Genomic DNA, 144179 nt, shown 5'->3' on the forward strand with positions numbered 1-144179 from the left:
TTGAGACCAAATGAAAAGGGAACTAGAAAGTTCAAGATAGCTCTTGTTAGCATATAATTAAAGCTCGACTGTCAAATCTTGTTGAAAGAAAAAATAAAAAGATTAATAGTTCAACTTAGATTTCAATAAATAAATGTAAAAATTGTAGGCAAAGCTATATTTACAAAACTGTGTATTTGTTTGTTGAGATAGCGCTTCTCAAGCCTTACAGGCAGTGGCGTAGCTAGAAATGTGCGGGTGGTGCGGTGCATCAAGTGGTGGGGGGGCATCAAACAGAGGACAAATTTTCTCAGTGAAACTACACATAATTACATAAATAAAAACAAACACATTTATTTGTTTGGGTAATTTGTTATGTCATATATTTTTCTTCAATTAAATTAAATGTAAGTTGTAGAGCAGCTGGAATCTAATTTTAACATTTGTTTCAATCTCTGGAGGCAACTTTTACACTTTTTTTTTTGAAGCCATGTTACTTCATTGTTCAATGGACTGGTTTATAATGGTGATGTTTTTTTTTAATTATTAACTAGTAATGGTCAAATCTCTTTTGTACACCAGCGGGGGGAGGGGTATCTGGGGAGGGATATCTGAGAGAAGATTTTTCAACCGCTCAGCAAACACAACCCTGCTTGAGTCGGAATTCGAACTCAAGACGCCTTGTAAGGTGGCCAAGCCGTAACCAAGCGGTTTTAGCATCTCAGCCACACATCACTTGCTCGAAGAGAACTTGAAGTTTGTCTGTGACTAGGCAACAATAATGACACCAAGGCTCAAGATCTAAATACGCAAGAGGGAAAAATGTGGAGAGATTATCTGTAGAGAATCTTGGACATCACGTGTTTTTTTTTTTTGCTTAAAGCAGAATCTGGCACTCCATGGGCATCGCGAACGAGTTGAAGAAGAATTGGCAGTACAAAATCGAAGAAATATTCTTGAATGAAATTACTATCCAAGTACGATCCATTCCTGAAAGACCGAATAAGTAGATGTCCTAACAAAATAAAAACGAATTGTAGATACGAAGCAAAAACAAATAAAAAAACACAATCATACAGAAAGTATAAGAGGCAAATATATTTCTCGATTATTTTCCGTCTAGATCAAAACTTTACGATACATTTTCATGTAGAGCCTCAAAGAAGATATATTTTCTACCAACACATAAGAAAGAGCTACTGATGGAAATACTTTCCTTGGACCGTATTGCTCACGAAATAATAACCCCATAAGAACAACGTCATGATAAATATGAATTTGAATCCTCAGATGGAAATCAATCTCGATGGTTATCGACATAGACAAAAACGAATGTTGTCTTGGGGCTTCAGGTCATTGTCGAAGTTTCTCCACAAGTCTCTGAATGTCCAAACCAAGAATCTATTGAGCTTAAGAGTTTTATAAAAAAAAAAAAAAATCATACATAAATCATTCTGGGATCGAATATTGCTATCCTGATTCGCAACTGATTTTTCGCTGCGGCCCCTCAGGTCATAGTAAGTATTTTATGCGACCCGTACACCTTAATGAGTTTGACATGCCTGTAGTACAGAATTTATTCTTGCGCCTAGAACTAGTCTGGTTTTGAAAGGAAATCCGAAACTTTTAGAACAAGACAAACATTATAAATTGTAACTATTTTTAAATCACCCCTGAGAATTCACCAGCGCTTAGCCGATCATTTACCAGGCTGAGAAAAGCTGATATACTGTGCTAGTTTATCTTGTGTTTTATTTTTATGTGTTATTGATCTTTTTACCCGACTTTACCGTATCGATAGCATGTTGGTTTCTTTCCTTGGTTTGTATTACTACAAGCAAGGTCCAAGAAAGATAACTAGTAAAATAGCTTAAGATTATTGGGTTTGTTGAGTAGCGTCCCTTTGATAAGATGACTTAAAAACAAATCCAAGCTCTCAGTGAAAATCGGTATGTTGAGTGAATAGTACTAAGTACATGTACATAAGAAAGTCTTCCATATTCCAATAGTATACAACATAGCTCAATATAGACATACCCATTTCTAAATAAGAAATTTGTTTCGAATATTAATCATTTTCATAGGCCACTCGGCCAGCCAACAGTTAAGGATTAATTTTATATAGGCATAAACCATTATTTCTTCCTATTGATAAGACATTGTAACGTTGTTTCTAGTCTGGTGATCATGATTGACAATGAAACACATTCCTGCTATCGGCGCTGTTTGAGCTTCATTTATTTGTTGATTTAGATAGGGAAGGTTTTGACTTTTTTTTGCGTATTTTTAGGTCTTAATGTTTTGTTATTTCGCCTAGGGCCTTCGATTGCCTAAGGGCGGCCCTGCAGTATCCCTAGATCATCTGTATGCCTATGACTTCAGACGTTCTCTCTTGAAAATCAAGGATTGTATCCGTTGAATTCTGTTTTCAAAAATTATTACATACAAGATATACTAGAATGTGAACAATGTAAAGGAAAAAATAAATCACACACACACACACAAACTAACAAACACAAAACTTGTAAACAAGTAATTGTATAAAAAAAAAACCCAGACGAAATAGATCCATTTATTGATTTTTTATTTTCAAAATATAAATGGCAGTTTATTTCTGTACATCTCATCACATTGAAAAAAAAAAGTGTTTATAATAATGTCGCTTTATAGGCAGAGTTTTTTCTAGTATTTTTCTTTTTCTTCATATCAAATTTGTAAAATATATAAATATTTTTTTTTCTTGTCTTTATACATGGTCGGATAGTTGGATGATTGTCTGGGCGAGCTTTTTGTTTTTCTTTAAAAAATACATGAGCTAGTCTAGACTCGGATGTAATATCATACAAGCCTAACCATTGTAGAAAATTAGATTATTGTTATCAATTTAAACATTGGTTCGTTATTGTCAATACTGACCCCATAGCGGGCATTTGGGCGTCTACTAAAACGAAGAGTTGGAAGGGCGACAAGGGAAAAAAATCGGATTTTAGGCCGAAATTCATTGGAAATGACTGGTCATCAACGATCAAAGTATTACCTAGAATCATCTGCTTGACCAGTGAACTTATATCAAGATGCTCCTATTTAAGAAATAACAAAGTTTATTTAAGAAACCAAGCATAATGTATGGTCTGTAGCGCCAAATCTGGATCTCCTTTTATAGATGAAGTTGTTTACTGGACCAGTCAAAACTTCAAAATTCTTTACCCCAAAACGTCAAGAGATTCCGTCCTAAATATAACTAAGAAGGTTCTAGATTATTGACTCAGTGGGTATGACCTTGTGTTAGCTTTGAACCCATTACAAAAAGTACATAGTGTTAGGCTAACCAGTTCCATTTAGATGGCTGCCTGGTCGTGCGGTATGCGCGCTGGACTGTCGTTCAATCGTTTTAACGGTCCCGGGTTCATACCCTGCCCGCTGCCATACCCCGTCGTCCTGCGAGAGGCGTGAGCTAGGATCTAGATTATCTTTGAAGGAACATCCGGAACATGAAAAACAAACATGACATTACAATCATCAAAAAGCATCAGCGGTGTATCAGACTAGCAAAGCACAAGAGCAGCAGTCATCAAGCTGCAGAGGTTTTAGTGAAGTACTGGGAATGTAGTGCCAGGACCGGTTTCCTCAATGGGACCTCGTTGTTGTCGTCATTGGTCTCGGGGCGCTTGGTAGGTTTGGACAAGTCTTGTTTAATTTGATTGGATGCTTCCTTCAGCAAGTCTGGACCGATGACGCCCGCGCCTTGGTGCGATCCTGAGGCCAGAAAATGCCTCTGGCGAGGGGGGAAGCCTTCAAAGTCAGGGATACCGTCAAGCCTGCAGCTGTTGCAGTAGAAGTTTGTAGGCAAGAGGATGGGCTCGAAGCTGGACATGGGGCAGACGGTGTTACCCTGGGGGTGGGAAGAGCCCTTGGCGTTGCCAGAGCTAGCTGGGGAATGCGGGGGTAAGAAGGTGGTGCACTTGTTGACCTCAGAGGTCAAATTTCTGGAATGTGTATGGTGAGACGAAGGGGATCGTAGCTCTTGGAGCTTGTTAGCCTCTTGCCCCCGAGGACACAGGGCGTCTTGCCCCCGATGACGAGGTAACGTATTCACTTGCTGAGGCATAGGCGGAAATAGATCGTTTGTGGCAAGGTGTGCGTTAGGCTGTGGAGGATAAAACTGCTGAGCCGAGGGAGGAGCCCCTTTAGGAAATGGCGTCGTCGCGTGGGAGAAAAGTTGCACCTGGTCATTCCTCTGATAAAGCTCGCCTACGTTCTCCGAAGTGTCAGTTGGATGAAACGATTGCAAGCAAGCCTGATCACGTGACACACCATTGCTGGCACCAGCTGACAAGGCACAGGTATGTTCGAGTTCAAAGTAATTAGTCAAAAACGAGATGCCGAAGCGATTCTGCGCATCGTCCCCGTTAAATCCCGTCTCGGCCATCTGATTCCCGTTTCTCCCCTCGTCGAAGGCTCGAGGCCTTATCTGCACGGTGCTGATGCTTGTCGGCGACGTCTGGCAAGGGGAGCAACTGTGGCAGGACTCTCGACTGTTTGATTTTGACGGAGTTCTCACCCTTGGCTTCCCGTCGTCCGTCCGCCTCGGGTCGTCATCCTCGTCCTCGTCATCAATGGTCTCGTAGACGGCCGAGTAGGCCCTTGAGTAGCAGTGGGAGGAAGGGCTCATTCTCATCAGAGGGTGGCGTGACGCGCAGGAAGGACAGTTCCATTTGGGGTCGCACGAAGGGTGGCATGGCACGGGTGGTATGGGCAGACCTCTATGCCGGAAGGGCGGGTAAATGATGTCATCGTCTCCTTGTACCTGAGAATAGGCAGAGGAAAAAAAACTTTACATAATAGTTTAGTTTCAAATTGCTTTCACACTTTTTAGATTCATGTTCATCTCTCTCTCTCTCTCTCTCTCTTTTTCTCTCTTTCAGTCCCTCCCCCTCCCTCTCTTTTCTCTCTCTTTACTCTTTCTCTCTATTTTTCTTTCTCTCATATTCCCCTTTTCTCTATCTTTCATCTCTCTTCCCCTCTTTCTTTCTCTCTATCTTCTCTCTCACTCTCTCTCTCTCTCTTCTTCTTCTTCTGTTTCTAATGCTAAAGAAGGTTTCATAAGGCCAGCAAAACGACCAACAACCTTTAGTTTCCCCCAATTAATGCCAGGTACCCATTAGAACTGGGTGAACTCAGAAATAAAAAAAAAAATCCTAGTCATCACTAGGATTCGAACCAAGGACCTCCGGTTCGGAAGCCAAACGCTTTACCGCTAAACCGCCGCGCCTGCTCCTCTCGTATAGCCCGATCTATTAATTTGTGTGCAATGACAGTGAATTACATTTCCCTTTGAGACAAGAAGTTGGTCCATTGAATCACATTTGTAAATGTTTGATACAGCAGCACCGGATGAACTACTGCAGCATTCATTCACTTCCAAGAGAACCAAACTGAAGGGCTGATCATGAGAGGGGGGGGGTAGATAAGAAAAAAGTTGGTAAAAGAGGGGTGCGGGATGAAAAGGGCGTGACTTTCTCATCTTGTCTGCCTTTTATTTGTAGATAATATTTCTGACCTTCTAACTTAGGATTGATCTGCAAAGAGACAGGGGCTATAGCGGGGGGGGGGGGGGGGGGGGGGATTGTAGGAAAACTCAAAAACATTTCATGATAAGAAAAAAAAAATCTATAACTAAACTACAAACCTCTAGATTAGTAAAATCAGCACAGTTGACAGCATCGCTTGTTGATGTGCTCAGTTGTAACTGTTGGCGGGAAGGACGAGCAGCCGCCATTTTGTGTCTCACACGATGTCTGTACAAACAATAGATATATATATTATCTATACATTTCAGAAAAAAAAATACAAATTACATTTTTTTTTCAGTTTCTACTAAAAGCTTACACTTTTTTTCGTGGATGGAAGGCAGAGGCGTAGCGAGCAAAACGTGCGCCCGGGGCAAGGTACTTTTTTGGCGCCCCCCCCCCCCCCCCCATTTCCATGAACATCACATAGAAATATAAGTGGCTTGTGGCACACACACCCACACCCCCTCCATGGCGCCCTTTTCTCCCCCCTCACTACACCTCTGATGAAAGATGGGTGAAAGGAAGTTGGTTGGAAATCAGTCTTAAGCTCAACTGATGCGAATGCATGTATGGAGAGGAAGTCAGAAGCTTAAGTAATAGAGTGCCGTAGGTTCGATCCTCACATTGACCCAATTCTTCATTCTGTTTTTCAGTGACTTGTAAAATATGAATGTTTACTTTAACATACTGTATGAAATTAAAGTAGGTATTGATTTATATATTTCAAAATTTTGTTACTACTTGTTAAAATGTTGTTTTTTTAAAAATGTATTTTCAGTTCAAAATTATGAACATAAAAACATTTCTTTTCTCATGACTTATTCTATAGCTTTTGTCTTTTCTGTGGCATTCAATCATGCACCCTGAATTAATTCTTCACATTGAATTTCGTTACCTCTAAAGAGAATGTTACACACGGCCCGCGTTCGAATCCCCATTTACGCTAAGTAGGCTAAGTGTCATTTTTTATTTATACTTTCAAAGTACTTTGTATGGCGCTCCTGTCGATACGGTTTTAACTTTAAAAGTACTTTGTATGGCGCTCCTGTCGATACGGTCGTTGGAGGAGATCATTAGGCAAATTGGGGAGCAAAAAAAAAATCCCATTGTTGTGCATGAGGACCAAGTTCATTGCATTGGCCGTGATGGAAAAAAATCCCTAACAAAGATAGCACTTTCCACACACCGTTCCTAAAGGGGACGTTTTTTTACGATGAACACCTGCACGGCTGATGTGGTACAGAAAAGCAACACGGGCGAGTTTCCACGGTGTGTTCGGCCTTTGGCCTCTTTTTAATCCGAGCATCCAGGGTTACGAGTCATCGCTAATAGGGATGTAATAATTTACATCTGCTTAGATCTTTCCTAGACAGAAGCTGTGTATCAAGAATTGGCCTCTTTAGTCACACAAGAAGTTGCAAAGAGAAAAGATCGTCTCTTGAGACGTAAAGTGCCACAGAGAGAGACAGAGATCTTTCCTAGACAGAAGTTTGTTCCTACTGGCAGATGGAGGCAAATTTCCATAATCCTAGAATTCCAAGAGTCTTTGTCCCAACTCTGTAAGACAATTACATAGACGATGACGCATGCACTTAATACTTAAAATTAAAAGTACTCTGTATCTATGTAAAGTACTCTGTATCTATGTAAAGTACTCTGTATCTATGTAAAGTACTCTGTATCTATTTACTTACTTTGTCACGCAGACCAGTACCGCCACCATCATGACCACAACCACAAAAAACAAGGCACAGCCGATGGACAGCTGACAAGGAGTGTCACACCACGAGTGGCGAGCCTCGGTGAGGTCGCTCAGGGATGACCCCAGATCTGGAGCCTCCGTCCGTCGAGGGTGCGGGCTGTAGCGGTTGTTGGCGGCGCCGTCCTCTTCTCCCCCCTGTAGGTCTGAAGGGAACAGTATGTGCCTGATCTCGCACTTGCCCGCCAAAAAGGTCTGGACGGTCCGGCTGACGCTCGGGTCCAAACGGGTCGAGTTGACCTCGATGAGCAGCCGCGGTCGCCAAGGGGGTGGGCATGGAAAGCTGGACCAGAACTCCCGCACGTCTGCATCGATATCCCGCAGAAGCGTTGACGGGCTGGTCAGGAGACCCGCAGCCGCGGGAATCACTGCCGACGACGTCAGAGCCGCCGACGTGATTGATGCCATGACGACTCAGGCACACGTCAGAGTCTGGGTAGCAGAAGCTTGAAACGTCACAACATAACTGAAGACCTGGAAAGAACAAAAGAAAAAAAAACATCTTTTAAAAAAAGGCTTTATGAAATAAAGGTTTTATTAAACGTGACACTAGATCAAATCTCGTCAGGTTCCATCTTTTTTTTTTTAAATACTGTAACATATCAAAATTTAAAGCGGACATAAGTCTATTGTTACGAATCTAAAAATTAGTAAGTATTTATAATATTCAACCGAACAAGTATAAGCAGGCTATAGATGTATGCAAGGGCGGACTGTGTGTCGAAATAGGCCCGGGTATTTCTATACCATCAGGCCCATAAATTGTGTATTATATATGGGGCATCCAATTCTAGGTCTTCCTGTCCTGTCCTCAAGATCATTATGTTAAGTTTGATAATTTATCGATTGCTGTACTCAGCCTAAACACATGCACACAGTAAACTTATAAAAATATACCGTTAGTCCTTATCTTATCTTATATAATACAGACGTTACTTCAAAAAAAGAAGATGATTACGTCCTACGCGTCATGAATCTAGTCATGCATGTTAACCAATGACTTAAATTCTGCCAAGTTATTATTTTTCCTGACTGACTCAGGCAACCCATTCCATGCTCTAATCGCTAAGTGTGAAGGCCGTAAATGGAGCAAGCTTCTAGATCTAGTAGCATTGTCTTCGGATGTAGGCTATTACATCGTTTCGGAACATGTGTTAGATTAAATTAGTAGGACCTAGTAGAGTCTGTGTAAACATTTTAAAAATATGTTACTCAGTGGGTCCCTTTTATTTTTGTAGATTAGAATATACCTTAGCGATTAGAGCCTGGAATGGGTTGCATGAGTCAGCCAGGAAAATCATTGACTTGGCAGAATTTAAAATTAAATAAAAATGCTATACACTTTTAACAATTTAACACGAGTCGTCCTTATCTTATAAAATACAGACGTGACTTAAAAAAAGGAAGATCATAACAGAGGTCATAAGGCAAATTTGGATACCGGCCCATCGGGCTTTTGCCCGAATGCCCATTATTATTATTATTATAGCTTTTATATAGCGCTACTTTCATGCTTATAGCATGCTCAGAGCGCTTTGGTCCAATCTCATTTGTGGACCAGTGGGGGGGGGGGGGGGGGGGAGGGGGTATCTAGGAGTTGGTTTTCCGTGCTGCCTTTGGGCGCTCAGTAAATACAACTCTGCCCGAGTCGGGTGTCGAACCTCGAGCCAAGACAAACCAAGTTCAAGCGCACTTGGCCTCTCGACCACGCTTCCCACCGAACACATAGCCAGTCGTCCCTGAATGTATATAATTTTATCAAAAGATTTACAGCTGTTTGTTTTGCAGCTGATGGCTCCAATGTTCCTAGTTTTTACTTGGTCCGACAGAATTACCTATATGTATGTTTATTGTGGTGTCTACATAAGTTTAGTCAACAAGACGCAGGCGTTCTAATGTACAACATTAAAAAAACACAGTTCACTGGAAACACCCCTCCCCCCACACACAGACAGACAGACATACCATACACAGAGATACACACACAACACCAATGACAGAAATCTATGCATTCGAAATGAGTTGCCCATGTGGGTCTAATTTGAAATAAAATCACCGTTACAACAGGCCACTTACATGTGTAGGCCATCATTTCGCTTGACATAAAGACACAATAATTTATGCTCTTTAAGTTTTCAGGAAACTTAATGGGTTTTTGTGCAAAAGAAACACAAAAAAAGTTTTTATTTAAAAAAATCAACAATGTTTCAAAAAATAAAACCAACAAAAAACTTTGGAGAAAAAAAAGAGAGAGAGAGAGAGAGAGAGAAAGGGAGAGAATAGGGGAAAAAAAAAACTGTGTTAGTTATGGGAAGTGGACAAGGGACATAATAGATTTTTTAAGTGACCGCCTGCGGTGATGTCCCTCATTTCTGATTTAATAGCGGAGACAAGGGCAGATAAGAGAGGGAAGAGAACGCTCTAGGAACAAAGGCAGTATTTGAGGAGAAGAAAAATGAGATAAAAATGTGTTAATAATAATAATAATAATAATAATAAAAAATGATGTAAATGTTCAAACCCGTTAAACTTTATGACATTCATTTTCTTTGTTTTGATTTTAAAAATGTAATATGCATTCATCAGTAGTATCGAATGTGCACCTTGCATAGTTTGCAAACTTTGCAAAATGACTCAGGACTCTCCCAGCATAGTTATGTAGCTTACACACCATAACAGTAATGATAATTCATATGACTCCACTTCTCCCCCCCCCCCCCCTCACAAAAAGGAGAAATCTATATCCCGTTCATCATAACAAAAATATTTCAGAAACCAATAATTCAGTAATTATCATTAATCTCATCACATAACAAAGTATGGTTAATAAAGAGAAGCTGTAATCCAAGTGACATCTATTTAGCCTATATGAATGTTTCTGTTATGTTGTCTTTATATGAGAAAAGAGTCCTTGTAATCACAACAATTACGCACAACGATCAATAAAGCAGTCTTAGTCTTAGTCTTATCACTTTAGACACCATTTTGCTTTTTTAATTGCTATATATGTTGAATGGCTTTATGTTGATAACAAGAGATCCCATTTCTCAAATAGATTAGTCTTATCAGGTCTAAATCCGGCCTGGACACACGCTTACTCTATCGCTTTACAAAAAAAAAAAATTAAAAAAAAAGCAGAAATAAGAAAGCAGTTGCTTTGTTGACATATCATTTGTATCTCTTAAAAAAGCGTCTGTAGCTTATAAGGTCACGTACATTCATTTAATATGCGTCTTCCAGCCTGCTGAAATATGGCCATTGTTTTGTTCAGCAGATGTTTTGTTTTGTTTCTCTCCTCTGGATTGAATAAAGAAGACAGGTTTTTATTTAATTAGCCCTCCCCCTCCCAAATCGCCTTGCGATCTGCAAGTGCAATAACGGTGTCTAATAGTATGAACAGCTCAAACGCTTCAAGATCAATTATTCGGTTTAAAGCAACAGTTTCTTTGAATAAAACAATTTGCATACAATCTCTCACTCTTTCTTTTCTCTCTTTCTCCTCTCTGTCTTTCTCTTTTCTCTCTCACTCTTTTTCTCTTCCTTCTCTCTTCTCTCTCTCTTTCTCTTCTCTCTCTCACTCTCTTTCTCTTCTCTCTCTCACTCTCTTTCTCTTTTCTCTCTCACTCTCTTTCTCTTTTCTCTCTCACTCTTTTTCTCTTCCTTCTCTCTTCTCTCTCTCTTTCTCTTCTCTCTCTCACTCTCTTTCTCTTCTCTCTCTCACTCTCTTTCTCTTCTCTCTCTCACTCTCTTTCTCTTTTCTCTCTCACTCTCTTTCTCTTTTCTTTCTCTCACTCTCTCTCTCACTCTTTTACTCTCTCTCCCACTCTTTTTCTATTCTCTCTCTTTTCTCTCCTCTCTCTCTCTAACTCTTTCTCTCTCTCTCTCTCTCTTTCTCTTCTCCCTCTCTCCCTCTCTCTCTTTCACTCTCTCTCTCTCTTTCTCTCTCCCACTCTTTCACTCTCTCTCTCTCTCTTTCTTGAAAAGAAATACAAACCGTCAGTACTAAAAGTCATATTAACAAAACACGAGACCCTGATATTATACATAAATGCAGACATTGTGTTCGATTCCGAAGATTAAGGATGATGACAGTAGATCACGTGACCACGCACAACCAGTTGGGAGGAACACATCCAAGCCCCTGCTAAAAAGGCAGAATCGTCTGAGGCCCTCCTAAAAGCTCATTACAATGTTCTAATTAGTATTTCCTTATTCGTATGTCCTAATTAGCATGTCTTCATCCTCGTAAAACAGGAACACTATTCGATGAATGAATAAAAAAACAAAAATCAGCCATTTATTGATATGAATAAAGGTCAAAAAATGTTTTCAACTTTCACTTCTGACCTCTGCTCCATTCCTTTTTATTTTCATTAAAGTTTGTTAATCCTGTTTTTTTTTTTATTATTTGTTTTCTTTTCTATCAAACACAATTCTAATATTCTTTCTTTCTCTAAAAAAAGAGATGAAAAAAAAAGAGAATGATTAAAGCTTTTGTCATAAATGTTTTCATCTTACTGGCTGTCACATAAATACTTTTCTCTCTCTTTCTCTTAGAAACGCACGAGTAATCCCCCTTTATTACTTTAAAAAAAAATGACACATATGATGACATATATGAGAGAGTGTGTGTGTGTGTGTGTGAGAGAGAGAGAAAGAGAGAGAGAGAATCACTGTGGCTCAACCCATGAAAACTCCTCTGAATTAAAAGCTTTTTTTTAACCTGGCTAAGTAATTTTTTTTTTTGAGCTAAAATTATCTATGATAGATAAAATCATTAGAGTTGGCAACAACTTAGATTGCCCTTTCCTTCTTTAGAATTCTAGTTGGCAGCACATTCAGTTGAAAGGCTACAGCTCTGTCACTAGACTTACCATGCCCTGTATTGCTGCCCGTTATACTAAATACAGACATTAATGTGCAATAACAATTGTTTTAGTTTTTGCAGACGTCTTTTCTATCTGAACTCTCTTTCAAGTTTCTCTCTCTTTCTCTGTTATCTCTCACTCTGTACTCATTTAGTCTCTCTCTCTCTCTTTCTCATCACGCTGTGCATTCTCTTTCATATTTCTCTCTCTCCCCTCTCTAAATATACTCTATCCACAATCTAACCCCCCCCCCCCATTTCTCGTCGCTCTCTATCTATTCTCTACACTCTGTTTTTCTTTTTCTATGTCTTTGCTCTCTCTCTCTCTCTCTCTCTCTCACACACACACACACACTCCAGCATCTGATTTTTCATGTCCATGAGCTGCCACCAGTCTGACTCTAGTCTTGTTCTAGACTGACTGACACGAGCCATCAAAAGAATAAAAAAAAAAAAAAAGAAATAGATGATATTAAAACTAAGAAATGTAATGCTTTATTTTTATATTTTGTTTGTAATGTCTGGCTTGTAAAAATAATAAAACTTGAATACAACGATGTATGTGACATTTATTTAGACCTGCTCGAGTTACCTCAGTGACGTCACGAGACACGGCTCGGCTTTCAGGAAACACTAGAAGGACGTCACGAGCGATGGACAAAAACATTGGACGAGGACAAATTGATGGGGAAAAAAAAACAACCGATCGACTCTTCAAAACTTGTCATTGTCTCAACCTCTTTCGCGTCCATCTCGCCTTTCCTTGGAAGTTGATTATTTCCCTTGGAAGTTGATTATTATGCTGACAACTTGATGCCAGAGTCTAAACTTTCTACCCGAGAAGCTCTCTCATTTGATGTGCTGACTGTTAATTAGGGAAGTGTGGAAACTCGGAATGAGAGTAGTTCTTTATATTTCTCTTTATTTTTGTTTTGTTTTGATGATAAGTCACATTGAAAATGTTTGAGTCAAACTAATTTCTGTTCTCCATAAGTGTAGAACCTTTGACCTTTTAGTGCAACAATATCAGCAATTGGACCCCACGATGACCTACTAACTATTGTAAAAAAAAATTAGAAAAATAAAAAGCAAACTTTATGGCCATATTACAATGTCTTCGAGGCTCGCAAAGACCTTCCTCCAGGGAAAAGTACCAGGAAAAAGAAGAAGAGGCAGACAGAGAAAGCGAGGGGAAGACAATGGATGGGCTAGCCATTGAAAGAGGTTTTGTCCAAGGCAAACGACAGAGAGGAATGGAGAAAGACCGTTGATAAATCTTGTGTGGTGCCCCAACAGTCCAGCAGATTAAAAGATAGATGAAGGTAAATCATGAGATAACGCACGCCGCAACTGCACAAATCATTGACCTAATTATCTGAGGTCTCTTTGAAAAAAATATAGACGTCATTCACGAGTAAAAGCTGCTAGACATGATGAAGCTGCTAGACATGATGAAGCTGCTAGAAATGATGAAGCTGCTAGACATGATGAAGCTGCTAGAAATGATGAAGCTGCTAGACATGATGGAGCTGCTAGACATGATGGAGCTGCTAGACATGATGAAGCTGCTAGACATAATGGAGCTGCTAGACATGATGAAGCTGCTAGACATGATGGAGCTGCTAGACATGATGAAGCTGCTAGACATGATGGAGCTGCTAGACATGATGAAGCTGCTAGACATGATGGAGCTGCTAGACATAATGAAGCTGCTAGACATGATGGAGCTGCTAGACATGATGAAGCTGCTAGACATGATGGAGCTGCTAGACATGATGGAGCTGCTAGACATGATGAAGCTGCTAGACATGATGGAGCTGCTAGACATAATGAAGCTGCTAGACATAATGAAGCTGCTAGACATAATGAAGCTGCTAGACATGATGGAGCTGCTAGACATGATGAAGCTGCTAGACATGATGGAGCTGCTAGACATAATGAAGCTGCTAGACATAATGAAGCTGCTAGACATAATGAAGCTGCTAGACATGATGGAGCTGCTAGACATGATGAAGCTGCTAGACATGATGGAGCTGCTAGACATGATGGAGCTGCTAGACATGATGAAGCTGCTAGACATGATGAAGCTGCTAGACATGATGGAGCTGCTAGACATGATGGAGCTGCTAGACATGATGGAGCTGCTAGACATGATGAAGCTGCTAGACATGATGGAGCTGCTAGACATGTTGGAGCTGCTAGACATGATGGAGCTGCTAGACATGATGAAGCTGCTAGACATGATGGAGCTGCTAGACATGTTGGAGCTGCTAGACATGATGAAGCTGCTAGACATGATGAAGCTGCTAGACATGATGAAGCTGCTAGACATGATGGAGCTGCTAGACATGATGAAGCTGCTAGACATGATGAAGCTGCTAGACATGATGGAGCTGCTAGACATGATGGAGCTGCTAGACATGATGGAGCTGCTAGACATGATGGAGCTGCTAGACATAATGAAGCTGCTAGACATGATGAAGCTGCTAGACATAATGGAGCTGCTAGACATAATGAAGCTGCTAGACATAATGAAGCTGCTAGACATAATGAAGCTGCTAGACATGATGGAGCTGCTAGACATGATGGAGCTGCTAGACATGATGGAGCTGCTAGACATGATGAAGCTGCTAGACATGATGGAGCTGCTAGACATGTTGGAGCTGCTAGACATGATGAAGCTGCTAGACATGATGAAGCTGCTAGACATGATGAAGCTGCTAGACATGATGGAGCTGCTAGACATGATGAAGCTGCTAGACATGATGGAGCTGCTAGACATGTTGGAGCTGCTAGACATGATGAAGCTGCTAGACATGATGAAGCTGCTAGACATGATGAAGCTGCTAGACATGATGAAGCTGCTAGACATGATGAAGCTGCTAGACATGATGGAGCTGCTAGACATGATGGAGCTGCTAGACATGATGAAGCTGCTAGACATGATGAAGCTGCTAGACATGATGGAGCTGCTAGACATAATGAAGCTGCTAGACATGATGGAGCTGCTAGACATGATGAAGCTGCTAGACATGATGGAGCTGCTAGACATGATGGAGCTGCTAGACATGATGAAGCTGCTAGACATGATGGAGCTGCTAGACATAATGAAGCTGCTAGACATAATGAAGCTGCTAGACATAATGAAGCTGCTAGACATGATGGAGCTGCTAGACATGATGAAGCTGCTAGACATGATGGAGCTGCTAGACATAATGAAGCTGCTAGACATAATGAAGCTGCTAGACATAATGAAGCTGCTAGACATGATGGAGCTGCTAGACATGATGAAGCTGCTAGACATGATGGAGCTGCTAGACATGATGGAGCTGCTAGACATGATGAAGCTGCTAGACATGATGAAGCTGCTAGACATGATGGAGCTGCTAGACATGATGGAGCTGCTAGACATGATGGAGCTGCTAGACATGATGGAGCTGCTAGACATGATGAAGCTGCTAGACATGATGGAGCTGCTAGACATGTTGGAGCTGCTAGACATGATGAAGCTGCTAGACATGATGAAGCTGCTAGACATGATGAAGCTGCTAGACATGATGGAGCTGCTAGACATGATGAAGCTGCTAGACATGATGGAGCTGCTAGACATGTTGGAGCTGCTAGACATGATGAAGCTGCTAGACATGATGAAGCTGCTAGACATGATGAAGCTGCTAGACATGATGGAGCTGCTAGACATGATGAAGCTGCTAGACATGATGAAGCTGCTAGACATGATGGAGCTGCTAGACATGATGGAGCTGCTAGACATGATGGAGCTGCTAGACATGATGGAGCTGCTAGACATAATGAAGCTGCTAGACATGATGAAGCTGCTAGACATAATGGAGCTGCTAGACATAATGAAGCTGCTAGACATAATGAAGCTGCTAGACATAATGAAGCTGCTAGACATGATGAAGCTGCTAGACATGATGAAGCTGCTAGACATAATGAAGCTGCTAGACATGATGGAGCTGCTAGACATGATGAAGCTGCTAGACATAATGAAGCTGCTAGACATAATGAAGCTGCTAGACATAATGAAGCTGCTAGACATAATGAAGCTGCTAGACATAATGAAGCTGCTAGACATGATGAAGCTGCTAGACATAATGAAGCTGCTAGACATGATGAAGCTGCTAGACATGATGGAGCTGCTAGACATAATGGAGCTGCTAGACATGATGGAGCTGCTAGACATGATGGAGCTGCTAGACATAATGAAGCTGCTAGACATGATGAAGCTGCTAGACATAATGGAGCTGCTAGACATGATGAAGCTGCTAAACATGATGGAGCTGCTAGACATGATGGAGCTGCTAGACATGATGAAGCTGCTAGACATGATGGAGCTGCTAGACATGATGGAGCTGCTAGACATGTTGGAGCTGCTAGACATGATGGAGCTGCTAGACATGTTGGAGCTGCTAGACATGATGGAGCTGCTAGACATGATGAAGCTGCTAGACATGATGAAGCTGCTAGACATGATGGAGCTGCTAGACATAATGAAGCTGCTAGACATAATGAAGCTGCTAGACATGATGGAGCTGCTAGACATAATGAAGCTGCTAGACATGATGGAGCTGCTAGACATGATGGAGCTGCTAGACATGATGGAGCTGCTAGACATAATGAAGCTGCTAGACATGATGGAGCTGCTAGACATAATGAAGCTGCTAGACATGATGGAGCTGCTAGACATGATGAAGCTGCTAGACATGATGGAGCTGCTAGACATGATGAAGCTGCTAGACATGATGGAGCTGCTAGACATAATGAAGCTGCTATACATGATGGAGCTGCTAGACATAATGAAGCTGCTTGACATAATGAAGCTGCTAGACATGATGAAGCTGCTAGACATAATGGAGCTGCTAGACATAATGAAGCTGCTAGACATAATGAAGCTGCTAGACATAATGAAGCTGCTAGACATGATGAAGCTGCTAGACATGATGAAGCTGCTAGACATAATGAAGCTGCTAGACATGATGGAGCTGCTAGACATGATGGAGCTGCTAGACATGATGGAGCTGCTAGACATGATGGAGCTGCTAGACATGATGGAGCTGCTAGACATGATGAAGCTGCTAGACATGATGGAGCTGCTAGACATGATGGAGCTGCTACACATGATGAAGCTGCTAGACATGATGGAGCTGCTAGACATGATGGAGCTGCTAGACATGTTGGAGCTGCTAGACATGATGGAGCTGCTAGACATGTTGGAGCTGCTAGACATGATGGAGCTGCTAGACATAATGAAGCTGCTAGACATGATGGAGCAGCTAGACATGATGAAGCTGCTAGACATGATGGAGCTGCTAGACATTATGGAGCTGTTAGACATGATGGAGCTGCTAGACATGATGGAGCTGCTAGACATGATGGAGCTGCTAGACATGATGGAGCTGCTAGACATAATGAAGCTGCTAGACATAATGAAGCTGCTAGACATAATGAAGCTGCTAGACATAATGAAGCTGCTAGACATGATGGAGCTGCTAGACATGATGGAGCTGCTAGACATGATGGAGCTGCTAGACATGATGGAGCTGCTAGACATGATGGAGCTGCTAGACATGATGGAGCTGCTAGACATGATGGAGCTGCTAGACATGATGGGGCTGCTAGACATGATGAAGCTGCACATGATGGAGCTGCTAGACATGATGGAGCTGCTAGACATGATGGAGCTGCTAGACATGATGGAGCTGCTAGACATGATGGAGCTGCTAGACATGATGGAGCTGCTAGACATGATGGGGCTGCTAGACATGATGAAGATGCACATGATGGAGCTGCTAGACATGATGAAGCTGCTAGACATTATGGAGCTGTTAGACATGATGGAGCTGCTAGACATGATGGAGCTGCTAGACATGATGAAGCTGCTAGACATGATGGAGCTGCTAGACATGATGGAGCTGCTAGACATGATGGAGCTGCTAGACATGATGGAGCTGCTAGACATAATGGAGCTGCTAGACATGATGAAGCTGCTAGACATGATGGAGCTGCTAGACATGATGGGGCTGCTAGACATGATGGAGCTGCTAGACATGATGGAGCTGCTAGACATGATGAAGCTGCTAGACATGATGAAGCTGCTAGACATGATGGAGCTGCTAGACATGATGGGGCTGCTAGACATGATGGAGCTGCTAGACATGATGGAGCTGCTAGACATGATGAAGCTGCACATGATGGAGCTGCTAGACATGATGGAGCTGCTAGACATGATGGAGCTGCTAGACATGAACCCCAAATGTCATTGTCAGTTAAAGAGCTCTCACGAGGGCCGCTGGGCACACATTGGAGGCCCAAAGAAAAAGCGCAAAAGACGTAAAGAACATTTAAATAGACCCCCCGCCGGACGACGACTTTGTCTGCATCAGAGTTTGCAACTGAGTTTGCGTAGTCATGTGAAACACAGCGCTCATCCTTAATCTTTGGAATTGAAGACATTTTTTTTTAAATTGTTATTGTAACTTTTTATTTCGTAATGTCTCCCTTCCTCTCCCCCCACCAGACACTCGTTCAATAAGATCAATTTCACATCACTCAGATCAACGAGATAGTTTAGCCCCCTCCCAAACCCCCTTTTCAATCTTTAATCAAGGCTCATCTTGTTACATTCTTGCATTTTAAATAGATCTAGGACTTTCAAAGATGGAATCTTGATATATTTCATAGGCTTCTTGAATCGCGGCAGAATCAATATATTTAGTACTTGAAACAGCCAAGGTATATATTATGAATTTATCAAAGTTTAGTCCTGTACCAGAATATCTCAGGCATCGAAGCTAATGAATTAATCAAATATCATTTCTGTATTCGACTATCAATGGTATCGCGCTCAATGAAGTCCTATAAAATGTGTAATGTACATGACTAAACAAGATGCTTTACTTACAGTAGCCTCTAAACTCATTTCGTTAACAAGATGGTGACTTGAATTCACTTTTTTTGTACGAGTCCACTTGAAATCTTGTAGGCTTCATAGTGACTGGTAATTCCCGCTCAATAGTTTTTGTTGTCATGGACTTCTCTCTGGTCACGTGACACAATCCTCGGGAGATCGCTAGTTCTTTGAAATATGCCATGAATTGTAAAGCATAATTGAAGTGAAAATAATTAACAGGCTAAATCCGTAGAAGGGTTAGCGGACTTCACAAACATTACTCTTTGTGAATTTCGTTTCTTTTCGAGCAGACGACATTTGATGGCCTTAAAATAAATGACGTTTCATAGTCATCTAAATAACATTCCGAGTTTTTTATGATTAAAAAAATAACAAAACAGCTATTTTGTAGCTTTCAAGAAATAATTTCAATGTGAAATGCCTATGGAATCCCAGTCGCCAGCTCTTAGTAACCATATTGCTAAGTAACAATCAACATCTAATACATTTTTTGTAATACAGCAATTGGATCTACAAGAAGTCTTTTAAGCTCAAGAAGCAGTCATGGTTGGCTTAGAGTTTTGTAAATCGCTATACTAAAACCTTAAATAGTCAATGCATTGGTATACTTCTGTAAATGTATAAATGACACAAGCGATTGCATATAAATTTATGTAAATCATTTTTACAATGAATAAAGCAATTCTTTTTATGCTCTTATTGCACTTGGAAATAGTACTTATCTGCACCCATCCTGGCATTACGGAATAAGAAATGTGGTACTTCTGGGTATTTCATTAGATCAAACAGACCTACAAAACACACACACACACACGCTGATCAAAAGCGGTTGATAGATGTATGTTGAAAATGGATAGCAAGATAATTACCCATCGACCGTTCGAACGACACCACAATCGATCAGCAAGAAACAGAGATAAATTTTAAACAAAAATCTAGAAAATATAAACCTAAAAGAAAAACTCTCCAAATGTCGCAAGTGTCTTCTCTTGTGTCCTACAAGTTTCAAGCAGTCCTCCTGTACAAGCTGGCCAGATTTCTGAGAGAATGACAGCCGGAAGATAGCAGACGTAGTTTTTATCAGACGCAAAATATGGCGGGCACTTTGAACACTTCAGTATTTTTGCAAGATATGTTTTTTTTTGTAAAAAAAAGGAAAACTTATTTCAAAAGAAGCATTTGGAATGCTCAAAACAACAACAACGAAACCAACCATTCTGAAGGACGCGTCTTTTAAAGTACACTCAAACACAACTCAACATTTTTTTTCAACATTTATTATCAGTGTAAAGAACAAATAATAATAATAATAATAAAACACTTAAAGAAGAACCTCCCAAACCTTTAAATCCCCCCCCCCCACAAAAAAAAAAGCATTTTTTTGTTTCGAATCCAAAAATTATTGCAGCATAAATTAATAAACTTTATTTTAACACTTTCAGCTTTTTTTTTTATTCACTAAATTTAGTTTTCATAAACAGTTTCAATTTATTAAGGTTTCTGGCAACATTTATATCAGTCTAGATAAGAGTACTCACTAGAAAGGATGTGAGCGTAACATAATAAATTATAGGAAGGGTACCGTATAAGATAAAAAGGGAAGCGGGATCAGTCAGAACAGTTTTATAGCTCAAATAGTGTGCATTTGGGAATCAAATACTGAAATTAAGTTATATTGTTCGCTTCATAAAATCCTAAATGCTGCTGGCAAAATCACTGGCAAAAAACAAACCCCATTTGGGCAGCTGTGTTGAAACAAACATTCATAAAAAAGCTAAAAAGATTCTAGAAATAAAGAAATAAAGGTCAGGATTTTGTGATTTTACCATCACAAAAGAGATATAAGACGCCGATAACAAAGACAAACAGACACAAACACTTTTTTGTTCCCTTGGCAATTTAATCATTAAATAGAAACAATCTGATAAAACTTTTCGCATGTAAATTATGAGTGAGTCTGGTGTGAATGTATATTTTGGTTTTCTACAGTTATACTGTTTTGTTTGGTGTAATGCACAAATTGTAAGACAGATTTCCTTATGGATAATAAAGATTATATTATTATTATTATAGTGTGTGCTCAATCTCTTTAAAAATTTTAACTTGCGGAAAAAAATTATTTTAATTCGTAAAAAGACTTATGTTGTTTCTTTAGCTGAACAAGTATTTCCGTCAACACGGTGGAATACGGGTCATCAGACGTAGTTTACAGAACACAAAGAAATATTAACCACTCAATTCCATTGTTCTTTATTAGTATTTTTAATAGTCTTGAAGCACTTCTATTCTAGATTATAAATAAAAAGCTCTGAATTCGACTTTTATAAGACCTGGTCTATATTATACTAATAAGGTATCCTTCAGTCTGGAAGCGACTGTAGATCATCATACAGAAATAAGATAATAGCCTGAGCATTATCTCTGGTAGGAAAATTGTTCCCACACAGCAGTCCTACCCTTCCATTTTTTAAAAAATCTACAGCAGGTGCCGATACTGTTTGGGATCAGTGCCGTCGCAGGTCTTATCACTGTGTGCTGCATACAGATATTCTGGACTTTCATTAAGGTCCACCATCCTCAGAATTTCCACAACAGCTCATCGCTTATTCAACCTGATTCTATTTTTGGAAACATGTAGATTAGACAAACGTATACAAAACTAGTAAAACATTTTGTGAAAATTGGGACAACCACACATACATACACACAGACATAGACACACACAGATATAGACACACACACAGACATAGACACACACAGACACACAGACATAGACACACACAGACATAGACACACACAGACATAAACACACACAGACATAGACACACACAGACATAGACACACACAGACATAGACACACACAGACATAGACACACACAGACATAGATACACATAGACATAGACACACACAAATATAGACACACACAGATATAGACACACACAGACATAGACACACACATAGACACACATAGACATAGACACACACAGACATAGACACACACAGATATAGACACACACAGACATAGACACACACACAGACATAGACACACACACACAGACATACACACACACAGATATAGACACACACAGACATAGACACACATAGACACACACAGACATAGACACATACAGACATAGACACACAGACACTACCAGACCTTCAATTAAAAAAAAAGAGAAAGACAGAAGAACTATTCCTTTGAACGCTACATTTTCTTTGTGTGGGGGTATTGGAGGCTTTCTTTTTTAAAGTGTCGTAGATCTAATGTTTATCAAAGAAGATTGATTTTAAAAGATTCAAAAAAAAAAGAAAAAAGAAAAGATTCACACACAGACATAGACACACACAGACATAGACACACACATAGACATAGACACACACAGACACAGTTCTACATTGACTGCCAGTGAAAGTGTTAAACCAGGTGATCATTACTTTACTCACTCTATCGGTTAGCAGTGGCGTAGCTGACATTTACTTTTAAAAGGGCGGGGGGTGGCAAGACATTAGAAAAATAAACATTCTATTAACTTTTTTTTTTTTGGTAAGATGGGGGAAGAGTGAAAAAATGTTTTAAAAAAAACTTTAAAAATATCCACATAGTGTCTCCTGCTACATTAGATAAATTGGTCAAATCTCCAGTTTTTTTTTTCTTGGGGGGGGGGGGGGTATCTGAGATGATGCTGCTTTTAGTAAACACGGCTAAGTTCCAATTACATCTCGAGTTGAACATCTCTAGTAATATCGGGATTCGAACTCACTCCCTCCTAGTTAGTACCAAAACCTTTTATTCACACACTTTCGCACTAAGCATGCGACATTTCAAATGCATGTAATGCTGAATCAGCAAGCTACACATTTCAGCACTCTGTTCAACATGAGACGTGGCAGTTTCATTGAAACATTGAAAAAAAATTTTTATAAAGATATTTCTTTAATATTTCATAAAGCCCATATAAGTTCAAGGTTTCGACCTTTTCTTAAAGCGCGTACAAATTGCCTCGTCTATAAAACATCATTGACGAGATGTTCCGTGTAATGTCCTGGCATTCTCGTAACAAAGTAATCCATCATTTATATATAGAGTGAGGCTTATGTCTGGGATGATCCCTGGTGAGTGAGTGAAAGTGTAGGTGCGCTAGGGGGGAGGGGAGGGTGGGTGCGGGCTAGGTGAAGTATAACAAGCAAGACAGTGACAAATAGCAGTCACACCTGTCCCCCGTAACAACGACACCACCCCAGAAAGCCGACACCCGCTTATTTAGGTCAGCTCACCCTGTGATGGCTTGTCTCTGGTTTACTCGCTCGTGAAACGCGAGATTCTTTTTCTCCTTTCTTACACACCTCCCCTCCTCCCTCTCTCTAATCCCCTCACCGTCTGGAGGAACAGACGAAGAGACGGAGAGATGAAAAAAAAAAAAACCTCTCCCCCTCGGAGGGGAGGCCAGAGAGAGGTAATAAATCTCAGATGTTTACCTCGTCAGAGAGAAATATGGCGGATCTGTCATCATTGGATTGACTTTTATTTTTTTCAAACATTTGTTAGCGTTACTGTTAGGGCATGGGCGTAGCTGGGTGGATTGTTTTGAGGGAACCTAATCTTACTGCCTTACATAAGCGTTATTTCAAAGTAACTCGAACCCGATGAGTTTTAATAAGTGAGATAATTTAGTAAAACCAATACTTCCATATATTGGCTGTATTAGTATATGCAAAGATAAGGTCATTGATACAATAACATATTGTAAGAGATTGTCCTTCCATTATTCACATTTCTTTTAATGAACAGTCTGCCGTTTGTAAATTGGAAGGTCTGTGGTCGAGCACACAGGCACGCATACATACAGACACACAATCCCTTTCCATTCTTTGCTATCGACATTTCGGATTGCGCACGTTTCTGTTGAAACACGGTAACGGCCTGCACAATATCCTCTTGTGTTATCAGCAAGGAGGTGGCTTACACTCCTGGTACCGGGTCTCCATATGCTAAACGAGGAATTGGGGTCCTAGACGTTATTATAGATTGCTCAGCTATATTGGCCGCAGATTTGTTTCGTATATCACAATACTCAGCGGAGAAGAAGTCCATGTCTAAAACTATGAGACAAATGTATTGGCTACACGTACTTTTGCAATGACGAATATATTGATGTGATCCGTTGATTCTCTAGAATGATTAAGTTTATTATCAAAGTGCAAATGTTGATTTCACAGAAGTGAATACTCTCTAGTTTAAAATTCATTTTTTTTACTATTTATCATATAGTTTATTACCTTGATTGATGCACGCATTAAATTAGTAAAACATTGATCCACAAGAAATACAATACTTTACATAGGATAGATATCAGACCTCAGTCGTCAATCGTTAACATTCAACATTGAGTCATGTGCGGCCCTGTCTCTCCTATACGTCTTTTTGTTTTTAGACTTTTTTTTTTTTTTTAAAGGAAACCTCAGAATTTGCGCTATTCAATTTTAGCTTTATCACCATAGGAATCCTTGGGCCTTAGGCCTCTTTTCTTTGCCTCTTTTTTGGGCTTTATGTGCCTCTTTTATGGGCCATCTTGCCTCTTTTGTGGGCTTTTTTTATATTATTATTTTTTTATTTGTAAGTTCTGATAATTCACAAGTATTAAATCATAAACAATTGAAAAGTGATTAACCTAAAAATATAATAATAGTAATAGAAATATTATTTAATATCAAAGACATGCTACCTAACCATCCTAACCATTGAACCCACAAAAGACAGAAAAATGATACAAGTATCATCTACTCCAGAACAGTATCAGATATCCCTGACCCCCAACAACCCATTTCTGGAAAACGACCTGAGCATTGTACAAGTATATGAAAACCAAACTTCATAATTCTCTACCCTAAAATCCATTTTTCATCTAAATGTCATTTCTTACTAATTAGGATCATTAGCCATATTAGGTGGACAAATTGTTTAAAGGAGATTTAAGAAAAGTAATTTCTTGTACTATATATTAGCTAATAAAAAACAGGTAGGCCCTATAACACTACTGCTATATCTACATAGCTAACTACTCTCATTATAGATTTATTTTAAACTTGATTTATCAAAATTATAATTTCTAATTTTACAAACTAATTTATTTTTTATTTTACGATTTAAAAGAAAATACTTAAAATGTTAGGAAGATAGTTTACAAGTTGCCCAACATTCAAAATTTCATGCATTGCCTCCCTTAGAAGTAATCCATTTGCTTTATGCTCTTATTTTGAGTAATTAAGAAATCCATATATATATTAACATAAAAAGCAATACTAATGGTTATGACGATAATTGTTCGATTCATAATAATGACAAGGGCGCTAATTAAATTTTCACTATTGCCAACGCTATAATCCAAATACAAAAACAAAATTTAATAAAATACTCAGAAAGACACAAAGATAAAGGCACATTCCTCGTCCCATATGCTAGGACAAATTTGTACAAATACTCATTCTTCCCTAGTGCTATTAGAGCATGGAATGGGTTGCCTGAGCTAGCCAGGAAAACCAGTGACTTGGCAGAATTTAAGTCATTGGTTAATATGCATGACTAAATGCATGACGCGTAGGACGTAATCATCTTCTTTTTTTGAAGTAACGTCTGTATTATATAAGATAAAATAAGCGAAAGACTCTGCAGTGGTACAGATTTTAAAGCCCTGAAAAAAGTGCACATATTCTTCCAATACCTTCTGAATTACAATGCTAATTAACATTTTATATTCACTGTACACCCGATACACCAGACCAAAGAGATAGCTAATAACAAGTATAAGTTATAGATGAAAATGTTCAATACTTCTAATGACATTACTTTAATTCTATCATGTTATTATTTGCAATTTTATTATTATTTGGTTTAAAAAATGATCCGTTATTAAAACAGGAAGTTTATGTATGCATTGGCTTCTGGAAGTTTCGAGTTTCTACCTAAAAGATGTAGGGAAGTTTCGATGTTTAGAATGGGGGTTGAGAGACTAGAGATAGGGGAGATAAGCTTACATCGGATGTGGGGTCAGATCAGTCAATAAGTTTGAGGACTAATGTTAAGTCTAAATTTTTGTGAATCTAGTGTTAAAAATAAGCTACATTGTGTGTTTATAGCATTTGTTCAATCAATTCATGATTACTATTCGAAAAATTAAATTGTTTGTTTCGTAAACATGAATCATGTTAGTTCTTCCACCTAAATAATATTCCCTATTTTGGACTCTGGGTTAGCGGAATTAACTTTTAAGAATTCTAGGCCGCAATCACAACCCCCTCCCCCCCCCCCCCCCAAATGCTGCTTTTTCCGTAGTGCTGAGCATGGAATGGGTTGCCTGAGTCAGCCAGGAAAACAAATGAATTGACAGACTTCAAGTCATTGATTAACATGCATGACTAGATCAACCTAGGAACACGCGTAGGACGTAGTCATCTTCCATTTAGAAGTAACGTCTGTATAGGATAAGATAAGAATTCCATTATAACAAGTTATTGCACACAATTCACTTACGTTTCAATCTTACCTATGGCCCACTATTGGCCGTGATCCACGGTTTATAGAACGCGACATGGCTGATACGTCGCTATTAGTATTAACCATATGGGTTAGTGTTAGTCGCTGTAGAGCTTACGTTATTTTGTACATTAGATAGAAGCTCTAGCCACATGACATTGAACACGTCAGAACAATTTGTATCTACAAACAGGCTTACCTCTTATATGTCACCTGGTCGCACCTAAGTCCTGGCATACGTTTGAATCAATTGTAATCAGAAATGAAAAGCAACTTTAGAAGGGAAAAAAAAATCAAAGAAAACACATCCTAACACACGCCACGCGAAGATGTTCATTAGCTTAATGAGGTCAGTTTTATCAATACGTCATAATGATTCGCGTTTTCACCTGTCAATAGCAGCCCTCCTCTCGTTTTCCCCCCCCCCTCTCCTCTTCATACGTTCAGAACCCTCATCCAGCGCCTCGCGTGCTCAACGCTAACGAGGACTTTCTGACGTCACTCAGTGAGGGCGGTAACTCTACCTGACTCGAGTTACAATAATTACCCCTCCTTTTCCTTTAGCTCCCCGTCTGTCAGGCCTTTATCTTCGTATTGACTTTCCGTCCTTTAATTTCATCAGTCGAACACAAAGGGAATGTTCATCTTTGCAAACGTCGCCGTGCCTGGGATGTGAGATGTTGCGGACGAGAATGTTTCTTCTTTTCGTTCTTTCCTTCCCACGTCTGCTCGTCCGAACTCGCACAAAACACAAACTCACACAAAAACACAAACTCGCATCTAACATATACATCTGGCGGAGTAACATCTTGGCACGTTTACAGCTTGGGCGGTGAAGCATGCATTATTCCATTTGAAGCTCTCAGCCCGTGACACAGGCTGCGTGGCCAACGGTTAACGAGGGTGTCAAGTGGCGCACACTACTACCATGAGTATGGCTAGTCTTTGTAAAGGAATTACATCTTACTATTAAATCTATGAATCATGTGTATCAAAAGGAAATCTTAAGTTTAAAATAATGTCTCACTTTATCAGTCTTAACATCATTTTTTAACCCTTAAAGTGCTGAGCTGTTTTACAATGAGCTCATATAAAATGAAATTACAGTTCTAATGTTTGAAGGCAATACTACAACACGCGCCTTAAGGGTTAAATGCTAAAAATAGTTACGATAGTTTGTGTTACCTATAGTAGCAATTACAACTAAAAGGTTCTATTGTTTTATAATATAGTCTCTGTACCTAAGGTGCGGTGCTATCTTTAAATAAAATGTAAATTAGTCTTTAAATAGAATGTGATATTGTCTTTAAATAAAATGTAAAGTTGTTTTTAAAGTAAAACCTTATGCTGTCTTTGGATAAAATGTGAAGTTATCTTTAAACAAAGTGTAAAATTGACTTTGAACAAAGTGTGAAGTTGTCTTCAAATAAAATGTAAAGTTGTCTCTAAATAAGGCGTAAGATTGTCTTCTAATAAAGTATAAAGCTGTCTTATAATAAAATGCAAGGCTCTCTTTCAGTACAATACACAATCGGCTTCTAATAAAATGTGAAGTAGTCTTGAAGTATGATGTGGAATAATTGTCAAAAATAAAAAGTAGAGTAGTCTTTAACTAAAGTGTGAAGTTGTCTTTAAATAAAATGCAGTTGTCTTCAAACAAAGTGTAAAGTTAAAAGATCAACCTTAAAGTTTGTGTGTGTGTGCAGTTAAATACATTCCAATGTTACCACGAGTACGGTAAGTCATTCAGAGTACAGGTTATAAACAGGGTAGTGAAAGTGGGAGACGGCTGGCATAGGAGACAAAAGACAGACATGGAGTTTTAATGCAAGTTGTTGCTTAACATATTATTGCTTCCCTTGTTTTTCTACTCACATCTACATTGACGTCAAGAGCTGTATATGTTGTCAATAAAAGATATGTTCATATTTCTTGAATAAGACACAAGTTTTAGTTTGACTATCTGAAGAGACAACCCAACGAATGGCGACGATGGAGTCTAAACATTCTGGTACATTAGTGTCATATAGCATTGGCATCAATCTTATTAACCCATTCATGTAAACTAAAGATATATAAAAATACCATGATAGCCTTTAAATATCGTCATCATCATCATCATAATCATCTATCCTTTGAGTTCCTCAAGGAACGTAGGCAAACACGCGACTCTTCTTCCTGTTTGTTAGGCACTTAGTGTATAGACGCACAGTAGCTGACTGTCTTTGAACGCAACATTTACTGACGAAGACTAAGATTTTGAATTTCGGGATTTTTAGGGCACCCCTGAGTCCACCCAACTCTAATGGGCACCTGACTTTAGTTGGTGAAAGTAAAGGCGGTTGGTCGTTGTGCTGGCCACATAACACCCTGCTCGTTAACCGTTGGCGAAATAAACAGATGGCCTTAACATCATCTGCCCTAAAGATCGCAATATCTGAAAGGGGTACTTACTTTACTATCTTAAGTCTGACCAATCTAAATGCACTTTCTTTCTAAGATCTACATCTCTAGATTCATCTGTTAGCACATCTCCCAAAGTTTGGACCTTTCTATGTTGTCTTTAAAAAATAAGTAGGTGATTTAGTCATGTGACTTCTAGTAAGGAAAGTTATACCTAAAGGCCTAATTTCGTTAAAGGATCAATTTTTTTTTAAAACTACATCTACACGTACATCAGTACACTGAAGTTTGAGGTGCAGGTCTGACACCATACACAACAACAACAACAACAGAATGTGACCACTGGTATCACAGTGGCTGACACGTAGGCCGGATCGATCACCATCAGTATTAGACCATCTGTTTTCACTTGTGCATACCTAATGCTGATGAGGGGACCTTCAGTACAAAGGCATCAATTACTTACTTCGTCGGGGTTCATGTATAAAAAAAAAGTACTTATTACACTACAGCCTAGCTGAAGCATAACTCAAAGACAACAAAAAAAAACATTTAGAATTTAATCTAGACTTGATCACTGTTTATCTTTTTAGTTTCCTAAAATTTCAATTCAGCTCTAACAGCAGCTTGATTTCAGAAGACGACAAGATCAATAATTGTTTGTTTATCACTAACATTGAAAGGGAAGTAATCCAAGTCTTGGAGCAGTCCCAGTAATTCCATCAAGCTGGTACTCGAGCCACGACTCAGTCTCGCACTCAAGTCTCATGTAGCCACGAGATCTCAGCAATTACTATGGCGACATATTACCCAAAGGTTCATAGCCTTGTCATTCTCGCATAGAAATTTATGTCCTAGCGAGATTTACAGGAAGCAATTGAAATAATGATGAAATTCAATTTGTTCCGTTTTTTTTTTCTTTGTAACTTTTAATAGCCACCAACACAGCAAACGATCTTTCACGAGGTAGAGTCACGAGGAAGACTTGGTCATTACCACAGATCTATCTCTTTATCACACATAGACAAAACCTTGTTTGTCGGTGGCGTACTCAATTTTCCGCTCTTTACGCCTGGAAGTTTTGTGTGTACTCATACGGTAATTACTAAAAGATACTATTTGCTAACAGGACACATAGGTTAGTGCACAGCCGTCTGCCCCCCTGGAGAACACTAGTTATCATCATGTTATTTCGATAATTATCTATGTTATTTCGGTATATTATATCTATCTATCTATCTATCTATCTATCTATCTATCTATCTATCTATCTATCTATCTATCTATCTATCTATCTATCTATCTATCTATCTATCTTATCTATCTCTCTTATACGTGTGTTCATTCACTACACACACGTCCTTTGAGATTACTAGGTTGACAGCTAACGTGTTAACGAACTGGAAAGTACACATTTAACTTTGAATAACAATCTTCCAGTTTCCCAGCCCTAACCCTCACCCTGGACTACACTATGGGTGAGTTGGAAAACAGCCAGAGCAGGCAGCTGTAAGGACAAAGTGACCTTTTTTAAATATCGAAATGTTATCTTTGAGATATTTAAATTCTGTTTCCTGTTATGTCCTTTTTTGGACACCAAATGAAATGTGTTACTTTGATGATAAAAACACTAATGCATAGCAAATGTGAATTATCGCCTTTTCCAGGCTCATTCTTGACAGGCTGTCGGGGGTAGAAAAATGTGAAGGGGAGTTAATGACGACATGTTTTGGCTAATGATGTTTCTTGACATGCTACATTGCTACGAAGACTTGACTCGAGTAGCAAGTTTCAGTTCTTAAACAATTTTGTTTTTAATTTTTTGTTAAAAATTAAGATTTGTATTTATTAAGTGGCTACGTGTCTTTATATGGGCTAGGAAAGTGGTGAGATAGATTTATTAATATCATATTTAAAAAAAATAAATTCTGGCGTGCTGTTAGTTAGCGTGAGGGGGCGAGTACAATGAGGCAGTGGCGTAACTAGGGATTTGGGGGCCCGGGGGGCTTGACCTCTCTAGGGATGCAATTTGACATTCGACATCATGACATGAGATAAGGGGGTAATATTTAATGTAAAAAAAAATTCGGATCCCCCTAGCTACGCCACTGCAATGTGGTGGTGGGTACTGTTCCTGGGAATGGAATGGGAAGTAGGAAAGGGTTGGGAATGAAATTAGAGGTGTTGGTACCTGAGGTACAAAATGAGGTGTGGGAGGACAGGTGTAACGTTTTTAGTACGTAACCAAAACTCTTGGTCATTATGTAAGGGATCTCAAAATGTCAGGTCTTTCTCCCTTTTTCAAATACATGTAGAATAACCTACATCAATGTAAACTCCATCTTCTAGAGGGCTTTTTCTTCTAGAGTACCCACAACGCACTATTCTAGTACTTCCTGAAGAGAACGATGAATGCATTTGTGAATTCTTTTTTGTTTTTCAAGGCATTGTTATGAAATAAACAAAGATGTTTCATGCTAATAATGATGTATCACCTCGAGATGTGGAGTTATAATAGAGAGAGAGAGAGAGACAGAGGGAAATAGAAAGAAGGAGAGGGAGAGAGAGAGTGTGTGCAAGGGAGGGAGAGAGAAAGGGAAAGATATAGAGAGGGGAATTGAGGGAGAGAAAGGAAGTAAAGACGAGTAGAAAGATGAGAAGGGAGAAGAGATGGAAGGAGAAAGAAAGAGATAGATAAAAAAAATTGTTCTTTTGTTATCAAAGAAAGGAAGATAAATTATAAAGAACAAAGCTAAACTTTAAACAAAAAAAAAAGCGCTAAAAAAAAAGAAACACAAGCAGCCAACATCTTCTCCAGAGCTAATGCACGTCTAACGATGGGCGTGGCTTGCAGTGATTTTCCCAGGCCATGACATAATGACAAGGCCCTGTCATCACTTGCATGCTGACGGTTATGGCCTCTGACAACATGACAGAAAAAGAAGCGCTCACAACCAGGAGAGAGAAGGAGGAGGGCGCCACGTTTTAACTATTTAACAACAGAAGCTCCCTTTACTTTATTAGCCCTCCCCCCTCCATTCGACCCCCTTTTGAAACCCCAAATCTTCCCTCTCCTCCCTGCATCTCTTTCACCGTTTCACTGTTACCTGCTTCTTAGGCGGTGTGTGAGCATATTTGTGCTCGTGCGACGTGTGAGTGAAAGCTGTGCGTGCCTGTGTGCGAGAGAGAGAGAGAGAGAGAGAGAGAGAGAGAGCGTGAGTGTGTGGTGTTCAGCACCATCACGCCCCAACCATCATCTCGTCATCACCGATACTCCACCAATAATTACAACGAAAGGAAATAAAAATACGCTATCTAATTGTCTCCCCTTAAATAAAAAAAAAGGGGGGCGATTATCTCAAGTGGGGCAATTATGAATATTTTTATTCTACACCTTGACCGTGTATTCTTTCATTATTGTCAAGTAACGCTATGCGTTTTATTTATCTCCACAGCTGAACTCAGTTGATGAATGGAAGATTTGTTTTTGTGACGATTTCTCTCTAAACCCAGTTTTCTATTATTATTCTTTTTTTTTTTTTTAAGGGGGGGGGGGTCTCTGATTGATGAATGTAATCATTATGCATGCACGTGCCCTGTGAGATGTCATTGTGATTGTCTTAGTATTTAAATAACATTCAGTATCTTTTATAAATGCGGTTCCTTCACAATGGAAACGATATGATATATGCTGTGAGTTCTGGGTTAGAGGCTAATTTCTTAGTCCATATGCTAGGACAAATTCATACAAGTGCTCCATCTTCCCTAGTGCCATAAGAGAATGGAATGGGTTGCCTGAATCAGCCAGTATTCAGTGAAAACTCTTCATTGAGGTGACCAGCCTAACCCATCCTAGCCCCCAATCTACCTGGCTGCCTCCAAAGGTGCTAAGGAGGGTCTCATGCCTGGTATTATTGTACTTAGGGTTAGCATTACGAAACTCTAGATATAAGATTTTCACTCCGCCAAATAGGCAACTTTGACTGTATTAGAAAATTAATGATCTTTAGTTTGGAAATAATGCAATACCATTTTGCGGATTATAATTTTTAAATAGGATTGGCTATTAATCACAGAACTATATATTCACGCTAATCTATGAAATAAAGCCATTTCCTGTTAGTTTCTAATGAGATAATGTTTCAAAAATATTAGATAGAAATAATTCAAGTGATTAGGAAAATTATTTGGCTTTTTTTTTTTGTTTTTTTAATAATGGATGTTGACTGGCCAATGTCCGAGGTGATCAACCGTTCTTTTGTTAATACAGATTTTTTTTTCAACCATCTGTACACGAAAGTATTAGCTGGCACACCACAGACTCATGATCAGAATGTGGTGTAGAGGATCTATTGCCAGAGCTTGCTTCGTCCCCTTGAGGGCTTACTTGAATTCTACTCCCCGATTTGGTCGTCTCATTTTTTTTTCGTTGCTCTCACCTTTTTTTTACTTTCAAGTTATCTCTCTCTCTCTCTCTTTTCTCTCTCTTTCTCTCTCTCTTCTCTCTCTTTTCTCTCTCTCTCTCTCTTTTCTCTCTCTTTTCTCTCTCTCTCTCTCTTTTCTCTCTCTTTTCTCTCTCTCTCTCTCTTTTCTCTCTCTTTTCTCTCTCTCTCTCTCTCTCTCTCTCTCTTTTCTCTCACTTAAGTACCTATAACTCTCTGGGCAACACATTTTGCCCGTACTTCCAATGACCAAAAAAAAAGAGATATCCATTCCAAGTTTGGTCAGAATCTGAACACATTGCTTATTCTTGGATTCCATAAATTTCTTTTTTTTTTACATTCTAAATAGAGAAAATATAAGGAATAATATTAAGCAATTTATTTCAGTACATGAATACTTCAAGGTAACAATTACTCGTAATTCCAGGGTGAAGAATGTTTGGCATTGATTCTTCAAAATTGTCCTGATCCAGCTATTAGAGCCTAATGTACAAATAAATACCCTGACAGAACCTCAAAATGTTACCAAACAGAAATATCGATAGCCCTGGGAATTAGGAACCTGATGCCCCCCCCCAACCTCCCGTTCCTATCCCCCCCCCTCCCCCAACTACTCCTATTACGTCGAAGTTATTTCGACATTTCAATGATCGACGCTGTAATCGTCGGTTTTAAGTTCAGATCTATGGGCGATAACTGGGGTTATAACCAAGGGGAGGAAATACTCCCCCCCCCCCCCCAAGTTTTCCCAAAAAAGATGTTTATAAGGAAAGCAAGGGGACAAATGCTGAGAACTTGTGAAGCTGCTGGACGGATGGACAATACAGCGAGGGAACATTTGGAGATTGGATTTTTTATTTCAAGAGAAGATCTTTTTTTTATTAGGAAGATGAAATTATATGAAAATAGGTGGCTACTTTTATATATTGGGAAACAGATGAGAACATTACAAGTTTAGGAAGAAAGAAAAAACTACATGTAGTGGCAGTGAAAATAGTGTTATGGAATGACAATTTGACAGGTATGAAAAACTACAAAATAATGTCTAGTCTAACAAGTGGGAAAAATAGAGTGTATAAGAGAAAGGAAATAAGAGAGAGTGAGAGATAGAGAGAGTTCAAGAGAGAGAGATTGAGATAGAGATCGATATAGAGAAAATGATCGAGATAGAGAGAGTTCAAGAGAGAGAGATCAATCGATATAGAGACAGACAGACAGGGAGAGAGAGAGAGAGATCGAGAGAGATAGAGAGTTCAAGAGAGAGATCGACATAGAGAGAGATAGAGAGAGTTTAAGAGAGAGATCGAGAAAGAGAGAGAGATAGATAGAGAGAGAGAGAGAGAGAGAGAGAGAGAGAGAGAGAGAGACAAGAAAAGATTAAAAAAAAAGAGATAAGTAAATAAAAACCAAAAAAAAATGGAGCTACAGACCGAACGATAGAGAGAGAAAGAGACAGAGAAAGAGAAACAAAGAGAAAGACAGAGAGAAACACAGAAAAAAAAGAAGAGTGTGAGAGTGAGAGAGAGAGCATATTTCAAACACTTCATCCAATGAGATGATAAGATTAAATAAGATATATATATATTTTCACCAACAATCTCACGTCTGCTTGCTTTTGTGTGTAGATGTCATCAAAACTGGCCCATCACTTGACGTATTCACTTTGATCTTGAGAGATAGGTGATCGATGAGAATCAAATGAAAGAGTGTGGTGAATATCGATTCACCGAGAGAGAGAGAGAGAGAGGGATGTGGAGATGAAGGGAGAGGAGGACACAGGGGAGTGGGGGGGCAATGGGCGCTGCTGCTGTCAAGGTTTCATTCACTACTTCAGGCTACTGCATACTTGTATTGTAATGCACATGACATAGTCTAGAGATTTTGGTGAAAGATCCAACGTGAATCACTTCTTAGCTTTGTCTAGAATTGTTGAACTAAAGGGAATCTAAATGAATTGACTTGTGAAAGACCGATTTGAAAATAGAATTATGAGCATGTATTTAGCAATATTAATACAAGAGAACTTGAATTTAAGCTATTTAAAATTATTAGTTTGTTGATACATAATTGGTTATATTTAAATAAATAAAGTATCATAAAACGTTTTTTTCTTTTGCTCGTTTTTTATCGTTTTTAAGCCAAACATGACATTATATACACTTTATTATTTCTCTTTATATTTCATAAATTTGAATGTTGAAATAAGGCTTAACAAAATCTTTTTTTTTTTAAATATTAGAACAAATAAAAATTATGTCGCGTTAGCTTCTCCTATTTTATTTCTAAATATAGCCAAATTAAAGTTATTCTCGCTTCGTGTTTGATGTTTCTAGCATGCCAATGACAAATCTCAGCACAGCAGAGGAATAGACCAGTGTATCTATTTATTTCATACAAGCACTTCACAAAGTACAAAATACATTTCGATTCTTTTATTTATTTATTTTTAAAAATGTTATAAGCTATGAATGTGCCTTCATAAATGAAGATAATTCGTCCTGGTACAGACCTCCCGCTGGACGCAGGGAATGGTAGCGGGCGGGGCCAAATTCTAGTTCAGCGTTACTACAGTCCGAAGCCGAAAGTATCTTTATACATGCCCACAGGCAGCGACGTCGCAGGTAAGTGTTCAGGCCATCTATAAAGCACCTACCACACGACCAGGTGTAATGGAGTGTTTGTGCGCTTCTGTTGACAGGAATAGATTCTGATGTAACCACGAGCAGGTCCATTGCATTGGAAGTTATAGATAGGAGAGTGAAAGTTGAAGTCCAGGAGACGAATGACAAAAAGACATGCAGCTCTGAATGTGAGTTGTATTTTGTATACGTTGTTAAAGACATATATATATAAGGCTTGTCTTCGAGTCCGAAGATTCGAGAGGAATGCAGTATTTCCCGTGGCTGCGCAGCCCCAGCTGTGACCTACATATTTTGCCGCATCCAGGGCAAGCATAACCATTGTCCGAAGGTGGTCGATTTAGATTTTCTTTTCGCCGTTTGCATCTGTCCTCGGCAGCTTATTTTCTTTTGGTCTCAAATGTGTATCCCGCGGCCTTTGTGAGTGACCTTCAGCTGTCTCGTTCTGAGGCCGCATGCAACCATGTGCTCTCTTCTATGTCAGCTAAGGCACGTTGGCGCCGAAGTTGGTCTTTGTAGCGTTTCCGTGGGGCGCCTCTGTTACCTCGACCACCTTTAAGCTCACCATAAAAAAAAAAGACTGCCTTTGACATACGTTCGTCTCTCATACGGGATACGTGCCCTGCCCAGCGCAACGGTCGGACCAGGTCCCTCTACACTGTCCATACCAGCGTTCGCAAGGACATCGCTGTTTGTAGTGTGGTCTTGCCACCGTATGTTCATGATGGAGCGCAAGCATCTTTGGTGAAATCGCTCAAGTAGTCTAAGTTAAAGATATTACTATCACATACATCTACACTGAGGTCAAGAGTTTGTATATGGAAAAGAAAAGTTCCCCTTTCAGACTTATAGGGCAGATGATGTTAAGGTTTATCTATTTCTTTAACCAACGGCTAACGATGAGGGTGTCATGTGGTCAGCACAACGACCAACCGCCTTTAATTTACTCAACTATAGTCAGCTACCTATTAGAGTTTGAGTGAACTCACGGGCGACCTTAAAATCTTGAAATTAAGAATCCCAGTCTTCACCGAGATTCGAAACCGGGACCTCTCATTTTGGAAGCCAAGCGCTTTACAACTCAACCACAGCGCTCCCACTCTTAAGTAATAACCTACTAATATAATAATAATAATAATAATAATAATATAGCGATACTCTTAAACGCAGGCTGCCTAGTCGTCTGGTATGAGCTATGAGGGAGAAATAACGTGTACAATTATCTGAAGGGACAACCACACTATTTGGTAGTATTTCTGAATACATGTACTGAAGAATAAATTTCCCATGTCGGTACCGAACAAAAGAAATAATTACCAGTAATTAATTGATTTTTTTTGTGTGATTCATGTATTGTTTTTGCCAATTAATAATTGTGCACATTTTCAATTTGATCAGAAAAATGGTTGTGTAAGAAATAAGGTGTTAACACATTTTACCAGACAGACACACAGACAGACAGATATAAGTATTTTACAAATCCCAACAAACAAACTAAGAAACAACATTTAATTGAAAAATAAATAATTAGATCTAATATAATATATTAAGAATTTTGAGATGTAAAATTTACTTTAAAAAATTCTGGCCACATTTATTTTGCTACAGAAACAAAAAAAAAAAAAAAAACCCAACAAAATTACCAAAAACAGCCGAAAGGAAATGGTAAATATCTGCCTGTGTCTAAATACTAAGATTTGTGTCTATTTTTATATATAGGAGAAAACCTATAAATATGTAACTTTTTGGTGTATCAGGTATACAGACTAAAGAAAGTGCCGGTAAACTATGTAAAAGTTACATATTTATTTCAGAATAAAATTTTCTTAGCTCTTCCGTTTGTAGCCCAATTCTATATTGTTTTTTTTTAGTTGGCAACAGTGAAGTTCGATTGAGCGTCCTTGACATTGTTTAGTTTCTCGTGAAAATCCTCAACAAATTGAGATCGACATAAAACGGACTTGGCAAACATTTGAATTTTGCGGAAAGTAAAAAGAGCTCGTTTTGGTGTCTTTAGAGAGTATGTCACGTGGTCAGAAAGTAGGTCATGACACCATTTCAATAGGTTGACAAGAATGGACACATGGTAGATCGCGTAGAGAGGACAATTGATAAGCGGATTGGAGAGTTGAAAAGGAAAGAATAGAAACATTTAATCTCCTAACTGAGCTTTTAAACGTCCACTAATGAGTTTAAAGTTGAGCTCATTTATGAACAGTGAAGTCAATAAGTTAATCAACACACCGTGAACAATACTCTCAAAGCGAAAGTTACAAACACAACGTACAGATATGAGAATGTTTTTTTTTTTTAAATAAAAAGAAACAAGCTTATATTACGTGAAGTTGTATCAATTAGTTTGGTGTCAGTCATGCGATTACACTTAGAATAGATCTAGACTTACAATTATACATCTTTGCGATTAGAAATATTTTTTACCAATTGTTTTTGTTTAGCTTTCTCACTACCCTATGATCCTGTCACCAGTCTGGACCAGTTAGGGAAAGGTTGGGGGAGAAAGAATGGGTGGTCGCTTTTTAAATGCATATATTTAAAAAAAATATAAAAAGTTGAAAGACTTGGATTTGAACTCGAAGGCTATAGCCAGTGGGGTCACTAGGGTGGGTGTCACCCGGTGCGGTCAGCTCAGGGTGTCACCCCCTGCCCCCCTTTAAAAAATTTTTTTCGTTTGTTTGTTGCGCTGTAATACATATAGTTAACAATTACCTACGTTATTTGATTGTTTAACAAATATGAGATGAGTGTCTATGAAATTTAAAAATTCATTTGTTTATTACAATTTATCTACAGTTCACTGTGTTAGCGTAGTCATGTGAAACTCTGCACACATCCTTAATCTATGGAATTGAAGACATTGCCATTAATCTAGAATTCAATTTTAGCAACAATGTAACTCTAAGTCAATTACACTTTTTTTCCCCCTGGATTTCAAACTTGAAAAACGTATCCTTAACGTCAATAAAGTGAATGTCTTTAACGATCTCATTTTAAAAACAAATTCCTCTTTATGAAAGTGTCGTTTGTTCATTTGTCTCAAAGAGTTCTTAATTTTAATTAAAAAATCCTTTTTCACATGAGGCCATAGATAAGAAGATGGTAAGAAACGGTTGAAGGCTTTGTTCAATGATTTAGAGATATTTTTTAAGGTCTTAATGGCATATGAATCATGCACTGTCAACTTTTTTGTTCTTCAAGAATATCTTTTGTTGCCTTTAGATCCCTTCTCAGTCACGTGGTATTTCTGTTTGAATGTCGTCTTTTGAAATATCATTATACACGCCAATATTTTTTTATTTTTTTTTAAATCAAAGCAATGTTCATATACATACATGCAGCTGGTATACAGCTGAAAGTAAGGTCTCAGGTATTCCTTGTGATATTAAGTATAATATAACATTTTAAACCTTTTGATAGAATTTAAAAATTAAAATATGCTTAGTCGAAATGAAAAAAAAAGTGTATAGATCTATTTATTAATTGTGAATAGCGTGTTCCAATATTTAGCCACTGTCGTTTATTTTTATTGTCAGTTATTCACAAAGTACATTTTTTAACTTGGGTGTCACCCCCCCCCCCCCCCCAACGGGTGTCACCCGGTGCGGACCGCACCCCCGCCCCCAGTGACGCCACAGGCTATAAGATACTCAAGGCGCTTCAATCGAATGCAATAACCACTGTTTGTATGGGACCCAAAGTCTTGCATGGGTCATAAGGTTTTGTAAAGGACAAATAGTCTTGTATAGGACCCTCAGGCTTCTATGGGTACAACCTTCTCCTATTGGTCACACAGTGTCCTATTAGCTAACAGTCTCCTATGGGCCAAAGACACTATTTCATAACGAGTCTAAAATGTGAATAGCCATGAATAGCCGTGATGCCACATCCGCCCATCAGTCAATCCGTCAGTCAGTCAGTGCTATTTAAAAAATATTTGAATTCCGTCAGCATACGAACTCATACATTATATAGTTGTTATACTCAGAAAGACACAAAGACAGAAGCACATTTCTTATTCCATATGCTAGGAATAATTTGTACAAGCGCTCCTTCTTCCTTGGTGCTATAAAAGCATGGAACGGGTTGCCCGAGACTGCTAGGAAAACCAGTGACCAGGTACGGCTAAACTAACACAGGGATACGCCTAAGACTCTATTATGAGGATCTGTTAGAGAAATGTCTGTAATTTATAATATAAGAAGATAAGATTACAGTAAGCCTACTGTGGTCGTAATGTGTAAAATGCCATATAATAGGCTAGCACTTGTTTCTGTTGTACAAAAAGTTGCTTCTATTGATTCTCCATCGCCCTACTCCAGTTGACACTGTCTCCACCCGCGGGTCGTTGTTGATGCAACCTTTTCTTTCCAACATTTCATCAAATAACAGAGGCCACTGAGGCAGCTCTACATAATTTAACGACAGCGACTACATTAATGATCGTCTAGTGGCCAGCGCCCAGTTCGATTGATGTCTTACAGCTTTCTGTGATGACCATTCTAATGGACGAATGGGATTTAAAGAACAATAAGAGAAAGAATTTGTCGCTCACATATGTCTTGAGCAGTTGTTTTTTTTAATATTATCTTATCTTATCCTATCTTTTCTTATAAATTTTAGACGTTCAATCAAAAGATAAGATTCATACGTCCTAAGTGTATTCAGGTGTTAATCTAGTCGTGATTGTTAATTAGGGACTTTAATTGCTGCTGAGTCATTGGTTTTCCTGGCTGATTCAGGCAACCTATTCCATTCTTTAATGGCACTACGGAAGAAGGAGCACTTGTTTGAATTTATAGAGATATTTAGTATCAACTTTTATTGATACTTTATCAGCTCGCATAGATACTTTAACAACTGTTATTGATGGTGTAACAACCCTTAATGTTTTATCAAATCGCGATGATTAGAGTCTGATACTTTAAACGTGGCAGAATTTCAGCCATTGGTTAACATGCATGACTAGTTGCATGACGCGTAGGACGTAATCATCTTCTTTTTTGAAATAACGTCTGTTTTTTTTATAAGATAAGATAAGATAAGATTATATCATTCATCTCTGCCTGCAACATCTTAACTTGAGCAGAACACCCCATGTATTGATAATTGGATGAAAAGTCTCTTATTTGTAATATAAGATATTACATAGCCGCACGATATATTCAGTTCTACACTATTTGACCACCTCAAATCCCCACCCCCCCCTTTATTTTTCAGAGAAAAACAAACACACACACATAAAATATGATTTAAAAAAACAAAATGTAATGGAAGAAATGTCAACTTACTCTGACGTCTAAAACGTGATGTCAAATTATCCTAGCAGACGAGTGTTCGCGCCAAGATATGTCCACAGGTTTACGGATCAGCAGGCCCGATCTGACCAATCAAAATATACGGATAAATGTCAACTCTGCCCGACCAAAAAAAAAAAAAATCTATCGGCTTTACCCAACAGAAGAGCATTCAGGGGAATGCACCAATCTATCACTTCCGGGTAAAAAAAAAAAAGTCAATCTATCACATCCAGTGTTAGAATTAATCTATCAGGCGTTCGGTGCATCTCGGCTCACGTAAATACAAAAATATTGCGGGAGTTGAAAAGGTTTAAAAAAAATACAAGAAAAAAAAAATGTACTACAGCGAAAACTTCCAACGACACGTCCAACTGTTTAGAATCAAGTACATAGTTTCTCACCGGTTCTCGGGGGCCGTTCTTTATTTTAAGATAAAGTTTCCGAAGTCAGCAATAGATTTCGAGTGACAGATATTAGTGTGGAATGCTAAGGAAGTGAGAGGCGATTTGTAGGAGTGGGGAGAGAGAGGCGGGGGGGGGTCTAAGCAAACAGAGAGGATATCTCCTCCTCATTTTTTGTTTAAAACACTACTTCAACACCCCCCTCCCTCTCATAATGCCTCTGACACACGCGCTCCCCTTCTCCTTGCAGCCTGCGAACTGTTGTATTGACCAGAGAGTGACAATTGGTTTCATCACGTCTGGATACTGTGCACATCGATATGTTCAGGGGCGGATTTAAGAAAAGGAAAATGTGGATGGGGTGGGGAAGGAGAGTCTCGAAGTGCGTGAGCAGAGATTGGGAAGGGGGTTATGCGAGTTTTTAGACCTACAATGAAGTTATTATTGAGTGTTATCTTGTTATGTGAAATGTGACACTCCTCATTATATTCATTTAATTTTTATTTTTTTTTACAAAGCTTATATCAGCTCGGAGGCGCGGTGGCTGAGCGGTAAAGTGCGTGGCTTTCTAACCGGGGGTCCTGGGAACGAATCCTGGTAAAGACTGGGATTTTTAATTTCGGGATCTTTGGGCGCCTCTGAGTCCACCCAGCTCTTATGGGTACCTGACATTAGTTGGGGATAAGTTAAGGTACTTGGTCGTTGTGCTGGCCACATGACACCCTCATTAACCGAAGGTTACAGAAACAGATGACCTTTACATCATCTGCCCCACAAGGTCTGAAAGGGGAACTTTACTATTTCAGCTCACTCTGTCTATTTGTCGGGTAAAAAACTTTGTACACGTTATTTCTCTCACACCCATTCTAAGATCAACTTGAAACTTAGTCCCCAAATATTGTTTGGCAAAGACAAGACACGAATCAATTAAAAAAAAAACAACAATTAGTCAATTAATTATTTTTGTATACCAACAAGGAAAATTAATGTGATAACTTCAATATTTATAACTTCAATATTCATAACTTCAATATTTATAACTTCAATATTCATAACTTCAATATTTATAACTTCAATATTTATAACTTCAATATTTATAACTTCAATATTTATAACTTCAATATTCATAACTTCAATATTTATAACTTCAATATTTATAACTTCAATATTTATAACTTCAATATTTATAACTTCGATATTTATAACTTCGATATTTATAACTTCGATATTTATAACTTCGATATTTATAACTTCAATATTTATAACTTCGATATTTATAACTTCGATATTTATAACTTCAATATTTATAACTTCAATATTTATAACTTCGATATTTATAACTCAGTTGCTAATAATTCGACTTTCCATCATGGAGGCTCCAGACTCCGGGCTCGAATTCAGACTTGAGCATTTTGTTTTTAAAAGCTTTCGAGCATGGAAGCCTCCCTGATCCTTCCCCGCCCCCGCTGTACCAACTGGTCATCAAAAGTGATTGGACCACACTGCAATGAGCATTCTATAGACATGAGTTTTGCGCTAAAAAAAATATAATACAACTATTTTACAATCGCACACATTTATTACTGTTAATCTAGATCTATTTAAAATTACTTGACTGATTTAAAATAATTGCTGCAATTTCACTCAATACAAGCTTTTTTTTTTTTTTAAATACTTGTTAAAATTAACTTGCATTGTCACAACCCCATCTTGTTTTTTCCAATTCTGTGTCAAAGACTAAAATCGTTTCTTTGTCTTGAGTTCCAATGTTTAAAAAAAAATTTTCCCTGGCCAGTAATGTAGTCATATTCTCCATATCTTCTGTGTTGACACCAACCATCAAGTCTTGTGTACCTTTCCCACAGCCAACGATGTCGAAACTGGTGGGGAGGGGGAAGGGATAAATATGATTTGAAGTGGGGGGGGGGGTAAAAAGGTAAAGAGAGGGGCGTCCAAATCTCCCCACCCCCCAGAGATTGTGAAGACAGTGTGAAATTTCGCGAGTCCAGTCGTTTGAAGGGATTTCATACCTGCTTTCTGCGTGCTAAACAGATAATCATACATCAGAAGATACACAGCGATGACCTTGAAAGAAAGGTGATGGGAATATTTGGCCAAGGCGGATGAGCATGTATTTACGATGGGACTGTTTGGCCAGGTCGGATGAACACGGATTATTTTTTTGTTTAAGAAGATCCACCTGAAATATTGTCTCGCAGACGAGAAAAATGAAAATGATATGGAGGTAATCGCAAATACCTTTCAGTTCCAAGGGATCCCCCCCCACCCCCCTTGTCTGTTATAACATTGCCCTTCTTTTTTTTAATAAAGTGTATGCACAAAATAAAGTAAATTATATTTCAGCACACATCAAATGGACACTATCACTGGATATCCAGGGTTATTTAGACATTGAATGAAGTCTCTTGAAAGTTCGTTGTTATTGTTGTTGTTATTGTTGTTACTGTTATTGTTGTTGTTATTGTTGTTACTGTTATTGTTGTTGTTATTGTTGTTACTGTTATTGTTGACGTTGTTACTGTTATTGTTGTTGTTTTTGTAGTTACTGTTATTGTTTTTGTTGTTATTGTTGTTGTTATTGTTGTTACTGTTATTGTTGTTACTGTTATTGTTATTGATGTTATTACTGTTGCTGTTGTTGTTTCTGTTGTGGATGTTGTTGATGTTATAATTGTTGTTGATGATGTTGTTGTTGTTGCTGTTGTTGCTACGAGCTGTATTATTCAATAAAGGATGCTGTACGTTATCCTAGTATTCTGGTTGAAAGCCTTGATTGATGTCACTAAGTTGTGCATCTCTAATTGGGTCTCGGGCCGCAAACAGAAAATGTAAAAAGCAGCTGGTTCTTGTGCTGACTACATTAATTTCTTTCCCAGTTAACATTAGGCCTGGGAACAGATGATTTAATATCGCATGCCTGCATTTTGCTAAGACTCGAAAAATATTTCTATTTCTTTGATATGACCCTTCTTAAAGAGCGACATCTGGACACGACACCTTGTAGCTTGAAATAAGTCAAGGAGTACTTTGTGTTTTGTATTCTTTTTTTTTTCTACTTAAAAAGGATTATTATCTTTTTATTTTCTGAAGATTGTCGATTTTTATGTCTAGACCTAGACTAAAAAGAAAAGTTTAGGGTTGGCTTAAAATGTGATCTTCTATGGGCGCATATAAATGTGTGCTGGAGACGACACAAACATTTTTTATAAGAAAGCGGAAGTTTACTTTGTGTGAATTTATTTGAAATGTTTCGGATGTTGTTGTTTTTTTCAGCCCCAGCCCAAACCATCCTTTAGGACGATGTGGAATGTACGCGGGCAGGGTTCGAACCCGGGACAATCGAGCCCACAGAACGACACCTAAGATCGTATACCACACGACCAGACTTGAGCTTGTTGGTAGTTCTTTCACGTATAAATATTTAGCATTAGTGTGAAGAGACACAAAATTGAAATGTCGGCCATCGAAAGTAGATCTTTGAGGCTTTTGTGTTGAACAGTTCTGAAATCTATTCAATTACTTTCTGGAAAAATCGCTTCAGTCAGACCAATCACGTTCTAGAAATGTATGAACCTCACTTAACTAGGGTGGATGCCTAGAAGTGTCGTACGAGCATCAGAACTGTTGTCATGAAAGTCCCGAGTTCAAACACTTCCAGCGGCATCAGTTTTTGTGCTAGGACTTGAGACGTGTTTTGAAGGAAAGTCTTCAATCTATTTGGATTCCAAATGTACTCTTACCCGTCCATTGGTTTTACATCTCAGTGCCAATAGAGGGCGCTAGTCAATGTCAACTTTGAGATCACTATCAAGCTTGTAGAGACATCCCTTTATTCAGTAAATTAAAAAAATAATGAATTACTATTAATATTTATTACCTATGAATAACGTTACACGTCTTTATAAAATCTGTATACGAAGTTTGTACGAAGTTTGTACAAATATACAAACATTGATTTTCAAGGGCAAAGTAATAACGGATTTTTTTTTTATTGACCCGGGAAGTTTCATGGGGAAAGAATCCGGCTAATTAAGAAAAAGATCCGAAGTTCACGATTCGCAGACGATAAAACCATTTCCTTCTTAAACGACCGGGCCGTGTCCACTTGTAAAGCGGATCCCTGTGGTGGGCGCCATGAAGAGACAATTCCCATTCCGGGCGCATGTCGTGCCGGGGCAAGAAGCCGGAAGCTCGCCCTGATTTGTAACTTGAGGACAAACATTTGTTCACGTGATAGGGCATGAGTGAGCGGTCAAATACTGGCTCTTTATTTACGTGGGTACTGACACTGGACACTTTTTTTTTTTTGATGATTACCCATCCCCCCCCCCAATCCAGACCGAAAAACAAACGACATCCACCCCCTTTCCATACATTCGTCATATTCCGTCAAATCTCGGCATTTCTAGATTCCGCATGTTAATCGGGGTAAATTCGTCAATTCCGTCATTTCTAGATTCTGCATGTAAATTCGTCACATTACGTCAAATCTCGGCATTTCTAGATTCCGTATGTAAATCGGGGTACATTCGTCATATTCCGTTAGATCTCGGTATTACAACATCTCGTTTGTAGATCGGAGAAACCTCGACAGATTCCGTGATATTTAGGTAACATGGCCCTGGAGAAGGCGGATGCAAGAGTAGAAAACACCATCTATTGATTATTTTTTTTTTTTTTTTTTTTTTTTAAAGGAAACCTCAGAATTTGCGCTATTCAGTTTTAGCTTTATCATCATAGGAATCCTTGGGCTTTATGCCTCTTTTCTTTGCCTCTTTTTTGGGCTTTATATGCCTCTTTTATGGGCCATCTTGCCTCTTTTGTGGGCTTTTTTTTTTTTTTTTTTTTTTTTAATATGTTTTTATTTGTAAGTTACCATAATTCACAAGTATTAAATCATAAACAATTGAAAAGTGATTAACCTAAAAATATAATAACAGTAATAGATTAAGAATGGGTAGGTTGCAGGAATGAAGATAATACTCAAACAAAATTTTGAAGATGAACATAATGAGGAAAGTTTTTAAAATAATTTTTAAGTTTAAAAAATTTGCATATTAAGTCTTCTATTTGCCATATCTAGCCTACGATACTTTTCAGACTTTCGCTTCACATTCCTGATTAAAAGGATGCGTTCCAGGCTGCAATCATAAGGAATGAGACTAATAATTATATCCTATACCAGTGTTTCTCAAACTGTGTGCCGCGGCACACTAGTGTGCCGCCGGAGTTTTCAGAAAGCCCCCCGTGCAGTGTTACACAAGTCTGTCTACTATTACGATGACATGCCCACTTACAACGACCAGTAATAGTAGTGGATCGCTCCATAGTGACGTAAAAGGGTGTTAGCTCTTCAGGTTATGGAATTGTCCACTATACATAATATATTAATATAATGACTTAAATGTTGGCCGTCTTAGCAGATGCACAGCACTGACAGCAGTTCTTGAATTGGTAACGATAATAATAAGCGATGTGTTTCATGTAAATTTTTATGTGTATGCTAAAAATAACAAATTATCAATAAGCATTATTCATTTTTATCCATGGAGAAATACGTTAGCAAGAATGAAACTGCGAAAGCGTTAAATGAAAAGCAAGGAACCAAACGAAGGTACAAAGAAGATTACATCGGATATGGTTTCATATCTTCGGGACTTGAAGAATCTCCATTGCCATTCTGTCTGATCTGCAATGCATCTTTGTTGAATGAGGCGCTTGTTCCAAGCAAATTGAAGGAGACACTTGGAAACAAAACATCCAGCTGTAAAAGCGCAACTGAAGGAATACTTTGAAAACATCAGGGCTCAACAAAATAAACAAGCTAAGAAACTTACGAACTACCTAAAGCTGCCTTAAAAGGGATTGATTGCAAGTTATATGGTTGCTTAATTATTAGCAAAACGCAAGAAAGCACACACATAGGCTGAGTTAGTCATTGCACCAGAGTCAAGAAAATTCAAATGTATTAGTTGTTCACTGCATGATCCACAGAGAAGCTCTTGCCTTCAAATCTTTGCCGAAAGATTTGATGTCTGTTCTGGATCAAGTGATTGAAGTTGTAAACTTCATCCAATCTCGACCACTTGCATCCCGACATTTCTCAGAGCTTTGTGAAGCAATGAATTCAGACTACAAATGTCTCCTGTATTACACCAACGTTCGTTGGCTCTCCAGGGGAAAAAGTGTTAAAGCGTGTCGTCCAACTCAAGGCTGAGCTGATTTCATTCTTGGTGACTGAAAAAAAAAAGACTTTGGATTTTCTATTCATGACGAGATCTGGTGGGTTAAGGTGACATTTCTCTCTGATTTATTTGACAAATTAAATTCAGTGAAAAAATTGTCTTTGTGGCAAGGTAAGATCTTGAAAGGTGTCTTCGCTTCTTCTTCTTACAATGAATGTGCTTCAACTAAAGAAATCACCCCAGAAATTCTGTACACTTTGACACACCTTCAGTCAGAATTGCAGCATTACTTTCCAACAGTTTGGAAACAATGAAGATACAAATCTTACAACTGAAGAAGCAGAGCAGCTCATTGATTTTAAAAAACGATGCAGTTCTAAAGTCAAGTTTTACCGAGAAAAGCCTGGATGTGTTTGGATTTCAATCAACAAGTTATATCCTGCAATCAGTTTAAAATAAATCAAAATAATTCTTCCATTTGCATCTTCATGTTTTTGTGAGTTTGGATTTTCAGCACTGACTGAAATCAAATCTAATAAAAGAGAGAGACTTCTTACAATAGACGATGAAATGCGAGTTTGTTTGTCGACTTTGGAGCCTTGATTAGATCGCATTTGCTCTCAAAAACAAGCACACCCTTCACATTAAATTTAATACTTAAAAACAGGTCAAATCTTTTTTTTATTTTTTATTATAAAACAACTGTTGCTCTTCGTGGTGTGCCGCGAAATTTTTGTAGTTTTTTTAGTGTGCCGGCAGACAAAAAAGTTTGAGAAACACTGTCCTATACTGACCTCATTGGTTGCGCACATCCAATCCAGTCTAATGGTTGGAGTTCAATTCTCTTCAAGATGTTTGGTCAAAGTTTGTCTCTAATTTCATTGGTTTGTTCACGTCTGATGATGCTACAAAAAATACTCTCTTGACTGAACTAGACTTTTCTTGACTGAACTAGACTTTTCTTATTATATTCTTATGTATTGTGACACCAGAATGTATTCGCTAGAAATGTATGTCAATACTAGCACCATCAAAGCGATGTGTGACAAAGGTTGTAGATTGGCGCTCAAATGGTTACTTGCAATCGGGAATATCCCGAGTGACGTAACGGTAACTAAAAACAATAAGCGGAAATAACTTTATGACATAATATAGGACAGTTGAACTATAGACTTTGAGTAGAGAAGACATGTTTCATTTTCCTGGACTTAATGGAATACAGCGACATTGAACAGTTTCTTCGTTCATAGTATTAAATTATTAAGTTTATTAATTTTCGGTCTTTAGTCAACCCATTATGTTTGGCTTACTGTGCGCGTGTTATCTAGTTAGTTATTTAAAACTTAGTTAGACATTTATCAAGAACTCCTGTTAACAGGAATCGACTCAAGATATCAAGACATCTCGTCAATAGCACCACCAGTAGCAGCCAGATACTGTAAAGACAGCATGAATCGTTTTGTTCTGAGTGTATGCCTGTGAGGGAAACTTTTTAAAAAAAAAGGCTTATCATATCGTCATATCAACTGAAACCATGGAGACAACTTTAACAACCAATCTCTAAAAATCGAATGTGTATTTAAAAATAAATTTAAAAAAAAAAAAAAGATGGCTTCGAGATTATGTAAATTAATTGGGCTATATGACGTCAATATTTCCACCCCAGTTTTAAAAAAAACGCCCTCACTTGATGAGATGAGTATTTCACTAAGGCGGAGAGTTCCTCTCTCCCCCCTTCCCATGTCTCCACACTCATAGCATGAAATCCTTGCCACTTTCCTCAATGAGAGCTTAATGGAGCAAATTCTTGTATCCCACCCCCCAGGGCGACGCCCCTTCGATAACTCATCGGGTCAGCAACTCTTTCCAAAGCGGAAGTCCGTTCGGGGGTGTAAATCTGTCAGAATTAAGCATTCACATTTGCTGGGCCAGCAAGCAATTTAGTCGGCTTGGAGGATTTTACTTTCTCACTTGATTTGATGGGTCACCGAGGACTGGAGCGTGAGCACAGCACATCTAGGCCTGTGTGTGTAGTTACATCATGGTGGACGCCCCGCTCGGAAAAGATGTTTAACTTAATTACATCAGAGTGGATGGAGGCCTATGATGGACATAAACGAGTCTTTTTTCGTAGTTATATAAAGGCGGTCGTAGAAAGCACTTAAAAACTAATACTTTGTAAAGAGGACACTTCTGAGTAGTATCCAATATGGATAGATGGAATGGGTTGCCTGAGCCAGACAGGAAAACCAATGACTTGGCAGCATTGAAGTAATTGGTTAACATGCATGACTAGATGTATGACGCGTTGGACGTAATCATCTTTTTTTAAAGTAACGTCTGTATTATATAAGATAAGATAAGATAAGATATGACGAGGACAACACAGGGATCACTAACAGCTAATTCAGCAGTCGCTGACTAATAATATAAACGATCATTAACTCTTTCTCTCCGTAATTATTTACCACATTCTGGTGGAATCAACGTTGGTATCGTCAGTTTGGAGAGAAAGAGTTAAGAAATAGGAAATTGTTCTTTGAAAGACAATGTAATGCTAATGAACAAATGATGTTTGTTAACAGCCAGTCAAATGCTCATTCTCACTAACAGCTAATGCGATGTTCGTTAACAGATAGTGCGGTGTTGGTGAACCATTTATCGGTGAAGCATTTATCATGTGAACCACTAGTCTGGTGAACCGATTGTCCGGTGAACCAATAGCCCAAATTAACCTATAAATAAATTTAAACAAAACCTTCTAAAGTATAACAATTTTTATTTGCAACCTTCCCCTCCCTTTCTCTCTCTTAAGTTTCAACATGTTCGTGTTGGTGTGTGTGTGTGTTTGCTTAAGGGGCTAAAATTGTGTTAACTACATTATAGTAAAGGGGGAGGGGCGATGGCTGAGTTGTTAAGATCTTGGCTTCCAAACACGGGCTCTTAGGTTCGAATCTCGGTGAAGACTTGGATTTTGAAAATCTTAGGGCGCCCCAATGAGTCCTTCCAGCTCTAATGGGGAAAGTAAAGGCGGTAGGTCGTTGTGCTGGCCACATGACACCCTGCTCGTTAACCGTTGGCCAAAGAAACAGATGACCTTAACATCATCTGCCCCATAGATGACAAGGCCTGAAAGGTGAACTACTTTTACAATATAGTACATGTAAGTATGCACCACCAACTCTACTAAACGAAAAGACCGGTTATCTCCCAGAAGGCCAGAAAGCATTGACATTGCAAGTGCCTCCTTACGAGACTGCAGCAGACGATCTGAACATTAAGATTCTCAAAGTGACAAGTAATTGATGTTTCAACGCCAGAGCTCTGGCAGATATGACCAGACCAACGGTTCTAAAAACATGATCACATTGGTTATACATTTTACATGAAATAATAAAGATCTACATGTACAGCTATTACTATTAGTGATGAGTTACGAATTAACTCAAACTTTAAAAACGTTTAGTGACTAAGAACAATTAATTAGGGCCAATGTTTAATATGTGAAAAAAAAAAATAGTTACTGTGATAATTTTTTCGTTTAATTATTTTCACAAACTTAAACAAATTAAAACATTTTTTTTTTATTCCATATACACTTAAATAACAGTATAAAACTGTATTGAAGATGGAGACCTCAAGGACCATAAAATAAAGGCAGTTAATCTGTTAAATAGAAAACTCGAAACCATGAATCTGTAACAGAAGAAGTCGAAGACGCGCCGGATTAAGCAATATTTGTGCCCTGCATAGAGTTCTACGAGGCGGCAAAAGATTTTCGTAACATACATTTGAGCAATAAAATAAATTGTATGAAATTTCTATTTTGGGTATGAAATAAATTGTATGAAATTTCTATTTTGGGAATGAAACAAATTGTATGAAATTTCTATTTTGGGAATGAAATAAATTGTATGAAATTTCTATTTTGGGAATGAAATAAATTGTATGAAATTTCTATTTTGGGAATGAAATAAATTGTATGAAATTTCTACTTTGGGAATGAAATAAATTGTATGAAATTTCTATTTTGGGAATGAAATAAATTGTATGAAATTTCTATTTTGGGAATGAAATAAATTGTATGAAATTTCTATTTTGGGAATGAAATAAATTGTATGAAATTTCTATTTTGGGAATGAAATAAATTGTATGAAATTTCTATTTTGGGAATGAAAATAATGAAAATAGAAAAAGAGTTTCCTAAATATAAAGTTTACTTGATCCCGAAACGCGTGATTCATAGATAGATCTAGATCTGTGCTCTTAACGCCACTGTGTCTACTATACGCACTGAGTTTCATACCTGGAGGCTGAGGCAGATAAAAGTAGAGAACCACTGCTCAACACTTTCGTCTCTCAAAATGTGAATACACATTTGGACATTTGGTTGGACGATTCAATGTTGGGGAAGAGAGAAAAGGGGGAGGGGGGAGGAGTCTTAAGCATTTCAGGGGAAGACAAGGTCTGAACCTGAAGATCAAAAAGTCCCAAGACAAATGTCTACACACGTTTACACCTTACTCCACTTTCTTTTTTTTTTTGTTTTCATCTCTCTGTCCCCTCCTCTATCTATCTCTCTGTCTTTCTTGAACCATACATCCTATATTCCCCCAGTTCCTGCTTGTCTCCCATATTTTATGTTCCGTGTCTTCCATTCGACTGAGGGTGTCAGGAGCAAGAAGCAAGGCATGGCACTTCACGCTTGATTACCATTGCGATTCGCCCAGCCGCCTGCGCAGCACCGTTAGACACTTAGAAGACGTTCATAGAGCAACAGATATCACGTTGTGTTCACTTAGTCAGACGTTCTTTTGGTAGCAGACGGTTATGTAAGAGACGTTCTTATGGTAGCAGACGTTTATGTAAGAGACTTTCTTTTGGTAGCAGACGTTTTTGTAAGAGACTTTCTTTTGGTAGCAGACGTTTATGCAAGAGACTTTCTTTAGGTAGCAGACGTTTATGTAAGAGACTTTCTTTTGGTAGCAGACCTTTATGTAAGAGACTTTCTTTTGGTAGTAGACGTTTATGTAAGAGACTTTCTTTTGGTAGCAGACCTTTATGTAAGAGACTTTCTTTTGGATGTAGAAGTTCATGCAAGACATCCATGAAACAGACGTCAATTTAGTAGCAGACTTTCATATAGCATCAGAAGTACATGTCGAATAGACGTTCCTGAAGAAGCGACATTGAACCATTGAACTAAAAAACTTCAACAGCTCTCAGTGAGAACAACTGATTTATTTTACTAGACAATTCCACAGGCATATTGAGTTTTCAGCCTTAATGAGCACAAAGGGGAGGGGGGGGGGGGGGAATAAAGTGGTTACCATTTTGCCCAACACAAATCTCTCTCTATTTAAAATGCTTTACACAATTTCTGCTTTACTGCGATATGAATGGAGGAAAACAGAACTTGGCTCCCCAAACACAGAGCTGGGGTTAGAAGCCATGATACGATAAGGTGAAGTGCTGAAGTACGGAAGGACGTCAGTTGCAGTCCAGGTCTAATGGTAGGGCTGAATCTAAGTTCTAAATTACAGGCGTTCCTTCAAAAGAGAAGAGAATTACATCCCATGAGTCAATCTAATCGTGCATGTTAAGTAGAGACTTCAACTCTGCTAAGTCATTGGTTTTCTTGGCTGATTAAGGCAACCCGTTCATTGCTCTAATGGCACTAGGAAAGAAGAAGCACTAAGTTGAAGTCAAAGTCAATAAAGTTTCAATGCTTTACTCCCCCCCCCCCCCCCAAACATTAAATTGATTATCGAGAACATGTGCTAATAATCATCCTCCGGCTAATTTCTAACAGCCCGGGACTGCCACAAAGACTTAACCTTGTAGGTAAGTACCCCAAACTTTTTTTTTTCTTTTAACGAAGTCGCTACTTGACGCCTCATAAATACACTCTACCTGTGAGCAGAGAACGTATTGACTTGTTTACCTTTGCATTTTAACAGCGTGGGCTACATGTGCGAATGTGTGTGTGTCAGTGTGTGTGTGGTGGTGAGTTCACACTTTAAAGGTAATGCCCGGTATGTTTAGAAAAAAAAAAAAAGAAGTATCCATCAACTTTCACACGTAGATCACAACAAACACGCTCGCCCACCTGGCCCCCAGAGAAAGATGTTCAGGAACAACAAAAAAGTTTCCAAAAATTTCACTTTCCGTTGCGCGTGCGTCAGTTTCACGTCTGCTGACAAGACGACTGGCTACACTGATGTATCACTGACTTGAAAAGTGGAGAGGAAGGTGCATCTACGTCCCTCCGCACCTTTTTGTTACCTTGTTTCTTCATCGTCTTACTCCCCCCCCCCCCCATCCTTTTTTTTATTTCTTAACTTTGATTCCCGTCTGTTTGATCTCTAAAGTCAGTGCGTCCGAGTCGACTGGCATCAGTCTGGTGTGAAAGTGAAGTCACAGTGAGACACATTTGGAACGCGAGGTTCCCCTTCCTTCTCCTTAAAGGTCATCATTGCTTTTTTCTCTTATTTTTTGTAATACATAGAAACACTTTAGAGTATGAAGATGTGAGAACTAGTTTATGAGATTTGCAGAATGGACAAATCTGTAGGAACATACACGTTCAATAAACTACAGTTTCCCATATTTGCAACAAGTTTTTTTTTTTCCCAGCAAATATTCGAAAAATAGAAAAAAAATCTGAAATTTAGCACAGAAAAAAAAATAATTTCTGTGCTGTCTGGGGGAGGTATGGCGAGAGTGACTATGTTACTTTGATATTTTGGTATGATAGTTATATCCCATTCTTTATGTACTTCCATGTTATGAATGTGAATAGTCTGGCACTTGTTATGAACTGAATGGTTTAGTCTTCGTTGAATGTGCGAGAGAGTGTTTTAGTGAGTGAGCCCTTCCTGCCGGTCCAGGAAGGTTGGTCGGTCGCTTACTGGGCTGGTGTTTGTATTATTTCTTAGAGAGTGATATAATCGTGTGCTTTATTTGATATTAAAGTGTTTTGGTTACTCATTTAGGGGGGACTTGCCTGTGCAGTCACTCGACTTGTATGGTAGCTATGAGGCACTACGCCGGACGGCTAAGTTTCTTGCCAGAGCACTACGGGAGGACTAGTCCTTCCTGCTCTGATTTTTCAATAGGAGTTCATCTCAGGTTACTCATTGATGATGGAGTTGGAGTTGAAGTATATTGAGTATTAATTGTTCTTATTTAAGTAACCCCCTAATGAGCCAAGCAAGAAAAGGAACCCGACATGTGCATGGCTGTGCTATAACGGTTTGGGACAGTCTCTCCGAGTTTGAGCCGCGATGTCCAGTGTGTCTTCACTCGCTTGAATGTCCAGCAGGAGCTTCAGTCTAGGAAGTTTTCTTCTTTCTGCAGCAACGACTGAAACTGTAAAGACAGTGCTCAAAATTAATCCCCCCTCCCCAATACATCACAATGTGTTCATTATTTAAAATTAGATATAAAATAAAATACCGAGCTTCAGTTCTCAATGTTGTAACAACAAACAGTATAAATCTTTATATTTAAACGAATGCCCTAAGTACTTGCTTTAAAAAAAAAAAACTTTCTAGATATGATATTAGTTCAAGGGAAATAATTCATGCGATCTGGTTCTGTTGAATGCTGTAGGTCGTGGTGGATAAATGGTAAGCGCTTGACTTCCGAACCGGGGGTCCAGGGTACGAATCACTTTGATGATTGGGATTTTTAATTTCGGGATCCTTAGGATGATTCTGAGTCCGCCCAGGTCTAATTGGTACGTGACATTAGTTGAGGAAAAGTAAAGGTCGTTGTGCTGGTTACATGACACCCACAGAATTGACATCATCGCAAAGTCTGAAAGAAGAACTTTTACTTTGTAGGTCGCCTCAGTCTAGTCCATGAAACGTAGCAGAAACTTGCCGAAAGGTTTTAGGTTCTTGTGTGCAGCGTTCAGACTCAAGTTTTAGCCACAGCCCCGCGCATGTCACAAAGGAAAAGACAACTCCGGATGCAGCTCAAGTTTCTTCCTAAAGATACCAAACATTTGGCGCGAGGCTGAACATTAGCGAGGGAAACTCGAGTCTGCAGTGTAAACATGTCTCTAAGTTGGTGGGGCAACATTTTCTCCCCATATTCTTTCGTTTTTTTTTAAAACCCACCTTTATTTTTTTAAAATGTTTTTTCAGCACTGTGTAATTTCCTGATCTTTAAATATACATGATGATTGCATGAAAACGTGCACCGAGTATTTTAAATGGCGGCCAGATTGGGCAGTCATGCAAACCAAATACAATTTTAAAACAAAATCTCTTTTTTTTTATGAACTAGGAACACATTTGAAGGATGTTAAGAGTTAAGTGCCTTCTTTTCCTGACAAATTGTTCCAGATAATAACAAAAGATTTCGTTGTCATGGCATTATTTCTTCTCCTCACATTGTTTAAAATTTTTTTGGATAATACACCATTCGCGTCCTAACTTATGGGTCTTGATTTCTGGAAGTATTTTGCGCGTTTGCTGAAACATTCTCCCCCCCCCCCCCCACCTCTCTCTCTCACACACACACACACGCACAGTCTTGTTTTATTCGATTAATGTATTCTATGGCTAGAAAATTTGAGATAAAGGACACGTTTATAGAGCGCATGCGCAAAGAATACGTCACGTTACTTCTGCTGAGACGTGCTTTTATAAAATAAAAAAAATGCCAAGGGGCATAAACACAACGACAGCGCTTGGTCAACCAGTCTATTATGCTGCTCATTTATGTGCATTGATTTCTTTTCCCCCTTTGGTCCAAGCTTTAAAGCATACCAGTGCTACAAATTAATGGCCAAGACGAGCTTGAAGACGGGGGGGATGGGGAGATGAGAGCGTCTCTCAACCCGTGGTCTCCGGAAGAATGTCCATCTAGGTTTGACCATTTGCTTGCTTTTTTCTAGCAAAACTGAGGCGCTGTGGCTGAGTGGCTTCCAAGCTGGGGGTCCAGGGTTCGAATCCTGGTGAAGATAGGGAATTTTTTTTTTTATCTTCCTCTGAGTCCACCCAGCTCTATTGGGTAAGGTGGTTAGTCGTTGTGCTGGCCACATGAAACCGTGGGCTACAGAAACAGATGATATGCTCTATAGATCGCAAGGTCTGAAAGGAGAAATTTTTTTTTTCAAGCAAAAAATTTAGGTCGCCTAGCCAGAATTATACAATTCGCCGTGCGCACCAACACAATTTGCCATTGTCAATTACTTTTTTTTTCTGAGTATTTATTAGTTGTTTTTTTTTTTTAGGAAGAACATTAACTAGTGGCGCAGTGGCTAAACTACAGTCTGACATTGTGTTATCTCCCTTTATGGCGAAAAAAATACGAAAAAAATACAGTGTGACAATGTATATGATTTATATCCGGCATATTTTTTTGCATCATTTATATCAAGTATATCTTTATATCAAATATATAATTTATATAAGGTTTATAATTATATAAGGTATATTACTAACTTTGATTGCTCTTGTGTTATATTTCATTAAAAAAATGGCCAACACCAACACCAACAAAATAGATGAACCCATTCTCTAGTACCTAGTAGAACGCAATTCAACTCACGTCTCTAGTACCTAGTAGAACACAATTCAACTCACGTCTCTAGTACCTAGTAGAACACAATTCAACTCACGTCTCTAGTACCTAGTAGAACACAATTCAACTCACGTCTCTAGTACCTAGTAGAACACAATTCAACTCACGTCTCTAGTACCTAGTAGAACACAATTCAACTCACGTCTCTAGTACCTAGTAGAACACAATTCAACTCACGTCTCTAGTACCTGGTAGAACACAATTCAACTCACGTCTCTAGTACCTAGTAGAACACAATTCAACTCACGTCTCTAGTACCTGGTAGAACACAATTCAACTCACGTCTCTAGTACCTAGTAGAACACAATTCAACTCACGTCTCTAGTACCTGGTAGAACACAATTCAACTCACGTCTCTAGTACCTAGTAGAACACAATTCAACTCACGTCTCTAGTACCTAGTAGAACACAATTCAACTCACGTCTCTAGTACCTAGTAGAACACAATTCAACTCACGTCTCTAGAACCTGGTAGAACACAATTCAACTCACGTCTCTAGTACCTAGTAGAACACAATTCAACTCACGTCTCTAGTACCTGGTAGAACACAATTCAACTCACGTCTCTAGTACCTGGTAGAACACAATTCAACTCACGTCTCTAGTACCTAGTAGAACACAATTCAACTCACGTCTCTAGTACCTAGTAGAACACAATTCAACTCACGTCTCTAGTACCTAGTAGAACACAATTCAACTCACGTCTCTAGTACCTAGTAGAACGCAATTCAACTCACGTCTCTAGTACCTAGTAGAACGCAATTCAACTCACGTCTCTAGTACCTAGTAGAACGCAATTCAACTCACGTCTCTAGTACCTAGTAGAACGCAATTCAACTCACGTCTCTAGTACCTAGTAGAACGCAATTCAACTCACGTCTCTAGTACCTAGTAGAACACAATTCAACTCACGTCTCTAGTACCTAGTAGAACACAATTCAACTCACGTCTCTAGTACCTAGTAGAACACAATTCAACTCACGTCTCTAGTACCTAGTAGAACGCAATTCAACTCACGTCTCTAGTACCTAGTAGAACGCAATTCAACTCACGTCTCTAGTACCTAGTAGAACACAATTCAACTCACGTCTCTAGTACCTAGTAGAACACAATTCAACTCACGTCTCTAGTACCTAGTAGAACACAATTCAACTCACGTCTCTAGTACCTAGTAGAACACAATTCAACTCACGTCTCTAGTACCTAGTAGAACACAATTCAACTCACGTCTCTAGTACCTAGTAGAACACAATTCAACTCACGTCTCTAGTACCTAGTAGAACACAATTCAACTCACGTCTCTAGTACCTAGTAGAACACAATTCAACTCACGTCTCTAGTACCTAGTAGAACACAATTCAACTCACGTCTCTAGTACCTAGTAGAACACAATTCAACTCACGTCTCTAGTACCTGGTAGAACACAATTCAACTCACGTCTCTAGTACCTAGTAGAACACAATTCAACTCACGTCTCTAGTACCTAGTAGAACACAATTCAACTCACGTCTCTAGTACCTAGTAGAACACAATTCAACTCACGTCTCTAGTACCTGGTAGAACACAATTCAACTCACGTCTCTAGTACCTAGTAGAACACAATTCAACTCACGTCTCTAGTACCTGGTAGAACACAATTCAACTCACGTCTCTAGTACCTAGTAGAACACAATTCAACTCACGTCTCTAGTACCTAGTAGAACACAATTCAACTCACGTCTCTAGAACCTGGTAGAACACAATTCAACTCACGTCTCTAGTACCTAGTAGAACACAATTCAACTCACGTCTCTAGTACCTGGTAGAACACAATTCAACTCACGTCTCTAGTACCTGGTAGAACACAATTCAACTCACGTCTCTAGTACCTAGTAGAACACAATTCAACTCACGTCTCTAGTACCTAGTAGAACACAATTCAACTCACGTCTCTAGTACCTAGTAGAACACAATTCAACTCACGTCTCTAGTACCTAGTAGAACACAATTCAACTCACGTCTCTAGTACCTAGTAGAACACAATTCAACTCACGTCTCTAGTACCTAGTAGAACACAATTCAACTCACGTCTCTAGTACCTAGTAGAACACAATTCAACTCACGTCTCTAGTACGTAGTAGAACACAATTCAACTCACGTCTCTAGATCTTTCAAAGTCGACTTAATAGGAAAGGATTTATGTATCGACCCCCCAGCTCCCACTAGCTTCACCACACCCCTCCCCCAAAAGGTCTCTTGCTGTACAACATATAATCCTTACTCAACCCGCTCACACACACACACATACACACACACACCGCCGCATTAATTTAGTTCTAGGAGACTGCAAGCAAAATTTAAAATAAAACGCACGCTCGCGCATACCACACACACACACACAACCACACATATCCACACACCCACGCGGTCAACTTATTTAAAAGTTCCGTCTCTTAAGGCCGCGTCCAATGCTCGAGAATGCGATAGTTTGGCTTCTGTAGTGCCACTCATAAATAATATTACTCCACGCAAGTCTGAAAGATTCGCCTGGGGGCTCCATCGACTGCTCCGGCATCTCGGCATCGAGGGTTCCTCGCTGCAAGAATTTAAAGTAGCCTCGAGGATTAGACTGTTATTTTATGTTGAATGCTTGAGTGAAGTTTATTTCAGAAATTTCTTCAAGTTTCTAGCGACATTAGTTCTTCTATTCTTTCTGATGTCATACATATTTTATTAAAGATTAGAATAGCGAGTAATTGTATAGGGAGAGATGGAGAGAGGGAGAGAGAGAGAGAATGAAGAAATAAAAAGAAATAGAAGAGAACGAAAAGAAAGAAAGAAATAGAAAGAAGGTCGTAAAGAAATGGCATAAACAAGAAAGATAAGAGAAACTATTATATTACAGCGAGGAATTGGCCATCATTTGGGGGCCCGGGGGGGGGGGGGGGCTTGACCTCTTTGGAGGCCCCTTCATTTTGTGTAATATTTAATATTTAATGTAAATAGAAATTCGAACACTCATTTGAGGACCCCCTCAAGTAGGGTACCCCAGGATTTTCACATTCTCCCCCCCCCCCCTCCCTATACCCTATCTACGCCACTGTTAAATTATTTCCACAATAAACAAATCAATCGATCACTTTTATGGGTCTTTGTCTCTCTCTCTCTCTCATTTCCAAAGTGAGTTACTTATAAATGAATATTCAATTAGACTACCGGTACCAACAAGCAATGCCTCTAGAGCTACTTCAGTCTTTTCACATATTTAAATATATAATTCTCTATCTTTCAGCCTCATGTCCTCTGTCCTACCATTTCTGTCCTTCTGTCTCATGTCCTCTGTCCAACCATTTCTGTCTTTCAGTCTCATGTCCTCTGTCCTACCATTTCTATCTTTCAGTCTCACGTCCTCTGTCCAACCATTTCTATCTTTCAGTCTCATGTCCTCTGTCCTACCATTTCTGTCCTTGTTTCATGTCAATGTAAATCTCCTTCTAAAAAAAACAAGCGGGGATGGCGTGATGTCTAAGCAGTACACTTAAGTCATAAGCTGTACCACACGCACACAGAGCCGCACGAATCCAAAACACAGACGCCCCCCCCCCCCCAAAATAAAATAAATAAATACACAAACAGAAACACAACTATTTACACCCGTTCGCCAAAATTCACACACACTCACAACTCAACAGACTCACAGACAACATAAAACACCAAGCGAACAGAATAAGCCACCAAATATTTTGTTTACATTCTTGTGTTCATTGTGCCCACTGGGTATCAGAAGGTATGGAAGAAGGGAGATAATACATATATATATAAACGGCGAACTAAATAAAGAGAGAAAGAAAGGAAGGGGGGGGGGGAGATAGCAAAAGTCAGAGATAAATATATTTACAGAGAAAGACAGAGAAAGAAAGAGATAAAGAGAGAAGGAAAAGAGCAATAAATATAAAAGAAAGAAAGCAAACAGATTGAACACTATAGAACAAAAGAGATAAATAGAGATAAAGAAAAAGAGAGAGAGGGAGAGAGAGAGAGATGTTGAAAGAGAAAAAATAATGAAACAGCATCCAACAAAATTAAAAAAACAAAAAAATGTTTGTTTAAATATTTATCCTTTCTAAATAGTCCACGTGGCCAACGTCCCGCTCTATTCTTTACAATTGTTGGCGCCCATCTCCTTTCACTCTCTCCGCCCCTGCTCCTCCCTTTCCCCATTTCCCTTTCCTTATCTTTTTTGGGACATTGTGAGAATAAAGCTTTGAGGGTGAGCGACCAAAGGGGAATAAGCTAACACGACTAGAACACCTCAGGGGAGGTAAGCAAAGTGGTTTATGAGAAAACATCACTTTCTTGAATGAGAGGGACGCAAAGGGCGTTTCCGGAACCGTCTATCATTCATTGATCAATCGGACATGCGCTGACAAAAAAAGATTCCAGGGGCACACAACTATTAACATTTTTATTTTTAGGTAGCTGTCGTGATTCAATGTAAGCAGATTACTTTCCCTTGAAATCGACTCTGTGAGTAGTTGATTGAATAACCCTGAGTTATAGCCGACACTAAGCCTGTACACTGCAATGAACTGCAAAGAATGCGGGAAGACCTAGTTTAATTTAAGTGGATTTTTTTTACATGTAAAATAGAACTTAGAGTGACAGATAATTCCAGAGATTGAGAATAAAGAAATTAAGAGAGACAGGAAATTCCAGAGATTGGGAATATAGAACTTAAGAGAGACAGGAAATTCCAGAGAACTTAGACTGACAGATAATTCCAGAGATTGAGAATATAGAACTTAAGAGAGACAGGAAATTCCAGAGATTGGGAATATAGAACTTAAGAGAGACAGGAAATTCCAGAGATTGGGAATATAGAACTTAAGAGGGACAGGAAATTCCAGAGATTGGGAATATAGAGTTTCAGATAAACAAAAATTACAGAGATTAAGAGATTTATAGACCGATGTATAGGCTTTAGAAAACTGTGGGAAAAAAAGGAGTATTTTCTTGACAATACTAAATCAACAAAGCTGCACATTTAAGATGTCACATTCTATTTACCTTTTTTTTTCTTTTTTATGTTACTTCTTGTTAAGCAAGAGAAGGCAACAGATATTGGCCCTGTTTCATTGTCGTGGGTAAGTTTATTTCAGGTCAGTTTTAGGCCTAAAGATCTGATTCTATACCTCCTAACTTCCAAATGACCTGGGGCTTCGTAACATCACACACAAACATTGAATATTTATCTATCTAATCATTATCTAATGGGATGTATATCTAAATCCATAGGAAAACATACATATTTGTGTACAATAGACATATATATTGTAAGATCACAAAAACATATAATAGATAGATAGATAGATAGATAGATAGATAGATAGATAGATAGATAATTAGATAGAAAGATAGATAGATAGATAAATAGATAGATAGATAGATAGATAGATAGATAGATAGATAGATAGATAGAGGACGCTTTTAAGATAACAAGACCAATAAATACTCACCCACTGAACAAAGTCACAAACGTTTCTCCTGATGTTAAAAACTCCACATAGAGAAACTGATCCTATCACTCACGACCTCAGCAACCTCGCTGCCATTATGTAACCTGTTTCTCAAAGTGCAGCAGACGATGAGGGTGTCATAACACCTGCCGAAATGAAACACAAAGTGAGTTTAAATTTGGTTGCTGTAGGGTTCAGAATTAAGAAATCAACTTTTTTTTTTTTAAAGAAAGTTATCTTATCATCTAAACTACATAAATCTTTTTTTTTTAAAGTTAAATTTAATTATTTTTCTCTAACTTTCGTTTATCGTTTGCTCAGTGCGAGTTAATCTCATCTCTTTGGTGGTAAACATTTTAAAGTGTGTGTCTGGGAGAAGGTTTCCTTGCTGCCCTTAGGCCTTCAGAAAACAAAGCTCAAGTCTAACCTCAATGCATTGATGCCGAATCAGCGACATCAACAGCAAAATCAAAAACATGTATAAACAGCATCAACAGCAACAACATCATCATCAACAACAACAGAAACAACAACAATAACAACGTCAACAACAACAAGAACAACAACAACAATAATAAAGTCAACAACAGTATCAACATCCACAACCACATCCTCAACAAAAACATCAACAACATCAAAAACAACATCATCAACAACAACATCATCAACAACAAAAACATCAACAACAACAACATCCTCATCAACTACAACATCAACAACCACCTCCTCAACAACATCATCATCAACAACATCATCAACAACATCATCATCAACAACATCATCATCAACAACAACATCAACAACAACATCCTCATCAACAACATCATCATCATCAACACCATCAACAACAACATCCTCATCAACAACAACAACAACAACCATACAATTCCAATTCCTACTATTTTCATAAGTGGTTGGAAAAAAAAACTGGGTGAAAACTGGAAGGTGTATTTTGACAATGTCTCTAACAATTTTTCTAGAAATGTGATATTTTATGTATATCTTTTTGGAAAAAAATACTACCTACTTCACTATACAGGGAAAACTCTGGTTTGACCGTTATCATTGTTCCAAATATAATTATCTTAAAATTGAATGTGGCTTACATTTTTTAAATTTTCATTTTCACCTCGGGTTCAGCGGGAATTCCCGTACTCGACTCAAATGTTTCACTAAAGAGTTAAGCACATGAACAGATGTACATATACATTTTGCAACCGTCTTGTATAGACCTGCCCTTGCACATTTATTAGCAGTTAGAACTTGATGGTGCAAAGCTCGCTGGAAAAGACTTCATGCAATAATGAAGCATTTCAAGAACAGATAGACCACCATAATTTTTTTAAAGTCTGATTGTCCAGCTGTTATTGCGCAGACGTTATACGCCATTCATAAATACTACTAGGTAAGATATAAGACCTTTTAGTGGCGGCAGAAAACTGCTTTGGACGTGCAAAATTGTTTTTCTAAGACTGGCGATAGTTATTTCTTTGTATAGGTTTTCTTTGATGGTTTTTGGTTTTTGAGATACCATCTCTAGACGATGTCATGAGATGTCATTCACACTAATTACACGATGGCTTAAAAAATGTCTTTAGAGCAATGCATGTATTCTTCTTCCTTAAACGAGACGCCCCTGGATAAAATACCGTTTAAAAAAGGGGCCATAAAGACGTTCTCTTCCCATCCCCTTGTTATCCCCCTTGTCACGTGGCTCGGCCTCAGCGGCTTAACGCAAACATTTCCAGAAAACGACCTTCACCCCGGCCCCACTCACCCGGAAATGCAAAGAAAAAAACAACATTTCGAGATCACATGACGTGAGTCACAAGGAAGGGAGACCACTCGATCTGCTCAATCTCATTTTGTGACAGTCATGTCCTCACTGCTGAGCTACGTGATCAGGACTAAAGACAGGACACAGTGCACTAATCAAGGTCCCAAAGAAGGCACTTTTCATTTCTGGCGTCCGTAGAATACATGGTAGATGGACTTAGTGGACTTTGGGTAGTGGACACACTGAGGCTTAGACTTCCAAAAGCACGTGGACTAACCACAGAGTACTTGGCTTTATTTTTTTTTTACTGCCGACCACTGACCACTTATGTGTGAACGAATTAGATCAAGAATTTCTAGACTCGACTTGAAGATAGTTTTATGAGCGACGATTGGTTATAATGTCCTTATAACAATCTGATATGCATCTCAGTAGAATGTATGTGTAATAGGCCTAATATTTTAGAATAATTTGGTACTATTTTATTAAGTAATTACTTTCAATCATTACATCTATCTATCTATCTATCTATCTATCTATCTATCTATCTATCTATCTATCTATCTATCTATCTATCTATCTATCTATGTATTCTGTCTGTCTATCTGTCTATCTGTCTGTCTCTCTGCTCTCTCTCTCTACATTACTGATACATATGTCAACTTGTCTCACACATTTTTTTCTCTCTCCTACACACACACACACACAGACACACAGACAAATAGAGAGAGAGAGAGAGAGAGAGAGAAGTTGCTCTAATAATCTAAACGTACCGATAAACTCTCCAAGTTCCACCATACCCCAGGGTCGGCTACTCCATTAGACCTGACCGTCGCTTGATCCCCAACCTGCTAATAGCATCGCCAGCGAACTCTCTGGCCACCCATCCATCTCTGGACCGCGTGACATGGTCTGTTTCAACTTTAGGCCCATGTTGACACGTGGACCACCGTAAAACATTGACAGAACTAAAAGTACATTAAGTGCTTTAAAGTCCGGTCAATAAATTGACCTCTCGTCTGGCGCTTGGTGCCGGAACATCCCCCCCTCCCAACCTTTTCCTTATTTTTGTTCTCTCTGTCCTCTATTCAATTCAATTCTCAGCGACGAGTCACAATTAGCGACGTCAGTGGAGAGCTGTCACTTAGTGAATAGTGAGACGTGGACTTTACATCACACAGTCTTTTTACTTCCGGGTCTTGCATAGTGCCTGGAAGGGCGTGTCAGAATCAAAGTGACCTTGTCTTAACACGATGATGTTCTCATCGTGGTAAATGTTCTCTTCTGATATGTCTATCAATAAATCTGATATGACTATCAATAAATCTGATATGACTATCAATAAATCTGATATGACTATCAATAAATCTGATATGTCTATCAATAAATCTGATATGTCTATCAATAAATCTGATATGTCTATCAATAAATCTAATATGTCTATCAATAAATCTGATATGTCTATCAATAAATCTGATATGACTATCAATAAATTTGATATGACTTTCAATAAATCTGATATGTCTATCAATAAATCTGATATGTCTATCAATAAATCTGATATGACTATCAATAAATCTACTCAAAGTGTGAAAAAAATCAGAGTTTCCTAAAGCTAAATAAAGAAAATTCTGCAGTTTTCATCCAGGACCGTAGACATGGATATATCTAGACTGGCGAAAGAGACAATTTTTACAAAGCTTATATTAACTGTCTGTCTGGTAAAAAGTGTGTACACTTTATTTCTCCCACACCCAAGTGTGAAACTTCGCACATTTTCTTCGACGTAGACAAGACATGAATCAATTTTTAAAAAGTAGCTAAATAGACAGTTAATTACTGGTAATTCATTATTTTGTTTAATAGCAACAAGGGAAACTAATACTTCAGTATTCACATATATGGCTAAATTTGTTAGATTTAGTCCCCTTAAATAATTGTTAACGCTATTTATCCCTCGCGCTTTCTCCAATCAAGTTGATACTTTAAACAATCTTTTATTGTACCTAACAAAACATGATCAAAATACTCAATTACTCAATTAATTATTGGTGATTAATTATTTTGTTTGATATCGAATAAGGGAAATAGCTTGTACATTTTACCGGACACACAGAAATCCAGCTCTTGATAGTTTTTCGGTCATGTAGGTAAAGCTTCAATAAGATCTGAAACCCTCCCCCCCCCCCAAAACAAAAAAAAAAAACGAAAAAAAAACAACAAAAAAAAAACAACCTTCTAGCCAGAAGTGACGCAAATTCCGGTCAACAATTCTCTCTCTCTCACTCTCTTTCTCTCTCAGTTTGTGTTCAGGATATTAGAATATTTGGAATACAGGGATGGCGTTGTATTGTTTACGCTATCTTCCTGTATACTCTATCAACAGAAAGTAAAGCTCAGCTCTGTAGATTGAACAAAAGATCTAATGTTGAACAGATCAACAAAAAAAACATAACTGCATAGACCATGACTCCTACGTCAAGCGACGCTTGGGCGAAACTATTTGCTCCCCCCCACAGCTCTCCCCTTCAACTCAACATGAAAAGGGAGTGAGATGCATCCCCTCACAACACAAATTCACACTCAACGCACGAGCGCACAGCCCTACCCCCGCCCCCCCCCCCATTTATTTCATGTGTTTTATGGATGAGTGACAAAGAAATTAAAAACGAGGGAGGACATAGCGCATGGGGCTCTAGCACATTGGATCATGCAAACAATAGAGAGGGGAAATTGTTCGGATGATCGATTTGTCTCTTAATCACTTTTGTGTGTGTGTGTATATCCCTGATCAAGGAAAGACAGACATGATGACATGACGACAACAAAAGAACATCAACGGACATGGACGTTGGTACAAGAAAAAAAAATCCACGAAGTCAACACGTGGAGAGGCAAAGAAAATTTAACAATGGCGAATGTCACTGACCTTAATAAAAACAAGTCACAGTGAATGTGTGTGTGTCCCATTTCGTGTGCGATACAAAGACTTCATTTCGAAATGGATGTCAAGAAGACAAATGTCCTAAATTGGAGAGCAGTTAATTATCACAACAAGAGTAGCATTAGAAATATTTATTTTCACCTGGAGACATGGTTTAGTTCAAAGGTATGTCACCATCTATCTATCTATCTATCTATCTATCTATCTATCTATCTATCTATCTATCTATCTATCTATCTATCTATCTATCTATCTATCTATCTATCTATCTATCTATCTCTCTCTCTCTATATATATATATATATATATATTTGTTGTGCTATAACTTATATGTGCGTGCATGTACTATGCATATAATCTCACTTGTAGCTGTCTACGTGGACATAGATGGTGACCAGGAAAGCTATGGACAGTGAACAACATGGACCTCAGCTCTTTGAGAAATGCCATACGAAAAATTGCTAACATAGATGTAATAAAACGGGACCTCAAATCAGTGAACATCAATACTGACCATTGGGTAGACATTGCTCTAGACCGTACCCGATGGAGAGAGACAGTGACCATAAAGCTATGGACAGCGAAAGAACATGGGCCTCAGCACTGGAAGAAAAACGTACAATTCAAAAAAATGGTCAGCTCCTCTACCACTGAAGCGAAAGCCACCTTAACCTGCGATATGTGGACGGGAGTGTCTCTCCAAAAATAGGGCTCCACAGTCACATGAAAAAGTGTTCTTCAAGATGAACCATAGTCGTTACGTCTGAAGGGGGCCAACACTAACAGTGTACATAATAACATGTGTAGCTCTTTTTTTTTTAACGTCAATTAAAAGATAATGTTTAAATTGGTCTTGACAGCAACAGCTGGTAATCGAACACCACACACAGTAGACTTGTATCATGCCGTTGTGTCTCCCTTGTCCAACACCAGAGTCAATCATGACAAGCACTCAGTTCTGTTACACCTTAGAACCAGTGGAACGCTCACTTTGGCACAACTTGGCGGATTAGAATGGATCTAAACTATGTCGGCCTGTTAGGTTGGAGAGTAACGGGTAATGTAATCCCATGCCGAGTGAGAGAGCTCACGGACACGTACGTGTAGGTGTGTGCGCATGCGCGTGTGTGATCAATGATTTCCCAAGATGAGAACAGAATTCACTCAAGTACAATCAAACTTGACCAACTAAATTCCACCACAGACAGAACCGTCATGTTTTTTTTTCTTTTCCCTGCTTCATCGTATTGACAACTTTCAAGTTTTGTCATGTGACACAGTTCTATTTTTAGAATGTATCACGTGACAAGAGGATAATTCCAAAAACGACATCTTCAAACATGAAATGCATTAGGAAAAAAGAAAAAAGGCGGGAAAGAAACCTAAACTCAATAAAATGTAGTTCGTTCCTACGTAGAGGTTCTCAAACGTGCATGAACCAATCACAACAATGCAGTCAGGCTTAATGTTTTTCATTGTAACATCCGAACAGGTTTGTTGAACATCCAAACAGGTTTGTTAAACATCCAAACAGGTTTGTTAAACATCCAAACAGGTTTGTTGAATATCCAAAAAAGTAAAACAACAAATAATTTCTTAGGTCGTCATTTTTTTATATATGGCGTCAGCTGTTTGGCGAGTACCTAAGTAAAGTGGAGGGTATGGCATTCGGACTTCTCTCTCCGGACAGAGTATCCCCATCTTTTGATGCAGGGTAACTTGTTTACACATATTAAAAACAATATTTTAAATCTTCTGATATTGAGTCTATATTCACAACTGTAATAGCAGTAGTAAAACTAACAGCAACACAATACTGAATGACGATGTTTGTAAACAAGTTTTTTTGTAAAATGTTTCACATGTTTCTGATGTTCCTTTAGATTTAAAGATAATCTACTTCCTGGTCCAATTTCCCTTGGGACGGCGAGGCAAGGGAGCGGTCAGTGTATGAACCCGAGACCATCGAGGCGACCAAACGACAGTCCAGCGAGCAAACCGCACGACCAGGCAGCCATCCATATTAATATCGCCACCACATTTCTATATATCGCTTTCTCTTCTTTTTTCTGTTTTTTTTAAAATACATTTCATGGCTTGAAATCAAAGTGTAAACAAAGAGTAGATAGTGATTCACTTTTAGTGTGAAAAGTCCTGAATAAGCAATGTCCTCTCATCATGCCATAGCAGTTCCTACTGCATCAAGCAATGTCCTCTCATCATGCCATAGCAGGTCCTACTGCATCAAGCAATGTCCTTTCATCATGCCATAGCAGGTCCTACTGCATCAAGCAATGTCCTTTCATCATGCCATAGCAGCTCCTACTGCATCAAGCAATGTCCTCTCATCATGCCATAGCAGGTCCTACTGTTTCAATGTAATTAGAAGAGACGTACGAAACTCTGTGACCACTCTATAAAGTGTGAGGACCGCTGGTGTTTTCTTTTCGCGTCTTATCACTCTACGAAACACAAGAAGACCACTCCACCTCCTCCCCCTCCGCCATCTCTCTCATTCACTCACATCAACATCATCATCATACATTCTCATGTAAGGTCCCTGACTATCGATCTATCAAAACGAGTCAAACCTGTTGTAATCAGATTAGAGGACATGTCCTAGTTGACAGCTTCCGTCCCTGGGTGTCTGTCTCCAGCTCTCAGGGCGCTCTCGTTTTAGCTTTTTGTTTTCCTTTTTTTTTTTTTTTTTTGGCGTCCTGGAGTTTATGCAGGGTTAGGGTTAGCAAACGCGGGAGTTGACAAGGGATGTAGCTCAAACACAAATAAAACTTTAATATTGAAATGACTTTTTAAAATGTTTTTTTTTCTTTACTTAGGAAAGTATTCGATTTGAACTAATGAATTCGTCCAAATGACTCAGGGTGTAGTGATTGAATGGTACGCCTGGCTGCCGAACAGATGGGAACTGGACACACCTAACCAGTGACACCATTGTATAAAGCCTACACTGGTCATCACACTTAACAACTGTGGTCTTTAACGTTCACCCCCAAGTTATATACCTTAATTACCTCAATATCCATTAAACTAGGTATAACAAATAGCATTCGTTGGTTTATATGATACGGTACCTTCATAAGATAGATGGGATGACCCAGTGTCCAAAGTCTGCCGGAAATGTTTAGTTTCGTTAAGGAAGTAACGAAAGTCATGTTTATGAAATAAAACTTTTTAATTCTCCCAAAAAAATTATGAAAAGATTGAACACAAAATATTCACCCACAATATAACTTAATTTCAATAATAGATTCACAAATGTATTTTACGCGAAGCTTGAAAATTGTTATCTGCAAAAACAAAGAATGATATAAGCATGTCTCCCGTTTTATTTATTTATTTTAAAAAGAAAACATTTCGACCAGGAAATAAAGTAAAATCTTTTCATTTCCAATTAACTCCCTTTCATTCTCCAATATTAAAAAAGAAAATGTTTTCTTAAACCAATGTGTAAGTAAACTTCCTGTTTACACTTCTCAGTGACACCTTGACGCGTATATCACGTGACTCTGAAGTTACATTTCTGAGATATTCCGATAACCTGAATACTAATACCTGAGTTAGTCCGATACAAAGTTCTCTAAAACATCGGCATTGATCTAACAACTAGCCATTTATCCCTCCCCCCCCCCCGATCCCCACCAACCCAGACGAAGCTTATCTCAATGTACAAAAAGGTCTGGAGCTAATCAATATCTCAATCAAGGGCAACAAACTCTCAATGAAACAGAACTCCACGACGAGATTCTGGACATTTGGAGACACTGAGGACGCCCGCTGAAGGACGAAGGAGTAAAGCCAAGATCGAATCCAAGAAATTGGGAAAGATAATAGTTGAGGGGAGAAAGAAGGTGGTTAAAGTACGGACAGTTCTATCTCCAGAGATTCGACACAGAAATGGACATGACTACAATAAAATTGTTATTGTTTAAAACACGACGCTTGTATTTGAATCCCATGAATGTAGTCTGCAGTTCACTTGCACTGGCGATACTCATATGGGGGTTGGGGTGAGATTTGAATTTCTAAAATTCAGTTCAAATCGTCGTTTAAATTTTTTTTCTTTTAATTTTCTTTTAAATTATGATATTGTCGATGCCTATTTTACCAATGCCTCTTTTGTTTCTTCCAGATTACAACCTAGGCCTGTGTTTATGCATGACTCGGACCAATACAAACTCCATAATCCTACACAGTTAGCATCTCGGATAATCTCGTAATTAATTAAGTGTGATCTAAAAATAGTACTTGTTTACAGGGTCGGATCTACGGCGTGCAGGCATCAACCTCCAAAGAAAAAAAAAAGGAAGATCTGAGGCTCAAGAAACTAAAATAATTAAAAATGTTTTTAAATACATACTGAATATTAAAAATAGAAATACAAGTTCTTAAAGTTTAATGTGTCTTTGTTCTAGCATTAAGACTTCGAAAGACTGTTTGGGCCTACTATTTCTTAGATTCGGCACTTTGTTCATATTATAACACATATATACAAACTAAGCGACGTTGACCTAATGTAATGGGTATGATTCTGTTATACAAGGGGAGAGAAGTCCGGCTAGACAGGGAAAGTCTTGTGTCCTGTCTCTTAAGGCCCTCTTCTTCCCCTTTGTTTCAGTGCTGGTGTGTGGGGACGCCAACGGTGTGCTGGGGGGGGGGGGATGTCGCGGGGGAGGGGACAGTAATCAGGTTACATTGCAGAGACTGTGTTTTAATGAATTATCCAGTCTTCTAGCTGCCCGCTGGCCAGTAGCGAAGGTCTGGTCAATGTCTACGAGAGTGAGACCTGAGAAAGTATGGGTTGATAGTGGGTAGTGGCGAGCTATTGACCATTACTCTCGTCATATTTAATTCATAAAAACTTCTGTGTGTATATTCTTTGGATATAGACTAGAAGCTATACAGAGATATGCCATTTTTTAAAGATTTTTTTATATTGAAAACGTGTTTCTGTTGATTACATGTTTGACAATTTGAGGACGTCCTTTCAGTACTGCAGATTATTACATCCTGGACGTTCCCTAGTTCCTGCAGGACGTCTTGAATAAAAAAAAAGTATTTCTAATGTTTTTCTTTGTTCACTGTCACTTTCTCTTGTTATACCGAGCGTATCAATTCGTTTGGGTCAGTCATGTCATTACACTTGTCATAGATCTACACTAACAATATTAAATGTGTGCGATAAGAAATAGTTTTACCAATTTGTTTTTTGTTTAGCACAACTTCATGCTTTTTCTCATTACACTATGATCCTATCACTTGTCTGGACCAGTTGGAAAGGTGTGAGGGGGGGGGGGTGAGGGGGGTATCTGGGTGATAGCTTTTTAAATGCATTTGGCAATAATAAAAGGTGAGCGACCTGAATTTTAAAGATTGCTAAGGCGTCCTCAGCCTCCTCAAGCCAACACACCTGCCACTGTGCCTGGGAAATGCTTATAGAAATAGAAGGTTTTATAGTTATGTAGTTATTAGTTTCTAGAAGACGGAAAGAAAACTTAAATAGACAGCCGGCTGACAAAGGCTTTGTCTGCATGAAATGTGGAAAAATATGCAGGTCGCAACTGGGTTTTCAAAGTCACATAAAACACTGTGCTAATCTTCGGAATCGAATAAATTGCCATAATTATTATACTTGTTAGTTTCACATTTTTCTCTCTATACAAAGTATAAAGGGGACTAATTCAACGTTTACCACCTTATTAGACAAGTACAATTTCTTTCCATTGTTCATGATACCAAACAAAATAAATAATTACCAATAGCTAATTAACTAATTAGTTAATATTTTTTATTGACTCGCGTGTTGTCAGGTAAAAGAAATAATTGCCCGTACTTTCAGACTGAACCAAGATTGGGTGTGGGAGTAATAACGTGTGCAAACATTTGACCAGACGGAAAGACACAGAAAGTTTTGTAACAAGAACAAAAAGAAACATAGAAAGAAAGATAGAGAGAGTTGGATATAGAGAGAGACAAAGAGGGAACAAAGAGAAAGAGAAAAAGAAGAAAAAATCGAAAGAATGTGAGAAGAAGAGGCAGAGGGAAAAAAAAAGAATGAGAAAATGTGAGAGAAGAGAAAAAAAACGAGAGAGGGAGAGAGAGAGAGAGTAGATGAGAGGCTATGACTAAAAAATCCATCGTAAGTTGATCACAGCTTTACTCCCCATGTTATGACTGAGATTATGACCCTTCAGTAAAAACTGCCCACCAGCTGACCAACAGAAAAGAAGTATTGATATTTCGAACGGTCAGCTATCATGACAGTAATAATATCAATAATTAACCACACCAATGGTCAACGGGCTCCTTTTGTGACCATCACGAAATGAGTGACAACTCGAATGACCGTACGAAACACATCCATAAGGGAGGGAAGAGGAATGAAGAACATAAAATAGAGGGGGAGGGAAGAGAAGAAAGAACTGGCCGCAATATTTCTGGCAACTTGAAGGCTCTGGCTATCGATTGTCCGAGAACGTACAATTTATAGCAAGTCACTAAAGTTGGCGCTGCCCTTGATAGAGGCTTTTGTTTACCGAGTGGTCAAAATTGGGGCGAACATTTTTTTTTTGCTGTCCTCAACCCACCTAACTCTCACACAAACACACACACACACAGAAGAGAGAGAGAGAGAGAGGAAACCTGTTTTATTTGCCTTTGTTTGTGTGTGTCTAAAAAAGGCTGAGGGACTCTAGTTCGAATTCCGATGAAGGTTAGAACTTAGAAGTATTTAATTTTGAATTGAAGATCTTTTGTATTCACCATTCGTCCCCGTCTGTGGACTTATTATTCATATTGTTTTATATGGTGTCATTATGGGAAGTATTCTGTATGCTTAGTTATTCACTATTACCATACACACGGGGCGTGGTGGCTGAGCATTTAAGCACCTGGCTTCCGCACTTGGAGTCTTGAGTTCGAAGACTGGGATTTTGAATTTTTGGGATTTATATATCACCCCTGAGTCCAGCAAAATCTCACGGGTGCTTGACTTTAGTTGGGAAAAGTAAAGGTTTTTGGTCATTGTGCTGGCCATTAACTGTTGGCCAAAGAAACAGATGACCTTAACAACATCAGCCCTGAAGATCGCAAGGTCTGAAAGGAGGAACTTGACCAATACGAAAATAGTCAATTTTGTAAAGAGGATTTGCTTTGATTTAATTCCACTTCACGCATTCCCGGCATAAGCTTGTTGTTGTATTGGGTTACTAAATTTACCTTTTTTGAACATAGTTTATTGATGAGTAGAATTTACTTTTGTAAAATAAGTATTTTACGCTGTACTGACATTGATCGACAAATATGAAATAGAAATGAATAATACTCTGCTCTTTTGATTGGAGCTTAAAATTGGCAAAACTAAACCAAATTTGCATTTCACCCCAGACAAAGAAGTAAATTTAATTGTTTTTTATGTTATCGATTATGTTGTACTTTTCTCCTCTCTCTGTACTTGGCAACACTTCCGGGCGATTACTTTCTTATTACCTTGTTTAAGTCGCACTGGATCGTGTAGCCAGACACAAATTAGCATACTAACTGTTTGTGGACCAGATTTGAGACAGGGAGAGTTTTTTTTTTTTTTTTTGTAGAGTATTTTTAGACTTTAAGTTAAGTTTGTATCTGATTGAAATATAGAAATGTAGATTAGTTTTGAGATATAAATCTGACAGACAGACGAACAGACAGGCATCACTAATCGAACAGCGGTTTTTCCCAACGAGGGCAGCTAAAAAAAAGATCATAAGGAAAGTTTAGACACGAAACATGGAGGCTACTTTACGGGTCAGTGGTATTCAAATGTTGCTACACACAATCTCCCATCTAAATGAGATCATTCGTAACAGAGGGGCTAAACACTGACCTGCAACGACGAAACCTGTGGGCAGTTTTGACCAATAGCTCGCTGCCACGTCGACAGACAAAGGAAACAGAGGCTGTCTACAAATGGAGCCGCCGAAAATGTGTTTACACACCAATCACAGCTAATTATATTGGTGGGATCGAAATGAGATTTGTGGAGTCCCTAATCTTTACCAGCACAGTTTACTTTGATTCTAAGTCAAGCAGCGTTTTATAAAAATAAGATACAGTAAGGACAGTGGTGTCCAACATCTTTCAGACTGAGGGTCATCTACACTTCCAACACGCATTACGGGCCGCATCCAACAAACAAATCGTCGATGCGCCTAATTGACCCGACCTTCTGAGGCTTCTTTATACACTGTCGGCAGGAATGGAGGGGCAAGATAGGTTCGCTTGACGTGCCGGATAGGGCCCGCATGATGGGCTACAAAGGGCCCGCTAGAAGGGCCACATAGTGCCCTCTGGTCTTAGTTATGGACATCCTTGCCTTATGACATTCTATTTCATGATATTAATTTGACCAAGACTCAACGCTGCAGTGACACCATCCACACATGGGACATTCCAAGAAGTGTCCAATGCTAAGGGTCAAGTGATACCAGCAGCGCAAGTCTAATCTTTGTCTTGTCCATCTTGACCATATCTGTCACCACCTCATCCCCCCCTCAACCACCACCATGCCCCATGCACGTGTCCACTAGTGGTCAAGGGAGTTTCTGTTAATTGTAGCGAACGTTGGAAACAAATGGCCGGATGAAAGCTGGTCCCGATGGACACTCTCGACTGACAATTGCCTTTCTCCAGCCATGAATCATCAAACAAGGAAAATGACCATTGAGGTCAGTGCAAACTAAAACCATATTTGTAAAGTTCCATAGACAGAGAAAAATGAATGGTGTGTGTGTGTGTGTGGGGGGGGGGGTTAATAGAATTAACGAATGCGAATAGAAGAGCGCAGAACAAAAAAAAAAACTATTTCTAGAAGAGTTTTGTCTCTTGGAATCAAAGCATTTAATAAAATATATATCTACTAGAGATTTGCATGCTTGGCTGTTTATTTCAGTTAACTAGATACTTTTGGCGTTTCAGAATATAAGCAGTGTTAGAAGTTAGGTATTTTAAAAGGTTTCTGGTCATTCCTTTTTTCCTTTTTTGCCCAGAACAATTAAAATTCTTATGCTCATTAGCTTGTATTTTTTTGCAAATATATTTTGCTTCTTTAGTTGGTAATAGTGAGCTTTCTATAGCGACCTTGACATTGTTTAGTTTATTTATTTCAAAACTTCTCCCCCAATTTTCTTTTGTTATCTTCTTGCATTTTTTATGTTACTTAATACTTACATCGGAGTCGCGGTGGCTAAGTGGTTAAGTGCTTGGCTTCCGAACCTGGGGTCCTGGGTTCGAATCTTGGTGAAGACTGGGATTTTAAATTTCGGGATTTTTAGTGTGCCCCTGAGTCAACCCAATTCTATGGGTAACTGACTTTAGCTGGGGAAAGTAAAGGTGATTGGTCGTTGTGCTGGTCACGTGACATCCTGCTCGTTCACCGTTGGCTAAACAAACAGACGAGCTTAACATCATCTGCCCCCTTGATGACAAGGCCTGAAAGGGGAATTTATTTCTAACTTATTTAATACTTACATCGCACCCACATTTCCATATCGCTATATTTCAATTATAAATATGTATATAAGTGACCTAAGTGACTAAGTGACTGAGACTTCTTAGGGCCTAAAATCCACTTTCTCTTTCGTTTATTTGCAACCAAAGTCTCATTGTGAAATGGCCGAACTTAAGATAGTTAAGTAGACATATTACAAAATAAATTCCGTTATTGCGACAGCCATTGCGTGGTCTAGCGAGAGACCTTCCTGTAAAACATTGATTGGCATAGTTAAGATAAGATCACTTTTATTGATCCAATCAAATGGAAATTCGGTTTGACTACAATTGACAACCTCAGCGTAACCACTGTACAATAACAATATAGATGCACATACGAACGACATTCACACACGAAAAACACATACACACTCATAACCAGCGCTTTATAAATAGACTTCTGTGTACATCTCGATGACGAGAGAATGTTAATTTTTAATGTTGGTCATCTAGGGTCTATTATTACTGAATGTTTTAATTTTCTTCTTTGGTACAATCATGTTTTCACAGAACTGGATGTACGAATTGACAGTTGTGTTAAGTTCATCTGTCTGGGCAGTTGTTTACAAACATGCCCCAATCTGTTTGCTCCAGACAGCTTTGTAGCTGTAAAACAGCGTCGTCAGACCATGACAGGAGGTACACGGCAAACTTCTAAGTTTAATACTAAATGAAACGGGAATGCTTTGAAATGTAAAAACATGAACTAATCGGAAATAAGTTTATTGATATTTCTTTTTATTTCTAGTGAACTCTTAAAGTACTCCAAGTACTTGCCGGTAAAATTGTTTCGCCCGTGTGGAGTGTCACCAGAGAATGCTGACCATGTCCTTTAGGACTGCTCTCTTTACCAAGAGGCTCGTACAAGACACTGGCCCCAAAACACCCCCATTGAAAGAAAACTATATGGAGAGCTCCCTGATTTGGAAACCACTGCGCAGTTCATCTCATGTATTGGTCTAGTGATCTGAACACTCCAACAGTTCATCTCATATATTGGTCTAGTCATCTGAACACTCCAACATACAAAATGAGAATAAAGAAGAAGTTTCGCAGATCATGACTTAGTTTGAACCATTGGATTTCAATAGGCCAAGACAAAAGGGCAAGTTCACAGCCTCACTGTTGTGACGCTGGCCTTAATAAAAGCAGAGCTTAAGTGCCACTCTGGCCAGTTAGTGCCCCTTTCCCCTGCCTTCTCTCATCACCATTCCCTTGGCTGGTCAACTGGTCAAGTGGCCGCGAGGACAATAATAACAAAGTAACAATTAAACGGTTCCTCATTTCATTCTCTCTCCTTTCTCTCTCTCTTTCACTCTTTCTCTCTCTGTTGGTCATCGGCGATCTGACAGTTTGACCTGACCAGTTCAAATTGTACTCTCTGATCGAGGACAGAGCGTGGTCATGTCTCCAAGAAAAGTTTTGATGTAAACAACAGGAGTTCCAAACTTCGAGAACACTTTTCACGAAAGATGAAATTTCATTCAAATACGTCCAGCCAATCCTCTGTACAGTTACCATCAAGTAGTCAACATTAAACATTGAACATTGGACATTGAACATTGGACATTGAACATTGGACATTTGAGGGATTTTAAAGTATAATATAGTCAATGTGATACTTCTTTTCCCAGTATGCGCAGAGTTATTCCCGCTTTGTCATGCCATTTTATACAATTTGTAGACTATACTGATGATGGTGAAAATAAGAAGGGGCGTCTTGGGGTGGAAAATTAGAGAGAGAGGCTAGAGAGAGAGAGAGAGAGAAAGAGAGGCTAGAGAGAGAGACACACACACAAACACACACGCAGGTGATTTGTTTCTTTTATGAATGAAATAAAGATCTTTTCGTTCAAGTCTAAATCAAGATCTTTTCGTTCAAGTCTAAATGAAGATCTTTTCACTCTATTCCAAAGGAAAATATTTTCGTTCAAATCCAAAGGAAGATCTTTTCGCCCTATTCAAAAGGAAGATCTTTTCGTTCAAGTCCAAATAAAGATCTTTTCATTCAAGCCCAAATAAAGATTTTTTTGTTCAAGCCAAAATGAAGATTTTTTGGTTCAAGTCAAAATGAAGATCTTTTCGCACTATTGTACATGAAGATCATTTCGGCCTATTTCAAATGAAGATCTTTTCGCCCTATTCCAAAGGAAGATCTTTTCGTTCAAGTCCAAAGGAAGATCTTTTCGCCCCAGTCCAAACCTCCTGAAGTAGGGCAAGATATGGAAGGGTTCGTACGCTAGACTCTAATTAGACTCTAGTTTAGACCATACTGAAGACAGCCTGGAGTGCATGTTATCAGTGAGCTAGGTTACACAATGGGTGCAGCATTATGGAAACAATAATCCGTCAACAAGCTTTCAAATACCATGTGAGGATAGAAATTAACGCTAGCCAATTTATTTATGTAAATCTATTAGTTGATTGACACAGAAGTACTGAGACACAGAAGTATTTAGACACAGAAGTACTGAGACACAGAAGTATTTAGACACAGAAGTACTGAGACAAATAAGTACTGAGACACAGAAGCATTTAGACAAAGAAGCACTGAGACAGAAGTATTTTGACACAGAAGTATTTAGACACAGAAGCACTGAGACAAAGAAGTACTGAGACACAGAAGTACTGAGACACAGAAGTACTGAGGCACAGAAGCATTTAGACACAGAAGTACTGAGACACAGAAGTATTGAGACACAGAAGTACTAAGACACAGAAGTACTGAGACACAGAAGCACTGAGACACAGAAGTACTGAGACACAGAAGCATTTAGACACAGAAATACTGAGACACAGAAGCATTTAGACACAGAAGTACTGAGACACAGAAGCATTTAAACACAGAAGTACTGAGACACAGAAGCATTTAGACACAGAAGTACTGAGACACAAGTACTGAGACACAGAAGTACTGAGACACAGAAGTACTGAGACACAGAAGTACTGAGACACAGAAGTACTGAGACACAGAAGTATTTAGACACATAGGTACTTAGAATGTTTATTATGGCCTCAAAGATGTAGCCATTTCAGACACGTGACTCGAAAGTCAATTAAAAAGGAGTCATTATAGTTATTAGGTCATTATCCTTGTTTACTTGTAAAACAAGAGGGCAGGTGGCAGCCACATTTAATAATAAAATCAATGAACCAACATCTGGGCTGAAGATAAAGACAGATGACAATATTGTATCTTCACAGGAACATCCAATGGTGAGTCTTGTTATGTACATATTTACACGTACTCGAAGGGCCATGACGAGTTTTGTGATGTATATATTGTGTCGTGACTAAGAAAGACAAACCTTAGTCTGCTGGGGGTCGACTTAGGTCTTTTATCGACGTTTAAATCGACGTTTTCTTTTGACGTCTCTTTGTGTCCCATTGATGTCACGCAGTCGTTCAATGTCGTTTACGGAAATTTTTCGTTCTTGGCTGTCAAATCATGTGCGAGATACTAGGAACCTAACAACGCAGACCGAGGTTCAGGCGAGTGAGAGTATTCTACATTATATTTCAATGATTGAACATTTTCTTAAACCAGTTATAACAAAAAATATCCACACCCTAAGAGTAGGATTTGTTCAATTGCACATGAGCAAGAATAGATTCGTTAGAAACATTCGTAGCATACAGCGTAGGCCTTAAACATTGATAGCATAAAGCGTAGGCCTTAAACATTGATAGCATAAAGCGTAGGCCTTAAACATTGATAGCATAAAGCGTAGGCCTTAAACATTGATAGCATAAAGCGTAGGCCTTATATATTGATGTTTGCAAAGTGGGGTTTGGACATTTCAACGTAAGCTATAAGATGTATGATATCCAAAGCGGTTGATGGTTTTCAATTTTTACTAATCATACATCAATTCACCCTGTCAGTCTGTCTGTCTGTCTGTCTGTCTGATAAAAATTTTGAACACGTTGTTGCACAATTATTCATTGTCGATGACAACACAAGAATCAATAAAAAAAAATGACCCAGTTAATTACTTATATAGTGCGAATTAATTAATTTTGTTTGATATCGAAAAAGAGAAATTAATCTTGCAGTCTTGGGATATATATGTTTGTAATAAAGAGTCCCTTTCATTTTTGTTTATACAAATATTATGTCGTTGTATGATTCTTTTAACATAGACGGCATGAAAAAAAAACAACAGTATGTGATTTCAATGGAAAATAATGGAAGAATAACATATAACGATGCAGGATATTTGATTTTTTGTTTAAATTCTCACATTTTAAACTACGGAAGAGAGAATAGTTTCTGACGTCTGCTGTGATGATGTAAAGTTTTAAAAATCCCCCTCTCCCCAAAATTTAAAAAAACAAAAAGAATTTTTTGTAGCTTGGGGCCAGAGATGTTGTCATCCACTAAAAATAAATAAAACAAGAGGAAACAGAAACAAAACGAAATCATAATAGCAGCAGGTTTAAGGAAACAAACTTGAATTCTCTCCCTTGCTGAAATTAACAATATTAAATTGTCCACCACCCCCAGGGCTGAGTCGATATCCCCCCCCCCCCACCCCCATTCTTGGAAGGCCATCAGCTCTATTTTAAGGCCAGTTCCCTACACTGCCCCCCCCCCCCCATCTTCACATTATCACATTAATGAAAGTAATCTTCATGCTTCACCGAGCATTGATTTTTTTTTTTTTTTGCTTAAGATTATTTAATAAGACAGCCATGTGCAATCAGGTGTGCTGAGATTACATCCGCACCTCTTAAACACCCAGACAATAACACTGGCTTTAACACACTCAAACACACACACGCAAAGAGTTGAAATGTTTGCAGTAATAATAAAGAAAAAAAAACACCGTAAAAAAAATAAATAAAGCTAAAAACTACAAATCGCCAAATCTGGCTCACCTTGTTTGCTTTAAGAAGGGGAGCGGAAATGAAAGTGATCGATCGTGAAAACACGGGGCATTGTGGGATTAGGTTCTCTTTATTCAATTGTACTCTCCTAGACATTATTCCGCAAAGGATTAATTAAATAAGGAGTTGTTTGGAGATTAAAGAGATTGACTTAGACTGATTACATCGAAGATTATTTTTCTTTACGATGTAGGATACTTGCCAGGCCTGGAGGCAAAGAGTTGCACTAGCTTGCTTGCACAAGGGGAACTTCGAATACAAAACGGCTTATTTTCAGCAGTGGTTTTCGGGAATTAAGTGGACTACACGAGAAATGCTCCGAAATGGCTGCAAATCACGTGATCAATACTATTCCTATAATTCAATAATTGGATTGAAGTAGATTTATTTTTTAGAGAGTTTAATTACAGCAGCTATAAGACATTTTACAAACATAGTGGATTTTCGTAAATACAGTCTTAAGTTTACGGCAGTTTTTTCTGATAGGGAGAGAACAAACTGTAATAATAAATGGCTCTAAATCAACACCGATAACAGTAAACTCAGGTGTACCTCAAGGAACAGTCTTAGGTCCACTACTATTCTTAATTTACATAAATGATTTACCAAATTGCATTACCTCAAGAACTAAAGTCAGATTATTTGCAGACGATTGCATAATATATAGAACAATAAAAACAACACAAGACAGATATTTTACAAAGAGAATTAGATGAATTACAGAAATGGGAATCCAATTGGAGCATGTCTTTCCACCCAGAAAAATGTCAGTTGTTAAGAGTAACAAAAAAAAAACAACTAAAACAAATTAATTTCACTTATCTTATTCATGGCAAACCAGTAACACAGACTAAAAACGCAAAATACCTAGGTGTTATAATAAATGAAAAACTGTCATGGAATAAAAAAAATCAAACAAAGCATTAGGGTTTATTAAAAGAAATTTCTGTAAATCAAATAAGAGCATAAAAATAAAATGTTATTTAACCTTGGTTAGGCCAATACTAGAATATGCATCCTCTGTTTGGGACCCCTCAACTCAAGATAACATTAAGAAACTTGAACAGACACAAAATAGAGCAGTGAGATTCATAACAAACGAATATTCACACTTAACCAGAGTAACACCTTAAGTAAAATCACTAAATTTAGAAAGCCTTCAGGATAGAAGACTCAAAAGTAAAGTAGCAATTATACATAAAACACTGAACCATAATCTTCAAATACAAAAACAAAATTTAATAAAATACTCTGAAAGACACAAAGATAAAGGCACATTCCTCGTCCCATATGCTAGGATAAATTTGTACAAATGCTCCTTCTTCCCTAGTGCTATTAGAGCATGGAATGGGTTGCCTGGGCTAGCCAGGAAAACCAGTGACTTGGCAGAATTTAAGTCATTGGTTAATATGCATGACTAAATGCATGACCCGTAGGACGTAATCATCTGTATTATATAAGATAAGATAAGGTATTGTCAAGCCGTGTATTCTATTTGGCACGAAATATTTTGAAATATTTTAGCAATGCAGAATCACATTTCTAGATTCTTACTCTTGTAGCGCAAACGCTTATTAAGACTAAACATATCTAGTTGGTGATAACTTTTAAAGTAGTGTTTTTGCCCTCGATTAGTTTGTCTGTTTAATTCAAAGTCTCACATAGTCTTTTTTTTTCATTTCTTAGTTGTTGTTTTTCTTTTTACAATGCCTCTATTCAAGTCACTCCATCATAGAACCTGGATCCAGGAACCTGTACAGCAGATCTCTAAAACGACTAGAACCATTTTCCTAAAAATTTAGCAGTTGATATATATCGGTGAGAAAAGAATTACTAGCGCGTTGGCCACCAGGTGAAAACTATAGTTTTACCGTTATAATTTTACAATGTAAAAATAAACTAATGAACATTTGGATTGACTAGACTTACAAAAAAAACCAACAACAAACAAACAATGTGTAATCAGCCATAGTGTTCCGAAGTTGTACAATAACAAAGTAGGGCCTAAATTTAAAGTTGTTTTCATTTTATTGAAAGAATATCAAAGCTTAGCTAATATTTTTTTTACGTAACGTTTGCATTATTTAAGATAGGATATAGATCTAGCAGGAGATCTAGATCTTGACTAGATCTTAAGAGTTCTAAATCAGAAGTCTAGGTCTAGTATTAGGTCTATATCTAGATGTAAATACTATGATAATATCAATAAATAACCCCAAATGTAAGATTCTCCACTGGCTGAATTGACAAATACATACGTTCATGCATTTGATGTTAGCAAAAATCACGGGTTCGATTCCCTGTTTGAACTAAATATTTTTTTTTAATATTGAAAAAATATTTGATTATATTTTAAGTTGTATAATGGAGTGATTGTCTTTAAAAAAAAATTAATTTAAAAATATTTTTCTTGTTAATTGGTTTTCCTCTATCGCCCCACCCCCTCCCCATTTCTCTATATCGCTTCCTCTCTATTTCTTTTTCAACTATGCATATAAAGAGCAGATAACTGTGATTAAGTTAGGTAATAACATTTGCCTACAGCTAACTAATGTTACTCTGGAACCCAGAGGGGAGAAGTAGATGGGCAGAAGGGGGAGGAGGGGTTCCCACTCATTTAAACTTGCTTTAGTACCCAACAAATATCAGGAACCCACCCCCGACTCTTGGACGCACTTCTGTCTTCACCTGGATTTGAACTTGAAACCACTTGATGCCGAAGCTCTACCACTCGGCCATCATGACCTCCATTTGAGAATTTAGATTATGATTAATAGAGCATCGTAGAAAGTTTTGGTGGACATTAACCTCGAAACTTTTCTAGCAAAGCAAAATAGCGGCGTATGCTACGCCGTGGGTCGACTAGTGTCAGACTAATGGGTGTAGCATACATATTGGTAATTTCCTGTGATACAATACATATTTACGCAAAACTTGTAATTCTTATTAATTTGAATGGTACATATGTCCATAAGGCCAAGAATGTTGATTCCTAAAAGATGGTCAGTAAAACTGGTTAAGTAGGTCAAATCGGGGTCGACAAGCGATGCCAAAAATAAATGACCACCACAAAGTCCCCCTCTCTTCCGCAGTAATTATTATTCCTGTGCTCTGCCACGTATTTTGTCTCTGGTCCAGGGCCATTTTTTTTTTCTTTTTCTTGTAATAACTGCGTCCTCTTCGCTCAACTGTTCCGGATCGCCCAGGGTCACTCGAGCTGTCTTTCTATCGACCGGACAGTCCGTATCAAATAGAAGCGATGACCAGAAGACTAACGAAAACAGAACTAACCAAACACAGTCACGTGACACATGTAGCCCACCTTAAGGAAGACGTCTTTCCTTTCTATACGCCTTTGCAGCGGCCCCCTCCCCTCCCGTCCTGTTATTTTTTTCCCTATCCGTTTCTGGAGTTAGACTAATATTAGGGTAGAAGAGATAAATATAGAAATAGTGTCCTAAGGAAGCGTGGGGCTTGTTTGTACTGAAATAATATCGTCTGAAGTCCTAAGCGTACGGACATACGTTTGGCAGCGTTTTGTTCTGTCATGAAGTATACTGACCTGTCCGACAGCATACTTATATTTTGGGCAGGATACGGACACGTCCGACAACGTACTGATATATTATATACTTATTTTTCAGGGCAGCTTATTGGCATGTCCGGCAGCATAATGATTTCACTCGCAGCTAACTGATATGTCTGACAGCATAGTGATATCACTCGCAGCTAACTGATATGTCTGACAGCATAGTGATATCACTCGCAGCTAATTGATATGTCTGACAGCATACTAGTAAGTTGGGAAGTACATTGACATGTCAGGCAGCACATTTCACGTCTGACAGTATTGATTAGTATTGAAACATCAAACGACAATTGTAGAATTTGGGCCCTACACATTTAATTCATAGTAATGCATACATCATAGGACGCCATCTTGGGCAGAAACTGCTTGTTCACAACAAAGGGCACATAACTAACAATGACAAAGGAATATAACTCAAATATAACAAGTATTAACAAAGAGCGTATTTTAAAGTCCATGCCATTCGCCCTCTTTTTTTTACACTGGTCTCCTATAGTGATTAGCCTCGAAACTTTTCTAGCAGAGCACAAGCTTAGATTCGTATCGTATCGTATCAGACGGTGTGTATCACAATAGTAATAAATGGTAAGAGCTCTGTATGGTTTTATAGTTATGATGTTCTAAATATCTCAGGTTATTTTCATTCTTTTGAAGCTGTGTCATAGTTTTAGTATAGAACATCTTTCATGCTTATAGTACTACTGTATTCATGATCAAACTTCAGAGATTATTAGTATTATGAGGACAGGTACGAATGGATGGTCCTCATTTTCCAATTGCACGCATTTTGAAAGCCAAGTAAAGCTGTGTTGGGCCGATTTTCTTGACACCCATTTCACCCCTGCTTCAAAGAAATAATCCCCAACCGAATAATTATTATTTACAATTTTTGTTTGAGTCATAGTGATGTACTGATAGATTTTCGTTGTTCTGAACATGAAGCATTACTTAGAAATTGGAGTCGGACAGTAATATTATTGTCTTCAGTAAAGAATAGAAGATGTAGGCCTATTAAGTTATTGACTTTATCGTATGTTGGTTACTATAACAATAATAATTCCTATAACATTAACAACTTCTTATTACTTTTGATTAAACAATTATTTGACTACAGTAGTGCGATAATTTTGTTGTTTCTCGTGGAGGCTCGATGGACCACGTGGAAATCTTCGGCTGGTTCAATGTGGCCCGCGGAGCACTTGTTGCCAACCTCTGTCCTTCAGTGAGGCTTGGCTGACGTTAGCGGGACTTGAACCTAGGAGAAAGCATTAGACTTTCACTCTCTGACTCACTACGTGTTTAAAAACAGGCACCTAACTAGCCGTCAGAAAAGACGAGTTGATACGAAGGTCAACTGCTACGCACTGCGACGTGGTCACATTTTTGTTTGATTCTTTTTTTTTTTAATTCTTTTTGATTGAGTTGGCAACAGTGAAGTTCAATTTAGAGACCTTGACCTTGTTTTGTTTCTGTGAACACCTCTAATACAGGCGTTACATATGACAGAAAAAAAGATAATTACTTCTCACGCGAATTCCAGTGTAAATCTAGGCATGCATGTTAGTTAGAAACTTAGTTGTACAAGTTCCCCTTTTCACCTTGTGGTCTACGGTTTACGAGGGTGTCACGTGACCAGACTTTTCCCAACTAATTTCAGGTACCCATTTCAGGTATCCCGAAATTATAAATACCATTCTTCACTAGGATTCGAACCCGGGACCTCCGGTTCGGAAGCCAAGCTCTCTACCTCTCATCCACCTCGCCTCCTATTAGAATCTTAAACTCTGCTAATTCATTGGTTCTCCTGGCTGCCACAGGCAACATGCCCCATACTCTTATGCCATAATGATACTAATAGATAAGTCTAGATCTATATCTTTATTTCAAAATAATTATCTCATCTTATCAACAAGAATAATATAACAAATTAGATTTGTATACCACTTAAAGAACGACAATTTTTTCTTTTAATACCTAATAAATGTTAAGTTTAAAAAACAAAACTGGAATGTACATCTGAAAAATTCCTGTTTAACAGAATGTATAAATGTACCAAGCTTGATAATATTCTTATGATGGGATTTTAGATCTCGACTTAAAAGATGGTTCGCAAAAGGCTCATGAACCATAATTTATTAAACTCTTGAAGGAATAGAGCATAGACATAATATTATATCAGACTGGAAATCGTAAACAAATTCTTATCCGCAATTGATCGATTCACAGAACCTATATTATATAGATTTTTATGTACGAAACTCTTTTTCAAGCTGTAAGGGAAGTCGCCCCAATCAATCTTTTCTGTCTTAGAAAAGTAACGATCTTTTGTTTTCAAAGTTTAGAAGTAATGGAAACTCATTTCTCGGATATTTTTTTAGAATGGGCTAAAAATCACAGAACAATATATTCAATCAAATATATGAAATAAAGCCATTTCCTGTTAGTTTCCATTGAGATAATGTTTCAAAAATCCTAGATCGAAATAATTAATTAAAATCATCTTATGTACATTTAAATAGATTGACTACTAATGATCTTTCTAGATAATGTACCTAAAAATTGCAAAATAATAATTATGAGACGAGTATTTTGATGTTTAATTGCTAGAGCTAGATCTAAAAATTAATTTATTTCTTACTTCTTTTAACTACTTTACTAAACAACGCCTTGTTTCAACTTCCTAAAAAATTTTCACTACATTTTTTTGTAGTCAAAAAAGATCTCCATGTCCAGTCTAGATGTAATATATTTAGACCTACATGCGGAAATACCCGAAGACGTATAGTCTGTTCAATATAAAGATTTTTCTCGTTCTCTAGCCAAAGTGAAATTATTTTCTTTAAATACTTGGAAAAATTGTAACGTAAAACTCGAGTTTCCCCAGTCTGGCAAACGAGCTAATCATTCTTTCCTCAACTATATGCGTCAACGTTCGATTTTCTAGGAAAATCTTTAGAGACGTTCTTTTTTTCTGGCTAATTCAGGCAACCCGTTCTATGCTCTTATGGCAACAGGGAAGAAGGAGCTCTTGTACGAATTTGTCTTGACATATGGAATAAGAAATGTGTATTTATTTTTGTTTAATGTTTTTGTATTTTACTTTATAATTTAAATATTATTCAAAAATACCGAATTATGTTCGCTTGAGATATTGTTAACCTCATTTATTTCATTGGATTGAGTTGGAAGATATTTTTTAAAGAAAGTTTCATTTCTCAAAACTTGCGATCTCTAGGGCAGATGATATTAAGTTCATCTGTTTCTTTGGTCAACGGTTAAGCGAAAAGGGTGTCAATGTTGCTAGCACAACGGCTGACCACCTTTAGTTAGAGTTGGGTGGACGCAGGGGCGCCCTAAAAATCACGAAATTTAAAATCCCAGTTTTCACCGAGATTCGAAACCAGGACCAGGTTCGGAAGCCTAGCTTTAATCACTCGACAACCGCGCACCTCTGAAACAAACTATTGTCTACACTGCGTTTTTTCGGTGTATTATAGAGATATCTCTGAGCCTTCAGATGTTAGATTACTTTGGCAAACTGGGGCACAGAAATTCTAATTGATAGTTTCAACACCACTCGCAATTAGAAATAATGACTCTAATATCAGTTGAGACCATCAAGGATGATAAAGCGAGGATTTTTTAAAAATTGTCACTGCAGGATGTAATTTGTTTGCGAAACAAAATCAATTTTCACCAGTTGACTTTCCGGTCATACTCATGAAGACGACTTCTTTCACTCTGATCTGTAGCTGTTTTGGTGTGTGTGTGTTTGTGATAACATAATTGCATTTTTTTCTGAGCCCTTTATTCAAGACTTTTTACAGAAATGGTCGACGGTAGTGTATTGTAACAAGCGTTCTTAGTAAATCATTTCTCTACTTAAATGTTGCTTTATTATGCAGATGTTTTAGCACTCTTTTCATATTATTAAATCGATAGATAAGTTGCTATCTGCTTTATGTTTTGTTTGAATGTGACAATGAGATAAATAAAGACATTGACCTTCAAAACTTTGGAGATCAGGCCTTTCGTGTGAGATGTAATCCCATGTGGATAGTATGGCTTAAAATGTATGCGGACTTTTATGCGAGTAGGGCAGGAAAAAGGACAAGCAAATGAAAGCATGAACTATGAACAATTTCTGAACAAAGCTTTTACATTTGTTGTTGTGATACCATAAAATTCTTTTTTTTTTTTTTTTTTTTTTTTTTTTTTACAATGTATTTTTTCGATTATTAAGTGGAAAAAAAATTAATAGTGAAAAAAAAAAAATCAAACAATAAAAAAGAATTTAATCACATGCGATGCATAGTACTGAATTTATGTTTTTAAATTGTGTATTGTGGGAGATTTATTAACAAGGTTAGAGAGGCAAGTGGAGCTTTGTTCTTGGACTAGTTATAACAAAAAATGATTTCTCATATATTTTATCTTTACAGTCTGTGGTGATTGTAACACAACTCCAGGACCTCTCGGTGTCAACTGGTGAAGATTACTTATCCCGGGGTTTCATTGGGGGAAAAAGTATTGTCAGACCAGACATACTTGTATTCCTAATCTACATATTTAAATTCCTCATGAGCTCACTGCAATGTTGTCTTGCTTCAAGTTTTGGTTTGAGAACAAGTTTAACTTCTGGAAGCCGGTGCAGTTCTGACTACTAAGTGTTTCTCCGATGGTGATGTGGAGAGACGGTCAGACTACTAAAGTTCCTTTGGACCTGTCTGAAATGGAGCCGAACTCATGCATTATCCGCAACGTGATGTCCAGGAACATTGTTGATTAGCTTTAAGTTTATAGTGTTGGACATAAAAACATCAGAACAAAAGGATTTCAAGGAGCACTTGTACGAATTTGTTCTAGCATAAGGAAAAAGAAATGTGCCTCTATCTTTGTGTCTTTGTGAGTATTTCATTAGGTTTAGTTTTTCTATTTGTTAATTACCTAGGTGAGTGGCCTAGTTTAGATAATTGTCTAGGCTAGTCACACAAATAATTACATGACTGACCCCCAACTAATTGATACTATTACACTTAATATATACTTTGTTTATTTAATACCTTTAAACTTATTTCTTGTTCTTTTTGATTACTTTCACTAGTTCGTTGTATAAACATCCTGGAATATAACACTCTTTTAGTTTATTTTAGAATCACATCTTGAAAATGTATCCATAAATAAATAGAAGGTTAAGGGTCAGTTGACAGGATTTAGTTCTGCACTTTGTCTTTAATGGCAGATCGATAAGGTCAGGATCATTAACAAGATCAAAGTAGAACATACATGATCGATATATTTTCATCGATTAGACGATTGAACCCCTTCCTAAACCACTTTTTGATAGTGTGTAAATATTTTTATAGGTGAGTGGCTTGGTGTTTAACTAAAGCTGAAGATAACAGAAAATGTATATATTAGAGATAGGTAGATATATAGGTAGATAGATAGGTCGATAAATAGGTAGATAAATAGGTAGATAAATAGCTAAATAGTAATGTCATCTACCACCAGTGTACTTATTTCATGTACAGATGTCATAAACCACTATTAAACTGATGTTTTAGATTGACAATGTACAGTTCTCATGACCCCTCTCATGTACTGATATAATAGATTGACAATGTACGATTCTCATGGACCATTAGTATACCGATGTAATATATAAACAAAAGCATTAGGGTTTATTAGAAGAAATTTCTATAAATCAAATAAGAATATAAAACTCAAATTTTATTTAATGTTGGTTAGGCCAATAATAGAATATGCAACCTCTGTTTGGGACAGACACAAAATAGAGCAGTGAGATTCATAACAAACGAATATTCGCACTTAACCAGAGTAACACCTTTAGTAAAATCACTAAATTTAGAAAGCCTTCAGGACAGAAGACTCAAAAGTAAAGTAGCAATTATACATAAAACACTGAACCATAATCTTCAAATACAAAAACAAAATTTAATAAAATACTCTGAAAGACACAAAGATAAAGTCCCCATATGCTAGGATAAATTTGTACAAATACTCCTTCTTCCCTAGTGCTATTAGAGCATGGAATGGGTTGCCTGAGCTAGCCAGGAAAACCAGTGACTTGGCAGAATTTAAGTCATTGGTTAATATACGTGACTAAATGCATTACGTGTAGGGCATAATCATCTTATTTTTTGAAGTAACGTCTGTATTATATAAGATAAGAAGATTGACAATGTACAGATCTCGTGGACCACTAGTATACTGATGTTATAGATTGACAATGTACACATCTCATGGACCACTAGTATACTGATGTTAAAGATTGACAATGTACAGATCTCGTGGACCACTAGTATACTGATGTTATAGATTGACAATGTACACATCTCATGGAACACTAGTATACTGATGTTATAGATTGACAATGTACACATCTCATGGACCACTAGTATACTGATGTTAAAGATTGACAATGTACACATCTCATGGACTACTAGTATACTGATGTTATAGACTGACAATGTACACATCTCATGGGCCACTAGTCTTCTAATATTATGGACTGACTATGTGCTTACACCATGGACAAGTCAACTGAAAAAAAGTTCAAATCTTTCAAGCCCTATGTTGCCCACAACGTCACGTACACTGGAGGAAAGATGTTCTGAGGAAGAGGACGGAATATCATCTCTCAATGCCACGCCCCAAAGCCGACGCCAAAGTCTCCAAGTAGCACACTAAGTCTTCATGTAATCCAGTCTCTACTTCTGGTTGGGACAAATTCTATTAAGTTCTGTGACTACATCAGGCACTCCTATCCAGTTAGTATCCACCATTATAATAAACACTGATAAACATTGACTGCTGCACACACATACACACTCACACACCAAACACACACACATTTTAATTACTTAAATATCAAATTAAGTCTGAGATATTTCCATTTCTTTTTTTTTTTCAAGAATAGCAACTTTTTAATGCATTCTTTGTTTAAAACCAGGGATCTATTTTCGGAGCGGATTATTCTTTTCAAAGTTTTGATGAGAATGTGAATTCAGATTGGCATACAGCAATGCGGAGATGATTGGACTTTTTTTTTTTTAAACATATAGATCTTTCGATAAATGACATCTACCGGAACGTATCTGGTTGGAGATTTTTTTAAAGGCGTTTCTGAATGTCAGCTTGTCATCTCTGTCTGCTGTTTGGATCTTTAAATAAAATGTGGTTTTTTTTTAAAAACATTTGAAATGAGATGCAATTAACTTTATGTCTGATTGGTGAAATGGTAAGGTTGGTGAAATGGTAAGGTTGGTGAAATGGTAAGGTTGGTGAAATGGTAAGGTTGGTGAAATGGTAAGATTGGTGAAATGGTAAGATTGGTGAAATGGTAAGGTTGGTGAAATGGTAAGGTTGGTGAAATGGTAAGGTTGGTGAAATGGTAAGGTTGGTGAAATGGTAAGATTGGTGAAATGGTAAGATTGGTGAAATGGTAAGATTGGTGAAATGGTAAGATTGGTGAAATGGTAAGGTTGGTGAAATGTTAAGGTTGGTGAAATGGTAAGGTTGGTGAAATGGTAAGGTTGGTGAAATGGTAAGGTTGGTGAAATGGTAAGGTTGGTGAAATGGTAAGGTTGGTGAAATGGTAAGGTTGGTGAAATGGTAAGGTTCGTGAAATGGTAAGGTTGGTGAAATGGTAAGATTGGTGAAATGGTAAGATTGGTGAAATGGTAAGGTTGGTGAAATGGTAAGGTTGGTGAAATGGTAAGATTGGTGAAATGGTAAGGTTGGTGAAATGGTAGGGTTGGTGAAATGGTAAGGTTGGTGAAATGGTAAGATTGGTGAAATGGTAAGATTGGTGAAATGGTAAGGTTGGTGAAATGGTAAGGTTGGTGAAATGGTAAGATTGGTGAAATCATAAAAATTAGTGTGGCCCAATAGATGGGAAATTTTTTTCTTTTCTTTTTCTCACGCACACACCCACCCTTGGATACGTTCATGGAATTAGGAAATTGTAATTTTTTTTTTTTTTTTTTTTGGGTAGGGGATGGGGAATGGTTTAATGTCAAATATCCCTTGGCTATGCTTATTGAGTTTTGTTACTAGTTTTACTTTATGTTATAGAGGAAGTGGGGTGAAGTTAAGTTCAACGTGGCTTTGCTAGCTGTGGTAACTGTAGTTTGGGTTAAGTATTTATTTGGGGCAGGGGGGGGGGGTGAACCTCAACCCCGCTACTGGAATTATGTTGCTATGGTGTGCTTTAGTTCTTCTTAGGCTGTTTCTTCATCCCCATATATGTATGGGGTCAAGATGGTTTATATTAAGACATGTATCTCATGACCTAAAATGTCAGGGATTCTATTATTGGTGTAGAACCAGCAGAATTCAACTTTTCGAACTAGAATCATTTAATTTTCGAAGCTGTCATAAAACAAGAGAACACTAACCTTCCGATAACAACATACAACATAAATAAAATTGAATTATAAATTCACAGTAGTAGCCTTAGCATGAAGCTTGAAATGAATAAACTCAATAAACGGATTGAAGCCCCTGATTAAACCTTGTCTCATCTATTTATAGTTTCTCCAAACTTACAAATCAAAAGTTATCGAATTTCCAGAAAGGGAAGATAATTATATTCCCAACATTACTTACTTTTCTGTGTAGAAACTCGAAGCTACCAGTATCCAATGTGTAAAAACTTTCTGTTTGCATTTCTCGTGCAACTCGACGCGTACACCACTTGACATATAAAATATGTAAACAATGAAATGTTAACTTGTAATGGGCTTTGTTGCTGCACATAAAAATTATATATGTGTCAGACGCGAGTAGCCCAAATTTTCAAAAAAAAAATTGCAAAAGTCATTTCTTTATAGAAGAAGTTTCAAAAGTTATATGATATAAAACCACAGACCTAAATATACTACAATAAATATAGGTATTTGCTCTCTATTTACGATTTATTTAGGTAGGTGATGTTTTACTATTACACACAAAGTGTCAGATTTTTAGAAAAACTCGGGTTCGTTTTTTTTTTGTGTAGCGCTATTCGCTAGCACCGCGTAGATCTAAATTACATCTCTTTACTAGTATAATTAAATCTATATATTAAAATCTGTATGAATGCGTTAATAATGTAGTAGATCTAGAGCTACATATTATAAATGAGATTAGTATATTTGTGTTAATAAATTAAGTGGAATAGATCTATTGTTCTAGAATTTTAGAATCTACATATTTTTTTTATTTGGCATCTCGTACAGCACAGCAGACAAACTTACAAAAGCCGTCAAGTAGCAAGAGGTTCTGCGTATACCGTTCACGCCATTCACGGTTCTGCGTATACCGTAGGGGTAGTCATATCGCCTCATGGGCACATTTGATTGTAAACAATGCACTCATAATTAATCTTAGGAATCAATGACATTGTCATTAAGGAGACTCTATATCTAGATCTACATTTCAGATCGAATATAGTTTAGAAATATAGATTCTATCTTGAGACTAGATTTTCAATAGTGTAGATCTAGCTCTACCTGACTAAAGTTTATTAATTAGGATAGACATTCATCTACTATCTAGATTATTCTAGATAGAGTCTATATCTAGATCTAGAAAACTTTTATAGCTAGTCTAGATAAGACTCAGTAGAACTATTATCTATACAATATTAAATTTACTTCTACTTATAGATCTACTTTTTAACGCCAAGACCAAATATACTAATATAATAATAATAATAACAAGGCTTGTCATCGAGTCCGAAGATTAATGAGGAATACAATATTTCCCGTGGATACTCAGCCCCAGCTGTGACCTACATATTTTCCACAACCAGGGCAAGCATAACAATTGTCCGCCTATGGTCGATTAAGATTTACTTTTCGCCGTCTGCGTCTGTCCTCAGCAGAGGATTTCCATTTGGTCTCAAATGTGCGTCCCACGGCCTTTGTGAGTGACCTCTAGCTGTCTGTCTCGTTCTGAGACCGCATGCAACCAGGTGCTCTCTTCTATGTCTGCTATGGCAAGTAAGCGCCTAAGCTGATCTTTAAAGTGTTTCCATGGAGCACCTCTGTTGCGTCGACCACCTTTTAGCTCACCAAAAAAGATTGTTTTTGGCATACGTTCGTCCCCCATACGGGGTACGTGCCCAGCCCAGCGTAACGAATATTCACAATTGATTAAAGTAACACCTTTTTAAAAACACCTTTTAAAAAATCATTAAAAGTTTTAAAATGACAACATTTTTCATTTGTACAATTATTTCTGTGTGTGAAATTGTGTATCGGATAATGCCTGGTACTTGAAATAAGCTAGTCCTAAAAAAACTACACAGATCTTGGGTAAAAGACTCATCAAATAAAGTACTGTAAATGTGTAGTTACACACGATGTTTCAGGTCTTTTCTTTTTTTAACCTCTATCAGGTGTTATCCCAACTACCCGAATTTTTTTTTTTTAGAATTTGTTGTTCTATCAGGCACACTTAAAATTATAGCCTAAAAATGTCCGTTTAATTTAAAATGAGAACTGAAAAATGCAAAAGATATATAAGGAAAAAGGTACTTCCGGCCCAATTTATAATTATTGTTTTAAACCAAAGAAACGAAACGCATAAGCGCAACAAAGCCCATTACAAAGTGATGACATGAGACCCGATTAATCTCATTAGCATGATCGTACCCCAGAATACATCTGACTCAATTCGCAAGAACTTCCGGTTATGTTTTTTGTTATGAGTAAAAATGAAAAAATATCTTCACTATTGTTGTGGTTTTGTCAATGAAGTGAAAGTGTTTTAAAATGAACTAATTGTCTGGATATTTGTGTTTTAGCTTGCGGAGATCATTAAATGGTTTAAGAATACAGAGGTTCTAACACCTTGCTGGGTTCACAGTAATTGTTTCATTAGTCAGACGAATGACAATTATGTATGATAGTCTAATTGGTTTTTGCTTTCGAAGTCCGCAGTAAAAGAAAAGGGCAACTATATGGCTTTGTCGTTGTGCGCACGTGTGCGCGTGTATGTGTTTGTGTGTGTGTGTGTAAGTCTGTTGGATCGTGTCTGTGAATCGTATGCAAATAATGTGTGACAAATCTTTGGAAGTAAGTCTTCGAGTCTATAGCAGGTCTTCTAGAGTTTAAACAACCAGAGACTCTAGTCACTCAGAAACAGAACAAAAGTTATTCGCGAAAACGAGTGACGAAATAATTTCACTATTGTTTCCCTTGATGAACTATGAACACTACAAGACAATAATGAAGTGTTTAGAAAGGAGTTTACCAGAAAGATGGCGTTGGAATAAAAACTTGAGAATCACTGTCCTGTTGGGAGTGGACCGTCTAAAAAAGTTTAAGATTTGACTGATTACAATTTGACGTAAGCTCAGAAGAACTTCATAGAAATGTTCCAGTCTCACCCCCCCCTCCCCCACTCTCTGTATTTTCTCTTTCAAACCAGGCACCAAGAATATAGAAACTAAGTGGCAAAAAAGGAGAAACTGAACGCGAAGTACTGGGCGATGAAGTCCAAGAGATTTGCATTTCAAATTTGAGCTTGACTGACAGTAGCGCTGTTTCCAAGAGTTATCGTTATTGTGTTTGTCTAGTGCCCTTGACTATTTGCTCGTGACACAGTCTCTAGACAGGGAATAGGAACAACTTTTACCAACTCTATTGAGCGTGTAGTCGAGGGCTGAGTAGATGTTGACAATTAGGATGTTGAAAAAAAACAACCCCAACAACTACTAAATTGTACTAACTAATGTATCTGTCTGAAACGTCTTGATGGAGTGAATAGAGCGGGATGAGAAAAAAAGGCAAATGATGACGGGGGAGGAAGCGCAAGTGATGGAAGATTTAATGACTGTAACTTCAGTTGGCAAGATGTTCAAATGTAAAATATTGTAGTTCCTAGAATGTTTCAAAGTTTTCGACGTTTTATGTTTGAAATCAAAGAACTAGCTTGAAAGTATCGGAGTCGGAATGTAGGGCTTATAAATAATTTAAAAAATAGAATAAACTTCTTAAAGTTTTGATACAGTATCCGTACATGGCAAGACAGTATCGAAAGATGGTTAGAAAGTATCGATACATTATTAGAAAGTATCAATAGTTTCCCTTTCAGACCTTGCGATCTATAGGGCAGATGGTGTAAAGGTCATCTGTTTCTATGACGACGGTTAACGAAGGGGTGTTATGTGGCCAGCAAAAATAATCAACCGCCTTTAATTTATCTAATTTCAGGTACCCATTACAATTGAGTGGACCCAAAGCGTGCAAAGAATCCCGAAATTCAAAATCCCAATCTTCGATTTGAACTTGGGATCCTTCGGTTCGGAAGCAAAGCACTTTACCGCTCAGCCACCGCGCCTCTAATATATTGTTGTAACCCTGCCTTGCACTAGTGCTTGAGGTGCGCACTAGCGCACTAGTGAACGTAAACAGGAAGACGCTAGGATAGAGATAATAACAATGCATCAGGGATTGTGAAGAGTCTGAATGCTTGGAAACTAAGAGGCCAACTTTTGTGCTGCCTGAAGGTTGTAGTAGGGACCTGGAGCGATGAGGGGAAGGCTGTCGTTGGTCCACATTCGGGTTAAGTAGCAAAGGACTGGTATACTTAGTAGTAAGACTCTGAGGAAGCTGAAGGATGAATCATCATGTTATGTGTTTACCCTAGTGAATAAACACAACTATTATTTCCTGTTAAACTGTGTTGAGTTGCATACCATTTCGTTGAGTGCCTACACTAGAGTTGCAACAATATCAATAAAGCATAAAAAGCATCATTTCTTGATTAGCAAGTATTTTTTGTTTGTAAAATGTTTTACATGTTTCAGATGTGCCTTTAGATTTGAAGACGGGTGGATTCAAGGGTGTCCGAAAAACTCAAATTTCCAGTAGGAGGACAGGGATGGCAGTGGGCAGTGTTCGAACCCGGCACCAAAGATACCACCAAACGATAGTCGAGAGCGCATATCACAAGACCAGGCAGCATAAGAAAGTATCGATACATGATTGATAACAAAGCATCAATGTTTGATTAGAAGGTAGTCATAGAGAAATAAAAAGTATCAATTGTGTGATTAGAGAGTATCGATACTAGATAAATCAATACATGATTTATCAATATATATTTCATCTGTATTGACTTGTAGGGGTGCTGTGACAGTTCCCGTAACCAAATCCCTCTACTATAGGAAACTATTAATTTAATAAACTTATGCCATTAAAAAAAGAAGGAGTGGGGGATGGGGAAATGGTCAAGTCAAAAAGAAATTGCAAATCTAGATAGGATTTAAAACTATTTTTAACACTATGATCATAGCCGGATTTGGGTGAGGGCAGGTTGGGCTACTGCCAGGATCATACACAAGCAAGAACCCTAGCATTAAAAATTGGAACGACATCATTTATCGACTTTTCATCGAATAAAATCTCGCAAAGTTTCATTCGTTAACCTGGTATTCTAGTTTTTAATACATTATATCCGAGCTCACAAAATCACTACATTCTTTGTTGAAATAATTGTATACGTTGGCATTAAAATGTTGAGAAGATAAACGTAAAAAAACAATCATTTTTTTTCTGAAAACAAAAGGTGCTTCCGGTCTTCTGTTGACTCTAGGGCCTCCAGATCCTCAAACCCAACCTTGATTATAATACATCAATGACTATGTTAAGCCAAATGAATCGCTTAACTTAAAGTGTTATAATAAAAGAAAATTAATTACTAGTGATACAAGTAATTGAATATGGTTTGAAACTATAAAAGAAATGTAACACTGATCAGTTAATACCCAGAACTAAGTAAAACGTTTATACGGGAAATATGTCAGATTTAGAAATAAGTACATTAGGTTTATATATATATATGTATATCAGCAGACGAGATTTTGTAGAGTCTGAGATAAGTCACAGCGCATCCCTGAACTGTGTATTGTCAAAGCTCTACTAAATTAGACCATTACATGACGAAGTATTCTCCCCTGACACAGAGTATTCATCTGGATGATGTTCTCGGTTTTTGCTTTAGCTTCCTGTAATTTTTTTTTTTTTTTTTTTCAGTTTCTGTAACTCTTGTGTGGTGAAGGTACATGATATTTTAGGGAAAATCTTTAATGAAAACTTTTTGCTTCCGGAAAGAGGGGGAAACATGAGAATTCAAAAAAAAATAAATAAATAAATAAATAAAAAAAAGTTGAGCACTGAAAGAGGAAAGGTCAGTGGCCAAACTAAACATACTTTAGACAAATCTTAGAGTAATATTTAATGAAAGGAAAAGAGAATTTACATTGTGCAATGACTTTGTCTACATCAGATGAGGGGAAAATAAGCAGATCGCACCTGGGTTTTCGTGCTCATGTGTAATAGTGCACTCATCCTTAATATTCGGGATCGAAGATATTGCCGGTGTTGTTATGTAACACTCCAGAACTTTGTAATAATATATATTTAAAAACTATTTGTAACTTTCTAAGAATAGCAAAAAACGCATATTATTTGTAATTTTTAAATAAATATGATAGCAATTATTTTTGTATTTCCCGGGCAAAAGCTGGCCCTTAGGTTCGAGAGAAGTGTTAGTGGTTTTAAATTTAAAAAAAAAATGTTATTCAAAGCTCCTAGCACCAAGCTTAGACAACTGTTATCAACTCATGAGCTGGATCACCTAATCTTTCCACTTAGAGTGAATTATTATTATTTTTTTTTAAACCAATAATCAGTCCACTTTAAACTAATAGATATTATAGATTATTATATTATAATATATATGACCCGAGGCCCGCGTGCCTTTAGGATATCACTGATCTAGTCAGACATGGCGAATGTTGCCTTCAGGGTTTTTAAAATTTTGCCATTTTGCTGTGTATTAAGGATTGGCCTCTTTTAGTCACACAAGAAGTTGCCAAGGGAAAACATCGTCTCTTGAGATGTAAAATGCCACAGTATATGGGTCTCTGCCTTGATCTAAGGGACATTCATGTTAAGTTCTATTAAGATTGGTCAAAGGGTTACTTCTGCTATGTTGACAGATATATACAGGGCCAGCCTTAAATAATTGAAGGTGAAATGAATTGGTGGTCACAAAGGAATTAAAAAAAAAAAACAGCGAAAAAATAAATTACGTTATTTATTAAAAACATAATGTACTACAATAATAACATTGGGGACATTTGTCACAGAGTTTTCTCTATAACATGTGCGAGACATCCAACAATTGAATATATAGGCCGGTGCCTAGTTTGCCTATGCCTAAAGCCGGCCATGCATACACCTTACATTCAATTATATTAGTATTCGATATATATTGTAAATCTAGGTAGTCAAGGCAACGAAATGGAGTCGAATGGATGATTTTCACAATGACGATGAAAAATGCTGAGATTTTGAAACGCAAACATAAAACAAACTAAGCTGCCTGTCTCCATTGGACAGTTCTTATTCTTCTCGGCTTTCCAACTTGGGCGGAAGACGTTCTCTGCACAGTTCTAAACGGTGCGCTGATGCACACTATGAGATCATTGATGCGCAAAACTGAGCGCCGACAAAAATTATATTTTTTTTGTTGGTCTCCTTCAACAATCAAACAACTTTTGGTTAGTCTGGTAGAAATGAAATATAGTCCAATTCTGCATGATCTTAGCGTACAGTGCGTATACGTTCAAGATGGTCAAGATGGTCGTCGCTCGTGTGACCCGCTGCATGGCCCGCTGCTTGGCTAACGGTTTAAGAGGGTGTCTTGTATCCAGCTTAACAATCTGTCTTCATTCTCCCTCCAACATAACAGCTACGGCGAAGCAAGACGTTTTGGCGCAGCCGTTTTCATACGATGGTCGTTTTGGTGTAGCCGTTCTGGCGCAGGGGACGTTATCGCAGCCGATTTGACGCAGGGGACGTTTTGAGGCGGAAAGATTTGACCACATCAATTATGTTCCTTGCAAAATTTCTTTAACTAGAAAGAAAAATATCTATTTTGTCTGTGTCATTGTTTTCAAACGTATTTTTACAAGTAAAGAACAAGAGATATTTCTGTTCATTATTAATTGGTGTTTAATATTGTGTTCAATCCCTAACATTGTAAAGTAAGAGCCTTGTCTGTCTTGGGTATAACTTTCTTGACTGTCTGACTTCTCTTCTATCCAACTCCTCTTCAATGCTTGCCTACTAACATTCTCAGACTTCTACATACAATGCGTCTCTCATCTTTTCCCCATTCCCCCCTTATCTCTTTCTTTCTCCCCCCCCCCCCCCCGCCCTCTCTAAAGAGTATGCCGGCTAACAACTAGATCGATAGCACTGTTATTCTAGATTATATGAGCGTTACGGACGGGCAGACATACGTGACCTTTTGTTGTTGAATCGTGAATTAGGGTCAAGAATATAACTGCTCCGTTTGGGCACCTCCCCCTCAGATAGTTGAACAATTTCCATTGGATCTCTTCGTCCATCGTGACTCGAGCGTCATCTACATCATCTTGGCTGGATGGCCAGATGATTGAGAGTCTGCTGAATCTCAAACGAAAGTAGATCGACCCACGGCGGGTCTTTAACTGGAGAATATTTAGTCTAGGTTCTTGGGGGCTCTTCAACTGGATATTAGAGTCAATGGCGTTTCGTCTGCTGGCTTAATAGCTAAGTTCAAGGTTAAATGTCTATTTAAAAAAGATGTCTTTTATTTGTAAGAAAATTAGGATTTATTTTTCAGGGGGGGGGGGTGGTGGTTTCATGATAGTACGAGATTATTAGTATTGTACACAATAAAATTATCGCTTAAGATAGCAAGTAGGCCGATAACTGTCAGTATATCAGAAAGGGTTACTTACACATTTAAATAAACAAATTCAATTTTCGTAAGTAATTTTTTAAATTTTTTTTTTTTTTTTTTAAAGGAAACCTCAGAATTTGCGCTATTCAGTTTTAGCTTTATCATCTTAGGAATCCTTGGGCCTTAGGCCTCTTTTCTTTGCCTCTTTTGTGGGCTTAATTTCTTAAAATATGTAATAGATCTCAATTACATTTTATTAAATACCCCGTGGACTACAGGCATCAATTATTCTATAAACAAATACTACAAATTAAAGATCTAAAATAGGTTTAAAGCTCTTTAAATAGGAGATAACCTTTTCATATTCCTATAATTTTTGTCAATGTCTGAATTTCTTTCAAAATGTATTGCTATGTAAACCATAACGATGCTAGAAAGTCCCGTGGTCGTAACTATTTTCGTGGTGTTTTTATTAAAGTGTGATTGCATTTTTACGACAATAAAACAAGATACTTTTTTTTTTTAAGATTCTTTGCATTGTGAAATAGCGTAATTTTTTCAAGGACAATAGTCTGAGCAACATATTTGATCAAGACAAAAAACAATTTCTAAAATTGAAAAAAAAAAGATTTCAAATAGTGGAAAATCGATTATATGATCTTGGCTTTATTCTACACGAGTGGCAGTGGCGTAGCTAGGGTGGTGGGTCCAAAAGTGAAATCCCCCAGGGCCCCCACCTGAGAGGTCCCCTAAATGAGTGTCAAAAATGTCTTTTTACAAAAAATATTATGCCATTTTCTCATGTTATGATGTCGAATGTCAAACTGCTGGGGCCCCTAAAAAGATTAAGCCCCTCTTTATTCTAGATGAGTGCCAGTAGCGTAGCTAGGGTGGGGGGGGGGGGTGTTGGTCCAAATAACGAAATTCCCACGGCCCCCCACTTGAGGGGGGGGGGGCCCAAATGAGTGTCAAAAATGTATTTTTGCATTTAAACATTATACCATATCTTATGTCAGAATATCGAATGTCGACATGCAGGGGCCCCTAAAAAGGTGAAGTCCCCCGGGCCCCCTAATCCTTAACTATGCCACTGACGAGTACACTATATTTTAACGATGTTACAATAAATATAACAAATAGGAATAGTTAGCCGACGACGTCTGGCTTACAAAGCTTCACATAGTTTATGTCGCTACCAGAAATGCTTGAACACTGAAACTCTAGATGGCGCGCTATTGAAGGCGTTGTGTTTGACTCTGGAGATTAAGGCTGAGCTCAGTATTTCACGTGACTACGCAAACCCAATTGAGACCTATACATTTCGCCACATCTAATGCTGACAAAGCCGTTGTCCGCCGGAGGTCTATTTAAGTTCTCCTTTCGTCTTCTGCGCCTTCAGCAATGAGTTTCCTTTGGACTTCGACTGTGTGTGCCGCGATCTTCGAGAGAGCTGTTCAGATGTCACTTTAAGAAGGCATCTGATGGCAGCTACTTTACCCAATGCCAGTGAGGGCAAAATGGCGCTTTATATAATCGTTATAGCGTTTCCTGGAAGGGAAAAAGTTTTCCTTTAGGATCGCCCAAAAAAAAAAGAAGATCGCCTTAGGCCCCATGATAGGTGACCCAGCGCCCCATGATAAGTGTCCAGCGCCCCATGATAGGTGACCCAGCGCCCCATGATAGGTGACCCAGCGCCCCATGATAAGTGTCCAGCGCCCCATGATAGGTGACCCAGCGCCCCATGATAGGTGACCCAGCGCCCCATGATAGGTAACCATCGCAGTTTTCGGTAAATAGTTACCTTACACTGTCCACACCTGCCTGACATGACACCAATGCCATTCAACACGCCTGTTGCAAAAGAAATTATGATGAAGATAAAATAATTGGGTGAAGGTAAAGTAGAATGAAGAAGAAAAATAGAAAGAAGATAAGAGCTGCTGAAGATAGAGAATGATGAAGATAAGAACTGTTGAAGATAAAGAATGATGAAGATAGAGAATGATGAAGATAGAGAATGATGAAGATAGAGAATGATGAAGATAAAGAATGATGAAGATAGAGAACTGTTGAAGATAAACAATCACAAAGTAACAATTTCAGATGATTTTAAAAAATTTGTGAGCCATTCGTTGGTTATTTATTTTCCCGCCATTCAATTCTCCTCTAAAACTAATGCACTTTCTGCTTTGTATGTATCTTTGTTCACTTTGATTTGTCCCTCAGTTAAATTATTATACTAAAGTATCAAGTTATCAATCAAATAATTAGTTGTCCACCCTTTCTGACCGAAATGAAATAGACTTTATTTTGTATAACTCCGGAATAAAGTTTCAATGTGATCTGCGGTCTGTACCTATTTGTTTTGTTATCACTAAATATTCTATTTACGTTCCAGCCTCGTTCTGAAAACTAATTTTTTACCCGCCATTTTGTGTTTTGCATTTAAGGCCGCAACTAACTCGTCGTCTGCTACAAAATGTTTTAAAAATGGCGTAACGGTAAACTGTCAACAACGAATACAATTTTAGCTGAAGAGAAGTAAAATAGATCGTATAATTCCAAGAAATATAACTCATGATAAAACAAGACTGGATAAGGAGGAGTTGTCTCCCTAATGATGGCCTACTCGTAGAAAGAAATTTGACCACTCGTGACGTCGACCTCCGGTAACAAGAGACATCAGGGGACGTGGCTGGGGAGAAGGGAGGTTGGTCACTGGAGATTTAATCGTTTGTTGGACATACTTTTTCAAAAGTGTCATCTTCCAAGCTAGCAGAAGATCACGTGATGTCTTGTTGGGGCAATTAATTTCTAACGTTGCGGTGTCGAATGAAACGGGAATTCCAAAGTGTGATATACACATCGTTTTGTTCTGGGTTGTTTTTCAAAGAAACTCAATACATCCACCAGGTAACGTGATTGCTCTGGACATTTGATATTAGGCTTGAAGTCCGACAACTCTAGTAATTAAACACAATATTTCTACATCGCGAAGATATTTGACACTGTCAACTGAAATGATTCGGAAATGGGTGAGTATCGAGCCGATGGGATCGAGTTCAAGTCTCAATGAAGACTTGAAGTTTTAAAGATTTAACTCGATCTGAGCTGTGTTTGCGTGAAGTATCTTGGGACTCTTCTCACAGATACGCCTAATGGGACTCTTCTCACAGATACGCCTAATGGGACTCTTCTCACAGATACGCCTCATGGGACTCTTCTCACAGATACGCCTCATGGGACTCTTCTCACAGATACGCCTCATGGGACTCTTCTCACAGATACGCCTCATGGGAATCTTCTCACAGATACGCCTAATGGGACTCTTCTCACAGATACGCCACATGGGACTCTTCTCACAGATACGCCTCATGGGACTCTTCTCACAGATACGCCTAATGGGACTCTTCTCACAGATACGCCTAATGGGACTCTTCTCACAGATACGCCTCATGGGAATCTTCTCACAGATACGCCTAATGGGACTCTTCTCACAGATACGCCTCATGGGACTCTTCTCATAGATACGCCTAATGGGACTCTTCTCACAGATACGCCTCATGGGACTCTTCTCACAGATACGCCTCATGGGACTCTTCTCACAGATACGCCTCTTCCCCCTGTATACACTTAGGAATGGATCAAAGAAAACTGCATAGCAAAGAGAACAGCTAGTCATTAACATTCTCGTGCTAAAGAGACAATAGTGGAGGTTGTCACGTGGTTTATATGAGCAGGAACGTTTGTTACAGGCCTGATCGTTGTAAGCTCATTCTTGTGGTCAGCAATAGAAATGGGAACCGAACCAAACCCGAACCTCACTTATGACCGAACCGAACCCAAACTTTAAAACTGATAGGTACGAACCGAACCGAACTAACTGTCCTTACCTTAACAGAACTTTAAAACTTGAGTTCGATTACCATCTCTAGTTAGCAAGTCGTCTTTTAGCGGGTTAAGTCAAAGACGTCTTTTAGCGGGTTAAGTCAAAGACGTCTTTTAGCGGGTTTAGTCAAAGACGTCTTTTAGAGGGTTTAGTCAAAGACGTCTTTTAGCGGGTTAAGTCAAAGACGTCTTTTAGCGGGTTTAGTCAAAGACGTCTTTGAGCGGGTTAAGTCAAAGACGTCTTTGAGCGGGTTCAGTCAAAGACGTCTTTGAGCGGGTTCAGTCAAAGACGTCTTTTAGCGGGTTCAGTCAAAGACGTCTTTTAGCGGGTTCAGTCAAAGACGTCTTTTAGCGGGTCTGTTTTGGTTAAGTCAAAGACGCCAAAATTGACTAAGATCACAGAATATAGAATCACTTTGAAAAGTCTTCTTGAAAAGAACGTTTTGAATATGTCATTTTGAAAATGCCTCTCGAGAAAACAGTTTGTCGGCAGAGTTTAAGAAACGCTGATGTAGGTATCAGAGGGAAAATCGATATAATCACAGTGACAGTTAACTCCCCTTTCCACCTACCAATCTGTAATGTATTCATCCGCGCCGGTTCAAGATTTTAAAAATTCTCTTTCCGAGAAAAAAAAAAAACTGAGCCCGGTCAACATGGCTTCGATCTTGTAAGTTTTTACATCCCTCCTGGATCCTGCAGTAATGAAGAGAAGATTTAAAGTATACAAGCATCGAAACGGAGTTTGGCGTTTGCAGGATTCAAACAGATTTACGTCTATGCAAGGAACTTATGCGCTTTTGAAAAAAAAAAGATTCTTTGTTACTAGGAGACATTTCCCACTGGTTTGGAGGATGGGGGGAGGGGAACATGAAGGCGTTCTTTTCTGAAAGCTGTAAATAATTGGGGATTTGAACTGGTTCTTCTGCTTTGTTTACACAGCGTCAAGACTCTTTCAGGTTTTTATCATAGAGATGAAGACCTAGTTCCGCAAGGTTTATAAATGGAAAGAAAGAGAGGACAGAGAGAGTTGGAGAGTGAGGAGGGAGAGAGAGAGAGAGGGAGAGAGTGAGGAGAGAAAGAGGGGTGAGAGAGAAAGGAAAGACAGGGAAATAGAGGAGAGAGAGGGAAAGATAGATAGAGGGAGATAAAAAGAGAGACAGAGAGAGTGTAGTACTATGTCCTTCTCTCTATTTACAAAGAAGGTCAATCCATTTAAATTTACTGTGATTTTATTTTGTTGAAAGAGTTGTTGAACTAGAATTTCTTTTTCTACATATTTTCCAACACGCAAAGTCTCGACGTTAAAATGTTAAGTTTTATGGTAATTGAATTTGTTTGTGCAACCTCGATGTTTAATGTTTACATGTAAAGAGAATAGGGAGATTTTCTGTGTGTTTGTGTTTCTCACTTTCTCGCTATGTGTTTGTGTGTGAGTGTTTGTGTGTGTGTGTTATGGAGGTAGTGTATCAGACAAATGATTATGTGAAACAAATAAACAGAGAAAAAAAAGAAAACTATATTTGTTTTGTTTGAAAGTTAGTTTATAAAACTTTGGAAATGTTTGGCCAGTAGAGATGGAAAAACTTCTCCTCAATTTACAACGGACATTATAGGGACAGCTGACTTGATAGATCTGGTATGAGGGGGGGGGATACTGGTATTAGAGGACAACTGCGATGATAGACGAGCTGCCCCCTCGACAAAGTTGAACTAATCTGAAAGTAGTTTATAAGTTTTCATATTTTTATTAATAGTCTTAACAGGACAACACGTGGTCCAGTCGACCTTACAATATGTGGTCCAGTCGTCCTTACAATTTGTGGTCCAGTCGTCCTTACAATAAGTGGTCCAGTCGGCCTTACAATATGTGGTCAGATCGACCTTACAATATTTGATTAAATCGGCCTTATAATATGTGGTCCAGTCGGCCTTACAATATGTGGTCCAGTCGGCCTTATAATATGTGGTCCAATCGACCTTACAATATGTGGTCCAATCGACCTTACAATATGTTGTCCAATTAACCTTAGGATATGTGGTCCTGCTGGCCTTATTTCTTTTTCGACCATTTGACTTCACAATAGCATGTCCAGTCAATCTTATAATAAGTGATCCAGTCCACTTTACAGCATGTGGTTTATTCAACCATATGAATACAACGAAATTCATCCAGTCAGGCGATTTACTGTTAATTATACTGACAGCCACTTGAATGATCTTCAAAACATTAGACAACACAGGAACGGAATAGCATTTTTTTAGTATTTTTAATGAGTTGTATACACAGTCAGTTCATTTTTCTTCCTTAATGGAACTTTATCTACCTGTTGCAGTGTTCATTCCAGTGAGAGTCACTATAAAATAAAACAGCGATGTCTATCACGAATGGGCACAACTTGAAAACTTACGCTATATAAACAAGTATAACACTGATATCAACACTACTCTTCTGTAAAGTCCAGTGATTACAGATATTGGCGTGACCATTGAGTCCAACTGCATCCACCCTATCAGACGTCAACAAGACCGAGAGTAGGGGGGAGGGTATTTTTACACTCGCTCAAGCACCGGAAGTCGTAAAGGTCTGACCACACTAACCGCTTGAGGAAATCAACTGGATGCTGTCCTAATGACTTAAGCCTCCAGTCAGGCGATGTACTGTTAATTATACTGACAGCCACTTGAATGATCGACACGCTGTAATCACGATGTAAAGACGAGTTATCTATTTCAAAACCAACTAAATTACCTATAACTGTGATATCATTAAATAACGAACATGAACTTAGAAATCATAATGCTAATGAATTATGCATAACTACTTTGACTTGCAGTCACCAAATAATACACAAACGACAGATAAGGTTTGTTGGTCGCTTATTTTATACTTATGATATGAATTGATATCTGAAAATATTAAGTCCATGTTTTCTGAACACCTGTACCACCATGCAGAGGCGTAGCGAGGATGGGAGCAAGGGGTAACAATGTTTCGGGTGCCACACTCAGAGAGGCACCAAAAAAAATATTGCCGATGTTTTAGTTAGGTAATACATTCTAAGCTTATTTGTATTCTATTATTATTAAATATGTTTTTAAATAAGTCTATATTTCTAAGTGAGGTTCATAGAAAAAGGAGGGGGGAGGGGAAGGCGCCAATAGAGTAACTAGCGCCTGAAGTCGTTTTGCTCACTACACCTGTGCCACCATGCCACAATGACCAAATCTGAGTGTGATCACTGTGGTGTACTGTAACAAGTTATCTTCCTTTCTTTCTAATTCTATTTTTAACTACTCCTAAAAATGTGATCACTAAATGTCTGCTATAAGTACCGTGTAATTCACTCACTGTTCTATAGCCAAACAATATCAACATGGGTGTTTGATTCTAGTGTTGTAATGTGTATGTATGGGTTTGTACTGTGACAAGTCAACACTCTCTCTGACGAAAAGGAAGGAATACCTCACTAAAGACAAGAGACGAAAACTGAGCTAGTTCGGTCCTATTGTGAGACATTACTCACTGTCAAAAGACATCCTTTAAGGAACAGCGTAGGGAGCACAAAGAAATGGTCATCCAGAGAAAAGCTGGCTGGACAATGTCACAGAATGGACCGGCCTCTCTCTCTCTGGTATCCTGCTAAGAACAGCTGCTGACCGGGAAAGTGGAGGGATTTGGTTACGCTAACTGTTACAACTGTTACAACTGTTACAACTACCCTACAGCTTAAGTCAATAGACAGACGATGATAAGTATGTTCATTACATTCTGAACTTTTTCAAAAATATCATTTGAATATTTAAAAAAAAAATTACTTACTAGCAACATTAATTGATTAAACAAAAATCAAGTCTTAGTTTACCAACACTGGACATAGTCACACAACTAAATATTGCAAGATTTAAAAACAAAACCAACAACGGTGCTCTAAGTTAGACTAGAAAATATTGATGTGGACAATCTTTGATAAAACTGGACCTTTTTCAATGTTAATACTTACTGATATGAATGTTTTTAAAAGTCTTTTAAAAATCAGCTGTCAATATTGACTAAAACCTATAGTGTAGTATCAATGACGATTTTCAATAATTTTAAAATATAACCAATGAAATGTCTTTCCTCATATATTAAACTACTACCACACACACACACACATTGAAACTCAATAAATATTTATTTAATTGTATAAAACCTTAATACCTGTTTATTATATCATTAAAACACTATAGGCCTACTAGTCCCCCAAAAAAATACAAATACGCTTTGAAAACAACCGTTCCAGTGAAGCCAGTTTGTTATAGCCAATTTTAAAAGTAATTACCATTACACGCTGTCACACAAGTCAATTGTCTGTGGAGTGTCAACATTTCAAAGACTGATAGTCCCTTTAAAATAAAAAAAAAGTGGCGAGGAATGAAAGACGGACTCACCAGTGTGACAAATCACGTTGGCCTGTGACAATTTCACGATCTGTCGGTCTGGAGAAATCTGAAAAGTGATTCAAATTCCATTTCCGTTCCAAGAAAATAACAGAAAAAGTAAAAAGACGGGAGTTTGAGGTGCCTGGTTCCTGGCGACAAACTAACTGGCTCCCCAGGCCCGCTTACTGAACGATGGGGTGGGAAGAGTGGGGAGGTGGACGGGTGTGTGCACGTGAGAACTCTGGTAGACTGAGCGAGAGAGAGGGGGTGCGATTACGAGAGAGAGAGAGACAGGGAGAGAGAGAGGGAGAGGGAGGGAGGGAGTAAAACAAAGGGAAATAAACCTAAATAGAGATACGATAAAGAATTCAATAAAGAGAGAGACAGGAAAAACGAGAGAGAGAAGAGAGGAGAGAGAGACAGAAAGAATGAGAGAGAGAAGAGAGAAGAGAGAGACAGAAAGAATGAGAGAGAGAAGAGAGAAGAGAGAAGAGAGAGACAGAAAGAGAGAGAGAAGAGAGAGAAAAGAGAAGAGAGAGACAGAAAGAATGAGAGAGAGAAGAGAGAAGAGAGAGAGACAGAAAGAATGAGAGAGAGAAGAGAGGAGAGAGAGACAGAAAGAATGAGAAAGAGAAGAGAGAAGAGAGAAGAGAGAGACAGAAAGAGAGAGAGAGGAGAGAGAAAAGAGAAGAGAGAGACAGAAAGAATGAGAGAGAGAAGAGAGAAGAGAGAGAGACAGAAAGAATGAGAGAGAGAAGAGAGGAGAAAGAGACAGAAAGAATGAGAGAGAGAAGAGAGAAGAGAGAAGAGAGAAGAGAGAGACAGAAAGAGAGAGAGAAGAGAGAGAAAAGAGAAGAGAGAGTCAGAAAAAATGAGAGAGAGAAGAGAGAAGAGAGAGACAGAAAGAATGAGAGACAGAAAGAATGAGAGAGAGAAGAGAGAAGAGAGAGACAGAAAGAGAGAGAGAAGAGAGAGAAAAGAGAAGAGAGAGACAGAAAGAGTGAGAGAGAGAAGAGAGAAGAGAGAGAGACAGAAAGAATGAGAGAGAGAAGAGAGGAGAGAGACAGAAAGAATGAGAGAGAGAAGAGAGAAGAGAGAGACAGAAAGAGAGAGAGAAGAGGGAGAAAAGAGAAGAGAGAGACAGAAAGAATGAGAGAGAGAAGAGAGAAGAGAGAGAGACAGAAAGAATGAGAGAGAGAAGAGAGGAGAGAGAGACAGAAAGAATGAGAGAGAGAAGAGAGGAGAGAGAGACAGAAAGAATGAGAGAGAGAAGAGAGAAGAGAGAGACAGAAAGAGAGAGAGAATAGAGAGAAAAGAGAAGAGAGAGACAGAAAGAATGAGAGAGAGAAGAGAGAAGAGAGAGAGACAGAAAGAATGAGAGAGAGAAGAGAGGAGAGAGAGACAGAAAGAATGAGAGAGAGAAGAGAGGAGAGAGAGACAGAAAGAATGAGAGATAGAAGAAAGAAGAGAGAAGAGAGAGACAGAAAGAGAGAGAGAAGAGAGAGAAAAGAGAAGAGAGAGACAGAAAGAATGAGAGAGAGAAGAGAGAGAGACAGAAAGAATGAGAGAAGAGAGAGACAGAAAGAATGAGAGAGAGAAGAGAGAAAGAAGGAGAGAAACATATATGAAAGAAGTACAATAGTCAATATAGACTATAAGCTTTTGAAAACTTTTGTTTTTTAATCCAGACACTCAGAACCCTCACTGACTTAATGCTGTAAAATGTCATGACCCTCTCCTGTCTGATTTTGTGTTCTTATCCAACAGCGAGTTTTGTGATAGTGTGTCTCAGAACCTTTGTATTATTCTTTTTAGTTGGCATGCCAATTGATGAAGTTACGCAATGTTTCGAAGAGAGATTAGCGAAGCTTTTTTTTTTTTAAACAATAACACCGGAAAACACTTTCAACTTCGTTGATTTTCATAAAAGTTGTTCAAAGATCTATCATTTTATCATGCATTTATCATGCTTCAATTCATGAGATAAACAATTATAAAGTAAGCGGTAAACCGGACCTGCTGTTGAAACCTTCCGCCTAGACAATTTTTTGTCCGAAACCTGACGATATTTCTTGCCCCGGATACCGCTCTCAGGACACTGAAACTAACAGATTACTTTTTAGTATTTATTTGGCAATAGCGATCTTACAATAGATTATCAGAGAAATTTAAAATTTAATCATTTCTCTTTATTTTTTACATCTATCTCCTTATCTTTCTAAGCGGCAACTTTACACTAAGTCCTTATCTTCCTCTTTCCATTTCTTTTTAGTTCCATTATAACGCCTCCACATTTCGCCATACCGATTTCATTCTATTTCTCTCTATATTTTATTTCTTAATCTGATCTTCCAATTTAAAAGGTAAACAAAGAACAAAACTCCCCTACATAGAAAGAACAAAGTGTGAGCTATACAGTCGTATATCAATAAAGTGATATGTTCTCTACAGCCCAACAACAAGGCAATGTTGTGATAGATCCCCAACCTGTCAGTACAGTGATCAATGACCTAACATCCTGTTTGCTTACGGTCCACCCCCATTGTTGTCTTGATAAAACAGCAACCCCCCCCCCCCCCCCCAATATCACAGTGGCCGGCAATGTCCATCAATTGTAATATTTGTCGCTGCTGAGAAAGATTGCGGTGACCTAACAAGGGAGGTCGAGGGCGGACAGATCGGTGCGGACAGAGCTCGGGAAGTAGAGATTGCAGGGTCCGGATGATGATAACGGATGACCATGAAATTGTTTCCCATTTCATCCCTGAGCCCTGACTCTCTCCATCTTTATCTCGACCAGGACTTCCTACTGTCCATGTTGTGTTGACTCTCTCCATCTTTATCTTGACCTGAACTTCCTACTGTCCTTGTTGTGTTGTCCAGTAGGACAGAGCCTACGCTGAGTAAGGTGTGGTCTAAATGAGAGGAATCACGCCATGCCTGTCACATTTTGGTCTCAGTACTGGAGATGTTCACGTTGAAAGGTAACCTCAGTAATCTGCTCTTTGTTCACAATTGACTTTGGAAGATCACGTTGACATATTCTAAGCCAGTGTTTCCCAAACTGTGTTCCGCGGAACCTGACCTGGTGTTCCACGAACTACTGGAATAATTCAATAGTAGGCCACCATGTGATTAATTTTAGAAGTAAATGTAGAGGAATTTAAAAAAAAAATCAGATTTTTATAATAACAGCATAAATTCTATAACACCGTTAGGAACTTTGACAATTATAAATGTCAATTTAAAACTATAGATCAGCAAGGTTCGATAGGTTTACTATTGCCGCCGACATATCTGATACCGCTCAACTCTTGCTAGAATCTACTTATCAGCGGTACAAAAAGCAATAAAAAAAAATTAAAGCTTTTATGTAGCGCTACTTTCATGCTTATAGCATGCTCATAGCGCTTTGGTCCAATCTCATTTGTGGACCAGTGAGGGGAGGGGGTATCTGGGTGAAGGTTTTCCGTGCTCAGTAATTACAACTATGCTCGACTCGGGTGTCGAACCTCGAGCCCCCTTATAGTTAGCCAAGCCAAGTTAGAGCGCACTTAGCCTCTCGACCACGCTTCAACATAAGACAGAATCACAGAAGAGATAGCTGCTATGAGAAGCATGCGTGGGACCACCACGTCGACCACGTGATAATATAGATTAAAAAAACTATAAAAAAAAAACTGTCACGTGATAGCCGTTGTGTATTAAAAATTAGATCGTAATTTGTATAGAAGAGATAGAGAATCACGTGGCTAAATTTTGTTTGTTTAGATTTGGTGAATGAGGTTCATTATGAGTATACTATACATAGGATAATTATCAGAAATTTTATTAAAATGTAAACTATATACATAATGTTCACCGAAGGTCTTTTGAATGCAATAGTGTAAATATAGATTATTCTAAATAAAACAAAATTATTTCAATGTTATAACTCCGTGAAATATGTCTATTCTCTAAATTCTAAGTATTTAAAAATATATTAATACTTTTCTTTGTTGTTGTTTTTTCGTGGTTAAGCACCAAAACAAATAACCAATTTCATCTGGAGTCATTCCCCATTTCTTGGCGGACTGGAACAATTATGTGGAAAGTTTAACCAAGAGAGACAACCCGTGTAACATTAACGCACATTGCATTAGGATTTTTTTAATATATTTTTTTTTTTGAAAGAAGGAAAGGGAGAGTACTGATGGACTCCTTCTAAATAGAAATTGTGCCCGCTGTTGTCTGCTCCATCATGCAAGCTATGAGCATCGGCAGGGAATCCTGCAATGTGCAGTAATTGAAAGAAGACTCTGGAACTCGCCCCTGTTCCAACATTCATCCACCGGAGTTGGGGGGAGGGGAATGGAAAAGGAGGGGGGGAATGGAAAAGGGGTAATAACAAAAAATGTGTATAGAAGGAAATAAAGGGCAGGCGACTATCAATTGAAAAAAAAAAAGGCCTCATTCTATCTCTCAAGTTATCACCCCTAGGCGACTAGCGAAGGTTAAAAATAGAAGAAAGGGAGGCAAGCGAAAAAAAAATATTTTAAAAAATTTGAGGTTTCAAAGAATTGAGGAGAACCTTGTATTGCAGAAAATTAACGAGTATTTGATTGAGAATCCATATCAACATCCCGTATTTTTTTAAAAACTTCCTAAAAAATACTTTCTTTTTCTCTGTCTCTCTTTTCTTTTTAGATGAAAAAAAAAAGGAAGAGATAATGTGAAGGAAGAACTATCTTGTTTTTCATTGACGGGTGACGTTTGATGTTATGTTTAGTGAGAATCTCCATAACTCATCATTCTTTCTGCGTCCAGAGCCCTTTCAAGCCACCTCCCCTCCCCGATTTCTTCCTTCTTCATCGGGCAGTAGCCACACTCCCTCCTCCTTTCTTTCCCCTCCCCCCTTCAGCCCAAATCCCAAACACAAGAGCCCTGTTTATGCGATAGTGGCCGATGAAACGAGGCACGTGAAGGATGTGGACCCACTTTACAGAGGTCAGTGAAGATGGCCGAAGGTCCATTCTGGTTACGACCAATGGCGAAAAGAGTGGAGGGCAGACTGGGGTGCAGTGTGCGTGCGTGTGTTGTTGTTTTTTTCTTGTCAGGGGAGTCTGAGGCTAGCTGTTAAAAAAAAGGTTTGGTGGGGACGGGACAGGGTGCCGATGGAATCAAACGACGATGACACGAAAAATCCCTCGGGGTAGAAGTGAAGATCCATGTTGAGCTGGCACCCCCAAGGTGACATTCTGTTTGAGAACGCCTGCGTAATGTGTCCCTGATTTGAATTGTAACTGTCCAGGATTCAGCGTGGCAAGAAAATACACAATCGATTTGCTGGAGGCTTTAAACAATGAATTATAAAATAATAAGCTATTATATTTGAAATACAAGCCAAGTTTCTTTAAGATCTGAGAGATATTTATGAGAACAACAGTTTATGTGTGATCATTGCAAGTAGTTAACTAGAATGGTCGTGTAGCCAGAACAATGATCAGCGCTACTTGACAGATTAGTGGCCGATTGGTGATGTCAGAGTAGTTGTTAACTAAAAAATATCACATGTTCTTTGTGTTATAGAATGTTCTGGACTGTAGTTTTCTTTCAATAGGTTTAATACAATAAAAATTAAGTTATTAAAAGAGGTTTAATAACACAGAATGGTAAAAACTGTTGCTTAAGTTATTAACTTACATCTAAACCTATTTTAAAGATGAAAAAGTTAGTTCTTGTTTTGAAAACGGCTGAGAAGAACAGTGTAATAATGTAGATAAAAAAAATATAAACAATAAATAAACAATGCAAATCTAAGGAGAAGAACTCCGCATTTACAACAATTTATCATAATATTGCAAGATATATTTCCCTTTTTCTATAAAAAATATTAGTTTATTACCACTATTACTTAACTTTTTTTTTTTAAATTGATTACTTCCTGTTTATGTCATGAGCAATGATTAATTGTGCAAAGTTTTAACTTGATCGAGAATGGGAAGTGCGATAAATAACTTGCTCAAAATCAGACAGACAAACAGACAGACTGAGTTGAAGTAAAAACTTGACATAACGATGATTGGCTAACCTGTTGACCATCTTTTTTTTTTAATTTAAGAAGTAGGCAACGTGAAAGTCAAGACAGAACGTCATAGCATGGAGACCTGTAAACACAACTTCGTTAGATATGTACACACACTCTACACACACAGCCACACACACACACATACACCGTGAGCAATGGAAAGATAAATGTAAGAAATATTAAAAGGAAAGGGGGAAAAAAAAGGGCTCCATTTATTAAGACATTCTTGGTGTGAATTAGGTCATAGAGGTGGTCAAGGCTGTTGGACCTGTTAGCAGGGAAAGTTTCTTCCCAGAATGTCACGCGGGAGCAAGTGGTCATCAAATAAATAGCCAATAAAAACGAATGTCCATTCATTCCCCCATCTAGAAAAAAATTACCCAACTCCGTCCCACACACTTTCACACACTCTCTCTCACACACACATTCTCACACACACACACACACATTGTCACACACACACCCATGAGACGATCGATTTGTCTTTCTGCTTTTTTTCCTTCTCAATCTAACATGTTGACCTATGAATGACAGAAGCCCATTTAAGTGGACATTAAAAGGTGGACGGTATACTGGTAATCTCTCTAATTAGTTTCTGTGTGTTTATATATCGTAATTGTGAGAACGCACATCCAGTGGTCAGTGGCTCGTAAACTTGATATCGTTGACTTAAATGACCTGTGGATGATGGCCTCTTGCTGGATGTTGCCAGTTACACTTTTACTCTACCAGATATGTTAAGTTTGAAATGTAGCGTTTATGGTACGACCACACTTAAAGCATCACTTTGCAGTAATGAAGTCCAGTATGGTTCTCTATCAATTCATACCGTGCACTTTTTGGAGCTGATAAAACTCAGCAAACTTTCATCGAATTCATTATTCGCCTCAGCATCATCATCATCATCTGTCCCTTGACTTAAGTCGTAGGGGTGCTGTGACAGTTCGCGTAACAAATGACACACACTTTTTCTGGTCAGCAGCTGGTCTTAGCAGGATATCAGGAGAGAGGCCGGTCCATTCTCTTACACTGTCCAGCCAGATTTTCTTTGGATGACCACTTCCTCGTGCTCCTTTCATTGTACCATTATGTGTGACTTATGATAGTGGGTCATGTCTTACAATATGACAGAACAGGCTAAGCTTTCGTCTCTTTAAAGCATTTAGGAATTGTTCATTTTTACCAGCCAGAGTGTAGACTCGTACAAATTCTTTTTGTTCCCTGGTATGCTACACTAATTTCAAGAAGAACATTATTTGTTTAAAATTTCTTTAGATTAGTTTGTCATTTTAGCTCCCGTGTATATATTTGTAATGTTATCACAGCACTTGAGCCTACATTTTGTTTGAACAGCGCTTTGTAAATAAAATTATTATTATTATTTTTATTTATTATTATATTTATATCTGATACCCAGCAGTTTTGTGTAGCATTAACTTTCCAAGGCTTAATTACAACCAGAAAAGCCTCGCTTTGATAGTGAAGTGCTTAACCTCTCGACCACCTAGCTTCATAATGATTGAGCCTTACAGTCTGGTCAACCTAACATTGTCATTTTTGTAAATGTACTGTCGCTATTCACATTGTCCATATGTTTATATATAGTTTTGGTTTATCGCAGATCTACCATTAAATCTAAAGTATTGTGTTTTCTATTTTTTTTTAAATAACAATTTAAATTCGTGCTATTCGACTTTTAAATATTTTATAAATTGTATTTCGGCTTTGTGATTTATATTTAACAAGCCGACCCGCGGCGTAGCATACGCCAAACCACCCCCCTTCCTTTTATTTCTGAGCCTCGCTCTCTGTCACGACGAAAGTTACGTGGGATAACTATAGTTTGACAGGCAGAAATAAAAGAGTTTTCTTTCCATGACTTTTTCATCGTGGTGTCCCGCATGTTTGGGCCACGAAGAGAATTATATATTTATAGACAGCAGTCGCGTTGTGCTCGACTGAATCTAAATTGTTTGTGTGACAAGATGTGACACTACTACAGCGTGATAACAACACACACAACACTAGCGTCACAATAATCGCCCAGTTGGATATCATTCAGTAGGTCATCACTGTCCAGTATTCTCCCATTTGTAAGCTCCTGCCTAAACGTTGGAGTTTTCTCCCTTACCTCGCACTGTCAGGACTAGATTTAGCTTTTTTTTTAAAAAACAAACAAAATCTTTTATTTCTCCTTTTAAAATGATACAGCATTGAAATCGATACTCATGGGAATAATTCTAAATCTAACGTGTTACTATCTTTGGTCCTGTTGGGCCTATCACGTGACACAAGAAACACACACACACACAAAGGGAAAAAAAAGGGGGGGGGGGGAGAGCAGTCAGCGATAAATATCAGCAATAGCGTCACTGCGGGCACTAACAGAGATCCAAGAGATTTAAAAAATCTTTGCATTTTATTGAGTCTTGCAATCTTGTGGCTCAAAACTTGTACTAAAAAGAAAATGTCGAAATGGAGAATATTTCAAATCTAATCCGATTCTTCTCCCCTTGTAAATAGGTGAAATCATTACATGTCATGTTTCTTGCACAAACCACATTGAAAGAAAGCATTACAGCAAAATGCATGTAATTCTTTCAGCCGAAATTATTATTATTTTTTAACACGACGCTTCCTGATCTGACGCTATACTCAGAACGTTGTTTTATTATTTTCTTTTTTTTAATTGCTCATATCCTATGCAAGGGGGAGAGAAATCATACAAATTTTGCGAGTAAAAAAAAAAAAGGGAGATTATTACACTTTGTCACATTAAGCCAGAGTGAAAAAAGATATTTAAGAATTCCATTAAATCAACAAGATTTTGTTAGTAAACAGGACAAGGTCAAAGGTTATGTTTATGTTGACTCCTGATAGGTTAACATTGAGATGTGGCCCCATGTCATAATTTTTAAGGTGTATGTATATATATTAATTTATATAAATATCTTAAATTTTCTTACAATTTCAGAAGTCCAGGAATCCTATCGATATGACGAATATTGAACTATATAAAGCAAACAGCGCTACATTGTCGGCGCTACTGTACCAGACTACCATACAATACCATAGACTAGCACTAGGGCGAAGGCGGAGACAAAAGAGGAACCTAATTGAAAACCAATAGTTTTTGTTTTATGTACCGCTGAGCATTTTTTTACCTTTACCTATCCCTTAGTCTGTTGGACCTTTGGGGCACCAGGCAAGATTTGTCGACCGTCTTTCTCCATTCCTCCCTTTTTTTTGCCTTGTTTAGAATGGCAGGCCCTTTAATGTTGTCCTCCCATCGCTTTTTCTGTGTGCCTCTTCTTCTTTTTCCCTGGCACTGTTCCCTGAAGGAAGGTCTTTGCGAGCCTAGTAGAACTTGTAATGTGGCCAAAGGTTTTGAGCTTTCGTCTTTTTACAATAGTTAGCAGGTCGTCTTGGGCTCCGATCGCTACAGCAACCCTGTCTCTGATTTCTTAGTTTGTGATGTGGTCTTTGAATGTGATGCCTAGGATCCTTCTGTAGCATCTCAATTCCATTGCTATGATCCTCCTCTTAAGCTCTGCATTCAACGTCCACGACTCGCAAGCATATAAAAATGTGGCCATGACCAGAGAGCGCATCAGTCTGATTTTGGTACCGAGGGCTAAGCCCTTAACTTTCCATATTATTTTAAGTTTTGAAAGGGCTGCTGTGGACTGTGCTATTCGGGCCAATAGTTCGGGTTTTGTTCCCTCATCTGAGACAATAGCTCCGAGGTATTTGAAGCTGTTAACACTAGTTAGCTTTTAACCTCCAATACTGATGCCTCTTTTAAAGCCCTGATGGCTATTGGTCATAATTTATGTTTTTTCGGCATTTATTTGCATGCCATATGCTGCGGAAGTCTTGTCAATGCGCATCACCAAGTCAGCTAGTTCTTCTGTCCCTGCAAGGCGTCAATGTCATTTGCGAAGCGCAAGTTAGTAAGCATTGTTAACACTGAGCATTGTTAACATCAAATGTCGTCTGATTATGAATCTGAATCTATTAAGCAAAAAAAAAAAAAAAAAATTTATTAGACTCCATTACAGTTTCTATTTATTAATGTACAGTACCAGTTAGTGTTATGATTGTAAAAATGTTATATGTTAAATTTTAAAAAGGTTATATTACTTGGGGAGTAATATTTACTGAAGGAATGCTATTACAGCTTCGTTTGTATCTATTAATTAATGTACAACACCTGTTAGTTTCATTAATTTCAATGTTTTTGTTTTAAAAAATAGAGAGAGAAAGCCCAAAAAAGAGGCAAATAGCCCCAAAAAAGAGAGGCAAATAGCCCAAAAAAGGAGAGGCAAATAGCCCCCAAAAAAGAGGCAAATAGCCCCAAAAAAGAGAGGCAAATAGCCCCAAAAAAGAGGCAAATAGCCCAAAAAAAGAGAGGCAAGTAGCCCAAAAAAAGAGGCAAATAGCCCCAAAAAAGAGAGGCAAGTAGCCCAAAAAAAGAGGCAAATAGCCCCCAAAAAGAGAGGCAAGTAGCCCAAAAAAAGAGGCAAATAGCCCCCAAAAAGAGGCAAGTAGCCCAAAAAAAGAGGCAAATAGCCCCCCCCCCCAAAAAAAAAAAAGAGGAAAAGAAAAGAAGCAAAAAGCCCAAGGATCCCAAGGATGTAATAGCTAGACAACTGATGTCAAAAGCCAAAAGCTGAGGTATCCTAAAATGTTTATGTTAAGTTGAAGACGGAAAGGGATGTAAAGGTCTACATCTTCTCTTGAAACTGACGGGTGAAAAAAGCTTGTATGTCCTCTTGTAGCTGAGCTCTGATTTGAGAAAAACAGAAGTGTAAAGTGTAAAGTATTGTATGGTCATAACTTCATTGGAAGCCGTTTCTTTCTTGTATGTTTGGATTTTCGACCACTTGTACTTATCCAATCGTCATCAAAGTTTACATACAAGCTCATACTCGATAACAAGACATGAATCAATACAAAAAATCAACCAATTAATTATTCTATTGATTGAAATTAATTAGATTTGTTTGATCTAAAAAGGTACTACGTTAAGGGGAGATAAGCCTTGTGTAGAGAATTCGGCTACTAGAATAGAAAGGTAGCTATAACAAAATTAAATGCCGATCCAAAGATTATATTAAACAATTTTAAAGAAAAATTTGTAATGGATTTGGTCATTAACATTATACTAATTACCCTTTTCACAATTAATTTGTCCTTACACGACCTTAATATAAGTATTGTTTTTTGTTTTCTTTTGAAGTGCAGTGTATATAAATGTAGGGTACTACCTACATCTACAGCAATTGTGGTTTACAGGGTGGGGTCTCACCCGGGCTTGGGACCGGCAGATGGCGGAGTCTCAAACAAGGAAATCCTATGCCGAAATGGGAGTCGACCACCTTATGAGGTTGTGACAGAGCGTCGGGTGAGGCTTGCGGGACATGTTCTCCGACAAAATGAACTATGCATACCAAAAGTTGCGATGACATGGAAGCCAATACGAGGAAGCGCAAACAGGGACGTCCTCGTATAACTTGGCGCCACACCTTCATTGAGGACCCCAGAGCAGCGGACACCAGGTGAGAGGAGGCTTCAGACATTTCCAGTGACAGATCTTTGTGGAGACAGCCTGCCGCCCAATGCGCCGAACGCGGTGTTGGGGTGTAGGGGCTGATAAGTAAGTAAAGACTATAGTCTATGTCAATGATTTAAGACTTGATGTAGTTTAGGTCACAGACAAACTGCATATCTTACTCTAGCTCAACAATGTCACATATACAAGAAAATAATGAAGTAATAAGCTTAAAATGTGAATGTGTATGTGTTAATATATGTGATATTGAAGAGGGGGGAAATGGGGGGGGGGGGAGAAATATATATATAGAGATAAAGAAATTGAGAAAGAAAGAGAGAAAGAGAAAACAATAAGAGAGAGTAAAAGAAGGAAAGAAAAAAGAGACAGAGCGAAAGATTGAGAGAAAGAGAGTACATATAGCAAGAGAAGGAAATAGAGAAAAAAGAGAGAAAAAGAGAAAAAAAAGAGAAAAAGAGACAGAGATTGAGAGCGAAAGAGTAAAATAAAAGAAAAAGAGAAAAAGAGAGAGATAAAGAGGGCAGAAAGAGAGAGATTTGGGGACATTATTCATTTCTCGCCCGTTTATGTGAGTGCCATTAGCTGGCCATGAACTCAAGCCTTTAAGACAAAGATAAGCGTTTGATGGACGATGTCCAGTAATGTGAATCAATGAAGAACCCTGTCCATCTTTGATTCCAACTTTTTTTTTTTTAATTTCTGCCTTGAGTCGTCCAAGCTCCGGGGTGAGCTCAATTCTTTTTTTTTTTCCTCCCATTCTTCAAATATTTTTTTTTCTTCCGAAGGACTAGTTTTAGCCAAATTATTTTCTGTTCAGTAGATTCGCTATCTTCTTAACGCCCCAACATCTCCCCAACACACACATTGGATCAGCGCCCTCTCTGCTAGACAGAAACCGATGTCCTTTTTCTCACGGGGGGCGCCATTAACATCCATCATTACCCTCAACAGCAGGGGTTGCCTCGTCATAGTCAAACAGTTTCATTAAGAGTTACGTGCCCCTTTCATTGGTAGTACTCTAAACATAGCCCTCCCCCCCTCCTATCAGCATACCTTTGAGTATCTTCCTGTCTTGATTTTCTTTCTTTTTTTTTGTTTTCTCTCTTGTCTTATCCCTTTGAAATCTACTAGTCTCTGTTAGCGTCACTCTTCGATCAGTGTACTTAGAAACTCTCGGCGAGGCCTCGTGATTTGACTTGTTTTAAATTAAATTCTCTCAAGTGGAAGCGCTCCCCCCACCACCTCCCCCACCCCTTGTAACGCTATTAAGGAGTGTGTGTGTGTGTATGTGTGTTTCCAAGGTGACGATGAAGAAAGAGAGCATTAATTGTTTTGTCTTGTAGAATGATGCAAGATAAGCTGCTCTGTCATAATCTATGTTAAGAACGAGAGACGACCCAGAGAAGCGAGAGTGTAATGACGTGTTTATTTTTAAATAGTGAGTTGGTTTAAATATCAGTTTGTTTCATTTCATCTCAAATTGAATTTCTTTTTCAATAAAAGTTACATTTAGTTCTGTTCACCAAAGAAGTGTATTCAAGTTATTGAAGTTGTTTAATAATTAAAATATTATACCCTTACATCTTTGTAGTTATTTAGTAAGTAAGTTCCCCTTTCAGACCTTATGTTCTATAGGGCAGATGATGCTAAGGTCATCTGTTTCTGTTGACAACGGTTGAACAAGATAATAGTCCTACAGCATAGTCCTACTGTAACCTTCGCTAAAGTCTAGTAGGGAATCGGCGCCAAAGGCGTCATTATCCCATTGATCGTTGGAAAGGCTTTTATCCAACGAACAGGCTTGGACAGGAAGCCCTTTACCCCAAGTCCTCTCTGAGGGCCGCCAGCATTAAAGGCTATGGACCGAGTAAGGCGACCACACCGCGTACACAGCGCACCGCGCCTCGTTCCTGGGCCTCACTCTCCTACTGTAATTGATATGTCCTCTAGCCTAGTCCTGCTGTAACAGAAATGTCCTCTAGCCTAGTCTTGCTGTAACAGAAATGTCCTCTAGCCTAGTAATACTGTAACAGAAATGTCCTTAGCCTAGTCCTGCTGTAACAGAAATGTCCTTAGCCTAGTCCTACTGTAACAGAAATGTCCTCTAGCCTAGTCCTACTGTAACAGTGCCGGATAGTCGTAGTTTGGAACAAAGGGCCGGTCCTAACAATTGCGTGGCCCTATGCAAAACGGATTGCGCGGGGCCTAGTCTGTGTGGGAATAAGGATAATAAGTGAAAATTAAGATTTTGTATTAGAAAAAAATTGAATTTGAATTTTATTCATTCTTTACTAAGTACAAAATTGCGATCAAGTTAACATTACTTTACGAACCTTGCAACCTATGGCATATTTATATGCCATTGACTATAAAAGTAAATAAGGCCATTATAAGGGTATTGGAACTTTCGCTAAACACTCATCCGATTATTTTGTAAATTTTTCAGGAGAATTTTATGAGTTTTCAGGAGATTTTATAAATGCAGGACATTTATACATATATATTTTGCTAATTAAATATGTAGAATAGAATTAGCGCAGGGCCTATGAAAGCGCGGGACCCACTGCGACCGCATAGGTTGCAGTGGCCTAAGACCGGCCCTGTTTTGACATCGCTGAATAAACTCTATATCAACACTCACAGCATCGACTACTGCTACATTAGAAATGGTCATAACATCATAAATGTCATGTTGGTCTTTGAGGCCATTAACAAGGTTCTCGTACCCCGTCAGAGGGCGGTATTCGCTGCTGAAAAGTTTTTGGTGAGCACTGATTAGCGGACTGCAGTGGATTATGTTTCCTTTCAACGAATGTCGACCTGACAGTGACAGAAAATGTCAAATAATCCATTCTTTTAAATATCAATAATTATAATAATTTGCAAATAATAAAAGGAGATTAAGAAACATCTCTGTTTGGAACAAAAGGATTAATTTGATGTCTATCTAAGAGTAGATAATTCAAGTCATGACAGTCGTAAGAGTTCCTTTCTGATCGAGCTCTTTCACTTTGTTTTTGACCTGCTCAGAGCATTGTCCTTTAAATTCCATCAATGTTTTCTTTTTTTTTTCTCTGCTGATACAAAATCCTCAGAAATTTTTTTTTTGTTTCATTTCTTTGTATGCTTCCTCTTGTTTCTTTGATGTACCCACCAGGCCACTACCCCGAACTCGCATTGAACAGATCTCCCTTTTTTTATGTGCGTAAACTTCTTTGAAAAAAAAAAACTGTAGCATCTTCTGCTGTGAGCTAACTCTCTTGAAACCAGGAGGCCGACTGGAGAGAACGAGAGAGAGAGAGAGAAAGAGAGAGAGAGAGAAAGAGAGGGGAGAAGGGGGGGAAGGGAGGGAGAATTTCTTTAAATACGTTTTTAATTTTGCCTGTTGGAGAGAAGGAATGAGAGACATTATTGAAATAGACATGTTAGAGAGGTTTTAGAGAGACACAGTGAGAAGAAGAACCGAGGGAATGAGCGAGTGTGAGAATTGTGAAGATGGATTAGACAGTTAGAGGGAAGTAGAGGGAAGTAGTGTGAACAAAGACTCTGGCAAGGAGAATGGTATGAATGGACTTAACTTGTCAGAGATTCCCAAATAGAACATTTGAAACAAAAAAAGGGATGCTGGGTGAGGACTAGAGATTACAATGAGACCATGTGACCGGAGCCTAAGACTTGATAATGGAACTATAATCGAAGTAGAATTTGATTGTACTTTTCAGCAGCTAAATCGGAGTTTAGTAACTAGCACAATCTTAAAAAATACCTCTTTATATTTTTCTAGTTCAACTATCTGAAACGTAGATATAGCTTCATCAACAACCAAAAAAAAATGTCTTCAAAAATATAAAGTGTTTTATTTTCTGTTTAAAGCGAACACATCTCTCTTAGTAACATTTATTATACATTTTAATGACATTGGACTTTATTACACTGTAGCCCGTTCTAGACGCAAGATTGAAAGTTAGAAACATCTGAAGATGCTGTAAATCACAGCTACCACAATAACTTATGCGTTTGTTTTTTAATCAAAATTGTTTTTGTTAATTCTAGTAGAAAAATGTGACAAGAAGAGGGGAAGAAATGAAGGCATTCTTTTTTTTTTTTTGTATAAGTTCAGAATAATTGGAGATTTGAGCTATTCGCTCTGCGATGTTTACAGGACTCTTATACTTCTAGATAAATACAAAGTCTTTATAAGTAAATATACGCTCCTCTTATGTAGTCAAAGATGAGCACAATCTGAATTCATTTCTATGAGATAACATCAGTACGATGTGTCTTGTGCGATGAAGATGAATAAACATCGTGTGTATCAGCCTCACTCTCTTGTCCCTGACCAGCTACATTTAAAGCTGAACAGGGTGCAGACAACTGGAGCTGGTTCGGGGTGCAGTGGATGACCAGTGTGCTCTAGCTCAAAATGTTCCACGACGTTCCACGACGTTTGCTAGGTGGCCGAGAGGCACTCCGTTATTCTGATTTGAGCGTCATGATGCCACATCTAGACTCCTCTTGCTAGTTAGTGGGCCACATTCTGCCACATCTAGACTACACTTGCTAGGCAGTGGACTACATTCTGCCACATCTAGACCCCACTTGCTAGGCAGTGGATCACACTCTGCCACTTCTAGACCCCACTTGCTAGGCAGTAGACCAGATTTTCACCAAAGCAGAAGAGCGCTATGACTAACCATCATCTGGTTTAGCCCGCCAGTCGAGACTGTTAGCTGGGATGTGACCGTTGTGTTTTGAATATTTCACAATCTTTAGACAATATACAAATTAAAATAAGATTATTGAATCGGGAGTTTGTTCATTTAAAAAAGAAATTAGAGTATATTCACATAAATTGAAGAAAAAAAAATCAGTTACTTCTTTACGTTTGACCAGTTCTATTCTGGAGAGTTTTCCTGGATAATAAGTGGCGGCAGCTTTCAAATGTCTCCTTACATAGTTCCTGATCATACTTCCCCATCGGGTAACAACTTTTCGTCTCAATCTCAGAGACATTTGCATTCACCGATATAAAAAGAGCCACTTTTTGTGTGTGTAAAAAGAGTCTGTTCCCTAGAGAAAAGACCAGAAAAAAAAAATTTAAGTAAAACTTTTTTTTGTTGAAATTACTTCCCCCCCCCCCTTTAATTCAGCTTGCAAACATCTAATTCTGGTCAATTTGTTTGGGGACACATGTGGAACTAAGCCAGTTTGCTCTGATTTCAGATAACTATTTCTAACCTAACGGTAGCCGTCTGACCAATCCCCGACACTGCTTTGTGGGATCTAATTGTGTGGACGGTGAGAGTAACCGAAATTAGACTTCCGCTGACCAGGATGGCCCGAAACTGACGATATCGTGGATAAATGGGAGTGGGGTGAGATGCGGGGTGGACTGCCAGCGTGGATTGATCTTTGGGATAAGGATACGCAGGATAAGTTGTCTTTTGTGTATCTGTTAGAGAAACATCAACCTGGGCTCATGGGTATTTTTTTTTTATCCTTATGATTAGATTTTAGCTGTGAGAGTTACGATAAAGTCAATGACCAATTTAGGTATTGTATGGAGTCATTACGGACTTTGATTTTGGAGAGAGAGAGAGAGAGAGAGAGAGAGACATAAGAGAGAGAGAGAGAGACAGACAGACAGACAGACATAAAGAGAGAGAGAGAGAAGCAGAAAGATTATTAAAGACATATTGAGAGATTGTTTCAGACGTCTGTGTGAAGAGAGTGAGAAGGAGAGAGATAGAGAGTGAAAGAGTTCGAGAAGGTAGGTAATTGGGAGCCCTTGGCGAAATGAATGTAGTGGCCCCACATGAAATAGAAAAAAAAATTAAGACCGAAAAATACTTACTAAATTATATATCGTCCTGTGTCTAAATGAAAATCAACAAATAAAAGTTAGTTTACTCTTGTTTTTGTCAGGTACAAGAAATAATTGTGCAAAATTTCAATTTGATCCGAGAATGGATGTGTGATAAATAACATGTACAAAATTTTTACCAGACAGACAGACAGAGTGGTTTAATATAAGCTTTTAAAAATAGAGAGAGGGAGGGAGGGAGAGAAAAAATGAGATTTTGTTGGAGGAAGTTGTAAGGAGTGGAGATAGTGTTCATAATGAATATATTACAAGCACTACCTACAAGCTATATGGAAAAATTAGTGATTCTTTTGTAAACTTCTAAAATTAATATATTATGTCGAGATAAATGTCTGATCCTAATGACCAGGTTCACAAGGCCAGGTGGACACAGTCATCTATCCGTTTCTTCCTAAAGCCAAGAACTCCAACCTATAACTACAAGAGCCAATAACAACCATAGCTAAGATCTCCAAAAGCCACGAAATCCATAGCCAAGATCTTCAGGAGCCACGACATCGAAGAGCCAGGATCTTCAAGAGCCATGAAATTTGAGAGCCAAGATCTCCGAAAGCCACGAGATATACAGCCAAGATCTTTAAGAGCCACGAAATACAACAGCCAAGAACTCTGCCACGATCTCCAAAATCTATGGAATAAAAGATCCGAGAACTGTAATAGCCAAGAACACCAAGAACCACGAAATCCAAGCTCCAAAATCTCCAAGAGCCACGAACTTCAAGCGCCAAGATCTCTAAGAGCCACGAAATCCAAAAGCTCGGACACGAAGAAGACAAAACTTCGCCCGAGACCGATCTGAACGACAAAGACTTGCTTATAAATATGCATTAGTTCTACAGCAGTCCTACTGACCGATGGGAGAATTTATGATTATCTCCCCTTTTAGAGTTAATACCCTTGTTATGTGAAATGTCTTTTGATCCACAGTAAATGATGGCAGAAAAATAGAAGAGGCTGGTTTGAGAGAGAGAGAGAGAGAGAGAGAGAGAAACAAATCAAATAATTTATCATCTCCAATAAGAGGACATCTTTTAACTAGTCAAACAGAGACACTGTACAAACTACATTGCTAATCAAACGGATAAGAACACACTTTCAAAGGTTTGATCTCATGCAGCACAAGACAATGGTTGTTAACTTTCCAGTGTCGTATTTAAACTTGTGGACACAATAAGCTATTAGTGATATCGGCCACTCTGTAAGTCCAGATATTATATGGCAGTGCTAAATATATTTGAGAACCTATGCTTTAGCTTTTGTTACCTATGGGATAATCCGGCTCTGTTCTATTTGTAGATTTAAACATTTTTTTTAATTTTTTTTTTTAAAGAGAAAATATTCGTTAACATTTTAGATTTGTAAGCCTTGAAGCTGAGCATAACTTCATTCCCCATGATCTGTGAGGTCCGATCTTGCATTGATTACACACAAGGCATGGATGGGTTGGGCCAATTACAGTATTACATTCTAAAAATAATAGAAATACTACTACTACTAATAATAATTTTAATAATAATAATCTTTATTGTCCGTAGGGAAACGTGTCTTACGATTTGTGCATTACACCAAACAAAACATTTTGGCTATAAAAAAACAAAATGTGCATTCACACCAGACTCTTTTTTTCTTTGCCTCGTAACCGGAGAGACCAGATACTCACGCAATGAGAGCTGATCGTAGGGTAGTATTCTCCGGTCATGGTGTCAATGTCGCATTCCCTGAGGGAGATGTTAGGAATATCTTTGTATCTCTTGTGTAGGCCTCCCTTGAGAATGTCTTTCATTGCACAGATTGGTTTCGTAAAGCTATATTGAAAGGTTTCCTTTTGAATATAATGTGTAAAGTTAGGTTCCCTATCATTGGTTATACATATGATATTATAGTTTGTACCTTTGGCTATTGAATCGTTGAACAAAATGTAAATTTCTGTCAATTTCATATGTAATGTTAAAAAGAACTGGAGTTTGTATGTATATTTTGTGTGCTATTGTATACATTGTTTGCTCTACTATTGTTATTTGTAATGCTCAATTATAAAACAAATATAGAATAAGGATTGTAAATTACACAGTTTGTGTGCACTCCCTGCGCAATGAGATATATAAATATGTTTTTATATGTTCAATTCATATTCTAAATTTGGTCTGCAAAAGGATGAATTGTCCTTATAATAATACAAATATTGGTCAAAAGTCGCACCCAGCGATCGCGAATGACTGACTTAAATGAAAAATGTCAAGATACTATGGTCAGTTGTCTGCCAATAGCCATCTTTTTTTTTCAGGACTTCGGACGTTTTCATTTCGAGAAATATTCATGCGACCTTCACCTTCTTGTTCGCAAATTTCCGGAATATTTCATTTCATTATATTACAGTGTGACCCGTCATCGCTGTGGGTGATTGCTGTTTGCTCAGTCGACCCTCCAAACGTCTCTCACTCCCCCCCCCCCCCCCCAATCCCACAAACCTTTCTCAATCTCCGTGTTCCAAGACTGCCACCCTAGAGGGGCGAAAGCTTTGTGGAAGAAGACAGCCTTAGAGTGGTAACGGTACCACTGTTTAGCGACTCATCAAGGGGCGCCCTATACAATAGTAGTGGTCTGGGGCGTTTGAAAGGAATAACGTGTTTGTCTGGGGGAGGGCGGAAGTGAGGTGTTTGATGCGGAGAGACCTGAAGATAAGAGGATGGTGCCGTGGATGAAATACTGAAGCAAAATGCAAAGAGGAGGGGGAGAGTTAAAAAGTAGGTGGCGTTCAGGGGCGAATACTAGCCGATGGATTTAATCATCGCCAAATAAATGTATACAATGGGGGGGGGGGGAATGGGGCGGAGAGATTGAAGTTTGAATGCATGATAAGAACATTGATAGAGAAGAAATGTTTTATTACCAGAATATAATATAAACAAACATAATTTCTCATTTTAAAATATATTTATTATTATTTATTGTAGGGTGGTAAATAGTTTACATTAAATAATAATAATAATAATAATAATAATAAGGCTTGTCTCCGAGTCTGAAGATTAATGAGGAATGCAGTAGTTCCCGTGGCTACGCAACCCAGATGCGACTTACATACTATACCCCATCCAGCGCAGACAAGACCACTGTCCGCAGGTGGTCGATTTAGATAATCTTGTCGCTGTCTACGTCTTTGCTTGGCAGTGGAGTGTCTTTTGGTCTCAAATGTGTATTCCGCAGCTTTTGTTAAGTGACCTCCAGCTGTCTTGTTCCGAAGGCTGCCGAATTACATTAAATTACAAGAGTGTATTTTATTTTTAACAAAAAAATAAACTCATCAAAAAAAAAAAACCAACAAACTATCTGTTTAGAAATCTAATTTACCAGTCACATAGGAGAACAAACTCATTGATGTACCTCCACGTACCTCAAACATTTCCAAGTGTCTTCACTCTAGACCAGACAAACCTCACGTCCTGGTAAGTGTTAGATAGCTAGTTTAGTTAGTTGGGTTGCGCACTTTGTTAGCCCGACAGTGAACATACATTGTATAGTGACGACATAGACTTTGGGTTAGAGATTAGGATAAGACTTTTAATTAATCAGTTACTCACTAGACTCTTGAGGGGATAACATCGTTCTATAGTGACAGACTAGACTGTGGCCCATTCTGTAATAAACGTTTGTTTGAAGTTTCACCTTGAGTCAACTTGGTCATTGAGTCTGCGTTCCTATTAGTACCTTATCTATATTTGTGACTTGTGCATGTTTTCAAGAACTCGCGATTTAAAGTACATCAAACAAGGTACGCACGCACTTAGTCTAATTAAGTCTTCTAGAAATACTTCAGCTACATCTGACTACACATGCATCCGTTACAGGGGCGACTCCGAACGCTCTAAGGGTCTTGCTACGGTGAGGGGTCCAACTCTCTCACCAGGGTCTAGGGAGAAATCCAGCGTCAAGCGCTTTTTTGAATTTCTGCTTCAGACAATCATTCCCCTGTCGTCTAAAATCGAGTAATAACAAGGTTACAAAGACAGTTTGTGTGGAAACACAAACTCAAAATCGGCCCCCGAAGTGGTCCACCCAGGCAGGTAAAAAATGCAAGGTTTCAATATTTTCAGAAAGAATATCATGATGAGATTCTATCAAAGACAAATGACAGAGAAGAATGGCGAAAGAAGGTTGAGAGATCTTGCATGGTGGTCCAACGGTCCAGCAGACTAAGAGATAGACTTAGAGATAGCTGAAAGTGAATGTGATGTTGGCAAGCTTTTTGGTGTATCCGGTGTACAAAATAATGGAAGTGTTGACAAGCTAAGTATTTTAAAAGTGACCTAATTATACATTTTTGCACTTTATAGCACCTGGGGGAATCGAATGTTCTGAGCTCTTCTGTTTGTAACTTTAATTTAGTTGGCAATTCGTACACGTTCAATTTAGCGTGCTGGGCATTGTTTAGTCTACCGTGAACATCTCCAATAGACCTGATGATTATCCATGTGCTTTTATTCAGCAAAGACGTCTCTCGTCTGTATTTTAGTCTTTGAAAAACAAAAGGCCGCCTTCGTATTTTTCTTGCCAGCACAGTTTAAGAAACGCTATACCACGTGTCCTCAAACTGTCACTAGGTGTTGGACAATGACGTATTGATCTTGTAGATCACTTCCTCTTTACTCGGTCATAGGTCAGGCAATATGACAATACCAAATCTTATCTTATCTTATCTTATACAGACGTTACTTAAAAAAAAAAAGAAGATGATTACGTCCTACGCGTCATGCATTTAGCCATGCACGTTAACCAATGACCTAAATTCTGCCAAGTCAATGGTTTTCCTATCTGGCTCAGGCAACCCATTCCATGTTCTAACAGCACTATGAAAAAAAGGAGCATTTGTATAAATCTGCTAAAAAATATTTTAAAATCTTTAAAAAAAAAAGAAAAAAGTTTATCTTATTGGTATAACTTTAAAAATCACTCCCATACATCTCAATACAGCAAGAATAAGTTCCCTTTTTCAATATGAAGCAAAATTAATTAATAACCAATAAATAATTAACTAATTGGTTAATTTTTTCATTGATTCTGGTTTTTGTTAGTTGTAACAAAGAATTATGTCAAGTTTCAACGTGATCCGAAAATGAGAAGAGAACGAAATAACGTGTACACAAAACTGTACCAGACAGACAGACAGACAGAGTGAGTTGATAGAAACATATAAAGTAAAAAGCTTCTTTAAAAATGTAAAAAAAAATAAGAAAAAAATCACTAACAGCTTGGTGGATAATATTGGATGTGTGCAGTGTTTCACATGATTACACAAACCGAATTGCGACCTGCATATTTTTTCCGCCCCTTGGCGCATATAAACAAACATACAAACATGCATACAAACAAATTTATTAGCATACAGAGGTAGCATGATGCCACACAGGTCGATGTAAAACTACCGAAACAAACTTTTGACACATTTCTCCGTCAGCTATAGTTCTGAAAGTTCTATGTATCACAAGCGTGGACATTCAAAACAAAATCACAATGGCGATTCGGACACATGCTGATCTTCTGACAACTGTTTAAAAAAAACGCTACTTACGGCTATATCACGAGATCCTCAGAGCTCAAAGGGACTTTTCTACAGAGAACATCACCAGGGAAAGGATGAGAGGCAGACAGAGGATGCGATGGATGGACAACATGAAGGAATGGAAAGGTATTTCTTTGGAAGAGACTCTAACCCTTGCAAAAGACAAAGAGGTATGGAGAGAGACGGTCGTCTCTGATCATGCTTAGCGCCCCAACAGACTAAAAGAAAAGTGAAGGTGAATATATAGATTGTTTTGAATCAAGGACGACAACTTAGTTTCATTAGAAAGAAGCATTCAACGCAAACTACGGACATAGTCGGCCAGGGGTCAAGAGCTTTGACATTTATTACAAAATAAACCTTTTTTTTTTTGGCTTCATGATTATTTTGTGTTTTGTTTACTTCTTTCATGAATGTCTAGAATTACAAAAAAGTTGACTCTTGTGCTGCCACACTCTTAGTGTCCCGAAATGCGAAGCTGTTTTCCTTTGAGCACTCAAATACAGACGCACACAAACAGTAACACATAGACACACATAAACATGGATATTGAGATAGATGCATTGTTATTAATAGTGTGTAGCCTACCAGCCTGCCAGCTTCAACATCGGGAAACTCTATTCATACCACTGGACCCTCCGAGCGCAGCGGGTTCATTTATTTATTTGTTCGTGAAGGGGCGAGGGTCTCAGAACATACACAGATTTGCATACAGCCGATAAAGACTTAGATGATGGCGGACCTTAAAAACTCATTTCTCAAATTCTGTCGCTTCGGAATAAATGCATTCGGTCGGGGAAAGCGCGAGGGGAAAAAAAAAAAGAGGGGGGCGGGGGATTTCCCCGAGAATTGATGGATAACTTTGAGATATGGATGGTTAGACGGATAGAGCTAATGGATTAGGTCAATTTTATAAAGCAGGATTTGACGACTTGGAGGGCAAGTGCTGTATGTCCAAGCGTGTTTACGGAACGTTAAACAGAGGACTGATGAGTTGTCTGGGGGGGGGGGGGGGGGACATGTTGAACCGGAAGTTCGAGATTTGAATGACGAACGCAGATCAGATTAGAGAGTATAATTTGTATGACGTATACATGTGTAGAATTGTTTATGAAGAGTAGAGAGTTTTCTTTTAAGCTTTTCTGTGAGTTGGTTGCATATCTGTTTCGACATGTCTGCATGTATCTTTTACAAAGCTCAAATCTACTCATTCTAATTGTCTGTCTGTCTGTCTGTCTGGTAAGAAGTTTGTACTCGTTTTTTTCTCCCACACCCATTCTTGGATCAAGTTGAAACTTTGCACAATTATTCATGATAATAATCAGTACAATCAAATAACCGATATGTCGATCAATTACTGGTAATTAATTATTATGTTTGATGCCAACAAGGGAAATTCCTTCTGTATTTACAGATACAGCTAAATATGTAGGGTTTCGTCCCTTTGGATAATTGACACTTTGTTTTCTCAACACCCATTCTCGGATCAAGCTGAAACTTTGTTGTACATAGCAAAACATGAATCAACTAAACATTTAACCAGTGAGTCAATTAATTATAAAATATTTTTTTGATACCTAATTAGGAAAATAACCTTTTAAAGATATAGTTTAGAATGTTATATGCTACCCGTTATATAAGCTAAGTTGTTGTTGTTTTTTTTTAAAGGATTTTTTTTTGTTATAATTATATAGTTCGTCCATCGTGGTTCGATGATGACCACTTTTGTCATCCAGGGGGCTGAGGGCTTTGCACTGGGGTTTTATGCCTCCTCATGTGGCTGGTGAGACCTATGTGAGCCCGGAATGTTCGGCTGCACACTGGGCAGGTTATTCCAGCTTGAGCTAGTGTCATTGGCCTTGCTTTTCTTCTTTGGCGCTTTTCTTCTGACAGGACTGTTAGAAAGAATTATATTCACATACACAATTTTTGATGTCACCTTTAAAGTTATAAATAGTATGGCTCCATCCGAAGTAGACTCTTGAGTTTCTATCAGCACTCAAACACGCAAACTCAAACATGTACACTCACCCCATCATGCACATTCACACAAAAACACACGCATAAAAAACACACACACACGTTCACTTACACTCTCACACACAGTCAAACACACATACACACTAAAACACACTCGTTTACAATCACACACACACACACGCATTCAAACACACACACGCATTCACACACACAATCACACACAGAAGCGCGCGCACACAATCATACACACAATCACACACACGCATTCACATACAGTCACACACACAATCACACTCACGCATTCACAAACGCACAATCCCACACATGCATTCACACACATAAGCATAAATGTAGACCTCACACATATAACTATTGAAAATCAGACAAGCTCAGACATTCATCAAATAGTTTCGAACTGAAAGATTTTAAGTATCAAGATGAATGAAACGATCGCCCCGGCGACTATACCTCCCCCCGACTCCTACCCTTTTCACCCCACCCCAGTCGTGACTTTCTGTTTGTTTCAGAGTGTAGCGAGGCAAATATTTCCTTCCTCGTGGCCGCCCCGCCCCATGTAGCATGTCATCTTTGTTTTTTATCAGGCGGAATCATCGCGCTCGGCGCCCCCTCGGGTTGACTCTCAGCATTCATCAAGTCATCTACTGATTTTTTAGTCAAACACTCGCGCAACTATGTCAGTGTGTGTGTCAGTGTGTGAGTACGTGTGTGGTTGTGTTGTGTGTGACAGAGGGTGTTACAGCTGACCATGAGATTTCAATGTGAGAACTGAAATGTGAGTATTAAAGAGGGTATAAGACGGAGGCTGATCAGCTACAATCGGCTCTAGGACAAGATCAAGTGATCTGCACATTATTGCCATGGATTCCTACCTACAAGATGGCGTAGTAGTACCAACATTTAAAATAACCTTGTAGTAGCAAGCATGAATCAACGAATCTTCGACATAGGCCATAATAAGCAGCCGATACCATTGAGATGGTCAGATACAAATGTACAAGTTCTAGAAAGATTTTTAAAAAATAATATTTTCGATCAAGCTTTATTTGCAAAGTTTGATACCTACAAAATGGCGGAACGTCACGTCACATCTCATAGAACCCGTTGTGATAAAATTAAACCTTCCTACGTGTCAATTCGTATAGACAGAGCCTACATTAACGTCATTTACTAGGGGTTTTAAAAAAACTGGCAGAATCGAGCGTAAATTAATAAAACTAGTTTTTTCCCTAACAGCTATGAAAAGTACCGCTCCCTTTCTTTTTATTGTCTATGACTTAGAAACCGAAAATTCCCGACCTGTAGAGTGACATGTATGCACTACGCAATACAACAGGGTTTCTGTCCAGGGAGTTTGATGATGATGATGATGATGACATAGAAGATAATTTCTCCTTGCAGGGAATATCGTTTTCGCTTTACTTTATTGGAGTCAAAACTCTTTCCTATTTACTTTCTACTGATTTCATTGCAATACCTCTTTTGAAGTCACAACTTCGTGGAGGATGGGTGGAAGGTGGGACCGTGACGCTGATCTCATAAACGGCTCTAACGATTTTTTCTAGAAATTTAACAGTTGATGTATATCGCTGTGAATTACTAGCTCGTCGGCTAAACAGGAAGACTTTAGTTTGACCATAATCGTTTTTTTTTCAAGTAAAAAATGAAATTAATTTAAATTTGGTTTGAGAACTAGATCTAGGTTTAGATCCAACATTGGTTTTGAAAGGACTATCGCGTTTGGGAATTTCCGATTGTTAGGCTTTATTGTTTCAAGAGTTTACTAAATTAAATTTCAGGAAACTTTTGAGTGTCGTCTTCTTATTCTAGATGGAAAGGTCTATCATTGGAATATTATAAAGTGTAGAAGATCTATACATTCGTTTGACCAGGTTTTTTTTTTCTCGGAGAAGGGGAATGGGCGGCGTAAAAAAAAATGTTCCATTCATTAATTTTTAAGAGAAAAATAATCGCTCTATAAGCTGTTCAAAGAGGTATAGTCTTAAAAAAAAAAGATTTAAAAAAAAATGTTTTACTTGTTTTCTACATAAGAACTATTCCAGTCCTATCTGGCAGACCAGGTGCCTGGGGATGACTTCTGAAGTGTAAGCCACCAGTCTGGTAATGTTGCTAGTAAATACGGCTTTTAAAGCTTAATATTACGTCAGCGTTGATTTAAAGTAAGGAAGAAAGAAAAATGGGTGGGGTGGGGTTTAGATCAGAATTAACATATTCATATATTCCACGCTACATATACATGACAAGACTACTTATACAATTAACAGGACGGAGCGACCCACGAAGGAAAGGCCTCAAAGCAGCTAGGGAGACCCCACGTTCCTAACAGGCCCCTAAATTATTGAAGCCGCCATAAAGTACAAACCAAAAAACAATCCAGATGATTGATGCGAGCCGCTAGTCCGAGTCGCCAAAACCTCGTTTATCATGCGAGTGCCTTGCGTATGCGCGGGAGCAATGGGGGCTGTGGTCAACGCGTACCGGGTGAGTGTTCATACCGGTACTTCTTTACTGCGTACAAGCGTCGGGAGAATAAAGTTAATGGGGATGGGGGTGGGAGTGGGGTGGGGACGAGAATACATGGCTGTAAAATGTACTAATAATTTATGAATGTATTTTTTGTTCTGCTATTCTTCCAGGCCTGGGTCCTACGAGTCTCGCGGGAAACATTACACCAAAACACGAGACTCAGTTCCGAGTGTTCAGGAAACTTGTGTCGTGGTCTTATGGAAGCATGTGTCGAGTTCTTGAATTAAACATAAAACAAGTCAAATAAAACAACTTAAACAAAAAAAAAAAGCTCGCTTATATTGAAAATGCATCAATCCTAACTGTACACAAATGTGAAACTTGCTCTTCTGGTCTTGGTACTTATACGCGTCTGCTTTCTTACATGTTGACAAGAGTCCCATTCGCGCTCTGGGGGGAGAGAGTACAGTTCAATCGCTGCCATATCTCTTACTATTGCAAACCTTAGATCCTGTCAGCTCAGTACTTTTTTCATACAAAAACAAAACTAACTAACGTATTAACTAAGAGGTTTATGTTTGATTCATACATGTGTTGTAATCTGCAATGAATATTTGTACAAACGTTTTAACTTGATCCGAGAATGGAAAGTGGGAGGAAATAACGCATGAAAGGATAGTGATCAGACAGACAGACAGACAGACAGACATACTGAGTTGATACAAGCGAGATATAAGCATTTCTTTCTCCACTATTCAAAATTTTAAAATTAATTACAATTTGGTAATTATTTTTTATTTACTGATTCGTATATTGTCATCGACTATGAATGGTTAGGCAACATTTCAACTTGACCAGAGAACGGGAAGTGGGAGAAAAAACGTGTACAAAACGTAAAAAGGGAACTAACTCTATAAATACAGCCACATATATCAATATCATTTATTTCTATTTTTTCGATATCAAATGAAATAATTATTTAACATTATTAATTTAAATTATTGGTTATTTTTTTTAATCGATTCAAGTTTTGTCAGGTACACCAAATAGCTGTACAAAGTTTCAATATGATCCGAGAATGGGTGTGGGAGAAATAACGGATGCAAGGATTGTACCAAACAGACAAACGGAGAGAGAGTTGATATATGCTTTGTAAAAATAGAAAAGAGAAATAGAGAAAAAGAGAAAGAAAAGAGTGAAAGAGAGAGCAAATGAACCTGTCACACTAATCAGAGAATAGTTTTTGGCTAGCGCTACGTCTTATTACCTCCATCACTTTGCCCTTCAGGGCCGCCCAATTCACGTTACGCCACTGTAGAAACTCTCCTTTACCACCAGCAGCGTCATATCCACATCATCAAAAGCGTCTGTCTCCGGAGGCGTTTTTTCTTATGTCTTTCGCGTCCAAAAAAGACTCCACGTTTATCTACCCACCTATGTCCATTTGAACTGCCCCAACCCCCCCCCAAACTGGACATTTCAACATGTTTCCATTTATTTACCGCAGAGTTGAAACATTTATAGAAAATTGCGTGTGCGCGTATGTGTGTGTGTACGTGTATATATATAATCTGAGGCCACTACCCCATCATCCATTCTATTGTGTGTGTGTGCGCGCGCGCGTGTGTGCATGCGTCTAAAGTTCAAATTGTATCATTTAAAAGCGCTCACGCTGAGCTGAAAGAGACAGAAGTTCAATCCCCCGAGGCTGAGGTAGAGGCGGCTGGACATTTAAAAAAAAGGAACCAGTTTCATTCAGCGTTTACAAAAAGCGTTTCATGTCTGTGTGTGTGAATGCGTGTGTGTGTGTGTGTGTGTGTAAACAGGCAAGTAAACAGTCCCCGGGTGGAGTACACAATAAATACTGATTCATTCCAAAATAAAATTAGACATCGGAACGTGGGGGAACGTGGGCTCGGGGGGGGGGGGCAGGAATTCAATACCTCTTTAGCGGCCCCTCCGCATCCTCCACTATTATGCCGTCTTCCTCTTCTCCTCATATTTTACAACACACATCTTACTGCACGCACGCGCAACCTCCCCCCCCCCCCAAAAAAAAAAAAAGAAACATCCGCAGATTCAAGAAAGCCGAAAGACGCAAACAGCAATTTGATTGGATGAGGAGGGGGCGACTGAGATGGACCCTTAGACCAAGAGTAGAGTGGCGCGAGAGAATCGTAACTCACTCACCATCTCACTAACACCCTCATCTCACTATGTGCCTCCGTCTCCTCCTCCTCCTCCCTCCTGACATAGATGACGTGTCTGTCGTTCGTTTATTAGATTTACTCCTCCGTTAGCTGCACGACATGGCTGGAGCAGACGTAAGCATGACCTTGACCTTGAGGTCTTCAGTCTTTCACTTCCAAGTCTCGACATTTTATAATCACTGTCGCCCACGGTATACCCAAAATCATGACTTTTTATAAACACTGTCGCCCACAGGATATTCAGAAGTCGTAACTTTTATAATCACTGTCGCCCAAGATATACCCAAAAGTCATGACAATGGCTTTGCCTGCTCTAGATGTGGCAGGATATGTAGGTCGCAGCTGGGGTTGCGTAGCCACGGGAAATACTGCATTCCTCATTAATCTTCGGACTCGAAGACCAGCCTTATTATTAATGTTCTAGATACTCCACATAATTTCTCTATTATCGTTTATCAGTGATATGTTAACCCGTTGCTGTTGTTTCACGTGCCACTTGAATGGCGATAAGCAATGACTCGCTTAAAGAAGATTCGCCCACACATCATCTAGTACAGAGTCAGAACGTTTAGGCTCAAACGAATGGGGCCACCAACACGTTGGTCAGTATAACTGATTCATTTTGACCATAGCTCGGAGATGACCAGACACATTTTTCTGACCATAACTGCGTCATGGGCTGGCCTGATGGACATTAAAAGTTCAGCCAATCACAGACCCCTCTGGAGATAGCTCGAGTTGTCTTTCAGATTTATGGCCCCGGCACGTCATCGGAGTGTGGCCGGTAATGGTCAATGTCTGTACTGACCATTGTCTGCACCACATATAAGATTGGTCATTTCCCGAAATTTATAAGCGCTCTTTTATATCTCAAAAGTCTTAACGCTTTTATGTATAGAAACAGGAAACAATGTGGCTTTAATGGTCATTCCGTGTTTAAAAGTGGTTCTTTTTTTTTAATTTAATGAGTTCATTCTTCAAAATTGTGTTTATTCTTTGGGGGGGGGGGTGAAGGGGGGAATGACTTTACACACATATAAACACATAACATGCATACAACACGCTAACACAATGTTTTCCACCGAAATCTAGTGTTCCGTGAGTCCTGAAAGGGTTTTCCACGAACTACTGGAATAATTAACCAGTAGGCCGTCACGTGAATTAATCTCTCTAAAAAATAAATAAGTAAACTAAGTCTTCCGCTAAATACTCAGAGTGTGCGAAGGAGCGTTAAGAAAAAAAAGTTTTGGAAACACTGGACTAACATATACTTGTGGATGAATGGTGCTAATCGCTTGGCTCTCTATCTAGATTGAATACCGATATAGACAAGGAAGGATTCGAGATAGATTGTGTTTGATGAGCACCTAAAGGCTACTAAAAAACGTTCTCCACTGTATCCCCGCCCCCTTGCAGTTGAAGAGACGACGGCTCACAAGGCACACAACGGCCCAGAGCCCTAGACCCCAACCAATGACAGATAAACGTTAGAGCTGAGAGGATCAAGGGACGTTCCTAGATCTTCAATAATAAAATCTAGCCTTCAAACTGGATTCGAACTCTTCAATGCTAGAGACTTAAGTCTATAGAATCTTACAGATACATCAGCTTTGTTTGGGTTGGGTCTCGTTTTTGAGATCGATGGTAAGGTACTCATAGCGTTTCAAAGTATAATTGGTACATAATTGTCGTATACACGTCTACATAGAAAAACATTTTTTTTTATTTTGGGAAAAGGTAAAGGGTCTTTACATAAATAATGTTATTTCTTTTTTTGTTACAATGTCAGAATCCTGTGTCCCAAGATTAAGGAATTTTGCAGTGCTACGCGTGGCAACATAGTCCTAGTGGTCATCTTTTATTATCGTTTAATTTTTTTATTGCTCATCGTTCATGTTTACAGCAAGCTCTGTGCCCTATGGTCAAATCTCTTTTGTGGATCAGTGTGTGTGTGGTGGTGGTGGTGTCAGGGGGAAGTTTTCCGTGCATCATTCACTCAGCTAATTAAACACAACTCGAGTCGAGATTTGAACTCAAGCCATCTTTTTTTTAGGTAGCCAGGCCGATGCCAAGCGTTTTTTTTTATCTTTGGGCCTCTCAGCCACACATCCCACATACACAACGCAGACTAAACCGTTGTCTCCCTGAAGTTGATTAAAGTTCTCTTTTTTTTCACTGTCCACGACTGTCGTGGCTCTAAATTTAGAAAGCCTTCAGGACAGAAGACTCAAAAGTTAAGTAGTAATTATACATAAAACACTGAACCATAATCTTCAAATACAAAAACAAAATTTAATAAAATACTCTGAAAGACACAAAGATAAAGGCACATTCCTCGTCCCATATTCTAGAACAAATTTGTACAAATACTCCTTTTTCCCTAGTGCTATTAGAACATGGAATGGGTTGCCTGAGCTAGCCAGGAAAACCAGTGACTTGGCAGAATTTAAGTCATTGGTTAATATGCATGACTGAATGCATGACGAGTAGTACGTAATCATCTTCTTTTTTGAAGTAACGTCTGTATTTTATAAGATAAGATAGCTTTTTTAAAAGTGTGCGGCATTTTTCAAGTGTCACGTGGTGTTCGGGTCAAGGTTGCAAGAGAAGTGTAAACAGGAAGTCTATTTACATGGAGCCTTCTCGAACATTCGAGTGTCTGTGTAACGGCAGTTAAGTAGACATGACAAGTTTTTTACTTGCTTTTCGCTACGAGAACTTTTAGTCTGAAAACTTAGAGAGAGAGGAGATGAGCTTGTTTCAGGGCCTATAGAATCCAATTTCCAGCATACTTCAGACATTGGGTCATCAGATTTGACTTTTAGAAATACCTACGTATTGATAATAGTGGGGAGCGAGGTCGAGCGTACCCTTGACCTTGGCTTAGCTACCTATGAATGGGCTCGAGGTTCGACATCCGACATGAGCAGAGTTGTGTTTACTGAGCGCCTAAAGGCAGCACGGAAAACCTTCTCCCAGATGGCTTAACCTCCCCCGGTCCACAAATGAGATTGGACTATAGGGCTCTGAGCAAGCTATAAGCATGAGAGTAGCGTTATGTAAAAGCTATATTTTTTTAAATTTATTGCGACTAAGAGATCGTTGAATAAAATCTGTAATACTGTATGCAAAAAGGATAAGAAAACTAGACAAAAACTAATTTTTATACAAAACAGTTTTAATTCTGGGTTTTAAACTTCCATTCATGCTGCTCAGTATTTGTGTACAGTTTAGTCTAGTTTTAGTCAGTATGGTGGTGTTAAGTTTAGTCTAGGTTTTAGTCAGCATGGTGGTGTTAAGTTTAGTCTAGTTTTAATCAGGTGGACTCTTGTGGAAACCAACTGCAAATGGAAGCTCACTATTTGAAAGAAATACGAGGAGACGCCCACATCCAACTGCCAGAACAGTCCCCCCCCCACCGATGACTGGAATTATTCCAGATATGGAACTC

General features: G+C 38.4%; 1 protein-coding gene across 3 annotated transcripts; it reads right to left on the reverse strand.

The window, feature by feature from the left end:
- Positions 1-2546: 2546 nt before the first annotated feature.
- LOC106071369 (uncharacterized) lies at positions 2547-111139 on the reverse strand. Of its 3 annotated transcripts, XM_056024535.1 has the most exons (5): positions 110960-111139; positions 63140-63285; positions 7247-7785; positions 5669-5777; positions 2547-4786 (listed from the first exon to the last, which is right to left on the reverse strand). In XM_056024535.1, exons 3-5 carry the CDS (start codon positions 7717-7719, stop codon positions 3551-3553), a joined length of 1818 nt encoding a protein of 605 aa, XP_055880510.1. In that variant the 5' UTR covers positions 7720-7785; positions 63140-63285; positions 110960-111139; the 3' UTR covers positions 2547-3550. The 3 variants fall into 3 exon arrangements, with proteins under 3 accessions (XP_055880510.1, XP_055880512.1, XP_055880511.1); XM_056024537.1 differs by lacking the exons at positions 63140-63285; positions 110960-111139 and adding an exon at positions 41432-41854; XM_056024536.1 differs by lacking the exons at positions 63140-63285; positions 110960-111139 and adding an exon at positions 26841-27069.
- Between the last annotated feature and the right edge of the window lie 33040 nt (positions 111140-144179).

The sequence above is a fragment of the Biomphalaria glabrata genome, chromosome 3 (assembly GCF_947242115.1).
Source record: "Biomphalaria glabrata chromosome 3, xgBioGlab47.1, whole genome shotgun sequence".
Lineage (NCBI taxonomy): Eukaryota > Metazoa > Mollusca > Gastropoda > Planorbidae > Biomphalaria > Biomphalaria glabrata.

Coding starts and splice junctions, on each gene's coding strand:
- LOC106071369 (XM_056024535.1), bottom strand. CDS start 7,719: ATGGCATCAATCACGTCGGCGGCTCTGACGTCGTCGGCAGTGATTCCC. Junction 5,778..7,246: donor GTACTGGTCTGCGTGACAAA/GTAAGTAAATAG, acceptor TTGTTTGTACAG/ACATCGTGTGAGACACAAAA. Junction 4,787..5,668: donor CTGATTTTACTAATCTAGAG/GTTTGTAGTTTA, acceptor GCCTATTCTCAG/GTACAAGGAGACGATGACAT.